The sequence below is a fragment of the Falco biarmicus genome, chromosome 3 (genome assembly GCF_023638135.1).
Source record: "Falco biarmicus isolate bFalBia1 chromosome 3, bFalBia1.pri, whole genome shotgun sequence".
NCBI lineage: Eukaryota > Metazoa > Chordata > Aves > Falconiformes > Falconidae > Falco > Falco biarmicus.
In genome coordinates, this window is record NC_079290.1 from 89,369,433 (window position 1) to 89,513,611 (window position 144,179).

The 144,179-nt window shown below is 39.5% G+C and overlaps 2 protein-coding genes across 5 annotated transcripts; one reads left to right on the top strand and one right to left on the bottom strand.

Annotated features, from left to right (window-relative positions):
- Window positions 1-6,826: 6,826 nt before the first annotated feature.
- DROSHA (drosha ribonuclease III) lies at window positions 6,827-81,840 on the bottom strand. 2 transcript variants are annotated; one of them, XM_056331675.1, is made up of 32 exons: window positions 81,786-81,840; window positions 78,369-79,226; window positions 74,481-74,573; window positions 73,261-73,492; window positions 72,263-72,404; window positions 69,279-69,433; window positions 66,185-66,265; window positions 64,491-64,577; window positions 64,298-64,384; window positions 61,207-61,278; window positions 59,505-59,586; window positions 58,170-58,244; window positions 54,137-54,306; window positions 49,539-49,663; window positions 44,342-44,441; window positions 41,277-41,384; window positions 35,931-36,038; window positions 33,367-33,505; window positions 32,651-32,711; window positions 30,663-30,722; window positions 28,693-28,792; window positions 25,909-26,011; window positions 23,374-23,444; window positions 22,257-22,301; window positions 19,173-19,330; window positions 18,241-18,346; window positions 14,494-14,635; window positions 13,447-13,529; window positions 13,230-13,333; window positions 11,053-11,145; window positions 10,201-10,247; window positions 6,827-7,264 (listed from the first exon to the last, which is right to left on the bottom strand). In XM_056331675.1, the coding sequence occupies exons 2-32, from the start codon at window positions 79,217-79,219 to the stop codon at window positions 7,134-7,136; spliced, it is 4,011 nt and encodes a 1,336-aa protein (XP_056187650.1). In that variant the 5' UTR covers window positions 79,220-79,226; window positions 81,786-81,840; the 3' UTR covers window positions 6,827-7,133. The 2 variants fall into 2 exon arrangements, with proteins under 2 accessions (XP_056187650.1, XP_056187651.1); XM_056331676.1 differs by lacking the exon at window positions 81,786-81,840 and having other exon boundaries at window positions 74,481-74,631; window positions 78,369-79,141.
- Window positions 81,841-81,901: 61 nt separating this feature from the next.
- On the top strand, window positions 81,902-99,292 carry C3H5orf22 (chromosome 3 C5orf22 homolog). Of its 3 annotated transcripts, none has more exons than XM_056332560.1 (9): window positions 81,902-82,072; window positions 84,587-84,732; window positions 85,898-86,047; window positions 89,668-90,130; window positions 92,180-92,242; window positions 94,448-94,569; window positions 95,469-95,535; window positions 96,145-96,284; window positions 98,007-99,292. In XM_056332560.1, the coding sequence occupies exons 1-9, from the start codon at window positions 81,968-81,970 to the stop codon at window positions 98,137-98,139; spliced, it is 1,389 nt and encodes a 462-aa protein (XP_056188535.1). In that variant the 5' UTR covers window positions 81,902-81,967; the 3' UTR covers window positions 98,140-99,292. The 3 variants fall into 3 exon arrangements, with proteins under 3 accessions (XP_056188535.1, XP_056188536.1, XP_056188537.1); XM_056332561.1 differs by lacking the exon at window positions 81,902-82,072 and adding an exon at window positions 82,214-82,365; XM_056332562.1 differs by lacking the exon at window positions 81,902-82,072 and adding an exon at window positions 82,950-83,066.
- Window positions 99,293-144,179: the final 44,887 nt, after the last annotated feature.

Genomic DNA, 144,179 nt, shown 5'->3' on the forward strand with positions numbered 1-144,179 from the left:
TGTCTTTCCATCTCAACCAACCTGCTTCTCAGCAGTCAATGTTGACACAGGTCTTTTTCTAGTGGTTTCAGTAACACTTCTGCCTTTTCTTACTTCTCTCCCCTTACCATTTAGAAGCTGCCAGCTGAAACACATGCCAATCCAATTGCACAAATTCACAACATAAACAGCAAAAAGTACATCACTACATGCCTAAAGACTTCACAATCTCTCTTAAAATGTCCAACAGAATCCCCCCAAAATTGAACTGAAAAGATTTGATATTTTATTTGCATGGCTGCGCAGTAAGGCTTTCGTTATTGCTGTTGGCACTTGATTTCTGATACAAATGCAGAGTTATGACTTGCAAGGGCAAAGAGTTCAAGGTCATTTATTTTCTTTTTTCACAGTGGGCAAGGAATTAATTCCGTATCTTACTGACCAGAAGTAAAGATCAGGGAACTTTGAAATAGGAGACAGTAGCGCTACAGACCACATCACAAACTAAAGAAACAATGAAACATTATAAAATGAGGAAAGCATTGAAAGCAATGGGGGCAAAAGGCATCAGAAGTCTTGAAAACCAGTTGCTGGGTAAAGCCATTGAGTACTCTGGAAGTTTTGAGGGCTTACAAGGTTGGCAGTGTCCCACCAGTTTTGGATGTCTGGCTAAGCCCCGATTCAAAAAACAGCAAGCAATAACACATAGATTGCTTCTGATTGTTAGTGTACAGACACCTACTGAGACAGGATATTGGTTGTAAAATCTGACACATTCTGACAGGTGGAAAACGTATTTTAAATATTTTGCTTGGTTTTTTTGGAAGAAGGAAGAAGACAACAGTATTGAGTGACAGGAATTTTAAATATCAAAGATTAAACCAGGATTTTTTCTTATTTTTTCCTTTGGATGGCATTTGTTTTTTCTTAATGACGACAAAGCTGAAAGATTTTGTGTGTATTTGACAATGTTTCTCATCACAAGAACAGAAGGTAAGAGCAGCAATTTTGGATTACTTGTCCAATGAGGTAATTTTAAATTGTCTAAGATAAAGATTATTAATTTTTTCTTTTTCTAAATATAAAACTAAATTCATAATTGGGTATTGAATAACATCAGCATTTTAAAGTGTTGCTGGATTGGGAGATGGCTGCTTTTTGTTTGCCAGTTCAAGTGTCCCTCTGGAAACAGAGCTGCAATATTTGAATTGTAATTCTAGTTGGCAGCAGAAACTGGTCACCATGTCAGAACTGTTCTGACACAGTAAATGGCTGAAGTAATGACAGGAGAAAATCTTCAGGGTAGTAAATTTTTTTTTTTATTTATTTTAGACATGTTGGCTCAGCTTGCATCAGTGGGGTCCCATGAGTTCCCATGACCACCATCCCCATCTTTAAATAAAGTAAAAAGCTACCTCCAGTGACAAACACTCACCCATCACTGCTGCATCACTTCTGGACTGCCAAGGTATGAGCTGCTTCTGCCACCAGTAAAAGTTCACAATTTGTCAGCTCGAGTCTGTCCTTTGCTGATGGATTACTTTTGAAATGTCTGCTGTAAGTGGATGGTTTTATTTATTTACTTACTTTTTCTAAAAAGGCATATAAGCAACACACTGTTTGGGCTCTGGTTTCTCATAGCAGAGCCTCCAATTTTAGTGATCATCTCAATCATCGTTTTCCAAGACTACGCAGGAAAAAGGGATGAGGGTGACAGTGCCCAGTCTGCATGGCCAAGTTCTCCTTTTCTGCCTCAAAGACACTCTCAGGCACAGGTAGAGAAATGTAGTAGGCTTTCAAAGAAAAGATACTTAATCCACAGACTAAGGCATCCACTGGATGAGGATCGTTGCCCTAACACAGACCTCCTGAGGCCTGGACCCAAGTGACAATTTCATCCTTGTTTTCATCGCTCAGCAATAGAAGAAATAGTCCCTTATTTCCTCCACACAGGTGCTGTGAAGAGCAACAGAATCACGCTTGAGGCATTCAGGTATGACTGTTAAGTCACAGGTATACCGTTTAGACCCTTACACATGACAGATTTGGGAATCCTTTTGAGGAATGAAGTGAGGATTTAGATAAAGAGAACTTTACCTAGTTAGTGAGGTTTTTGGTGAAATTTGGTGCTCCCTTTGTTACCTGTAGCAAACAGGGGAAGAAAAGGGCCTCCAAGGTAAACATGCTCCCTGATGGACGGGGAAATCTGAGTGGCTGGAGCATGTAGCCTATTTCATCTTAGGACCCCAGAAAGAATCTGTGAAATTTGATGGTACCTAAAAAAACAGGCATGGAAACAAAAAATCCAGGACAGCTGGAGAAAAGTCACTTTGTCTTTGAGCAGTCCTTATCTCCTGTGTTCTTAAAAAAGTCAAAAGACATTTCCTTTAATTTCTCTTCACAGACTCAGCCCGCCTGTTCTGGCCAGTGCACGCAGCTCAGCTGAGGGGGCAGCCCCTGACTGCACTGCTGTTGTGACTCCCTGGCAGATCTTCCAGGATGCTGATGCCACCCAATGCCCTCCAGTCAGCAATGATGCCTTCCCTCTGCTCATGACCTTCCAGGTCAAAAATGCACCTACAAGCAGAAAGCACAGACACAAGAGCCTAGGATGGTTTTCTTGTCTGCAGGCTTTGGACCGTTGCTCTTGCTGAGCAATTCACTGCAACAGCCATGAGGTAGTCTACCATGAAGAGAAAAAAATGAGGAAAACAAAATGAGACCAGTGCAAAGCCACTGGCCCTTCTACAGACAGAGAATGGCTTTAGAATGGGAATCCAAAGAAATGAGATGTGATGGATGGTCTTGCCTAACATTTCATCGCTAGGTAGTCTTAGTATGTCCATGAACATGAACAATTTGCTAAGAAACACACGATCTGTAACTCAAGCTGGGAACACAAACCACATCAGAATATGAGGGGAAAAAAAGTCATTAAATGCTTTAAAAAGGCCATTCTCACCAAAATAAAAACTGCCACCCTGCCTATAATTTGAAGTGACCAGCACACCTCCAGATTTGCAATCCACTTTAATGAGCATCTTCATACAAATTGTCTTCAAAATACAAGGGGTTAACCTAATTTTCAGCAGTAGATGGTCTAATGAGCAACTCTGCAATAAGAATAAATGCTACTGAGGTGTGTCCATTAAAGATCCGATTCCCTGTTCTGCCTACCATATCGTTATGGCATTATTATTATTTTTTTTTGTTAGTCTAATAAGTAAATGTAAGTTCATTATCCAGCCACTGGTTTATTTTGCAGCTGCTTTGCAGGTTATTCACTACATTTGCTTAACTATGAATGGAAGTACAGAGAGCAGAACCCAGAATGCCTGTCCTCTGGCAGCATGGTGTACTGGCCAAGAATAATTACCAGCACCCAATGATGAGACATGTCATATTTCATTTCTGAGCCTATTCACACGAAGATGCCAGTCATTCCAAGCGCTAAACATTTAGGCCTGCAGGCAACAGAAGACAGTAGAGCACCCTTCAACTGCAAGTTTTCACTACACTTGAAGAAACAAAACAGGAACCACTTTCTGGTTATTACTCCCCATTTAGGCAAAACTATTTCAAATGCTCAATGAAAAACATATAACCCAGGGTGGGGTGGGAAGGGGGAGAAGCAGGGTGGGATGTATGGGTCACAGAAATCTCTACTGCAATACCATCCCAATCAAAGACAATGTACAATGGTACGATGTACACAATCAACTCTTTAAGCTCTTCTACCAAACAGAAACTTTTTACAAATGAACCACTTCATTTAAATATGCAGCCTGTATAATCAGACTCTTTGAAGTAGGGAGACAGATGATCAGGATTTGCCTTTTGATCTTTCCAAATTGTTTTACCAAGTAACAACTATGCCTGAAGTCTTTTCTGGAAAACTTTATTAGTGACAATGTTTACAACACTCTTAGAGGCCAAGGTTCTCTTAGTATCACTGTTAAAGAATCTTCCAGAAACTGAATATTACAAAGCACGCTTAGGCTCTGGAAATAATGATGATGAATGTTATGCAAGTCCAATTCAAATTCCTAATCACATGAGCTACAATTTTATTCAATGCTCTGTACATATGCACATTAAAAATAAAAAAAGATGTGCTTTCACGGGATCTGATGGATCCACATAGATCTGTCTTGCTCTTTGTTCATCTTCTTGTACCCAAATCAAGTCAACAGATCTTGCATGAGAACTAGATCACGACAGATCAGGCTCTGAGGCAATCAAAAAACAGGACTTTATCAATAAGGCAGAGACACCTTCACATTTCCAAAAAAGCAGCCAAAGTTGCCTAGTTATAAATTACAGCTGTTCCACTGATTAGCATAATCGCAGTAATAATTTTTCTGAAATTTAAGGCAACTTAAACAACTTTCTGTTCTTAGTGTATGTTACAAAGCACTACGCTCACATTACACATTCCATGCATCTCCTTAAATTATCAGAAACATCCACAGCCACTGTTTTTAGACACCGCATGTGCAAATACACTGTGGTTTTGATATAGACAAAGGAAATGTGAATTTCTTTACCTTCTGTTTTCTGCCCTCAAGAAAAGGAAAATAAAATTTCTTCAATCTTCCTAGCCCATGCTTAACCAGTAAAAAAAGGGAACATAGCCCACTCATAAAAAAATGGTCATTGTCCTCATTTATTGAGGAAGACCTAAAAATCATTAATTGTAATGCAATGCAGAAATTGTTTTAGAAGTTTGTTTTCAAGCAATTTCTGGGTCAAAAAACCAGTTCTGGGTTCCTCCTCCCCCAGACAGCATATCTGATAAATTCAAGACATTTTTATGCAAATGTTGATGAATAAGCTCACAGTCTTCTTATAGCTGAGAAGTGAAATGATGCACAGGAAGAAAGAAAATGTTAAAGTATGAGTTAACAATTCTGCTGGGGTAGTCTGCTGATATCAGATAGGAAGAGAGAAATTTGCAAAGCCACCATACACCTGAAAATGAAGTCACTACGTGTTCTACTTGTTAAACACATGAATCTGGTCACAGTTAAGAGGGAAAGATAAAATAATGGTGTACACAATTACGCTTAACCCTTTACCAATGCACCATTTCCTCTTACTGCTAGAAGCAGATGGGCAATTGTACAAAGGAATTTGAAACACAAAAGACTTGAGGGCAGTTGTTGCTTAGTTTTCAAGACTACTGCTGTTCAGAGGCGTTTCAGCTTTTATTTTACAGACTGAAGCTATGAGTTAGAATCACTTCTCAGAAGTCAAAGAACAGCAGCATCTAGCATAGAGCAGTTACTTGCCTTTATCTTGTTGTTTTTATCCCCTCCTTTATGTTTTAACGGTTTATTACCACTCTCTAAATTACAGAATGCTTGGCTTTTTTCCTTTGTTTTCTCTCATCCTCTGAAATGGATTTAAAGCATCAATCTATTAAGATAAGGCAATCACAGAAGCTGTAACAAGTGAGGTAGTGCTGTGGGGTCAAGTTTTAAAAAAAACCCCACATTTAAGAACATCTCATTGCATGCGTACAAAAATGTGCTTATGAAAATACACATACTGATTAGTTCAGAAGTGAAGCTCTGGAAGACATTTTGGGTAGTCTGAACTTTTAAGCTACACTTGTGTCTACTTCGGCACCTGCAATAATGTACTTTCATGGATGTCCAATCCCACGCCTACAGAAAGGCGCTTCAGACAACCGCTGAATTTGTTGTTCAGTGTAGCGTGGCTATCAGGCAAACGTTTTTCAGGAGTCTGTATCAATTCTCTGGGCCAGACTCATGCATCCATGATCACAAAGTTGCCTGGTACCTTATTACATACATCTGCATTACTTACATCAGAAAAGATGCATAAATGACTCGCCAAAAACGATCTGGAGCAGGAAGAAAATATGCAGTTAGGGAAAATAAGAGCTTTATCTGTTCCACTTATCAGAAAAGAAAGACAGAGAAATGACTATGCAATACGACTAAGGGACTGTTTTCAACTCTGAACTCAGCATAATGAAAATGAATGGCTTGAAGCACGCAAATTAGAAGTACAAACAATGCACCAACATCTACAACGAAGCTGGTAATCAGTGGGAAATACCACCACCAAACACAGTGGATGTTCCACTTCTAGTACCATTCAGAGCTTTTATAGAAGAAACATGTCTAATACAAACCACTGACACCAAAAATCAAGGAAACTGTGTGACTTAAACCTGTATGCCACCTTCAATCTACACTTGGAGACAAATTCTGCCCTCCTTTGGATACAGTTTCCAATAAACCTACCTGGAACAGCACCTGCATGGAGTTTCTAATCACCATTTGATGATTATGGTCACACTGGTACCTTCTGGACAAAGAAATTCATTAAAGTAGACACCAGCTTGATAAAGCAGGAAGTTGAGAATGAAACTGGACTTGTAAATGTAAACTCAGTACATACTCTACTAAAAAAGTTGTCATTCTCTTGATTCATAATTACCTTTTTTTTCTTTTTCTTAAGAGTTTTATAATACTGATTTAAAGATAAAACCCACCAACCTTCCACACTCCAACCTGTGCCACACTCCAAATGTGGAATCCACTGTTTAAAACAAAACTGAGTATCTCCTTTGCTTAAATTACTGTACCAGTTTTGGTAAAAGGACCTGAAGTTTATGGCTGTGGTTTAGCAGAGTCCAGGAGTACATTTAGCTGCAAAACTTAAGTTACGTACATCATGCTTAAGTGCTCTGCAGAATTAGTTTCTTGTAATACTTTCCTCCTCCACAGCAGAGTTCATGCAATAACTTTGCTGGTTATTGACAAAACAGCATTTGGACATAAGAGACAATTCTTAAACAGCTTTTCCTCCTACAGGCTTTTGAAATTAGTACTTTATTACTTCATACAAGACAGTAAAAATAATAAAAATAATCTGACAACTTTTCATAAAAATTAAAAGGATTTTAAAACAAATCTTATTAAAAAGCCAAAACAAATTTTGCACTTAAAATGAAACTAAAGAAATACTATATATACACACAATTTTTTAATTATAGGTTCTCTATTTGATATCAACAGGCACTCTTCATTCATCATCTGCAAGAAACTAGGTTAGGTCTCCACAGGCCACAGTCAGAGTTATTAAGTAAGTAAATATGCCACTGCTCCTGTGCCCCCCTTTTATTTTCTTGCTTCTTCAGTCTCATCTGGCTCTCTCTCTTGATGCTCTCTTTCCCACCTCATTTCTTTCAACTCTTGTCTGTACTTCCGTTCAATGAACCGTTTCTGATGGGCCATCTGGGGAAAGTTATCTGACACGAGGAGAAATATTTTACATTAATAAACAAACCGGTAACACAGAAAGCCTCCGTTCTTGTTTTTTTGTTTTCTTTTCTTCTTTTAAACTTTGATGAGATTAGCGGTAGGGGGAATATTGTTATTACCATTTTTACTAATTTATTTCTAATAATCCATAGTAAACCAGGGCTGTGTGTCATAAGAGTTTGGTTTCTTTATGATTTCCACATCTGTTTCCCCTGCTACAAAGTAGTGCCAAATCTAATATACTCACAAAAATAAAATATAAAATCCTGGTATAGCATCATGGCTAGGTATTACCTGGATTTTACATTCTGTTCCCTTAGCAACAGGTGGTCGATATTGAAAAACAAATGCGAGACTACTGTCAATGCTGTCAGGGGTTTTTGTCTTGTTCTCACTCCAACAAGTATGAGCCACTGGTTCCAAGCACTGTACAGACATTTCCATTATTATTTTTAGACCACACAGAAGCCACTACCTGCCCCACATTATGGCAGGGTTCCTAATGGGAAAGTAATAGTTTAGCAAAATGGAACGCAGTAAAATCTGTTCCGAAAAAGTTAATACTTGGCTATGTACCAGAATACAGCCTTAGCATAGACTAAGAGCATGGATGAGCGAAGGGTAAAACAGACTAGACGAGGCTCAGGTGATGGAGAAATAGCTAGGGAGATGGATGCTTCTGGTTTCAGACATTTGTCCGTTGGCTGATACACATGTACCCGAGTTAGAACTCAGGCTGTAAAACCAGCTTATATAACTGATCAGCACTGCTCTCAATTCAGCACACAGCTGACAGAATGTGATGTTTTCTGTACGACCAAGGTGCTGACATTCATCTGTGTGTCTGTGCTGCACAGACCTGCGCTCTCCAGCTGGTCAGGAAATGAAGAGGTGGTAGAATACGTGGTAGCCTGCAGTTGGCAGTAAATCCTGCTGGGATCACGCTGAGCTCTGGGATCAGCACAGCACACACCTATCTGTGTCTGAGATGAACACAAAAGGTTACTACACTGACCTTTAAAGCCATAAAGAAATTGGGGAGGTGTCTTGGCAAAGGACTGCTCTCTCTAGCTGGCTACCAAGACAGAATTCAGCTGAGGCTCCTCAGGAAGGAGGTCCCTAGGTACCAAGCGTTTTCCTCCTCTTTCTGGATCTCAGGCAGCACAGATTCATTCAGCCAGAGAACACGGTGCAGAAGCTACATAATCCACAGCAGTTTGTGGTAGAGTAGAATGACTTCCTACTGCTTTGTTTTATCGGCCGGTGAAATTTTTTGCCTTTTATTATATACTGCAGGAATAAAAGGTTTATTCTTCAGTTATTTACAACTTGGGCATAGGAGGGTATATTTATTTAAACCAGAAAGCAATCTAAACAAAAGAAAATTGTTTTTAAATTGCTGCTGTTTTAAAAAACACTGGTGCTTTGTTTAATGGGGTTCTGGGACACTTTGTTGCTCATGTGCACCGTAAAATGAAAATCACATTTTCAGCCCCGTGCCTGTAACGTGATTCTTTAAGAACTCTGAAGAACTCAGCCTGGTAGCAACCTGTTTGTTTGTAATTCATTTAAGATTTTGAGAAGGAAATTTATGTAATAAACTCATCATGGCTATCATATATATAAGCAGGTACATTACTTCTACTTCAAGTTAATTACTTATGCATTAAAAAAACCACCACCACCAAAAACTGTCCTCCACAAATATATAATAGAGCAGGTGCCCATAGAGGCTGCTGAGTCTCCATCCCTAAATATGACCAAAACTCAAGTGGGAAGGCACTGAGAAACATGACCTAACTTGAAATTTGGCTCTGTTTTGAGGGGTGGTTGGAGTAGAGACCTCAGAGGTCTATGGTATTCAAACAAATAAGTACGTCAGAAAAGATCTGTGAAGTAGCCGACAGGAGATGAAGCTCACAGCTCTCTGAGCAGCGACATTGTCACAAGAAAAAATACTCAAAAAACCACCCGAGTAACATTTTGCAGATATTCAGTGGAGAAGGGAAGTTACATTTTCCTACCTGTCAAATTTATTGGTGGTGAGAAGTACATGCCTAGCAGCTGTATATAAAAAAAATTCTGAGTTACAGAGTCTTCTGAAAATTTTAAGCCCTGGGATTTCCAGATGCAGAGATAACAGATTAAAAACCTTTGGCATCTGAGGAACTGCATGTCTTTGCTTTGAATCAAATGCAAAAAATGTACCTCCCCACATTCTTCTGAACTGAGAGCTACCACTGCACAAAATGCTTGTAATCTATTTGCTTTCAGTATGTCCACAGCTGGCACTTTAACTCAACTGACCAAAGGTATTTCGTACAAGAGATCTGTATACACTCATTCCTTTCATATCTGAGACTCCATTGCAATGAAGGACTGCTCCCTTGCTGACTACCCTGTGCATAATTTGGAGAGTGCATACACAGATCACTGGATCCCCAGCTGATATAAGCCATTCTTAACAGATAAATATTGACTTATATTGACTTACATCTGCCTATTAGGTTTTAACCTAGTCTACTGTACAATCTGAGATCAAATTTTATTTTCTAAATTGGCAAATGGGAAGTAGTTTTCCTCCTCTCCTAAATTAGAGGATGAGACAACCATAAAGTCAGAGACTAAGCAGTGTTACCCCACTGCATATTTAAGCGTGGAAAATCCCAATGAGACTTCACTGCACAGGTTTCCCTCTAAGTTGCAAACTCTGCAGCTCACCAGCTCCCTTTAAAAAATACCTGTTGGTTTCATATTAATTTCACCTGTGACAAAATTGTTTTGAAAGTACTAAAAGGAAAACCTGCTGTGTAGAAGCAGCATTTACCATACATGTTCAAATGTCATCCCCCACAAAACCTGCACCTCACCTCACTAAAGACCAAGGTTGCAAACTGTAAATTTTGTTACCCAAATATCTTACATTTTTCAAGTGCATCCATTGCAGCTCCCATTTCTGCTTGCTGAATACTGTGAAAGCCAAACAAAAACATGTTACACGAGATCTAAGTTTCACAGAAACTAAATTTTCTTACAAAGCGGTTCACTAGCTACTCTTTGTAATAAAACTCTTTGGATAACCAGTAGCTAGTAATTCCCAGAGCGTCTATCTGCCTTTCCACAAATATGTGAGCAATAGCACTACAGCTCCAGTAGCACATTTTTAAACTTTGATCAATAACACTAACAGAATATTCCAGTCCATTCTTCACTGAAGCATTTCCTTTTACTTGAGAGAAAAAAAAAAGGAACAAAATCACAGAGGTGTGAATGCTATGGAACCAACAATCTTTTTATAACCTTGACCAGATTTGGTAGCAGAAAATAAGATAAAGTCTTTGGGGTTCATGGTTGAAGACTTTGCAACTTTAGAAACCATTCTAAAATGCCCAGAAGTAATAACATCAGAAAAAAACACCCCCGAGAGCCTTGCACACTTAACTTGCTAGCTTAAGCTGGCCAGTAATCCAGTAGCAAAGCCAAACATAAGTCGTCATGTCCTTGAAGCTGTTCTGCAGTTTCTAATCTGAGAGCCACAAATTGGTTACCACGGCTAGCCACCTTGTAGCAAGTTCACCACAAAAGCTTAAGACCCAAAACTATACAGATGTTGAACCCTTCAGGTATTCCTGAGGCAGAAACTTGGAATAGCTTGAAGAAGCCTCAATAGCTTTCCTTTTCTAAGGCCAACCACAGGCATTTCTGTCTCCATGGCTAGTCACTTTGTACTGCCATATCCAAGCTTTAACACCATGCGATTAATTTTTCACTATACCTTGGGCCTTTACCACATCCTATTCTTTCCCCTTTGAAGTAAACAGCTACTGTGTATGTCCTGGCATGAGACGGTCCCACTGTCTGCAAAGTCCTGAAAAAAGAAAGACGTGACTTATTCAAGCAGGAAGTATTAAAAAACAGAATTTTGCAGCACATAAATCACCGAGCTTTCAGTCTGGTCAACCCATACAGTGGAATTAGTGCAAAGCGCAGGACAAGGGTTGAAAGAAGCCTATATAAATCACATTAACTCAGAGGTTACCAGTATGGTACACAATAAAAAGTGGAAATTTATATAAAATGCACCTTGTTTATATTGGTTATATTTATTCATCCAAGTTCACTCAGGACCACCACATGAAAATTTACACTTTAACCTATACGCAAAAATGCAAAATATAACACAAACTGCTTAAACACTGTGAAAACACTTGCAATAAAGTCATATAAATTGTGCATAGCTATGCAGTTGCAAATGATCACACCAATATGACTAACGTGTGCACTGAAATTTTAGTCCCTGAGAGCTGTGCAGTTAGCAAGGTTTTAAAAGGACTTTATACTGGACATGGTAGCTCTCTACATACTGAATCATCACAGTACAGAGAAATCTGCCATCAGCTTTGAGAAGTTACAGTTTGTCACAAAACAAACTTTTCATTTGAACTAAAGTCTAGGATATGCATCAGCAACCATCTAAAAAGGAAAAAAGATAATTCCCTAGACGTGCAACAAATTCCTTCTTCCACTGTTTCTTCCTGTTGTCCCAAATCTCTCCCCACTGTCAGCTCAAGTTCTGTCCACTACCTGGGCTTTTTCAAAGGAGCATCAATTTCACATCAATTTTTAAAGTACCTAACTACAGTATTCTGTCTCTATGTGCTATGACAAGAGCAAATAAAACCCGCCCCAAATTTAAATGCAATAGTACTGACTGCAGTGAAACAGATAACCCCAAGAAAAGGAATTTAACAAGACAACAGGAAGATAACAGCATATTACTAGCTCTAAGCTGTACTATAAAAATCAATTTATCATCACAGCAAACCAAAACAAACGTTTGGTACTTGATACTCAGTGGGTTTTACAAGAATTGGGAATTATTGTTTTTATTGTATTCATCTCCCTCACTCAAGACAAAGCTGTGAGCCCTCATTGCAGAGACACTGAGGACTCAGATTTGCAGAGCATCAGTTGCAATGTTAAAGTGGTATTTCTGAAGCGCACTGTTTGTCACTATAACTGAACTGCTACATTTCACTGAAAACTTTATTTCAGTAAATGTGACAAATGCACTTAGACTTTCATTCTTCATACCTTTTTGATATAATAATCCCAACAACACAATCCTTGAACTTTCACAGCCTTTATCTCATCTTTTGGGGGCTAACATTGCACCCTTTCCTACATTAATTGAATGGATATGGTGCAATATACAATCTTAAGTTTTTTACTGTCTCTTTGAAGAGCTAGCTATCTCTTTGAAATAGCTATCATGCTATTTTACAACTAAAAGAGAGAAGGGAGAGATCCATCCCATCCAGCTTCAGGTATCTAACTGAGGTGTACAAGTCAAGAGGTTCATTGCCCTCAGCTTCTCTATCACTAAACAGGACGACATATGTGGGCTGAACTGTGCCAAGAAAATGTCCAAAAGTTGTGCTGCCCTTCAGTGCCTGACTTTGTGGATTAGAAACAAAGCCTATAATCAGGATGTGTAACACAAGGCATTTATTATGTTTGCATAATAACATAAAGCGTAGAGAAACTTCATACTATTACTGAAAATAGAATGGAGATATCTTGACTTCATACCAAAACAGCCATTGTTCCCTTTATTTAATTTGAAATACTGCCATTCCTTACATTAGAAGAAGAACAAATAAAAAATTATGCCAATGAAATGCTCCACTTGAATATAAAAAATGGTATTTTTCCCTTGCAACTGTACAAGGTAAAATGTTTACTAATTCTTCCTTATAATGGCTTAGAACACCTAAAGCTGGGAAAACATTGGTTCAGCATTTTCCATATTCAGACAAAGAGAGACTGAAGGGCTTGGATAACTACAATAAAACCAGACCACGGGAAAAACATAGGGTGCCTGATCGCATCTTTCTCCATATACAAGAAAGACTGACAATTAGCTTGTATCCATAAGACGTCAGTTCTTACTTGTAAAGAGGAATATCTGGCTCTTTTCCTTCTGTCCGGAGAGTCAGGCAGCACTGCTGAAGCTGGGATTTAGGATCATTCCAATCTTGATTTAAAATAAACTCCTGTAAGAAGTTCACAAAGATGCTTTTATGACTGAGAGATTGTGCTACAAGTCCCAGATGCAGAAATGTGTTAAAACACAGTGGCAGGAAAGTAGGAATCTGACTGATCTTACCTTTAGCCGTGGAAAAAAGCATACATTCATGAAAGTGTGAACATACTCCAAATCTTTGTCAATGTACAGGGCAGCAATAAAGGCTGGGGGAAAAAAAAAAATTGTCACTCATCCAAGAAGAACGTCAATGGTGTGCACTTTTAGAAGCAAGTATCTCTGAGTACTCTAAAGCCGTATTCAATTATGTTTCACAGCAGTGATGTGATGATGGTATTATTATCCTGCATACACAGGGAAAAATAAAGTTGACCAAGAGATTAAGTGACTTACTCAAATCCACTCTGTCATTTGAAGAGCTAGAAAAAACACTCAGCTCCTAATCTCATATTTTAACCAGGAGACCATGGATACTTAAAAATACATCAGCACTGGGTACCATAAAAATTTTTAGATATAAATCACTCCTATTTGTGTTCTATTTCCATTTGTTTAGAGGATCTGTCAAAAGCCAAGGGGTCTGAATAGCTCAAAAAATCTATCAAAATACAAAAGATTAACTTTTTTTGCAGAATATTTATCACTGTTTCCACTTTTTTTGGAAAGAAGGTAGCACAAACTTAGATAAATGGACTAAAATGGATTTAATTTTTATATAGGTTACCCTTTTGTGGAATGACCATTTTGAGACCTCCTAAAATGCAGTCAAATGAACCAGAGAAGTATTTATTTGCTGAGGGAACTACTTTATCTTCCAACAGTGACGAGAACATATTAATGAAACATGGAAACTGCTGTTAAATAGCTCAACTTAGATCACAAGCTTTAACTTCCTAGACATGCTTTTTACCTGGTCATCATGATCCCTCAATTTCTAAGCCTATAACTTTGTATATCTGCAATTATGCCTCCTTCTTGCTTTCATACAGACTTCAAAAATCTAGCCTAGTGTTCAAAAATCTGGTTTTCAGAGGTATAGTCAAATTATTATGAAAACCTGAACATACATTTTTAATAGTGATTTGGGGGATTTTTAATGGCTTTCTTCAACAAGCCCCAAGGAAAAAGAAGTTGCATAAGTACTAAGCTATTATAACCAAATTAACTCACATTCCAAGAGATCAGCCAAAGTCTTAGTTCGAAGAGCCACAGGTCTTTTTGTCTTGTCATTAGTGATGGCGAATTCTTGCATACCCAACTCTTCTGCCACCTTGGCCTGTGTCCTGTTGTTCACCAAAGAACTTCTCAACAGCTGCAACAGAATAAAGTTCCACTCAATGGTAACAATTAGCAATACCAAAACATGAAAGGTACAGAGAGTTGGCGAGAAGCTGTTACTCTTATCCTTGTAGCCTCTTACTTCTTGGTTTATTGTGTTTCAGCACACCTCAAATGTGTGTTACATAAACACACATTCATTCTTTCTACTGCTGGTTTTTCCTTCTGGAAAATAAATTTTATTTATTCTATGGACACATCACTTGCCCAGATATATCTTGTATTTAAAATGCTTGTTTCTGAGCTTCTTTGCAATCACATACCACCTCTTCACCAGTCCTGTACTTCTTCAGCTAATCTGCATTTTTCTAGTTTGCAATACACAGTTATATACATTTTTGCACTACAATGTATAAACACACAATATTCTGGAGTGTATAGAGCAGTCTCCAGTGTCCACCAAATCAGAAATAAATAGGCAGTAATTAAAACAAATGCACATTAAAGCAAGACAGTCTAGTGTTTCAGAACAAGCAGATGAAGAAGCCACTCCATTCCCTTGGTCAGAAAAGAAAACGCATAGCTGGACAGCCTGTATGTACTGTTTGCTTTACTGAGGATAGTATAGCCGAGCCAATGCACCCCTGACAAAGACCTGGCTCTAACATTTTCAGTGTTTGACAACGTCCAGCACCCCTGGCCCTCCAACAGAGTTACCTGAAATACTTAAACCTGGCTCAAGGCAGACTGCATAAATAAACAGACCTCTGCCAAAGGTACAATATAGGTTAAAGGAATATTTTGGAATTTTAGAGTTTCATACAATTTTCTGATTCCCTGCTTAAGGTGCGCTTTTTTCCTTTGAATGAAACAGCATTAATTTAAGGACAGTATAGAAGCCAGGAGTGCGAGGGGAAGAATGTCTCTGTTTTCCACTGTTTAAGTGTAATCTACAGTTGAGAAGCTGCATATACATTTTTTTTCCCTTTGTCTTCCATATCACATTTGCTCAGCTTATTAGATCCAAGTTATATGCTACCTGGCTACAGAATGTCAGCTGAGCTTATGAAAATCAAGATTTATTTGCTGTGCTTGATACTTCATCTCTGACAACAGATAAATAAAGAACAGTATGCTCATTTGTTTGGCAATGATGTATGAAGTAGATACTCACAACTTCATAAACTAGGCAGACTGCAGATAGGATTACCTGTCTCCCTAACCTCTGCTTAAACTCATCTTCTACTTGTTCCTTTCCAAAATTCTTCCATTTTATGTCCTTAAGATAAATCAACAGTACTTTCCCCAACAAAATCCTAAGTAGGATATGCAACCTACGAGACAGAAGTGCAGTATCACATGACAAAAATCTGTTTCTTGTAACAGGAGAAGGATCTCTTGCTGTGTTTGAGGAGTGGTTTTTTTTATGGGACCCATAATCATGATTAGTAGTGCATAAACCAAAGAGCAACATACATGTACACTACACAGTGAATTAGAGATGGAAAAAAAAAACCCAAACCCAAACAGTTATCCTTCTAACACTGTGGTTATTAACTTGCTCTGTATTAGGATTCACCTTCTCTACAAGTGGAATCTAGCAAGACATGGTACCTGTGGCTTCCCAGCAACTTTCTTTAGAACTAGTTTCCACTCCAGCAACACACAGCCTGCATCACTGCAGATGCTGTAATGTGTGACAGGTGCTCAACTAGAGTTTAACTCTAATTACAAAGCATTTTTTTTTTATTCTTCTAATCTTCATGTAGCATGCTACTACCCACAGCTGTAATGTAAGCCAGCACTGGAGAAGCTGCATCTTCCAACATCCAACAAAATGTCCTCCTCTTTTTTGGCACATCACTTGGACATCTCAAGACAGGTAGAAAAGAGTATGTTCTCCTTTCTTTTTCTTAAATATAGTTAATTTACAAATATCTCTCCACAAGTAAACACTAGACACTGGGAAGCCACTGCCAGTCAAGTAAAATCTTCCCATCTTTAACAAAAATTCTCCTTAACACCACAGAAATCATTCAGCTGATGTTCCATTATTACTTTGAATGTTAACTATGTTCCCAGATGACAGGAGAAACAGCTCAGTGTTTGCTGTTTCTCTTTGGATCCCACATCATCACACTCCTTTCTCACAAGTCTCATTTTGTCTAAGACTATTTTCATTTTCACTGCATGCACACCCCCGGAGCTGAAATTTCATTCTAGGCATTGCCTGCTTCTCCGTATCTTTATGTGTTTTCAGCATCCATTCCACTCTAACGTTGTACTTTCCCCTACAAACTTGGATTGTGCAACTTGTTCTACTTACTAACTCACTAATAATTAAGCAACACTGAGACATTCTGATCATTGTTTTGAGTGTTTACACCCATTAAGAGCAACACTTCATGTCTTTCCTGCTAAACAGTTCTTGAAAGATTTACCTTACTACTACAAGACCACTGATGCCTACATTCTTGAAAGTCACCCACAAAGCAAAAAAAAACCCAGCCACCAGTCTTGGATTTCTGCCTTATATTTTTGTTTCTCTGAAGAATTAGTTTGGCAAGATGCTTCCCCTTTTAACTTTCACTTCCAAAGTTTAGGCTTTATCTACTCTGTCTCTTGAACAGTGCAGAACAATCCATGCAAACGTAAATGAAACTTAGGAAATGGTGAAGAAAAATTAAAACTGCTTTTAGTCCGAGAATGTCTTGTAAACAAAAGCTTTAGCTTCTTGTCTTGTAAACAGCTTTAGCCCAAAAGACTCAAAAAGTGCATTCTTGAAAACACATTGCCTGCTAGACTTAGCAATGCCATCCCTTTATTGATTTGAGGAAGTTACTCCAAGTAGCTAAGAAACTTACTGTGCTATTTCCTAATTTTAACTAGAAGATTTGATTAATATTCTTAATACATTTATCGCTTTTTATTCCAGTCAAGACTTGAAAACTAACAAAAATTTAGTAAGCCTAAGAAAACTTCTTCCTCACAAACAAAGCCACAGCTGTCTAGCTGCAGTACTAAATGAATCAATCAGGAAAAACCCTACATACCCTACCACCCTATGTTTAAAGTACTGTAAATTGCAGAAAGTTCCCCAAACTGGGATGTTCAGAGTAAGGGAGGCTGAAAGGCTAAGGTAATCAACAACAGATGACTACAACAGTAGTAAAATTAAATTCAAAAGCTACTACAGGAGCTCCAGATTGAAGACAACGGGAAAACCAAAGTAAAACAGACTGTAAAAACTTCATCAGGAAACATAACCCTACCTGGCCACAGGTTGAAGACACTAGAAGTCGTGAATAAAAAACATCATGTGATGTGCCTATTTAAAGAAATGGTTTAAGACACCCATCTTTAATCAAGAACTAGTCTTATCTCCCAATTTCATCACTGACATCCTTAAAATTATTGATCCATTTCACAGAACAAAAATTATTGCACTGGGCTCATAAATCACCATTTCCTATTCATTGCAGTGCTCATGACTTAAAATTAACAAAGCCTCATTAAGAGCAGTGGTTGCTGAGGCTTCTTTTATTAATCAAATCCAGAATAATTCACTAGCTGGTCCTATAATTTCAGTCTCCACCCCACTCTTGCTTTTCCAGAGATCATGATTGATGGCAGTCTCACCGTTAAGTGCCCTTCATGATGATCAGGGAAATGTATGAATAAATACTCTGTGGCTACCAACTGCATTATGGAGTCACCCAGGAATTCCATCCTCTGGTTGTGGCCTCTGAAAAGGAAGACATCAATGCAGCAAAATCAATAAGCACTCAGGGAGGAAAAAACAAAACCAGCATGCACACACAAATTAAAATGAAGAGCAACCTCAAAGTGAGCCTTGCTCATTTCCAAACGCATTTAAGACAATTTTCCAGTGTTAACCAGATGAGATGAAAACACAGTTCATTACTGTTTCAGGGAGAAAGCAAATCAGAGTAGCTACGTATAAACACCAATATTAGATCACAGATCTGGGACTAACTGAAGGAGCAGAGCAGTTAACAAAGCTTGTAATGAGATAAGGTCTCTACCTGCAATTTCTTATAAGAAAGTGAAGTAACGAATGCAATGACTTCAATAGAGAAAAAGGTCTGTCCATTCACAAGAAATAAGAGAATCAGGGTCTAAACTCATGTGAGATCCTGGACCAGGCAACGAGTGGTAATGGCTCTACTGTTTGCTTTAAAACAGGGCCTGGCAGCTCTACACACCACAGAACACAAGGGCTGCACTTGGACCAAAGAGCACGATTTTACTTGTTTCCGCTGCCCATATGTACCTCCAAGTATGTTTTGCTACTGTCTCAGAAGTGATGTACAAATATCAGCGATGTAGGAAGCTCAGAAGAAACACCAGCATCGTGCTCTAATGCCTACAGTCTTTCCCACAGTATCCACTACTGACTACTGACAGAGATGGGACACTGAGCCACACAGGCTTGCAAATGTAGCTGCTCTATTCTCTTCTGGAGAACAGATACAGCATCTAGAGTTTGTTTTCAAATACAGCAATCTGTGATACTAACATAAGGATGAGGACTCTTGCTGTGTACTCACAGAGTCAGATGGTTAAAGCCCACTGTCCTCAGAGTGAACGCGCGTGCTAGAAGCCGAACATGAGTAAAGATGACTCCAATAGCCTCCTCAAACTCTGTAAGCTTTTGAAGAACTGGAGAGGTCTCAATGAGTTGCCTGTCAGTATTGGACTCCTGCAGCTGTAAATACAATTCAGTGCAAATAATGACAAACTGACGCCGTTTCAGAACATTTGAGAGAAAAGCAAGCCTTCTGTTAAACAAGGGCAAAGAATACAGTGAACAAGTTGTTCTGTGGGCAGCTGAACTGAGAAAACAGTTTCCTCTGGCTTTTTGTCTCAGATAATTACCACTCAAAGATGCGAGCTCTGATGTATGCTTTTTTAACAGCTGAGGCATTTATAACACATTACTTGTCTCTACATGTGGATAGCATGGGCTACTTATTTGCACAAAACATGTACAATTTTATGTGTCTGAATTTTCTAGTATTATCATATTGTCTTCAACTGAAAAACAGATTAAAAATCACTAGAATAGGGCTGGCAGACTGACAGCACATCAAGATGAGACAAAACACAAATTATTTCTCCCATTTTCCTTCACTATCAAAAATCAAGAATAAATACTTAGCATATGAAATTCGAAAGGGCACAATAACACAAGAAAATTAAAATTATCAGTTTGGGTCAGTATCTTTTCCTATCAGTTTCTTATCTGATGTCTTCGATGCGGTGACACTGTTAAATGGCTTTCTGGAGCTGGGAAATGGCTTAAGCATTTCCTCCAGCCACTCTGGGCATCTCTTTTGTACAGAAAGCTATAAGAGGAAGAATCATCCAGATGAGGATGCCTAAAGGAAAAGTAAGAATAGCAACAGATTTTCAAAATGGTATTAAGATCTCTTCTGGTTTGTTCCTTATCCCTCTTCTGTTAATTATTTACATTCAATTTGCCCCACGCTTGGATGATAACAGTCAGTTTGCAGGTGGAGCTGAGAGTGCTTTTTGCTTCTTCATGCACCATCCTTTATATTTACCTACACAACATTTCACCTGCTTTTTTATTCCACAGTTAGTCACTCTTGCATTCTCGCAATCAGACTGCAATTCTTCAGCATGCTGTTATCCCTGCTACCCTGAATAATTTGGTATTGTCAACAAACTGCCACCTCACTGCTCATCCCCTTCTCTAAGCTGTCGATGCGAACAGCCTGTACTTCAGCAAAGATCCCTAGGGAAATCTGCCACTGATCTCCATCCCTTGTGAGATGTGGTCATTTCACTCCTGCTCTCCATTTCTTATGTTTCAGCCGTTCCTTTAAATCTTGTAAGGACTGACAGTATTCACTGGGGTTGCTTTTTTTTTTTTAAAAAAAAACACATTTTTAAAAGCCTTTTAGAGTGCTTTTCCAACATCCTCTTAGAAAACCCAGCAGACAGTATCATCTGCATCATCACATGCTTTTTTGTCTCCTCTGAAATCACCTATTCATTTGTGAGGCAGGACTTGTCTTTGCATGTTGACTCTTTAGAAAAAGAGACCACACATACCCAGGTGACCACTAATTAATTTTTTAATCACTATTTTTACTGACTTGACTATTGCCAAATAACAGGTTACAGGTTCCCAGTTCTCTGTATCTTACCCAGACCTTTTGCTGTTTGTTTGTTTGTTTTTTTTAATTGGTATCTCATTTGTCATATTGTTACAGCGGCTTTAAAATTTTTTTAAATACTATTTTTCAGGCTAGCTGCGCCCAAAGGCCAACCTAAGCAGCCTGTGTTTCCCCTACTGGCAAGCAGAGAGCCAGGCTGGTTTCTGGGACATGGAAGAAAATAAATTTTCATCATACAAGTTAAGGTAGTAGCAAAAAATTATAAGCTGCATACACTATCTCCAGTCTCTAAGCGGAGTCCCAGTCTTCTTTGTGAAAGCACAGATAAAAATGTTAAAATAAAGTAAGAGAAAAGAAAGAAATCCAGAGTAAAAAGAATTTTCTTGGGACCTTGTGCTACCATGCAGGACAGCTGTTGCTGAATCTCAAAAGTTCACTTTCCCATTAAGATTCTTTTCTATTTACATTCACAGAGTTAGTCATAAAAACACTTCATGTGCACTGATTTGTTGCTGAAAATTTTGTGTATGTACCCATTGCGAAATCCCCACAAATATACGAGACGTTTCAGATGGAGGACTCAACGTGACCTTCTGCTGGAAGGGTGCACTCATAAAAAGTTTCAAAGGAGTCAAACCGACCGCACGAAACATCAGGGATTTGGTTGGTCAAAAGACACCTCTCAGATGTTCGTATGACCCTCAAAACCTTACTGACTGACTGGATGACAATGTGAATACAGCCATTCTTGCAGCACCACGGCATGCTTGGAACATGCTACCATGTTTGCTGTGATGGCAAGAAGCTACAGTGACCATGACTTGCTCTAGGTCTCCTCCAGATTTCAGTCAGGGAACAATGCTGGGAAATCATTCTCCCAACTTTCAGCCTTGTAAACTAACAGCTTGGGAACTTGTATCCTTCAATACATGGAGGATAAATTAACCTTCAGACACCTTCATAATTTTGGTGTTTACTTGGTATAAAAAGGTACTGGAATCACTGAAACAACCACAGTATCATTGCGTGTGTCCACACGCACACAAAACGACAAAAAAATCAGAATCACACTCATTCCACTCAACTAACGTGCCCTCCTAACTACTAAGGTTTCAGTCTTAATTTCAGGTTAACAAAATATGTACGTAGATTGGTTCTGCACCCTTTTTCCCTCAACTTCAAGAAGATGAACATGAAGCTACCAAAATGTTACCTCTCACTAGATTTAACATATAAGCACAATTATATATCAAACATGAGCTAAGGAAAGGTGAATGACTAATTCTCAGACAGGCAGAGACTCGTTATTTATTAAAAAAAAAACCACAAACAACAAACAAACCCAAAACCAAACACAAAGGCAAATATATAGCCTCCTTTGGCTACTTTTTTGCACAATTTCTGAGATGTCATTACAATGGAAACCTATGGAAATGCATCCCTGAAAATAAGAGCTATGAAATTTATTACAGAAAGAGATACACTTACTTGGAGTGGGTGTAGTGGATAATTAAGCCATACATCCCGCAGGTCCTGCAAATATTGAGAGATGCCTTTAATGCTCAAGGGAGTCATTTAACAAATTCCACAGTACTAAATAAAATGTCATTACTTGAAATACTGAACTATTTCAGATGCTGACTCTGCTTATTGCAAATTCAATAGTGCTGGCAAACTAATTTTTAAAATCATGTATTTGCTGTTCAAACTGCCTGTAGTTCTCCCAATTAGCTTGTCTCAAAGAGGTGGAAAAATCCTCAAACCAAATAAAAAGTGGTTAAAGGAAGGAAAAGATTTGTTTGAGCCTCAGGACTAACTTTATTTGCAAGTACTTCTCAGTAGCAAGTTTGACTTCACCAAAGGCAAGGACTAAAAAAACAGAAAAAAAACCCCAACCACGTTTTCTTCTATTTCATATTGGCTTCTTTCACTACAGGCACCGAGCAGCAAATAAACAGAGTTACAATAGGCTTCAGAATATTTCTAATAAGCTTTATAATTTCGCAAAGTCAGAGATTTTCAAGAAAGAAAACACAGTATAATTCATCCCCTCACCACAGCCACTTGTATTGTCCCAGAAGTACGTACTTGTTACTTTCCTTAGCCACTCTATGGGATAAATTCCAGCTAACAGTGATCTAAGATACAGCATGGAAGAATGGATCAGGCTTTATTTATGCAATTGGGTAAACACTGGATGAAATCCCTGTATTTTATTTGAAGATATGTTTTAAAACTTTTAGGGGTGGGACAATTTAACTGATGAAACAAGAACAGTCACTCTACATGTGCATCATTTCCCCAAAAGCGTGCCGCCTGGATCCACAGCACCCATCTCTGTTATTAAAATAGCACTCTGAATGGAAGTCTGCAGGTTTCCCATGCCACCCGCCGCTCCCTGCCTAAGCCAGCCAACCAACAGCACACCTGAGGAAACACCTGAGGAGCCTGCTGTCCTAAAAACACTGCTACGTTCAGTTTCCAGGAACCACATACAACAGGCGTACTCCTATTCATTTGTGACTCTCAGCTAAAACAATGGACAAGAGAGAATGTCTTCAGTTATTTTGAAAATGGAAATCAAATCATACAAATATATAAATACCTTGTCATTGAAGAGTAAACGTCCAAACAATTGTTTTGCTTCTTCTAGGCTCCCCTCTAGATAAACAGCTCCTGCATGAGGGGACCAACATGTCAAAGGTCAATAATGCATTAATACTTGGAAAATTACTAAGCACAGGAAAGTCAAAGATCTCCGCCTTCTTCATTTCCAATAAAATTATTTTTTAAAAGCATGCTTTCTGTAGTACTACCTAATCTCTTGAGAAATTTAAAGCATGTTAAACACCAACATAAATCAATGGTCATAAAATGCACAGAAAAACCTGACATGGTTAAATCAGTGATAAAAAATGATACCGTCAAAGAGCAAAGTTTACACAAATTAGGTTAGAAGCAATCTATTTCTAAAATTTCTAAAAGCAGTTTCCAGTAATCAGCTAACTGTACCACATACGTAGATAGTGCAAGCCATGAAATACATTTCAATAGCTAGTGAATAACTTTCATTTATTCTGTACTTTCAACAACATTACATTCTGCATATAAATGATGTGTCAGGACTATTCCAAAACTCGTCTTCCCAATATCCCAATAATACACTATCTGAACTGGTAAGTGCACCTCTGCATCTCTCAGTTTCTGAAGATTATGGTACTTTTTAACTGCATGTACAGCCCTCGCTAGTCTTCCATTAGCCCCTTTAGTAACAAGCTCTGCAAAACTTGTCAAAGTTGTTACATTTTGCATGCTATATTTTTTGAGTGTACCATAAACACTCTGTATCTGTGCAGGCACTTTATAAATGTAGTATCAACATTTTTTCCTTTGAAACTCTTTACAGGTAGACTTCTGAAAACCTCAAACTAGTTCTTGTAAGCACATCTGTAGAAAAGCAAAGGGAATACACAGCTACATGAGGAAGACAAAGAAAGGGAGTCGATTTTCCCACATACAGGAAGAATGAAGAACTTGGTTTGCTTTGCTGTGTCTTTCCCCCTCACGTTTTCCTTTTAATTCCTCATTAGGTCAACCACTTTCTCTGGACTCTTTGGAGAACAGTTTGGGGGATGATAAGACCATGATGCCAGAGGCACACAGGTCCTTGGCAGCCTACATATACTTCTGGCTATTATTTTTATCACAGGGAAGTACCACCAGACTTTTACAAAGGTTCTCAAGTAGGAGCTCCAGACCCCACATATACTTTTATAGTCCCTTAACTAGCTCCCAGATTTTAGCTATGGCCCTGGCAAAATCTTATTACTCAATTAACTTTGTGAACAACTTTGTATTGGAGGTTAAACAGCAAGCCGCTCTCTTAGCAAATCTCAATGCTTGCCAAATAGTCCTCAACATTACATCCTAGACAAGCTGAAATATATGAACAAAGCCACAAATACCTATCTGGTGTTCCTTTGCTGTTTGTTTTTTATTTTTAAATTAAAGATCCAAGTACTCATGGAAAGCAAAATAGTTAAAAAGAAAACACTTATTTCTTGGTAAGATGAAATGCAATTTGGTCCAAGGCAGAACGCATAGAACTATTAACATCTAAGCCAACTATGATCTGTTTTTCAAAACAGACAAAATGCCTCAGGAGCCTGTGCAGCATGTAAAGACCTGGATCGGGGCTAAACCATCCCCACAGCTAGTATCACGTACAGTATGTTTAGATGAATATGAAACCAAATCAGTGAGATTTATCTTGCTTTGTGTATTCAAACAAGTGATGTATTATAAAAACATGCTGTTTAAAATACAGCTTGTGTGGATGTAACAGATCGGATTTCTTCCTTACTGCTTACTTATCTGGTAAATGTGGCCAGGCAGCCTTGATTTCTTCTCCAGCATAAATTTACCAGCTAGCACAGCCAGTCACTACTCAGCATCTTAGTGCCCAACAGTAAGTTTGACACAACTCCCCTTCATCCTCAGCTAAAGGGTTTTGGTAGCTTTATTATACCAGCCATGGCATATTGCCATGATTTTTATTTGTAAGGAAAAGACAAACACTTATTTGTCAAATTTCGTTTTAATTCATAGGAGAAGTTTAGCAGGGCACAGAAGAAGTAGACCGCTGTCTGGGCTGGGAGTGCCGGGTGCATTCAGACAGCAAGCTCCAGAGTTTAAAATGCAGGGCTGAAGTGTGAATCTATAATTTGCAGGTCTGTGCAAGTACTATTGGAAGCAGTGAACCTGCACTTTTCCTGCCAGACCATGGTGACTGAACTGCTCCCGTCGGGTGACTGCAGGCGGCAGGCCATGGTGGCACATGAGAGATGGTGTTCTGCGGTGATGGACAGAAGTGCCACGCCACAACGGCATGAAATGGGTGTGCCTTCAGTGCGTGGCAGGCAGAATATGGAAGATGAGATTTTTCATTCTAATACGCATCTTGCTATACATGTGGCATATATGCAGCAGATGGGAAGAGATAAGGAAAATTTAAACTTTACTATTGGCTACCTTTACTAACACTACTCAAACCAGAACCACGTCTCCTCCATCACAGTCAACATAGCATAAAGACATATTAAAACATAACTGTCTGCATACAGAAATACTCATGCTTTACCTATTAGGGCTTCAAAGCAGTTGGCCATGGCATGGCGGAGATCCGATTCTCTGCAAAGGTCTGGACCATGAGCGTAAAGCATAAATCGATCTAGTTCTAGCTTCTGCAGAATATACGGAAAGAGTCAAAACTATGGTTTTAGAAGTACAAGAGTACAAGTTCTAGTCACTAGAATTTAGAATTCAATTACACTATTTTTATACATCAGCTGTGTTTGGGAGAACTTTAAAGCCTTTCTTCATAGTTTCAGTTCAGACATAGGCCAAAATTAGAGGACTTCATATATGTTTATCAAAGGCACGTAACTAGAGTGGGATAGCATGGGAAAGCTAGGAATTATGAAACCAAATTGTCAAGGGAAGCCACATCAAAACATGTTACTAGTGAGACTTAGGGATGTGTTCAAGAGGAGGGCTGAAGGTGCGACAGAAAAATAGCCTGATACCGGCTGGATGGTACAACATGCTGTTTCTTGCTGGTAGTTTGCCCTCATGTGATTTGCCTTCAGAAATGCTAAAGGGACATTCAAAGGGAGGGGAGTTAACACCGAGGAAAAAGATTTTGCCTACAAGAAGATAAAGTAGAACAGTGAGGAACAAGAACTCTGGTAGACACAATCCACTGAACATCTGGCTTTTCCTCTAGGAATGTCAACAGGTGGCAGCAACAAAAGCCTCTGGGCACTGCAAGCAGAAGAGCGATATTTTAATCCGCAGTGCCACCTAGCCTTCGCTTTCCTTTCAAATGTGCACCATTGACATTCATCTGTTGTTTAAACTACAGTTCTGCTTGCCAGCCAGAAACTCAGGTAGCAAGTCAGATATATAACATAATTTTGCTATACAAATGCAGGCAAGAACTAGGTTCTCTTTACATATTCATCTTTTTGACACAAAACTGTTATTGAGATTTTTAAAGAGGAGGTTTGTGCATCTTGAAAAGTTTGTATTAGAATAGGTTCTTCCTAACTGGGTGTAAGTTTCCACTGACTAATTTCTCATTAACTTTCTACTTTATCCTCCTGGTGTATATGTAAGAAGTAAAAGTAGAGATGAAGTGGTTTGAGGTTCATGGTATAGACACATTCCAACTGGAAAAACAAAGTCTTCCATTTTCAGTGAATGAGAGCCTGTTCACTGCTCCAGAACACAGGGAATAACCACTTTCAATGTTCCATTGTGCTTTACAAAGTGCAGGGAGCACTCACTCAAGCCAACATAAAAGTGGAACATTAGTTGTTTAATAATGAATTTAATCTTCTTACAGATTATTGTCATTTGTTCAAGTTAACAGGTGTTGGGGTGTCTCACTGACCTCCAACGGCTTATCACCATTTTGGGGGCTGGCATTCAGCTTTTTTTTTCCAACTGTTTCACTTCTCATTTTTTGACCACAACACATTCCAGATTATTTTTAAAATTTCTGCTACAAGGCCCCTTAGAAGCTACATAAATTTATAGTTTGATCTTCAATTAAAATAGCATTCCACATGCACAAGAGAAGTTGAGGAGCTGAGAATATTAAGTAAACTGAATGCAACATGACACTGCAGGGGATAATTAAAGGGGATGAAACCATGAACATCATATAAGATATAGTAGAGGAAAAAAGTGTAAGTTGGGAAATCAGGAATGTACATATTTCTAATATTTACAGTTGTATCTAATACAAATAAATACAATTTAAAAAATGTTGAAATAAATTTTTTTAAAGATTGTCCATGTACAATGATAAGGGCTGTGAACTGACTTTAAGAATATATGAGCTTTTCTGATGCTGTTTTTAAAATAGTAACATCAATTCATGCTTATCTAAATCATTAAAGAAAGCTTTGGACAAAAATGATTTGTGTTCACTCCCTGCCCTATGCCTCTCCTGGTAGCTGGGAAAAAGATGGCATGTTAGAAATCACGCAGGTTTTGCCAAAATCTCAGAACTGGATACACTTATTTAAATTACTGCATGAACACAAACAGAGAAGATTAAAAGAACACTTGAAAACTATCAGCAGTACACAGTGGACATGTGTGCATGCATGCGTGGGTGCACAGCTTAATACATTACATCAGTAAGTATCAGACTTTTTAAAAAAACACTCTAACAAAATTAAGTATGAATAACAGAGTAACAAATTACCTATGGAGACTTAATCAACTTTCTATATCATATTCCCACCCTCCAGTGTCATGTAGAAATGTAAAAAGTTCTTCATTCACATAATTAAACAAAATAAGATTCAGAGGCATCTCAGTTTTCCCCAGGAGATAACACAACTTTTTACCAAAAGCCTTTCTAACATATTTCTCTTTCACAGTACATATTGAATCTGAAAATGACTGTGTAGCTTAGGGAACAGACAAAATGATTTTTTCCCCACTTCCTCTACCACGTGCTGCCATGTTCTCCCTACATATTCTATCAGGAAGTCCTTTTATAAACCACCAGTTTGTTTCTCTCTCTTCACTGAATTTCTACTATCAGCTTCATTACTTGTGCAATTTGAAGGTAAATACAGGCACACCTTCAACAGAAGCATCCTGAAAACTTATCCTTCTGCTTGCAAAAACTACTCCTTCTGAAAACATGCTTTGGGGAAAACACTATGTCCTACTTAATCTTTAAAATCTACTTTCAAACTGAAAAGAGTTCCTGTATCTTAAATCTTGTATACAAAACATTATAAAGACACTGATGTTCAAAGCAGGCAGATCCCTCAAGAAGCAATCCATGCACAAAGACTATCCTACCTATGGGTGTCAAATACAGAGATGTGTAAAACTGTACCTTAGCCAACATGGCAAGGTGTTGGTTCTGTACTATGGCAGTGCGGTACGTAGCTAATCCTCCTTCCTCCAGAGTGGGAAACAAGTAGTACAAGTGGACACTGGCAAAACAAAAATCAAATCAGAATCTGTCAGCATATGGTTAAAGACGAACCATGTGTGCCCTCCAGGGAGCCATGCCCTTCCTTCAGCTAGGACCTGAAGGTCTTCATCCCTTGCCAAGGTGGCAACTCAGCTTGAAGTAAGGTAAAGAAAGAAACATTAAAACAATGCTCAATAATATTTGACTGGGTAGCACTAGCAGCAGAGGAGGAAGAGTGCTCTTTCTCTACCGGGCAGCACATGATCTCTAAATCCCTGCAATGACATGCAGTTCCCTCTTCTGAAGGTTTGTGTCTATCAGCAGCAGGGGGTTCAGCAAGGTTGACACCTAGAGGATGCTGAGAAATAAAGCACAAGAGAACTCTCAGCCCTGAGAAACTCCATGCTACAGGTACTCAGTGCTTTAAGGTGGTACTACCGATTCAGGCCAGACCACTGCTCAGAATACTTGTTTTACAAGTTTCTTACAGGACTTTAACAGATGCTAATGGAGCCGAAGAACGAACTCAACAATCTGTATTTATCAAATGTGTGAAGTCATTAATACCACAGAAAAAAAAAATGTGTAAAAATCACAGGCTTTCAACTGCCTTTAATTATATATGTCATCAGTCAAGTAAGATGCTTCGCAAAACAGAAACAAAAAAAAAAAGTAAATTCAGTGATCCAACCAACATGAGTAACAGATAAATGTTCTTCATATTTGACTATCTAACCCACATCGGAAAAAAGTTAATACAGTACAGAGAGGACTTTCAACATCCCACAAGTACGCCAGTGGATGGCACTAATTATTAAAATATTTTAACCCAGCACACAGGAAGGAAAGTGCAGATGGATGCAATATTACTTAAGGAAAAAAAAACCTGCTATAAAACTTAGAGGCAATCTAATCAAGCACCACAATTCACAAAAGCAGAGACCTGAAGTCGAGTCAGAAAAAATCCTTCAGACTTAAATAGGTGCTAACATGCTCTATTGAACAGAAATGTAGCTCAGTTTTTTTCTGAATTCAGACAAAAGTTAGCTCCGAAAGTCAACTGAAGGTTGATGAACAATGACAATGAAAAATGCAAGACATTTTAATCAGCAAGTCTTCCATCTTATTAGACTGTACGTTTGTATGACAGAAAAGGCCATGGGTTTTAAGGGCAGTGGAGACCTCTATATAGACTAACAGCTTTTAATGCCGAGTAGCTAATGCTAGTAGAGGCCAGCAGAGAATGGAGATAGAAGGGCAGTTCTGTAATTCATACAATGAACTTGCCTACAGAGAAGCTTTACAGTAAACACTACTCCCCTTTTCAAAACAGCAGAACAAAGCAGCTGAAAATGGATTCTAGTCTTTATTTTGTGCAAAATGCCTGCCTCTAGTACTCAGGTAAGAAAAACCAATGGAGGTAAAACATCTGTGCTCAGCTCTTTATTTACATACAGACATTATGGAAGCTACATCCCTAATAACTGGAAATATACAAACTGCAGCACATTCAATATTACTAATAAATGCCTTTCACTTGCAGCTAGAGAAAAAGAACACATGGAAACAAAATGGCATGCTAAGAAAAATATCTTTCCTTTAAAAAATGGGTACAAAGATCAAATTGTCAGTAGCTGAATAGTCTCTAATCCCAATCAATTTAAAATTGCACTCCATGAAACAGAAACTCTAGCTTTTCATTTTGTAATCTTTCTTGTTGTACATCAGCACTGAAGGAATTTTCAATGGAGCTCTGTACACGTGTAGCTCTAAATATTAGGCCGGACTGCAAACACACAGTCATAAAGCAGACACTGCAACGTTTAGTAAGCCCAACAGTACGACAATAACATACAAAGGTGAGGGCAGCTGAAGAATTCCTCATTTACCTCGTTAAGAACTCCACCACAGCATCTCCCAGAAATTCTAAACGCTCGTTGTGGTTAATCCTGAAAAAGGCATTTTATGATTTATCATCAACTAAGTAACACATGCTGGTTATTTACACAATACAATTGAAATAGAACAAATCAGAGTTGACTGCTGATCAGCCATGACAGACATTCTTGCAGCCTCCCCTACCCTCTCTGGGTTACAAACCTTTCCAAAATAGAATAACAATTACATGAATCTTGAAACTCAGGACTTTGAAATTTTCATACGTTCCATTCTGAGCTATTGTCAGAGCTTAACAAATAGAGAAAGGAGACACAGCACTGCTGACTGGCACTGAGGTCAGGTTTCTTTGTCCATCAGAGGGCACCAGGCGATTGAAAAAAACCAGCCTGTCTTCAGTCTTGTGCATGCAACCAGGGAAGTGTACATCATTAACATCAACACCTGCAGGGTATGATAACTGCAACAGATTCATTGGTATGGCAGAGCTACAAGGGAGTAAAGTCCTTCCATTTTTCACAGCAGCATTAAATGCCCTGTTTTCTGTAACTTCCTTTGAGCTCAAAAGAAAAAACGGCTGTACAAGAAGATGTATTCAAAGATGCCATTAAGCTAGCAGAATCTTCTGTTTCCTGTGTTTTCCATCTCTTCTATCACTGCTCCTAATTTTCCTTTGTTTTGCATAAAGTTTTGTTTCCTTCAAGCTCTTTGCCTGCTTATATAACACAGGACTAACAGGACACAGCAACTGAAAAAAAATGACAGTTTGTCTTCGAATATGTACAAATTTCTGCTCTACACATCAAAGCACGTAAGTAGCACCGTTTTGCCTTCCAATATGATTGTAACAGAATCAAGGCCATTGCCACAGGATTTTCTTTTTTTATTTAACCCAAAAGATCCTTCTCAAGTGTTTGACAGCTTTTACCGTCATCTGCACTCCCCCAACAATCATATAGTTAGTCTAGTTTCTGAAATAGCAGGCCTTTGTTATGGGCTGAAAGAATTCAAGTACCTCTGCTGCGTGCAAAACAAAGCATGAGCAACACTACGATTCCTCTGTGTAGCAACATAGCAGAAAACACAGCTCTCAGAAGTGAACTTTATATTTGTGTTATTTTGTGAGAATTAATGCAATTTAGCCTTATTTCACATTATCTTAAGAGAGCTTAAATAAGCTTGTGGCTCACTCTTGAAGAAAAGGGCACGATCTAGCTGGAACAGCATTTGAGGAAGGCTGCAACAATAACTTACTCAGAATTCAGCTTCTCCCATTCCCGAGCTTCCTCCAAAATGATGACTCTTAAAAGGCCCAGTAACACTAGTTAACTAAAATACATACACTCTGCCCTCTAGAAAATGCATTTAGGAGATTCCACGTGCAACTGTTTCTTGCATTAGCCCTATGAGATTTGTTTATTCTCTTTGGCTAAATATGGTGCCTGTGGCTATAAAATGCATCTTAAACATTATTTATGTGCACAGAATTCTTAGCGGTCACTTAAGGATTATTACATTACAACATTAATGTTTTTTGCATATGTCTACATTGGACCAGTAAATCAGCAAAGCCCACGTAAAGTATCACAGTCAAGTTAACAAGCTGTCATGCCAGGAAGGTACTACTGTGAGGAAACATGATGGAGAATCCAATTTATAGCAAAGACAACAACAAATCTTATTTTTTATTTTGCAGAAAGTAAGAATTTAACTTTTTAGTCCTCCTCATTTCAAGGATAAACAAAATTATAGAATTATCTGTTAAAACCTTCCTCAGGAGTTTTCTGCAGGCATGACCAAACATTTACTATGTCACTGCTAATTGAGGCTCAGCACATCTTCATAATATAAAAGTCAATTTAAAATTACTTTTCATTTCAATTATTTGCCAAAGCTGTTGCTGACAGTAAAGTGGGCTGTTTCCATTAAACATCTCCTTCTGCCAACATCTTCCCTACTTGCAAATAATAACTTTGATTACCTGGAAGGAGCTGGATCATCCTGTCCCAAACGGGACATAATATTTATCAGCGTGTTTATCCCTAGAAATATAAACAACACACTATGAAACAAACCATCACTAATTCAGTTTGAATAGGCTTAGAAAATAATTACCAAAAATGTTACTTTGTAATTACTGTAGACAACTTCATCCTGTTATTCAGAGGGTTTACTTACAAGTATAAACCTTACACATGCTCTCAGCCTAACTGCAGTCCTGTTACAGTACTATTGTACAGATAAAAATACCACCTTTGTGTGAAAAAGACATTCAAAATAATACACAAACAATAAACAACTTACTTCATTACAGCTGAGTATACTTTTAAGGGGTAAGGAATATTCTGCAGCAGACAAACCACATATTTTCATATTAATAAGACGTTTTTACAAAATACCCTCCAGTTTGCTCACCATGCTCAGCAGCAATTTAAGAAAACAATACTTGCCAAAAATCAAAGAAAATGCATCCTCCCATTTATTACCCTTGGCTTTTCTCAGCTCTTTACTTGTTGATTAATTTGCAATATCCAGTCTTTTAGAAACATCTCACTGATGTCTCTGGATAATCACAGAAATCCTTCACTGAAGGGATCTCTCAGAAGAGCAACGGCCAACAAAATAATAATGGACAAAAGGTTTGCTTACTGATTAAGTGTGACATAAGAGAAAAATGGTAGTGGTGTAACAGCATACCTTTTTTTCTCATGTGCATATGGTGAACTTTTCTATCTCCATACTTTGGTTGTCGGATCCCACAGTTGGATAAGGAATTTCTAGCATGATCCGGATTCATTCCGAAGTTCAAGTGATGGCTTGGATGAGTCATGGCAAGCTATAATGTAGCACACACAGGGGAAAAAAAGTCTTAGATGCATTTTTGCAAATAAAAGAAAAAAATATATCTTGGACTGAAAGCTAATAATTATTTTTTAGTTTGAAGAAAGGCTACAAAGTGATGTCGTCAATCAATCCAGCAATTTAAATGTAGGATGTACTATTTCAGATGTCAGAAAGCAATATTTATACCCAATCATTGGTTTAACTAATTAACTTTCAATATTTTTTTTTAAATGAAAAATTAGTTTAGAAATGAAAAAGCATGAACTGCCAACTTGCCTTAAGAGTTTTGCTTACCAGCTTTGCTGACCTGATTTCAATACATTTGCTTATTTAAACATATATTCACTCTAACATTGCAGCGTAAATATTCGTATTAAAAATATGAACAACCAAAAGAGCTTCTCAACCATTCATATATTTTAATTAGTTTATTTAAATATCTATAAAACTTTCCTACTTCAAAAAAAACCTCAAAAAGCAACAAACAAGTGTATTATCTCTGCCATCGTTATTCATATAAGAGCTCCTTCTCTCCTGACTACACAGGGCCACTCTTCAAGTGGAAGTGAAGAGCAATGGCAAGATTGTTTTTTTGTTTGTTTTACCTTTGTACCATCTAGCATTATCAAAAGCTTACTCTGCTGCTGACACCAACACTACAAAAATGGCATAGTACATAGAACTACAGCTAGCTCTTATGACTCCATCCTGGAAATTCTTGCATTTTTTTTCTTTACTCATACACACCTAAAAATATTATATATGTATAAACATACGTGTACACACACCTTGTACATAAAACAAGATATACACTGGCAAATTCAAGCTGCAGAAAGTTACTTCTGAAAACCTGTAGGACTAGTTCTGCAGCTGTGAGCAAAGGACATTCCAGTAGTTCATTCAAACACTGTCTGTGGCTTTCCAAACATAAGACTTAGAGCAACTTATTTTCATTATTTTTGAGAGTAAAATTATATTTCATCAATAAGAACATTCTCCAAGTCCTTTTCAATTCCTCGCTAATATTAGTAACTTTGTCATAATTGCAAATTCCCAACTTCTGTTCCATCTGCACTGGATGACAAATTACAACTTCCCTGAATAATTAAATTAGCTTAGTCTTTCTTGCCCAGTCTGTACTTTAAAAAGAATACCTCATGATGAAACAGGTAAAAACCATTGCAACATTATACATCTAATATCGCCTATATTTAAGTAGGTGACTCGTGCCATATAAATTTTTAAAAAGCTCTTTCTCTTCTAGAACAAGTCTGTAAGCTTTAAATACATTTGCATAGGGATCAAGCATTTAAAAAGCCCATTTGTTATAACTAAACATTATTTTGAGTAATGCTGACATACTTGATTTTATGCTTTCTCCCCTTTTCCACTGCAATTTGCTTTTTGGTTGGTGTATTTGGTCTCAATATTTTGAAGATTTCCACCACTGCATTATTGTCTTTCATATTAAAACCAAGGCAGCCTGCAAACAACCAAATCCTACAAGGTGCTCAATGTTTATAACTTCCAGTGGGACATGCCCTGGAAACCAACTTGTAGAAAACAGAAAAGTCAAGAGAAAAATATTTCTCCATAAGCCTCCGCTTAAAGTAGTTTGGGAGTCCATTCTCCACACACACACACAGAAACTGCATGTTTGAACTCAAAAAAATTCACCTTTCTCAGCCCCAGTGGGTGGAGAAATAACACTTATTTCAAGGGGTAATTCTGAATAGAAGTCTCCATTTCCCTTCAGTAACTTCAGAAAAAACTTAAGGAGAAAGGGGCCACCATGCAGAGTCAGCCTTTGGAACCCATCAGTTCCAAATATGCACTTACATAAATGACTGGTTATGCAACATAGATGCATTTAAAACAAGAAATTGCCCTCTCCAGATCCTGCCCTTTTTGTATGTGCAAAAATTTCATCATGTACTTGTAGAAATCAAGAGCTAAACAGAAGTTTGCAAATTCCTTTTCACTAGCTATAAATGCAAAAAACAAAGGCAATGCTTAAGTTATTTTATTCTTTTTTGGAACAACAGACTATAAAAGGAAGAAGCAAGGTGTGTACATTCGTCTGCAGAATAACATCATATTCTTCACATGAAAATAATGAATAATGTACCTGGTATTCTTTTCAGTAAGCATATTTTTGTCTTTCTACAGGTTAGAAGCAAATCCAGACCTACCACTGGAGCAAAGGTAGGTATATGCCTACATGCACAATAAATGTCTCTAGAAGTCTCTTGGGATAACTGAAATTTTTGTAAGACCTGCAGTGCAAGTGATCAAGTACATCCAAGCTGTGGCAACGCAGTGCATTTCTCAAGTTTGTACAACTGGCAGTATTATGGATAAAGTCAGTAACGTTAGGAAGACAAACCAGCCAGTAGTTTATTTTTTTCTTATCTTACCTGTAGTAAGCATCTATCTCGAAAAGTGTAGCCTATCAATTTGTCCAAATGCATCAGGCACTGATGGTAGCGGACATGGTGGGTGAGGACAGGAAGCATCATCGCATGCTGAAAACCAACAGCAACATGGAAAAGCATTTAACTTCAGTGTGCAGAGTTCTCAGCTGACTAAGCTATAAATACAAACATTTCCCATTTGTCACAACACTGAGTTTTACTGTTTTGGTTTAAATGAGGAACAACAACAACAACAAGATAATCATAGTTTCTCAACTTTTATCATCAGAGCACTTAATTAAATCCGATTTGTCCACCTGCGTAACCACCGTCAGGACACAGCCCCACACAGACTAAATAAATAAATAAATAAACCCAGTATTCTAGTTAAGTATTCTGAATGAGGTAAAAAATGTCTGTCTCCAGTAACACCAAATTTCAGTAACCTGGGACTGAATATGATGCTATATGTTTGTATATTCTCATTTAACACCCTGCAGCCTTAAGTTAGTACCAAAGATGAAGAAAGACCATTTCCCTCTGCCTCATAACATTAGGGAAGAAACACTTCATACCACTTCAACCAGCTTTCACCCAACAACAGCAGCTACTTCATTTTCGAGCACAGTTATTAGTACCTTGCTTCATTTCCTTCCAAGGAAAATTAAGGGCCTTTTGAAATGCTGTAGCCTGGCATTTCCTTGCTTAATATGCTAAAAAATATCAGAAAGGTTGTTTTGATTATCTAGGAAACCGATACTGTTTTTCTGTTGGGGAAAATGTCGATAAAAAATTTCAATAAAACTATGTTGCACCAATGAAAATCTTCCTGTTTTAGTGTTTTACAGCAGGAATTCTACACTAATACGGGCTTTGGATGGATATGGGTTGAAATAAGCAAATAGTACAGTTTATTAGTACAGTGGTACAGCAAGTACATCAACATCTAAAATCTTGCATAAGTGTGAAAAGTAAGTGCTACAGGAGAACTGTCATTATTGCATGTAATCATTTTTATAACACTGATCTCAAACGTCAGTTCTTCTAATCATTCCTATTAGTGACATGGCATGAATATATTCAAAAGAATGACATGTTTTTAACAGAATCAAAATGTGAGGGCTATCACTATTAATTTCAGGAAGGGGAAGGTGCATAATTACAGAATATGAGCGTACAGTGTAGAGGGATACAAGAAAGTCAAGCATATAAAGCAGATTATGTATAATTCACAGAATAAACGATGTTATGGATTTCTGCATGTCTGTTAAAGAAAGAACAGCAAAAAACACAAACCGGTGAAAGTTACAAGACTGAAAAGTTAAACAGAAAGTATTGCCATTGGTTATTCTTAAGTAAAAGACTGAAATTTTTGAGAACTGAACACACAGATGGAAGGTTGTCCTGCTTTCAGCTAGGATAGAGTTAATTTTCTTCTTAGTAGCTGGTGCAGTGCTGTGTTTTGGCTCTGATGTGAGAACAATGTTGATAGCACACTCATGGTTTTAGTTGTTGCTGGGTGATGTTCACACTAAGTCAAGGACTTTCCAGCTTCTCAGGCCCTGCCAGCGAGAGGGCTGGAGTGGCACGGGAAACTGGGAGGGGACACAGCCAGGACATCTAGCCAAACTAGCCCAGTGGATATTCCATACCATAGAACATCATGCTGGTAAATAAACTGAGGGGGTTGGCCAGGGCCTGGGAATCATTGCCCAGGGACTGGCTGGGCATCGGTCAGCAGGTGGTGAGCAGTTGTGCATCACTTATTTTCTTTCCTCCTTTACCTTTGGATTTCTTCCTTTCCCCCCACCCTTTTTCATTGTACCTGTTATTATTATTATTATTGCGTTTTTTTTAATTTTTCTTTCAACTATTAAATTGTTCTTATCTCAACCCTAGAGTTTACATTCCTTTCCGATTCTCTAAGCAGCTGCATGGTACTTAATTACTAGCCAAGATTAAACCACAAAGGTAATCACAGAGTCATAGAATTGTTTTGGTTGTAAAAGATCTTTAAGATCATCAAGTCCAACCGTTAACTCAGCACTGCCAAGTCCATCACTAAACCATGTCCTTAAGCACCATGTCTACACATCTTTTAAATACCTCCAAGGAAGGTGACTCCACCACTTCCCTGGGCAGCCTGTTCCAGTGCTTGACAATTCTTTCAGTGAATAAACTTTTCCTAATATCCAGTCTAAAAATCCCCTGGCACAGCTTGAGGCCATTTTCTTGTCTTATCGCTTGCTATCTGGGAGAAGAGACCAACAAACACCTTGCTACAACCTCCGTTCAGGTAGTTGTAACCAGTGATAAGGTCCCCCCGAGCCTCCTTTTCTCCACGCTTAACTGCAGTTCCTTCAGCTGCTCCTCAGAGGACTTGTGGACCCTTCTCTAGACACACTCCAGCACCTTAAAGTCTTCTAGTGCGGGTCCCAAAACTGAGCACAGGATTCCAGGTGCAGCCTCACCAGTGCTGAGTACAGGGGGTCGAACACTGCCCTGATCCTGCTGGCCGTGCTATTTCTGACCAGGACGCTACTGGCCTTTTTGGCCATCTGGGCACACTGCCTGCTCACAGGACAGGCTGTCGACCAACAGCCAGTCCTCTTCCACCGGATGGGAGTAATTAGTTAAGAGCAAGACAAAGATGCCTGGATCACTGAATGGCAGAAAAATGCAAAACTACACCAAGCAAAATGATTAAGTGAAATTTTATTTTGTTACCATGTCACTCTATTTAGAGTTTCCTTAAGGTAATTTACAAATTTTCCAGGGGAACATCCCTCTTACCTCCATTAAACTGTACAGGTGTGCTTCCTATACCTTCCTTCATAGAAGGAATTATTTTTAAAAACAACCAAACAAAACCCCCCCCAAAACAACCCCAGATCTGTTTCATAGGACAACTCTGCTTTCCTGCCTGCATGTTCCAGTGCCTTAGGCATAAAGAGTCCCTGAAGCAAGGTTTAATATCCTTTATAGCAATACATGTGGCCCTAAGTTTGAAGACTGAAATATAAAGTTTTAGATTATTATCAGCTGTGGTGCAGTGAATGAAGAATTGACATCTCCCTGGGAGCACGCAGGTCTTTAATTTGAGTCTTGCAGTTATATTGACAAAGTGCTGCTTTCATGGCACTAAGTACTTGATTGATTCAATTAATGTGCATCATGTTGGATTATAGCTATTTGATGCTTCTGATGTTTTATGTATTTATCTCTTTACGAGAAAATAAAATATGCTTGAAAAATTGTATTAGGCTAAAGAACAGCTAATGATTAAAAAAAAGTGTCCTGAAACCATATGGCCACAGGAGTTTTCACAACCTTGAAACTTGCATCTGGTTACAAACAAGTAAACCCTTTTCTTTGTTTAAATATATATGATTTTAACAATGCTGCATGTTCTTTTTCCTGCTGCAGCTGGCATGGCAAGGCAGGGACTCCCTCAGGTGCCCACAGCTACTGCCACCATCCCCCAGGCTAGCAGCCTGTTCCTCACCTGAAGCTGCAAAGATGAACCAAGTGAGCTGAAGTATTTTGAAATGTGTAATTTCTCTCCTTACCCTGAACACTTAACACTGCTGTTGAGGGCAGACCAACAACAATACAGGCAACGAAGAAGGGGGTTGTGTGGGGGTACCTTCTCAGCATGGCCTCATCCCGCCAGACTGCATAGTAAGTGCTGTCCAGCTCTGTGGGCAAGCAGTGCACTTCAACTACTGGGTAACTTCAAGTAAGCCTGGCACAACACAGCCATTTGACATTTCTGGAACACTTCACTCACCCTTTTACCTCCTGCTCCAAGTGGTTCATTTGCGAGACTGCACAGACCAGCGTCATTACTGCTACGTGGAACTTAGAACAACTCTAAGCTATCCGAGTGACTTAAAAGAGATTCAAACTTTTAAACTGTAACACTTTTAAAAGCATTAATTTTAAATCACTGCACTTTAGCTCTGCCCACAGAGTAGACTGATGTGTGTTTGGTTTTAGTCTTCTTTAATCTGGGAAAACGATGTAGCTACAGCAGTAATCTTAAATTTTACAAACATACAGTTTGCCTACTCTTGGACTCTCAAAGAAATCAAATCAAAGGACCTTCATACAAGAACTGGCTGACTTGCATGTTATGGCTGCAGCTGGGCACAAAACCATGAAATAACTTTACTTTCATCATTCTTTGGTGTTTTGCTGTCCTTCAACAACGAAATTAAACAGCAATATCCAAGAAGACATTAAGGGATGAATCACAGCAGATATTACGAGTAACACAGAACTGTTTCAAAGCTCCTAAATTAGAAATTTACACTCTTTACTTAACCTGTAAAAAGAGATACAGTTCACAACAAAAAATTAGAAAAGGGCTGTAATTTTTCTTGGCTTGAGAGAAGACACTGTTCCACTGTTCTCTTTCTTTTACTTCAGAAACAATAGTGGAACGACAATAAATGTTTCAGACAGATGAAAAGCAATTTTAGTTATTAGCATTTCCTCTCCTGTTAGAATTTCCCCTTTGGCCTTACCAGATTTCTAAAGTAACAATGGGATTTCTACCTATAACTTTGCCTAGCAACCCTCAAAGTCTATATTTCATACTGTTAATTTTAAGCATTTAATGCTTAAATAACATCTCCAAAACAACAGTTAAAAAAAACGATGCAAATATACCTCCAGTATATTTATTTGGCTGTTATAACTACTTGAATTTTACTAATACGTTATTATATAAAAATTGCACTTATTTTTATCATATCACAAATCTGGTGGCTGTCAACTGCTCCAGGACAGATCTGGCAGAGATCTGTACCTTGGGGGTGTCAGGCACATAAAACAGAGTATCTGAAAGACATCTCCCTACTGATGGTCACCTGTTTTAATCCCGAAGTTTGGTGTGGGTTTTTGTTTCTTTCTTTCTTTCTTTATTCCAGGTTAAAAGATACTTCTTCATGCTTCACTGTAAAATTTGGGTTTTGACAAAATATCTAAATAGAAAAATGTATTAAAATAAGAACATCTAAAGCCAACTCAATTGATGGATGAAGAAGTCGTTGGAATTCCATGCTAGACTCAACATTTGGGTAACCTCCAGCCTCAAGCTGGCCATTCCTAACCCCTCTCCTTGTGCTAATCAACCCAGTGGCAAGAAAACTAAAATTCTGAGATAACTTTTTCTGTGTGTGGAGGGGGGACAAGACACTAGAATAGTTCTCTAAATCAACAGATCTTATTGAGGTATTCACTTCACTTTGGTTCTTCAGCCTAGAATCACAACAAACCCTCGTACGAGGTAACTGGCAACTATCAAGAAAGAAAATATGTCAGTCATTTTTTCAGTTTAGTCACCTGGCAGACATCAGAGCGTATCCCTGTCTTCCAGAATCCCTGGCTACTCAACTCAACAGTCACTTCACGTCTCATCGTGTTCTTCTGACGAATTTTCTGCAGCGCTTCCTAAACAGGGAGAGAATGGAAGTCCTGTGAAGAATTTCTACGACAAAGCACTACCAATGCACACATGCGTGTGTTCACAATACCCTTTAAGGTTTGCTTTTGGTGAGCAGTTTCTAAGACAATCCAAGTCTTATAACTGCTAGCCATAGACTGGCAGATGTGCTGAAGTACAGTGTAGATAGAGGGTTTTGGTAAACCAAGAAGAGAACACAGGTGAACACATTTTTTATTGAAAATGACAGAACAAACCAGTCTGACTCATACATCCAAGATGATACATAAGCAAGTTAAGATCCTTAGAATGAAAGCACCTTCTTTACCCCTCTGTGCAAAACAACCTCTTCATTCTAGGCTGTCACCACGAGTACTCCTGGTTTGAAGCATTCAGTAGGAGTAAAACAAACTAAGTAAAAGAAAGGCTTTGTTTTGTGATCTCAGCTACTTCATAATAGCTCCTGTTCAACATTGTCAGTGCTCCCAGTCTGGGTAAAGGGTAAGCATTCACTAGTCTTGGAGCCTATTATGACGAAATCTGCTGATATTTTTTCAATTAAAGATTAAAAAAATAAAACCTGTTTTGCCTTGACCACTGGCTGTTTAGTGTCGTGTAAACAGTTTATTTGCCTCTAGAAACTATGGAAGGGACAGATTCATTAAAAGCAAGTATTTTTCTGTAAAAATGGAATGAAAGAAAACCAGCTAAAATAAATCATTCCTGGATCAGGATCTCCTGGTTCAAATACTACAAAGCCCCCAGGGTATGCAATCTCCCCACATGGCATGTGCTACTGGTAAAGATTCCCTCAACACTCTTCCTTCTTCAAAACACAAAACTTTTCAAAGCTGCAACCCATCCTCCCTCTCCTCTTTTTCACTACAGGGCACTTGCTCAAAGCTGTCTCTTCCCTGCTGCCAGTCTAAAGCCTGTAAGCATCTCTGGGCAGGACTGAGCTCTGTCTTCTGTTCTGCAGAGACTCAGAGTGGTTCCAAGAGGCACATCTATCCAGACACAGATTCATCAAACCTCAGACATCTCAATACTGAGGTGTCTAAGGTAGGAGGCTAGTTAGCCCTGGCGCCTTTTATATTCAATGAAGGGGGATAAATGGCTTCCAAAAATGTATTTTATTTCTCTCTCCACTGACTTCAAAGTGAGTCTTCAGGTCCCAATTTATGCACCTGCTGCAAATGCTCAAAGCTAGGTTAGAGGAACCTTGTCACAAATAACAACATCATACAATCTCATAGTAGTGAATGACTGATGGCAAAGGGAACAGAGATGCTTGCAGCATTGCACCCCTTATGCATTGCCCAAAATTTGCATTTTGAGGCTGTGTCATTGGGCATTTTCTGAGACAGCTGCTACAGTGTTTGCTAGATTTAACTGTACTTTTAGGCTAACTGGCTCAGGAGCACTCCACTGTTACTCATAATACATGACTGATAATCTTTAAAAGCCCATGTACCAGTCAGGTGCAGCCCTGCTGTTCCTTCTAAGTTACTATCACTTCCACTGGCAAAATGCATAGGTTATCCTCACATAAAGCTTCTGCTTCAGCCCCATACGCGCCTCTGATGGCAAACTACTTGTGATAAACCCATTATCCTAGATAATATGGTCTAGCAACAAAAATCAGCACACCACACATTAAGTGATAAATAAACAAGGAGCATTTTATCTTTTGAAGCAAAACGTAATCACCCACCTGCATCCAATCCACTACAATTTTACAAATAAGTCATCCATTAGCCCTTAATGAAAAGATGCCCATAAAACAATAGTTGTCCCTTCTACTTGCTCAGAGTGTAGAAAGCTGTAGCAAACAAAATTATCTCCTATAGGGACAAAATATTTTTTTCTGTTAAGTCACAACATTGTTGTTTTTTCCCATTTACAAGTAAGCAAGCTAAGGGCTTATTTAACATCAGCGTAAATAAAACATTAACTAAGACTCTTGCTCCTGCAACAGCATACTATGCTTTGCAGTAATAATAAAAATCAGATGCAATGTCAAATGTATCAAACATTTACTGCAACCAAAGCTACACAATTAGCAAACTGGGGAAGACTCAGGAACTGGATGCAGTGATCCTCATGGGTTCTTTCCAGCTGAGGTTATTCTATGACTCTATGAAACATCAGTTTTTCTAATCAATAAATAAAAATACAACACCACTTAATTAAATTCCATCCGGTACAAAAGATGTTAATTTCTCCTCTAGGTATTCTTTACATCAGCTGTCCAATTAAGAGTGCCTGGTAGACATGCACCAGACAAGTTCAAAGCTTTAGTCCAATATCTTAAAAAATAGATACCTGAGAGCAGGCTGCTTTAGACTATATTTAGGTGACTTTAGTTTTCTGATTTTAATTCCCAGTTGGCTGAGCATCTGCACTTAGGAAATGCTTATAGCTCATCACTTCAGGGGAAAAAAAAAAGTGAGAAAAGACAAAAATTCAACAAATACCTCATTTATCATTGCAGATTACTGAAAATAACAACAACCAGATGACTTCAGCTCAAAGATCTTAAAGAACATCACTAAGACTGCCTAAAAATTACAATTTAAAATCATGCACAAGTGTGGCAGTTTTCATCTTAGAAGAGAAATGTTTAAAATTATGAGCCAGTTAAAAGTGCACTCTGAAATAAAAAATCCTTCTCTATGCTAATTCTTGAAATCATTAATGGCAATGGCTATAAAAAAGTTATGGTTCTATAACAATCATTTCTAGACTTGGGTAAAAAAACTTGCAGTAGTTTGACAGCTGAAAAAAAGAAAAACGCATCCATTCACTAACAAGCAAAGATAAAAATAAAATCAGTGTTAACAGCCTGAAATGAAAATCTGTTGTAAAGGATTTCTATTGTTTCCATAAACAGGGTGGTCATACGGCTTTATTTCATCCTGAATTAACCATGCTTATTTATCTGTTATAGGACAGCCCAGCATACCTCTCTTTGTGATAATTTCTGTTTATCAGCCTGTTTGACTTTGGGACTATTAGCCAACAGGTGACGCAGCTTCACATAACTCTTCCACAGCTTTTGGTACCTGAAGGACAAAATCAGAAAACAAACATTTTGGTCAATAGAACAGAAGTCTCACTGTTTCTCCTTATGAATGCACCAGCTGCTAATAATGTACCCATATACACACAGATTGTCTACAAGCATCTTCTTGCTGCAGAAAAAATCTCAGAGCATCTTCCAAGAGAGTCAACAGTGTCTCTGCAGTCGTTCCAGCTGGGTGGACATAGCAGCAGACAGGAGGCATTAGTGTGCACTGAGGTGAACAGAAAAGCTCAGAGTAGAATCCAGGACTCCCAAATACCCACCCATCCTCTCCAAAGGGCCACCTCTGCAGGCTGAGAAGACTTGCCCACAGCAATGACAACTCAATTCAGGCAAGTGAGAACTCCCTCTTCTCCACAGGGTTTACTTATCACTAACTGAAAAGCAGTTGTAACTTTTCCCAAGAAGTGTCTGTTCTTACACTGGCCGAAACATTTTAGTGAAGCACCCGAGAAAGAGCATAAGTCATGTGCAACACAAAGTCATTCTGTGAACAGTGGAATAAAGCGTCATTCCCTACGGGTTTGTGATGAATGGAAACAGCAAGTCAAGTTTTCTCTATGGTTACCATACACTTAAGGTTTCTGGTTCTCTCCAACTGTCAAGCCCTTTCCTATTCTGGGGCTGTTGAATTACACATGAACCTCAATAACAGAACTTTTTCTTCAGTGGGAGTCCCTCTGCAGCCTAGCACAGATTTTCACAAAACCTGTGAAGAACTTAATCCATTTGCAGACAACATCCCACCATTCCGTTCAGCTGCAATTCACCAATGGGTTCAAAAGTTACTATGGCAGGACAGCAACCAACAGAATCGTGACACAGACCTTGTGTCCTTAGGAAATGATACTATCTTCAAAATAGTATCACCTCTGTAGAGATTTTTCAAGAAAACCCATAAACCCAGGCTTTTTAATAGGAAACAAGGAATTAGAGGACTGTGGGAGGAAGTTTACCCAAGTGGTTTATTTTCTTCTATATATTTACATTATAAAAGAAGATCCTCTTCAGCACCAGCTTAGAACAGTGGTTTTAGTAGGAAGCTACCACATTAGTAGCAAAGCTGTAAACAAAGCAGCAGCTCTTTTACTATTTCATAATCGTCCCAGCATCCTGGGTTCACAGGCACACATTTTTTTATTGGCATTTTCTCCATAGCTATTGCTCTGCAGCATTCTTAAATATATACTCTGTCTCTAGAGATGCTGGTATCTTTTGAGTCTATAAACACATCTGAAAGGGTCAATCCATAGATTTTTTTATGCTCTGTTCTCCGCATTTCTGCAGTCTGCAGAATAGCACATCTATTTCTGACAAATCCCCATCCAAAGAAGAAAAACAAGTTAATGAACAAATCAACCAACCAGAAAACAAACAAATGGCACAAGGAGGTTTCAACCCAAAAAGAACCACCTGAAACTATGATCTACAATGTATGTTTTACTACTAGTATTAATATGGGTAGAACAAGCTCTGTTACTGCGTTTAAGTTTGAAAATTATTAAACAAATTACAATAACAAAAATTCTGTATTAGAACACCATAAAGAAAAGACACATCTTTTCTGGGCATTGCTTATCTCACACATACCAGAGTTAAGCCAGAGTTAAGGCACAACAGAGGTCTTCCACACAAACTGCTTTGTTACTTTGATAAAAAGAACCACCCCTAAATTCTGGAAGCATCTCTGGAAAAACAAATAAACAAAAAACCCCAACAACAACAACATGAAAATTTTAGAGTTAAAATCAAAAAAAAAATGTGAGAAGAATATGTTTTGTATCTTTATACTGGTTTTGATACCCGGTACTAGAACTTTACAAACATTAAGAAATTCAGCATCAAAATAAAGGTAGTTCTTAAATATTCTTTCTATGGATGAGAAAACTAGAAGATTCACATGGCACCAAGGCCCACCAGCAACAGATGGGAATGACCTGTCTTAGAGGGGGAAAAGGACACTAGGTCTGGAGTTAGCAGGGCTCACAGAGAGCTTTAAACTAGATTTGAAGGGTGAAGGGAATAAAACCAGGCTTGTTAGAGGCTGGGGGCAGCACACGAGTGTTGGATGTGAGATCAATAGCACAGCTGACGTGCACCTATGCCAATACCCAAAGCATGGGCAACAAACAGGAGCAGCTGGAAGCCATCATGCAGCAGAAAGACAATGACATAGTCACTGTCACAGAAACATGGTAAGATAACTCGCATGACTGGAGTGCTGCAATGGACGGCTATAAACTCTTCAGAAGGGATAGGCAAGGAAGGAGAGGCGATGGCATAGCTCTGTGTGTCAGGGAGTGTTTTGACTGCCTAGAGCTGAATGATGGTGACAGTAGGGTTGAGTGTTTATGGCTAAGAGATGGTGACAGTAGGGTTGAGTGTTTATGGCTAAGAGATGGTAACAGTAGGGTTGAGTGTTTATGGCTAAGACTATTTATGGGAGGGTCAACAAGGCAGATATTCTGGTGGGAGTCTGTTATAGACTACCCAACTGGGATGATGAGACAGATGAAATATTTTACAAGCAGCTGGGAAAAGTCTCAAGATTGCTAGCCCTTGTTCTCATGGGGGAATTCAACTTACTGGAGGGCCACTGAAAATATAACACAGCAGAGAGGAAACAGCCTAGAAGGTTCCTTGAGTGTGTGTAAGATATCTTCCTGACACAGCTGGTAAGTGAGCCAACCAGTGGAGGTGCCCCACTGGACCTGCTGTTTACAAGCAAAGAAGGACTGGTGGGTGATGCAGTCTGAGGACATCTTGGGCATAGCAATCATAAGATAAGAGTTTTTTGATTCTCAGAGAAGTAAGGAGGTGGGTCAGCAGAACTGCTATCTTGGAGTTCTGGAGGCCTAACTTTGGCCTGTTTAAGAGCCTGGTTGACAGAGTCCCTTGGGAGACAGTCCTGAAGGGCCAAGGAGCCCAGGAAGGTTGCACACTCCAAGGAGGAAGTCTTAAAGGAGCAGGAGCATGAGCAGGTCATCCCCATGTGCTTAAGACAAGCCGACAGGGGAGAAGACCAGCCTGGCTGAACAGAGTGCTTTGGCTGGAACTCAGGCAGAAAACGTGAGTTCACCACCTTTGGAAGAAGGGGCAGACAATCCTGGAGAACTATAAAGATGTCACAAGGTTATGCAAAGCAAAGATTAAAGAGGCGAAAGCCCAACTAGAACTCAAGCTGGCCACTACCATAAAAGATAACAACAAATGTTTTTACAAATACATTAGAAACACAAGAAGGGCCAAAGATAATCTGCAACCTTTATTGGATGCAGCAGGTAACACTGCAACAAAGGATGAGGAAAAGGCTGAGGTACTTAATGCTTTCTTTACTTCAGCTTTCAATAGCAAGACCAGCTCCTCTCTGGGTACTCAGCCCCCCGAGCTGGAAGACAGGGATGAGGAAGAGCAGAATGAAGTCCCCACAGTCCAGGAGGAAACTGTTAGTGACCTAGTGCTCCACTTAGACATGCACAAGTCTATGGGGCTGGACTGGATCCACTCACAGGTACTGAGGGAGCTGGTGGAGGAGCTCACCAAGCCACTCTCCATCATTTTTCAACAGTCCTGGCAAACTGGAGAGGTCTCCGAAACTGGAGGTTAGCCAATGTAACGACCATCTTCAAGGGGCAGGAAGGAGAATATGGGAAACTACAGGCTTGTCAGCCTGACCTCGGTGCCATGGAAGGTTATGGAGCAGATCACCCTGGAGGTATTTAAAAAATATGCATAGATACAGTGCTTAGTGACATGGTTTAGTGATGGACTTGGCAGTCCTGGGTTAACGGATGGACCTGATGATCTCAAAGGTCTTTTCCAACCCAAATGATTCTATGATTCTATGAAGATGAGAAGGATTAAAAGTCATGCTCAAAGCCAGAAGAAAATATGTTATTAATTGGATAAGCATGGACTCTTCCCTCTTCCCACCATACGACATTCAAAATTCTCAGCACCTAGTTCTAGAAGAATATGTTCTAGAAGAATATGAGTGTTTGGGCCTCAAAACTGCAGGTGAAATTCAATGTCCTTAAAAGACACTGGAGGAAAATGCATGAGGAAAAAGACAATGTTAACTAGATATGCACAAGAGATGAGCTCTATACTGTCTGGCATCATTCAGAAAACAGATCTCCAACTCACTGGAAGAGTTCCCTGGAATTGTGAGAAATGAAAAATTGTGAACAAAATCCAGCAATCATTATTATGCTACTACACCAGTCCACAGTGAAACAGTATTTCTTGTTCTGCCTGAAGTTCTGATTTCCTCTCCACTCCTTCACTACATTCCTCCCAATACCTATAATGATATAAAAGGTACAGAGAAAATCAGCTTGGACACTGCTGTGTAGACTTGATCCTTCAAGGCATAGAAAGGGACAACTAAGTAGGATATGGCAGAGTGCAAGAAAGTAAATGTCACGAAGAAAGCAAGCAGAAAATGGCTATATTCTTCATCATTAGATGTAAGACCTGAAAAGCATTTAATTAAACGATCAAGCAGCAGCTCTGAAGCAAAAGTCAGTCCTTTTTCATATGATGCACAACAGTACTGTCAGTAGTTTTATGCTACAACTACGGTCAGTAGCATAAAAAGATTCAAACAGTGATTTGAGAAATTTAGAGAAGGAAAGTCCATTCAGGGCTGTTAAAACAAAATGATCTACACACATCCTATAGCTCAGAAGTCCATATGCTACAGACCTTTGGAAGCATGGATAAGTATTTCTTCCCCTCTGCCTTCCTGTTAGGCTATTCTCTCTCCAAAAACCCCGCAACTGACCTCTCAGAGAAATAACACTGAGCTTGAGGAACCTTTGGTCTGACCTAGAAGAGCTGTTCTCAGGTTGAGGAATTTCATGCTGCACATGCACGTTTACTTCAGCAGATCCTGAATTATGCCAGAGAAAAGAAGTTATACCTTATATTCTCTGATTTACAAGAGCTTGTGTCCATTGTCATAAGCACTAAGCTTCCTAGCAGACTCAATTAAGCACATGAACAAGCCCTATTTAAGCCACAAATTACAACAGTAATGAGATTCTGAATGAAAGATGGAATGAAAGTATCTTACTGAGGATCTCCAGCATAACTGAGTTGAGCAGGTCGTATCCCAAAGTGGACAATAATGGGGAAAGTAATTACATCAGGATTGAACTGTTCCCGGTCCAGTTGATCAATACGAACTGAGCTGGGTTTCTAGGAGAAAAAACAAAATACACCTAATTGATAACAGCTCCATGAAAAATTTATTGCCTCTAGCTCATACTGTCCAGGAACTACGAAGCAGCTCTATTTCAAGCTCATACTGTCCAGGAACTACGAAGCAGCTCTATTCCAAGCTTATTAAAATACACATAAAACTAAACACTAATATGATAAAAAAAAATATTTGAAGTGACTGAAACAAAGTTAATTGACTTAGCTCTTAGTGAAAAAGGGAAATATTTTTATTTTCATTTTACAAGTCGGGAAATTTAGTTTGATTATTTTCATGAAAAGTGGCTTTCTTTGGTTGAACATCACACTGGAAATAAAATCAGGATTAGCATTCTGGCATCCAAGCTCCCACACACCCGAGTAGTTTGCTAGGATCAGGTAACCTCTCTAATTTTAGCTCTGCTTCTGATTTCCCAAAGCAAGTGAAGCCATTATTATATCCATTCAATCACACCAACCAAACAGCATTAAAAAAATCTGTCATGCTACTCTTGCAAAAGGCTCCTAGGCTGATGTGTACAATGAGGAATACAGTCTCATATAATGAGGAAATTTCTGTCTTTTTTACACTTCAAAACAGAAGTTCTTTTTCCAGTTAAAAAGGACAGCACAGAAGGAGGCAACTTTTGCTTCACTCTAAAAACACTGAAAATGAGTAATTCCACATCACTGCAGAATACATGCTGCTTACAGAGCTCTCGATCACTTATCTAACATATTTAAAGACTCAGCTGAAGATGCACAGTTTGTCTTCAAGTAAACACTTTCTCCATTACCTGGCAAGCTGCTTTGTAATGTGCCTGCTTACTCCCTGCTTTGCAATCAGCTGGATGAAGCCAATATTTTGTTTGTCTAAGGTTTCAGAAATAGGGAATTACTTCTAGTTACCTGCATCTCAGAACTTCTAATTTAGCATTGTGAATTTCTCAAAGATGAGTTTCATAGACAGAGAAACAGCTTCCACCATTCTCTTCACAAAACAATAAAAACTGTGTCAAGAACAAAGCTTTCAGCCTTCAAATCACCTTGGTAGAACTGCTCACAAGAATCATTTTCTGCATGGATAAGCAAAGCCCATTCTATAAATCAAGGTAAGCCTCACCAGGTGGTCACATTTCCAATCTATTCTAGAAAAAACAAAAATTTACTTAAAACTTTGACATTCAGATAGAGAAACATTTTCCAAGGGAAAAATGCTCATCAGTTTCCCTTTGAACATGATGACTGAACATAAAGTTACATCTCCCCAGCCAAAAAAACCAAAGAAAAATGAAAAAATTAAAAGTTAGTTAGGTCATGCTTCTAGGCTTTAAAAAAAAAAAAAAAAAAAGGAAGAGAAAAACACTCACCCACAGCACTTCCAACAAAAAGGGATTAGGACGACAAAAACTAATGAAAAAATGGGGAGGGATTTGTAGCAGGCAGAATGATGCTCCCAAATTTCAGGACTTTAAGCTCTGGTTTAAAGTTTATCTGGTTTTGTGAGGTTTGCACAAAGCCAAGTCGAAAAGCTTTTATTTTCACAGTTTTTCATTGGTTCTCCCCTTCCATAACATTAAAAATTAGGAACTTCTCCCGTCCCCACTCCCCTCAAAAAAGCAGCCTTGCTATGCAACAAGTCCTCTGAAAACCAAGGTGGCAAAATGTGATAACAGAATATGAAACAATAATTATACTCAATACGCCAATTATAATCAATATATATTTAAAAATTACAGATAATATTTTCTTATTAAAATGTTCCATACTTTAGACACTGAAATGGAAGAAATCTGATCCTTACAAGTGCGAAAGGGAGAAAAGCTTTCAACACACCTATAGCGGGGCCTGTGTAAAATGCGTGGCCTCAGGATCACTCAAAATCAGACTCTTCCTCTTTATTTACATGACACTGCCTTTGAGTTTTGTCACTGTTACACAGACGTTCACAGATGTCTGAAAACAACCAGGACAAAAGAACTCCTTCTTTAAGACTCAGTCACCATTGTTCCTTCACTGACAGTTATGAGAGGGGTGTAGCTAGGCCATGCTTTTTTCCTTCAGCACAGTGAACAATAGCTTCCCCTCTGGTGCCGCTTCTGAAGGTTAAATGAACAAACAGCACCATACAGAAACGTACAGTACAAACTGCACACCAGCAGACAGGACACAATCAAATTAGATGTTATTCTTCCAGATTTTTATCCCTGTATTCTTCTAAAAGTGCTGTGAGTGACCATGTAATAATCACAATCTCGCTTTTAAAAATCTCATCAACACTAAAGAAATTCTAACAGAACAGAGGCCCATTATCTTTGTTTTCTACTCCAAAACCCATCAATCAAGGCTTTGCTGATATTAGAAGACATGATGACACTGTTTGCAGATGTAGTGCAAAAATATGTTAAAATACATATATATTTAAGTGGGATTTATACGCCTATCAAAGTTTTTTCCCTTCTCCAGCAAGCATATATACACCTAACTTAAAATTAAAATACATATAAAAAACCTAGATCTGCTCACAAAAGGAATTATTTCTGAAGGGATGTTGTGTAGGAAAGCAGCAAAATAAAATTTAGTGGTTTTACTTTGTAGTGTCAAGTGGATAAAATTGAAGAACTGTCATTTTCTAAAACAGTTTCACATTGTAACAGAACTGTTTTATCTCCTAATGTTACAAAATGCACAGAAAAATACTTTCATACTGGTTTTCACTTACTTTCATACTCAATAGAATATGCTGCAATGAACAGAAAAAATCCTCAAACTAAGAAGAAAGTCATTGCAATCTTGAGAGAAAAAACATGTTCTAGTTATGGCATTATAACATGACATTTCAAAGTGTTGCAGATTTCTTTTATGCTTACATATTTTGATGTCCACATGCATCTCTAAAAACGTTGTCTTGTAGCATGCAAAGCTTGTCTAGTAAAAATCACACAAAACCTCAAAATTAACACTACCACTCACAAAATGCACCCCCTTGTGCATACATTTACAGTTTAGTGACACAAGGAAGGAGCATATATGCGTTTGTTCATGCTAATCAAAAAATCAAGTTTTCAGCTAGCTGAAATCAGCTTATCTTCAGCGACGCCACTGAAGTTACCTCAACGTATACCATTCAGATGCTGAAGACTGTTGCACTAGCATGTACCTTGTATCACAGAAACCACAGGTGACAAAGTTACACAGTTAAGGCTGTCTAACGATTTCTATTATGAGATTCTGGTTTAGCACTGTTTTAACTGTCTCAGTTTTTCATAGTGAGAGTTCATGTGTATTCTGTATTTCAGGTTCCCAAAGATGATCTTATTTTCCTTTTGGTTTAGAAAGTTTTAGCCAGAACTAAAACACTTAGAATGAAATCAAGGGAAAAATAAATTACCCTGTCCAAGTTATGATTAGCTTATAATGCAGTTTACTAAATTTAATGCTGTCATACTTAAAAGTATGAACTTGAAAAATATATTTAGGAAGTCATCCTAGCTGCAGTTTGGTAACAAGTTTTTTAGTTAGCAAACAATCTCCCCTTAGGCATGATACCTAGGCACATTTTTTCTGCAGAAGCTGAGAAGTTGAGCTATAAGTAAAGGAGGAAAAGCAAAGAAGGAAAATGAAGTCAGAGATAGAGAGGTATTACAACTGAGAAAGCTGCATGGCAGTCTAAAATATTAAGTCCAAAACATTCCTATACTACTGAGATACCACCATGCAATATTGACCAAACCATGCAAGCAGAACTCTGCAGCTTTTAGTGGACATTTACTTGTATGACCCACATTTTGTAAGTGCAAAAGTTAAAAAAAGAAGTGGGCTAAAATCACATAAATACTGGAGTTGAAAGGAGCTGTGTTCAGAGAACATATGCCTTAAAATACTAATTGTTCCAAAATAATAAGGCCATAGGGGTTTCAAGCACACCACTGAAAATTAATGGATGCATTCATTAACATACACAAGATTCCTCAGTGTGAGTGAGAGCAACAGAGAAACAGTGTGGGAAAACCCCACAGAGGCAGAAAACACCTTTTCCGTATTCAGGGCAGAATCTGCATGGAAGACACTAAGTAGAGCTAGGGGGTAAAAAGAGGAAGATGAAAGAAAATAACAAATAGTTACTAATTCTCTGGTTCTGTGTCAGGGAAAAGAGAATGAGATCACACAACACAAAGACTGCCTAAGAAAATAAGCAAGCAGAGGAGCAAACTATGGTTTCACATACATAAAATATAGCCATTCCTTTTACACACACATTGAAACAGTGCTCATCTGGAAACATGCCCTCCAGTAGAGCGGCGGAGGGTGTAGTTCTTCCCAGGGTTGGAAGAAGTCAATGAACTGTTCCTATGGCAATCTGCAACTGTTAGTGGTCATCTGTTCCCTTTCCAATTCAGCCTGGAGCAAACTCCCTGAAGCAAGACATATTTGTGTCATTGGGTTGTTGATAATCAGAATTATTTGCTCTACCATGCCAGGGCTGGTAACGATCATCCCTTTGCATTCTTCTGCGTATTTCTGCCATTCCAGCTCTTCCCACTGAAGCATGTTGGCAATCTCCTCTTCAGGCACCAGGGCTTTATTGCATCGTAACAAGTAGAGAAGAATCTGATGCATTGAGAGTACTTCTTTTCCTCCATCTTAAAAGAATAAATAAATAAAATGCATTTCAGATATTCACTCCTAAAGCATGAGCAAGACAGAAAATATGCAGAACACATAAAATATATGGATAAGCAAAATAAAATGCAAAATGCTTAAGCGACTTGACAAATATGAAGGCAAATATTTTATTGATGAATACTGCACTTGCATAAACACTTTGCTAAACTGGAAGCAATAACAGTTATGGTAGCAAGTGTAACAGTTTCATCATACTGTAAAGTTGAAGTTTCTAACTTGCCTGAAAAAACTTTAAAATGAGTAGGCAGAACAATCAGTTACACTGTCCAGTTATATCTTCCTTTTCACACTTCTATAATTCTTTTTTACAACAGTAGTTAAAAAGCCTTTAGGCATTCTCACAGCTTTTTTTTTTTTAAAGAGCACTCAAAATTTTATGGGATACTTCTGGATGAATGTAGCAAGTTATCCTTGCATTTCAAACTCATCTGCATGCTTACATGCTGTACCTGCAGACTAAAGAGTCTCATGCTGTTTTCTATCACTAAAATCAAGGACACGTGAAAACAGCTAAATACTTCAAAGACCCCAGGAAACATGCATAGCAAAGGCTGCTTGTAACAAAGGAAGGCAGTATAATAAATATCTGACTGGCTTCAGGTAGCCAGTTACAGGTGTGAAGACACAAACAGGAAATATGAGTGACAGTCCTGACAGACCACCACTCACAGACACTGACTATTCAAACTAAGTACGTCCATTTATACAAGTAAAAAGATAAGACAGATTACTATAGTGCTTTAATTTTGAAACACATCTCTCTGACTCCTTCCAACAAAAGGGTATTAATCTGTAGGTATAGAGGCATCCAAGTTTCATCCCTACAGAGCAAAAGTGTTGATTTCCCTTCCCCAGGGAGCAGGGCCAAACTGGTCCTGCTCCCGAGTACGTTCTCTCTCATTACACATACAATAAAAAGGAATGGAATAAAAAAACCAGAAGTAAAGCCTTAGAGCAGCATGGGGGATGATGCCACACCACAAGAAATGTGATCCCAGGCACACAGGAATAGCCTCACAGAACTGCTCTGTTAACAGTAGTGCCGCCTAAGATGATGCTGTCTACAAAACACACGAGGGAACAAGCACCTCTCTTACTTCAGCTGCGATTACAGCTTTATGGTACAGAAAAAATGAAAGGGAATGACATAACTTGGCCTCTTAGAACAATTAACCTCATTCAAACTCCAAGAGGGAATCTTAAATAGGGAAAATACACCCTAAACCTCACTGGAAACGGAAATTACTTCTAAATAGCTACAGGGGCAGATTTTTAAAAGTGAAAAGTTTTCCTTCAAATTAAAGGGTTTAATTTGAAGTTTACAAAACTTGTGTCTTTGTCAACACCCAGATTATGCTGTTACGGAAGAGGTAGCCCATGTCCAACGATCACTAAAAGAAATACCACAGTGCAGCCATACTGTCATGGTTTAACCCCAGCCGGCAACTAAGTACCATGCAGCCCCGCACTCACTCCTCCCCTGGGTGGGATGGGGAGAGGAATTAGAAACAAGTAAAACTTACAGGTTGAGATAAAAACAATTTAACAATTGAAATAAAGTAAAAGATAATTATAATAATAACAACAACAACTGTAATGAAAAGGGGGGGAAGAGAAAGGACTAAAGCCCAAGACAAGTTATGCACAATACAACTGCTCATCACCAGTTGACTGATGACGCCCAGTTTATGTACTGACCATGACATTCTATGGTATGGAATATCCCTTTGGCCAGTTTGGATGAGCTGTCCTGGCTGTGCTCCCTCCCAGCTTCTTGTGCATCTCCTCACTAGCAGAACATGGGTAACTTGAGAAGTCCTTGACTTCAGGCAAGCATTACTTAGCAACAACTAAAACATTAGTGTGTTATCAAGTTACTCTTATCCTAAAACAAAAACACAGCACTCTACCAGCTACTAGGAAGAAAATTAACTCTATCCTAGCTGAAACTTACTGAAGACCATGTGCAGGAAGGGTACAGCTTGCTAAAAATAGCATTTTTTTTCCTGACCTTTCCTGGGTCAGAACAGGCAATACTTGGGACCTCATATATTGGGGGTTTTTTTGTAGTCTTTTACTTTCTTGCATTTATAATCACAAAAATCCTTGACAATGAATACAATACAGCAACTACTCCACATGCTATGCATCTCTGGCACTCAGTAAACCCAGTATAATTAGCTCAAAGCTCAGAGCTACACCAAGGCCTGTCCCCAAGTAATCCTGACATCCCAACCCCCACATTTTTAGACCATGTTAGAAAAATAAGAAAGAAAAATAGAGGGGATGGAAAAATCAGTAATTCATTTATATCTTTAAAGAGACAGCTGATGGATGTGTGGAGATCTGTTGCACCAATATGTCTTCTTTGATTAGACATATAGAAACACTGTTCTGCAAACATACCTGAAGGAAATAGATTCCTACTCTCTGGAAATTAAATATCTCCAAGGATATCTCAAAAAAATAATCAATACAAAATGTAAACTTGATTAAAAAAAGTATCTGTCAAAGACATTAAAAGGCAACTATATATCCAGAAATATCAGGAAAAAGACATTTTTTATAAAGAGTTAGAAGGCTGGGGACCTTAAAGAGGAAGCACACAGGAATACAGAGACTTATCTCTCCCTATCAGTAAACAAGCCAACAGTACAGAAACGACTGACTTCTAAAACAAAATAAAACAAAACAGAACATAAAACCCCCGAACTAACAGAAAAACAGCCTCAAGCTACAAAAACCAAGCAGGTCAAACTTGTTCTCATTTTGTGCTGAGGTCAAGTTAATCAGCCACATGTGGCTTGATGGCTTATTTTGTAAATTGCTTCTGTAAAACCAAATCAATGTTTGCTAGCAAGCCTCAGAGCTCTGCTTCTGATTGAACAGTGTTGTGTATCCAGGAAGGAACAAAAATTACAAATATAGTCATCTAGCCATCAGTACTCTCCACAGTAGTGAGCCAAACCTCATTTAGCTACAGCTGTAATTAATATCCCAACTAAGTTTCAAAGCCCAGAGCACAGTGTACCTCCAGGCCACAGCCCTCTTGATGAAGATTGTTCCATGTCTCATCTGTAACCTCAATACAGCAGCTGAAATGGATCCTTCTGTCCACACAACCCTTCTGGAACAATCACTGGCAGGATCTCAGCAGGAGACGTTTTCAACAGAGCCATGACATTTTTATCAACTGAAAGTCTGTCCTAGTATCTTAGGATGTGTTAAATGCCTACGTAAGCTGTTCATTCAAAATGAGTGTAATGTTTCACACTGAAGCTCGTCCTTGGCTAGCAGGCTAGGGTTGAATTGCATTGGAATGGTGCTTTTTGACTTTCACTGTTTGCTGCAAGGTCTAAGCTTGCATTAAGATAAAGAAAAACAATCAGAACAACATGTGCTCAGGGGTGCCAATCATGCTGACCCTCAAAACTGTACATCAAGAATTTTAATATAATGACACAGTATCCTGAAGAGCAGAGGGGACAGGAAGTTCAGTTTCACGTGTGAGGTTAGGTAATAACACTCTTCAAATGCTACAGCTCCATCACAGGGCAGGACAAGGATGACCCAGCACTGCCTGAAGTCACCACGAAAGATACAAAAGCTGGACATGAGACTTGGCCTGCCCATCTGAATCCCGGTGCTGAGTAAACCATCCACACTGCCAGCAAGCACCAAAGACTTCAGGTGGAAGCACCAGATCTCTACGCTGACTGAACTACTTGACTTGCGGTAAGTTTTCGGGGGGTGGGCATTTTTTGGGGGGTTGGGGTTTTTCAAATGTTATTTCCATAAAGCTACACAATACAAACATTACCTGGAAGAAATCTCACAAATCGTGGCATAAAGTGAAATCTGGGGCAGCAAATAGAATCATTTTCAATCGAAGGACCTTAAATATGAACAAAAAAAAAAAAGGGAGTAAATTTATGAACAGCAACATATTGGCAAAAGAAGAAAAAAGGTAACCCTGCTGCAGAGAAAATCAATATACAGTGATTACATTTGATAGGGCCTAAATTTCAATCAGAAAAGTAACAAAACGCACAGCAGAGAGGAACAGAATAACCTTCTAGTGAAAGCTTCATGGACAATTTTAAAGCAAGCTACAATAACTTAAAAAGAATCTAACAAAGACACAGCAGTTGTATTTAGAACATTGATACAAAAAAATTGGGTTTATATAATTAATTTAAGTCTTAAGATACAAGTACTAATTGATTGGTCCCTCCCAATTAGTGGGGTGTTTTTTGATTACAATAACAAAGACAACAAGGAAATTTCCATTATACTATCTTGTGGCATTTTTGTTTCCTATTCCATCATACATAGCTTTGCATGAAAATCAAAGCAAAACCAGTAAGTACCTGGTGTTAAAAAAAGAACAATCAGAACCAATGATATGAAAAACAACAATACTAGAATACATTTATTATCAAACCAAAGAGGGCTACACAAAAATGTATGAAACCTGTATGCTCCTCTGCTTAACTGCAATAAGTAGAGTGCATCTCCATAGAGAAAGTCAAGACACCAAGAGACACCTACAGATTCTGAAATAATATTCCTTTTATGTTCTCGGTCTTCTTTTAGACCAAGGGAAGGATCATCCCCAAAATTATCCTCTGTCACAGTCTTCACAGAAATATATATTTTCATCTTGTCAAGTCAAAACCATTCATCTATAATGACATGTTACCCCTCTATGGCTGTCTGTATGACAGTACTTTGGTAAGTTGACTGTAGAGAAATCCTGTATGAGTGACTTGTTTGTTAGCTTGTAAAAATAACAACAGTAGTTTACCCGACACCTTGGCTTTCAAAATACCTCGCACCAAATACTGTGCAATATTTACTGTTCGATTAAAAAGAATAGATTTGAATTAAGGAGAAAATTTACAAATTTAGTGCCAAGTTTGTGCATTTTAATTGCTACAGCCCACACTAATGAACTCTAATATATTTCATCTTCCTGAAAAACAAAGTGGAAGTTTATCCCTGCCATGTAAAACAGCATTTGACTTTGTTCTTTTGAGGCCCTCTCCGTTATATTTTTAAACCAAAGAACATAATAGAACAGAATCCTACTTACAAAAGCTGAAATTCATTTGGTTTTGTGTATGGGGTTTTTCCCCCCCTAAATAAAAATTACCTTTAAGATTCCAGTCATAGAGCTCCAAAATATCTTTAAATAGATATGAAGAGAACAGCTCAAGACCTCTCACACAAAAATTCTAGGGGAAGAAAAAAAAAAGGCAGAATTATAATGATGTAATAATTATTATGATAATTTATATATATGTTATGAATAATACTGTAATACAAATAATGCCACTTATTTGTAGTTGAATAAAACAATAAAAAAACCCAGTGTCTTCATATTTGCCAACTGCTAGACACTGGGCTTTGGAAACAGTATTGATATATCTGTAATCATCTACTGTAACATAGCACAGTGGTCTCTTCAGAAAGCATTGTAATGAAGACTCCTTATTCAATGTCCAAATCAACACTATAGGCAAAAATCATGAATCTGCGATAAACTGCCATGCACTATAACCCTCTCGCCTGAGTAAGCTAAGCAGATGACATATTTCTGAGAAGGATCCCTTCTGTAATTCACTTTTTCCTACATGCTGATATTGAAAGTTTATATATCACCATCTGTGGTATCATTATCACTTCCACAGCAACATATCAGCACAACACAAATTGAGGATTATGACCTCAAGAGCCAACAGGACAGGAAAGAAAAAAACCCAACAACCAAAAACACAACAGAAAAAAAAGAAAAAAAAAGAATGAGATTCTTCTCATCAAGTGGGGAAGCAGCTCCTCCAAAGCAAAGAGCTCTCATTCAGAAATAAAAGAACATAAAAAGCTTTCCTGAACAAAATCGGGCCAGGCCAGGCTGATGTAAATTGTATGTGTATCATACCGGCCATAAATTCCAAACCCAACACCACAATCTCTTTCACAAGAAAGCATTAGTAAAGATGGCCTGCAAATTAAACTGTAGCCATTTGACCAGGAGTCCAAAATACGGCCAATTCCCTCTTTTGCTTGGTGGCCATTTATTGTTTTAGAACAAGATCTGGAGACAACACAGCAGATTCAGTAACAAGAAATAAATTCCTTTGATCATATTTATCTTGCTGAGGAATTTCAGGGCTCTTGCATATATTTAGATACTGTTGAGCAAAAAAGAGATAACTAGAAAGAAAATGTAAATATATGTGACTACATTAAACACTGATCCTATCTTCGTAGTTAATATGCAGGGGTGTTTCTGTACCTACACATGCTGTTCCACTGCAGCAATTTACTTCACAAACTGACTTCACCAGGGATTAATTTGTAATAAAAAAATAAAACAGATTATGGACTGAATGTTCTTTCTTTGTATCCACAGGAAATTTGTTTTGGCAACAGCTTATATTAAGTACTGATAAGCAATCTTCAGAGCTTCAAACTTATGATTAAGTTTCAGCTCTGCCATCACTTATGTGGTCCTGGCAAACAAATATCTACATATGCCTTATTTTTGTTATCCGTGAAGGACGGATCTAACTCAGCTTACAGATAAGAGTACCTGACATTATATAATATATAACTTAAAATGAAAAGAAGCTATGGATATAAGCATTTCCTACTATTTGATTTTAATATACGATAGCCCAGGTAGATGGATTTATGCTAGTACCTGTGGGTGAAAGTTCCTTTTCAGCCATTCATTCAGAACACAGCCGGTCTCTTACGAGACTTCACAAGATGGGATTCTGAAGAGTTTAATCCATTAAGCATATCAACAATTCATAACCCACTCTGACTTTTTGACTAATTATCCTTCTTACCTCAGGCATCATCTCCTCAATGAAATGAATTGTATAGTCTATGTTAAATCTGATTACTTTACATAGAGGAATCTGGAAGGAAAATAGAAATTCAGCATGAAAAACTATACAGCAGCAAATGTATAGTTAACACAATTTTGTAAGCTAAGGTATTACTGTCCACTGAAAAGGGTACTTCTAAAACAGCTGTTCTGGGGGATCATGCAAAGACAGAAACACAAGCATGTGCAAGAGAAGTAACAGTTCTAACCTCCACCTCCGTAATAACACGGAGCTGACAGAAGGGATGGTGAAAGATTAAATAATGCCATCTACTGGAGATGAAATGTTGTTTAGAAGAAAAAGCAAAGGTCAGTAAACTCCCATCTTCTCTCACTTGTATATTTGGAAGTGAATTTATTACTGGTGATGCAACATGTCAGATTGAAACAGTGACCTGAAGGCAAGGTGTTTGTAGCACACTGCCAATTCCGCTAGTTATACTGTCTTAAAATATAGCTTTAAGTCATAGCAACACAACATAAGAACTTCAGGATAAATTTATAGGTTTATACCCACTTCATCCAATAAATATTCTCAGTTCACTCAACTAGTTAATAAGAAAAACATCTAATTCCTTTTTTCCACCTTTGAGAAAAGATTCTTTTGTTTGCAAAGTCCATAGACTGCTGAAGGTGTGCATTTGTATTTCTAAATGGGATTTTTTTAAAGCAAAAAAGCTGCATTTCTAAAAGACTACAGGAATGCCAAATCCTGCCCTACATATGTACAGCTCTTAGCAAATTTTACTGGCCTTCCAAGCATAAAAGAATCTTAGAACAATTCAATGGCCTGTGAAAGTGAGGTAATGCAAAGTTATTTTGCACTGATAAGCACACAAATATCTGAAAGGTGCTGGGGTTGCACTGAAATCAATGGACTTGGAGGTGCAATATTCTGCTTACATGGTCTTGCAGCCCACTGTCAAACATCTTACTATTCTGCCTACAAAAATCTGCTGATATCTGCATGATAAACAAAGGAATTACACCAAACAAACAAGAAGTTGCATTGCCTACAATTTGGCACTATTAAATGTAAATACAAAAATAAAAAGCCTTGGAAATCAAATGTCCCATTTAGAACCTGCAGAGATGACAACCTGTCACACTGAAATCGGTAGGACTTTTATAAAAATAAAAAATAAAAAAATATAGAGAGTGTTTTCTTATTGTCTAAACTGCAAGTTCAACAAGGAGAAGATATTCTGATTCAGAAAATCAATAGTCTGGGATATTTTTCTTTGTATTGAACAGAAAATTAATGCTTTACCGAAGTGACCATGACCAAAATCTCCATGAATTTGAGTTTCACAAACACAAGTAAATACATTGCAAAGAACACGTAGTTAGTACTGTAAAATTGTTTTGGTTGTTATATAAAAAAAAATTATAATTCCTCTTATGACTGTACTAACCATTTTCCCTAATATCTGACCTGCTCAACTATTACTGAGTAATAGTAATCACAGCAGTAAGACTTCTAAAGTGTGCAAAGCTAAAACTTCAAATTACAGAAATCTGGTTCGAAGACTGTTTTCAGATCTCTATTTTTGCCACCCTTTGACACCTTCCTTTTATCAAATATACTCCAAAGTGTCTCTCAAACAGCAGCTTTTATGCTGCCAAAACCCATCTCAAGACAGCAAGAGACTTCTGCCAAAGGGCTTTATATCTATTATAACATGAACTGACAATACAGCGTTTTGTATTCAACTCTGAAAAAAGCAATCATTTGCTGCTGATCACTTCCCCTATTTGGAATGAGAAAAAACACATATGCACTTTACAGTAAGAGTAAGCTCAATGTCTTCACTAGCTACTCATGGCAGACAAGAATTTTCCTTCTTCTATATTAAAAATTTCCGTAAATCTGCTTTCCTGTCATACAACAGACACAAAAATTGTAAAGGTAAGGTGGTCTCTTAATCCTTTTAATGGCAATGAAACAAAACTGTCCCTTTTTGCTCATTTGCAAAGTAAAAATGTAAAGCCCTGGGACAAATCTGCTTTGAATCCCAAGGCTGAGTTAATGCTCCTGGGCACAAGTGCTTCACACTGCCACGCCACAGGCTGAACTCCACTCTCTCACTGACTTATTGTCAGCAAGAGTCCCTTTCTCCTGCTCACTTGAAGTGTTGTGATATACACATAATGTAAACGAACTGTCAAGGAAAAAAGTATTTTCTTCTCAGTGCCTCTCCGTTCCAGTATTCTTGCATCTCAGTCCTGTACTGATAACCATTCTTATACTGGGTTTTGGCATTGGTGTTTTAGCTAGTAATAGGTATAAACCCAAGGAAACAAATACTACAGCATTTGAAAAAATAATTATTGAAACATCAAGATAAAAAAAATCTTCAAGAGTACAGAAATTAAGTATTTGCATATTTTTTATTCAGATATGGCTAAATCAGCTTACATTGGAAAACCAGGACAGTCAGGTACCAATCATGTCCTTTTCTTGTTACATTTGCTTTCAAAACATAAAATTAATTGCCTTTAAATACCTACAACTTTTAATAAAATTCATAGCTTGTCTAGCTCCTGAAGAAGCTAAAGAGATGTTAGAAAGTAGTGGGTATGTCTAGAAGAGTATGTCTAGGTAGGTTTTTACAGGACAGAAACCCCTTTAGAGCAGATGTCTGAAAAAAGTTCATTTGTCACTTAAAGTGAAAACCTTGTTTTGTTGTTGGTGCTGGTTATTTTTTTTTATTATTTTTAACTTAATAAAGCTCCTCACCCCACTTACATCCAATTAACAGCTTTAACAACTTATTCCATGGTTTATTTCACTTTCAAACTGTGAAACATGTAAAAACATCACACTGATACACATCACAGTCTCAGTCGCATTTTGAAGACAATGCTCATCACAATTAGTCAAGACAAAACCTGAGACTCATTAGCACAAAAAGTCTTTCCCCTGTCACCAATGGTGGCAAGATGTTTGTAACATACAAGTATCACTGTTTTATGGGAAGTTCTACTTCAGAGCAAAAACATCTTAACTTCCAAATAAATCCGATGTATATAGTAACGAACATACTTACATTTGTTAGTGGGGCATGTGCAAACATTGAGAACCCTTCAAAGATATATTCATGGTCATCATATTCAATCACAGTAGGTCTGTCTGTCTTAAAAAAGGAAAAAACACCACCAAGTAGTAAGCAAGAAGCAGTACTACTTCCATCAATGAAAACAAAATTAGAGTCCTAGTTAGAATTATTTATAAATACTTACTAAGAAGTTTGTGGGAGGTGACACAGTAATTCGATAGTGGTATAGTCTTCCAGCATTGTTGGTCATGGGGCGACATGGTTTAATGGGCTTAAAGAAAGAGATAAACAGAATTCTGTGTAAAGTCAAGGCAAATTTAGATTAAAAGAGAGAATAAAGCATTTCTAATAGCCATGAAATATGTACTAGGAAAAATTAAATAAAAGCAGGTAGTCATAATTAAGCATTCTGGGAAGAGGGAAAGTGCAGCCTTATCTACATTTTCACTTTCAGAAATACTTTTAAAGCTATTCAAAAGGAAAAAAGGTGAAAAAAAATTCCTGTAGTTTTTTTTTCATTTGATTCTCCATTTTTCTTACACACAGCAGTTAGTTGTTCACGTACAAGACTAATTTTCTCTTTCATATAAATTTTTTTCAGGAAACTGATTTTAAAAGCTTACTAAAAGAAACCTGTACCTCACGTGAGAAGGTCTCAAAGTATGTTATCAAGATAGACAGGTATCAGTTCATCTGCTTGGAGCAGATCTGGGGCCTGAAAAGAAAGCATTAGTCTATCACCACAGAGGCAGCTCTGGTGACCCTGTTCTGTCTGCCAAGTTGCCACGTGTGTAGGTGAGGTCCAAAGGCAGCCAGGCCTCCATGCACTCGGATGGACCACCAAACACCTGGGACTCGTGTATTTTCTTCCTTCTTGTTCTGAAGCAGTCCAGTTTAAAGACCTAAAAATCCCCAGTCAGATAAAACCTGTTTCTCATATGCCCTACATCCAATTTGCTGCAGTTCAGAGGCTGCCACCAGCCTTTTTGGAACACACATGTCTGCATGGGGTGGGGTGCGGGGTGGTGAAATCACTGCAGCAAGTGGGCTACTGCTCTAAACAGTGTTAGAAAAGTTGGCCTGATTGCGATGACAAGATAGCTACACCACTACATAGCTCTGTGCACTTTGCAAAACCCATCCTGTAAGCAGGGACATTACTCTGGCTGTTCTGCCCCAAATTAAGCTTCTCACTGCTGCGATGAGCCAGTTACAAACCAATTAGTTTAAAGCTACACAGTTTTGTCTACAGGACCAGTAAAAACTAGTGTATCCTAGGAGATGCTCTGAAACCTCAGATTCCCAGCTGGCCTTGCTCCAGGGAACAGATGCCTTTGTGCAGCAAGTTTTATGTATTAGTTTTCTCCTCCTAAATTTTCTCCCTCCTTCTCTGAAAGATTAACACTAGGGACGATGTGGGGCAGAACTGATCCTGAACTGGAGCCATTTATAGTAAGCTTCAGACCAAAGCCATTTTTCTGAACTGGAGTAATTAACAGAAATATTCGTAAATCCTTAACTACAGAGAAATAAAATATTTTTTCAGTAAATATATGTAAAAAGGCATATTAAAAAAATTCAAGAAAAATTACAAAGGTAAATTGTAAAACCTACATATTAATATTCTCCAATTCTTTTTACAAGAACAAAGCCTTTTTAGAATAAAAAAGTTTGAGGTCATCCAAGCACTGTGTTTATTTCCAGAAACAATACTGATCACAAAGCATGCTCTGTACATGTACAACTAAGTTATTTAAAGTCGCACAGGAGTTGTTACTCAGCCTGTAAATTATGTGAAAAAAACTCAAATCAACGCCAAAAAAAAAGTAATGAGTTTACAGCAGCAAGTCTGTATTCATAATTCTTAGAATTACTTACCTCTTCACCAGGATAAATGCCATGTCTTATTCCTGTTCGTCGGGCTTTAGCACTGCACTTGCACAAAGGTCCATCATTCATCTGTCAAAAACAAAATAGGATTCTGTTTTTACTGAAAAATGGTTTTGGAAAAGTATGTTGGTTTTAAGGCCTGGAGTGCTGATGCTTCTAAAAGCCTGTCATGCTTAGATTAAGTGGATGTTCTTAAGCCAACAAAACTGAAAACAGTAAAGACCAATGCAAGAAAACTGCACAATAGCATTAGAACCTCATCACTGTTTCAGAAGCACAAGATGCAGAAACACTTCCAGCAGAATTCTACCACTCTACGATGACATATGTCTTTTCCATTTCTTATACATACAAACAGCACACTGTCTGCCCAAAATGAAATTCAGGCTCCTAACACACACATGCAAATATTGACGTGCCAAAATCTCCATGTTTAATCAGTTCCACTAAGTTCACCAACTGAAATCCTGTCCCTGACTAACCCCTCTGTCACATGGCAAGGCTATAACCTGAAGTATGCAAAGCAGACCATTTAAAGGTTTTACTTGGCACTTTAAAGAACCAGTGGGAACACTTCAAATCCATCCTGTGAAAATATCAGTAAGAAAAGAGGAAAGGAGAAAAAACATCCACTTCAGTGGATATTGTGTATGGGTGCATCAAGCAGCTACACCAAAAAGAGACAGTGCATCTGGTATAAAGCTAGTCTTTTCATTTTTATGACCAAGTTCAATGCAGACTATCAATTACTGCAATACCCTAAAGCTTTCTGATCTTAACATCATGCCCATTGCAGAAATCTAACCAAAAACTACTCAGAGTCAAACCAGAGACACAAATTAGGTTCCCAACCCCAGGCTTTAATGGAGCTTTTCAAAGTTTGAATCTAAGAACTGAAACATTTTTTTAAGACTTAAAAATCCCAACCACCTTGTAATACAATACAAAAACCAACAAAACTTTCCATGCTATTATAAGCAGCCTAAACATGTAAACAGCAGCCGTGATAGGACTAAATAGCACCATCACACAAAATATATAATGTGAAGATACCTCAGGAAGAGCCACCAAACTGCTGTTAATGTAGTCTTTAGCTGGGAGAGGGACCCAATTTTTTTTTGTTCTGATGTCAATTCTCTGAGTATTCATCTCAGTTTAATTTCTTCAGACTGGCACAATGCATATGTGCAAATGAACCTAAGTAGGGGACTTCCCCTTTTGGAAATTAGCCGTGCAATCTTCAACAGAATGACAAGACAGCTTTTTCCCCACACATTTTTGTTCCACACTCCGAGACCCTTGTGGAAAGTACAGGCTCAATGAAACTGAATCATGCTTACAGGTAAAAGCACAGTTCCTTGCCAGCTTATACAGCCACAAAACAGAACAGAGCTTAAAAATGCATCAATACAAATTACCCATCTGTCCTCCCAAAATAAAGGCCTACTAAGGCTATTAAAATAATAATCACTTATTTTTTAAAATCTCATCGTTCATTCTTAGAACTGTTCAGCACTAACACTGCCTCTGTTACATTAAATGCACAGATCGAAACTGAGAGAGATGTGAAGTACCTGTAAAGCCCAGGACTTGAGAAACAAGTCAGACAGATATGTATCTTTTCCCTAATGACACCACTCATGGAAAAAAATGCAGAAGAGCAGTCAAAATGATGCTGAAAGATCACAATTTTACACAGGCAATGCCTTTAACTTTCTCTGACTGACAGGCAACACAAGCGGATAACACCTGTAAAGAGAAGGCCTCTGTGGTGGCATCAGGTTTTATTCTCTGGCAACTGCCAGCACTGCTGGAGATTATCCAAAGAAAGAAACACACTGCGCAGATTCAAAGGTTGGGAAGATCCATCCTAAAAATCTAGTTCCATGTCAGACAATGTACATGTACATACCAGTGTGCACAGCAATCATTCCTGTTTTATGTAGTGATAGAATGCATTTTGGCATACCAGATAAATACCTTGGGAAACTTGACATGTTTTCAAATTAAAATCTACTCAACACTGACAAGCTCACCACGATCTGATTTCAGCCCCTTGAAGAAAGACAAAGAGTCAGACTCAAGAAAGCCTTTTGGGAAAGGAAGTTTTTCAGGAGGAAACTCATAAGCCACACATTCCTGAATCTATTCATCCTACAGTTACTTACTTCTTTTTATTTAGCTAATATGCTGGCCTAGAACATTACTTTGAAGTGTGCCCAAGAGCGACACAATTTTTTCCGTTAAATATCTAAACAGCTTGCTAATTTTGTTTTCCATACAAATAAAAGCAGCTGGCTATGCTCAGTCAAATTATTTTATTCTTTTTTAAACTAGAAGCATAAATATGAGTTTGTAGTAGAATATTCAACAGACCTTTGAATTACCACAGTGGCAGTAAGCTTTGCAGTATCTCTTCACATTATGATTTGTTGCATGCTGAACTCATGTATCACACAGTCCCAGAAAAATAAATTTACTGAGGTGCCATTTGATAATGAGTTAGACTAGACTGTAAAACATTTAAGTAAGAAAATGAAGATGGCAAATTTGCAAACAAAAACTAGTCTTCTGTGCAATGTATACATTCAAAACAACACTTCACGAGCTTAGCAATTATGTTTAATGGGAACTATAATCTCCATGCAATTACAAAAGAACCATTAGACAAGAAATTAGGAGCATTAACTGCATATTTAAAAATTATTTATCATTATGAGCTGAGACCATTTAGGTGAAAAATTTGTAAAGGAGGTAAACATGTTACCTTTCCTCCATCCCAGAATTGATCTGTGTACCTTTATCTCAGGGCTAAGACGACAGCATTAGTACACTGTCAGCAAATCAGGTTTTATTAATGCTGTCAGACAAAATTCCAGCTGAATAATCCCCAGGGTTCACGAGCTGGAACCACACTCTTGAAATCAAAAGTTAAGAAGAGAAAGGAAAGGGAAAGGTGGGTAAAAAAAATCCACATTGAAATAGATGTCACTCGGCGTGTTTGACAACAATGCAGAATTTTTGGTCTACCGGGGAGAGTGACTTTCAGACACCCAGTATTTTTTCCTCTCACCGTACCTACCTGTCCTGGATCATTGTACCAGAGTTCTTCATGGAGACGATCAGGGTGTGCTTTTTTACGCTTGATTTCTGCAATGACGTCAAAAACATCTGAATCTGAACTGCTAGAGCAGCTGCTGTCATCTTCAGAGTCACAGTCTGAGTCACTGGAGCTCTCTGATTCACAAAGGAAAAATAAATTCAGCTGAAAAACACTTCCATACACTCTCTTCTCCAATAGCAATCCATTCTCTAACATGACATAGTTAACTGTGGCATACTGAAAGTTACTGAAGTTGTGCATGACATTCACAATAACAAAAAGAGGGACAGAAACTGTATTTTTAATTAAAAATGACAGGAAATGCTATGGATATTAAATGCCTATAACAGCTGCATCCGTTAGCATGCAAGAGAGATTGCTGTTTGGCTGTCCAGGAGCACTGCTAATCAGTTGTAGAACAATTTGAGTTATCTGGCATCAAAGATTTCCTGTCTGCAGCAGGGCATTGTTTATTTAAGAGTTTTGAAGCAGCACATATCTGTAAAATTATAGAACATGTACTGTTTGACTCATTTTTAAAAATCAATTTCTAATAAATACATTAGCACATATTAGAAACCACAGACAAGAAGAAAACCAGGCACTACTAGCTGAATTCATCCAGTCCTATGTTTTTTAGAAGACTTGTTCTTTGAGTTTTACTCCTTACTTTTTTTTAAAAAATCAGTTTTCTTTGTATTACATGAAACAGTTTTTCTGATATGTCAGAGGGGAGAGCAATGCTAAAGGAAAAAAAAGAACTGAACATGGTCTTAGACTTATTAAAATGTCTCCTTTGTGGTGTTGTCAAAGAAATGTTAGTAAGTGTCTGGACTTCATTAAAAAAAACAAACAACCCAAACACACACAAAAACCACAGGGCCTAATCTCACATATCTCTAACCTCCTGTGGTACTTTACAAGGGACTCCCTATCTTATGCATGTAATATCATTCATTTTCACTGACCCCCTCAGCTACAATTTAAATAAATGTCTTCATAGCCAAAACATACACCACGATGCAAGTAAGGTTTATTGCTCTTGGAAGGGCAGATGTAACATTTCTTCCATTTCTAAATTTTTACTTAAGAGAAAACATATTACTACACTGCCAGTGCTTTGAACCTGTGAAACTATGGTTTAAAATATGTGGTTTTATTGGTGATTCTCCTTAGTTAAAAGAGAAGGAGAGATAAAATGAGTATTACTAGCAAAACTTCTCCTTTATTTTTTTGATGAAGATGTATTTTTATACAGTCCATAACTCAGCATTAGGTACTACTAAAATACATCTTGGGACATAAGGTTTACACAGGTCATATATGTCCAGCTGAAGTAAAGTTTTGTCTAGATGTGCATATACATATTCCTACAAATATTCAAACACCCAAGTTTTAAAAGTTCTAATAAACTTTAACCAATTGCGTAAGTCTAATTGCAGGTGCAAAATGTCTGGGACCTGTGAAAATAAGCTGGAGTTCCAAAAGTTCTGCGATGACTTTTCAGACTTCATGTATTCAAACCAACCTTTCATGATCTAGAAGTGCTCTTGGAATGCATTGCTATCTCACTACAATACACGATTACTGCTAACACAAGGCAGAACAGAGACAGCATTAACTTAAGTACAAAATAAGACAAACTATTAAGACACTACATGAGCACGGCTGTAGGAGAAGCTGGCACATGCACCGTATCAGCCCAGGGGACTGATGCAGACACAGAGCCTTCAGGTCCTCCAGAACAAGCAACAAAAGAAACAAAGAGAAGTTGCTCTAGGCCCTATCATATTTTAGCCTGGAGCAGCAAAAGAACTCTTTCTGCAGAGATCTGAGGAAGTAAAGCTTTACACAGGTATGTTGAATGTAGTTTTGTCCTTGCTTCACCCACATGAAAAAATACCTCCTGAAAAACCCTACAGTTGACTTCGCTAGTGATTCTTGAGTGAATTTAAATATGTGCAAATCTGCTGTTCAAAAACCATGAAGTGTTTCCTTTACAAAAGTGAATTCACATTTTATTTAATCTGTTTGTTTTTTCTTTCATCTTTATTGTATCTTGTTATACTACCAGCATGTAGCTGATATGTCATCATATACCTGTATTTCAACTTCAGAATTTTTGATAGATGATTTTTAAAAAGCTACTAAGCTCAGACATGAGTCTGAAGCAGTTCAACAGGCAAACATGAAATGCCAGTTAAAAAGCAAGCCCAATAGGGTATCTAAATTAATGTGATATGCCTAAGAATTTCAAGAACTAATGCAGCTGACTGAAAAACATACTCTGAAACACTGAAATGCTTGAGTATGAAATGAATGCTAAAAATTCTCACAACGCAAAATAAAGTCAGTGAAAGGAATGTTTCTTAAGTAGACAAACTGCTATCAAAAAGTATGCCGTTAATTCAACCAGTATTTCCCCAATAACCGATACAGCTAGCAGACTTCCTTCACTGCAAGAAGATACATGTATGGTGCATGACAATGCAGATAAACTATGTTTTGAAAACTGATGCTTCTGCATAAGATCATAGTAAGCAGAGTCACACAGCCGAAATACAGTCCAGAAGAAAGATGAACTCTGTGCCATAAAAAGCCATGTGAGTTTATCACTACTACTCTTGCTTCGTTTTTAGAAATATAGGCCAAGGAGCTCCTCAAAGCCTACTGTGTGCCATGCTTTGGCCATCTGATCACGCCTAGGGTGTTTTCAAGCCATGGAAAAGACTTTAGCATAAGGCAGTGCTGGATACTCTCCATTTTCCCTTAGACATTCTGAGTAAAGAATCTAGCTCTACTTCAGTCAAAAGCAACAGCTGAACTCCCATGGATATGCAACACAAAGGAAGGATGTAAAAAACACAGATTAACCTACCAACATTATTAAATACACACAGCTGCCAAAACCAGGTTAATTACAGATTATTCCAATTCAGAGCTTTGTCATCATTTCTGCCTACCTAAATCTTCATCCAGCTTGGTCTTTGGTGGCTCCCACGGTGGCCTGGCTGCTTTGGCCTTTGCCTGTCGCTTTCCTAACTCCTCGTCAAACTTTTCATATAGATCTCGGAGCTTGCTTGTTCCTACCACAGTAGAGTCCCCCTGTTAATTAAAAAACAGAACAACAGAAGACAGTGTTGAAATAGGACATGAACGCAACATGTACCAGTGTTTCACAATGAAAAGCAAGAGGAAGGAAAAACAGATCTGTATAGCATGGAAATACTTGTTAAGGCTTTGGGATACCATTACATTGCTCCACCAGGTGCACCAGCAGAGAAATTACTTCATTTGCTGGTGCGCTATCCTCAAACCTTTAGCCTAATGAAGCAGAACTATGGCTAAGCATTGATTTTTAACAGGTTTAGATGAAAAAGGAAACCTGTGAAAGTATTTTGCAATTAAAAAGAATTTTATCACATGCAAACACATAACCCAGCTCATTCTGTCATTCTCCAAAAAAATCCCACAACTAACCACGACCACAAAACCCCCACAAAAACAGCCAGAAACCTTCCAGGTCTTCTATCACTACTCCACCAGCAAGCGCTATTGTCAAGCACAAAGAAACCTGACATCCTGCTTCTGTACAAAATTTCTCCAAGGTTGTGGGAACGTATGGTGCTTGAGGCATCTTTGCTTTAATAGAGCTATAATGGAAGAAAACCCACCCTTCCCTCCTGGAGACAAAAAAAAAAAAAAAAAAAAAAAGTACCCCTCTTCCATGCACCACTAATCTGAATGCAAAGAGTCAGAATAAACTGGTGAAAATAACAGAATACCACCAACAAATAATGCACTTAAGAGTGAAAAGACGGAGTGTTGGGAGAAGGATTAAATGACACAGAACATGATCCTGCTGAAGAGTTCACATTAATCAAGTAATCAAATAAAGGACAGTGTACAGCGATTTAGTAATGCAACAGTACAGTAACACAGAGTTCTCTCACAAACATACCACTTGATCCATAGGGTCATTTGAATAATAGCTTTCAGAATGGGTACAGCGAACCCAGACTGGCTTAAGTAATTCCTCATCTTCCTCTTCATTTTTTTCAGATGCATTCTCCTCTGATTCTTTGTCTTTGATAACAGTATAATTTTTCTCTTTGCTGGAGCCCTGGTTCTCAGACCACCTTTCTCTGTCCTCCTCCCATCGAGGTCTCTTTCTCTCCCTGCTTGGAGACCGGCTTAGAGGGAGAAAGCAAACAAAAGCAATTCTCTATTATTTTAACAATGGCAGTTTTATAATGAAAAACAAATAGTTTTCTTCAGATCAGGACATCATTCTACTATACATTACAGCAAAAATCAATTGCCTCTTCCTGCTTTTAACTTGCACCATAAAGAGTAAGTGCATGCATCACTGTGTAAGTGTGACCTACTAGAAAAAACTACTTAAGATTGAAAGTGCGTTTTTATTTTAAACTTTATTCAAGAATAAAAAAATACATGCTATTTTAGGATAAAATTCCTGCTTGTATTCTAGGTGATTTTAGTTTTAGATGTGCCAAAGTTGGAAACATCACTAAAACCTAAAAGTCATGTCACTCACAACTACAAGTTACAATATGAAGAAGTTTTAATACATAGATAATAAAAACTATTTGCATGAGAAAATAATTAGGGGTTCATTAAAAGGATTATACAGAAGCCAAACTGCTTGTGTTGCTCTAACTCTGGCACACCTTTGAACACCACAACCTGTGATATTCCCTATGTATTTCAAGAGCAATGCCTTCAAAAGCTTAATGCAGGAAAACTACTTTTTCTTTTTTTTTTTTTTATCTCATCTGCCTACAAAGCCAATAATGTTGCGTTGATTTCAACTATCCAAGATTCAGAAGGAAAGGGGCATCAATATAAAAAAGCCTCCTAAAAGATGACCTAAACATAGAATGACTTTAAATAATCTTGGCACTTTACAGACTGGAAGCAGATGTAGGAGGAAGTCTTTAGAACACAACAGTGAAGCCCTCTCTCCAGAGATTAATCCTATGTCTAACTCTACAAGGTCTTGAGATAGCTGATGTTTGCATGTATAAACAGATTGTTATAAATTTAAGACACATTTTCTCTGTGTTTCAAACCAGGCATATATGCAGATCTCCGTACATAAAACTCGCGTGGATGCACAGAGCCTCAAACACACAAGAGGCTGAAGGTGACTTTCCTTACCTTCCTGCTCTCTTGTAATCTTTTTTGTAGGATCTGTCGGGTGATGGTGATCTTCTGCTGTCACGGTGCCTATGCCTCTCCCTCTCCCGCTCCCTTGGAGAGTTCAAAAGATAAGTTAAATGAGAAATCTGGCATTTCATATGTTCCACACCTGAAAGGAGCACAGAAGCAAGCTAAAATCATGTTATGCAAAACAACATACATGTGCTGACTGCTAAGAACCCTGATATTCTCAACGCAGACCTTCAAGAAATTTGTAAGAGGGAGTTCACCTATCTCCTCCACCTTTGTCATATCAATCTCAATATAATGGTTAATTCATACCATACAGAGGTAACTTCTATAAACTCACCACAGGACTTGTTACCATTCTTCCTCTTCTCCTGTTACAAATGGCAAAGGGTAATATTACCGTATCTTTAACCACTCATAATGCCTCAAGGATAGGAAAGAAAACCTACTGCACGCACAATAGCTTTGTAAGCACAGCAGTCATTCAAGTATTTCAGGCAATCCCTCTCTTCCTGACAGCCACTTCAAGCATGCACAAAAAACCGACAGACACAGAAAACCTGCATCATGCTGAAACTATGAATCTCATCTACAATACTCAACTTGCATACATACATAAAGAACTTGACCAGCCAAACATATTTCTGGGGCAAAATAACTTTAAATTAACTGAAGGCTTAGAGAAGAGTGGCTGGAAAGCTGCCCAGCAGAGGACCTAGTAGTGGTGGTTGACATCCAGCTGAACATGAGCCAACAGCGTACCCAGGTGGCCAAAAAGGCCAACAGCATCCTGGCTTGTATCAGAAACAGCCTGGCCAGCAGGACCATGGAAGTGACCATCCCTACATACACAGCTGCATGGTTTAACAGCCAGCAACTAAGCACCACGCAGCCACTTGCTAACTCCCTCTCAGTAGGACAGGCGAGAGAATCAGTAGAGTAGAAGTAAGAAAATCCACGAATTGAGATAAAAACAATTTAATCAGAAAAGGATGAAAATAATAATGATTATACAAATAATGCTGATAATCATAACAGAATTAAAATCTACAAAACAAGTGACGCACAATGCAACTTTCCACTGCTTGCCGACCGATGCCCAGCCAGTTCCTAAGCTGCAGCCCCCAACCAGTTTATATACAGAGCGTGATGTCCTATGGCATGGAATACCCCTTTGGCCAGTTTGGGTCAGCTGCCTTGGCTGCGTCCTCCCAACTTCTTATGCCCCTTCAGCCTTCTCACTAGTAGGGCCTAAGAAACTGAAAAGTCCTTGACTTGGTATAAACGCTACTTAACACACTGATGTTTTTATTCATTGCTATCAAAGTTATTCCCATACTAAATCCAAAATACAGCACTGTACCAGTCGCTAGGCAGAAAGTTAACTCTATCCCTGCTAAAACCAGGACATCGACACTGGTGAAGTTGCACCTCAAATACTGTGTTCAGTTTTGGGTCCCTCACTATACAAAAGACACTAAGCTGCTGGAGGGCATCCAAAGAACAAAGCCGGTGAAGGGTGTAGAGACCAAGTCTTAGGAGGAATGGCTGAGGGAACTGGGGCTGTTTGATCTGGAGAAAAGGAGGCTCAGGGGACACCTTATTGCTCTCTACAACTACCTGAAAGGAGGTTGTAGCAAAGTGGGTGTTGGTCTGTTCTCCCAAGTAACAAGTGACAGGACAAGAGAAACAGCCTCAAGTTGTGCCAGGCAATGTTTAGATCGGACATTAGGAAAAGTTTATTCACTGAAACATTATCGAGCACTGGAATCAGCTGCCCAGGGAAGTGATTAAGGCACCATCCCTGAAGGTACTTAAAAGACATGTAGATGTGGTGCTTAGGGATGCGGTTTAATGGTGGAGTTGGTAGTGCTAGGTTAACAGTGGGACTCAATCTTAAGGGTCTTTTCCAATCTAAATGATTCTCTGAAATTACTGTATACATGAGGCAGCAAAGATCACACAGGCAGCTTTCATATTCTGCTAACAGGTGACCACACATTAGTCCACATATCATTTGTGTATCTGTCAAGTCTCCTAGTAAATGAGTCTGCTAGTACACAGGGAATTATAAATACATGCCTCAGGTGGTTTGGTGGGCTAAAAGAATGAATAAAGATTATTTATGAACATATATAGGTATATTTCCACGTGCATAACTATAAACAGAATGCAAATTTACAAAGCATAGAATTCATATAAATTATCTATTGTTCTTCCCCATACCTGTTCGTCTTTCTCTGTGCCTTGCTCAAGCACGGATTTCTGTCTTTGGAGAGAACATATTCTACACCATCTGATCTGCTTGAGATGGATGCTGTGCAAAAAACACACTAAGGCCAGCAAACAGTTCTCTTTAAAATAAGCAGCTACACTGTCAAGTAGACCTGGAAGCTGTCGGACTCAGACAGTAATGCACAAATGTTTGAGAAAGAAGCTGCTTAAAATATACATTTTGAAAACTTGAAACTGAACTTCAAAATATAAAGAATAAATTATTAAATTATGTGGCAACTATTTGAGTCACCTACAAAGGGCAGAAAATTCCACAAGCGCTCATCATACAGAAAAGGCCAGTGTATTAATGCCAGCTGCATTCAGTTTTAGCAAAATTCTTCTATGGAAATCAAAGTAAACTGACTGAATGTGAGGTCTGGGTTGTTGTGGTGTTTTTCTTTTTTTAAATACAGCTGCCTGACATTCTGCAATTAAATCTCTGCATATCTAAATCAAAGTGGCTTCATTTCCACAGGCACTACATGTAAATTCATGTCCCACACATGACATGAGAAAGCTCAGAGCTTCTAAAATTAAGAGCACATGATCCAGGCACCCTGATAAATCCTTAAGTATTTAACTTTCCAGTATCTCTTTGAATATTGACCTAGGCATAAAAAAAGCCACCAAGAAAGCAAAACTAAGACATCTGAAAGATTTAACTGATGATGGTTTGCTCTAGAACACCATGTAGCAAATCGCATCAGGTCAGCTCGTAACTTGCAAACTGTTTGTGCCTATGAAGCAGACGGACAGAAACTTCACGATGCACCCAAAAATAAGCAGTCCACGCTCATCCATCTGAATTATGTCAACACAGCCTACAACTTGCCTATTTCTTTTAACTGGTGTATGCTAATTTTCACCTCAGTCCTCTTGACATTACAGGCTGGCTTGCCAAGGTTTTCATCCTGGAGAGGATCACACAGGCAGTTCTAAGCACCCACTGGGAGGTCTCTCAAAGCCTGCACATCTGCACTGGTCTCCCATGAGGATGGAAACACAGCAGTACAAAGAACTAGTGAAAAGCACATTGCAGAGTGAACACCTCACTGCGGCTATTAGATATATGCACCTATAAAAGTATAAGCCCTGCCCCCCCCCCCCCCAAGTGCTGGTTCTCTACAGAATACAAAGGTTACTCAAAGTAAGACTGAATTCAAGTAACGCCTAGAACCCTAATTCTGGTAACTAAATCTTGAAATTTGAAGTGTTGGGACTTAACTGTTTGCAAGGCTCAACTCTGAGCAGTCCTTTGCACAAAGTTGTGCCAACTCTACTTTCATGCCACATGTGCCTAAGTTTTACAGTAAACACCCATGACAGTAGAGCACTACTCAGCAATCCACTGTTTTTAAAGAGCTTCTTTGCTTCTGGCTATGTCCATGGACAAGGGCAAAAAGTCTGACAGCTCACAAAGGTGAGACAAAAGCAGTGTACCTGAAAGATGTCAAAACAGTAGCTCTTTCCACACCTCAGTATTAGCTACCTCCCAGGCTAGAGGGGAAAAAAACAAGGATGAGGAAAGAACATTGATGCAAATACTATGGGATAATGATGACAGCTTTCCCTCTGCAGGCAGAAAAAACCTCAAGTTACCTGTTACGCTCATAACTTCTGTGGTGAGGCGATATCCTTCCTCTGTCATAATCTGTCCGGTGCCGACTGCTTTCCTGCCTCCTCCTATCTGGGCTCCGGCCTCGATCCCGACGATCCCCATGGTTAGTGGACCGATGCCTGTCACTGTGGATGTGACTGTGTTCACGATGTCGGTGCTCGTCATAGTGCTTGCTCCTGTCCGGAGATCGTCGGTCACTTTGCGACTTCTCTCCCTGGTACTGACTGGTGTGGCGAAAATGGCTGCTGCCACCACTGCTGTTGGTAGCGCTGCTCTGAAAGGAGCCAGAGTTGTGCTGATAGCTATTGAAGTTAGGCGGTGGGAACGACTGCTGGGAATACCCTGCGGAGTACACAGGCTGGTAGTTGACTTGCTGTGGTATGACTGGTGGTGGGGGAGGATGTGGTACTGTGGGAGGAGGCATCATGTAAGGAAAGGTGCTTTGTCCAGCAGGAGCTCCTGGCACAGGAGTGTTGCTAGGATTTGGTACTGGTGGAGGAGCGGGAGGGAAGCATGGAGGCACTGGGAAGCTCTGCCTCATCTGGTGGTTTGGAAATGGTGGCCTCATGGGACACTGGCTGATGGGATTTTGCGTGGAAGGGGGCACTGGAGGAGGATAGGGCACAAAGTCTGGCCTGGGAGGCATGTAGCCAGTGGCTGGAGGATTTGAATATGTTGTTGGAGGGGCAGTTTGCTGGTCATACTGGTATTGTACAGAGGGCTGTTGTGGGTGAAGCTGCCGTAGGTTCTGAGGGCGGTAAGCCTGTGTTGAAGTTCTTGCTCCTGGTCCTCCCTGACCACGGGGACATCCTCGCCCAGAATGGAAAGACATGGCTCACCTTTAATGAGGAAAATAAAAGTCCATTGTAGGATGTCCAAAATGCATTTGCAGGTACTCCCAAAGCTCCGAAAGTACAGTTTCTGCAGAAAGGGTAAAGGATGTCCACTGACTTTCACTGGGAGCTTTGTGCTCCTCGGGCCCTAGAACCCAAACTAGACCATGCTCTCTGACTTAGGGCAATGTTAATTTCAACAACTAGCCAACGACAACTAGCCAAGGATATAAGCACCTCTACCTGTACTCACCAGACACTTTGATACAGAGCTTTCACATACCCCACACCAAAGAAACCACTCACTTTAACAACTGCAGTTGTCATCCAAAGTCCCACAATGAGGAGTCCTTTCTAGAAGATTATTCTAAACATCAAGTTACCTGGTCCAACAACTTATGTAAGTTTCAAATTATATAGTAGCCATTTACACTCACAACTGAGACCTCAATTTAGCGAAGGACTGAATTCACCAGACACTAATCTAACTTAAAATACTTTGAAGTATATTTTTGTGGAATTAGTCTTACAGGTCACAGAAAAAAAATATTATGTAGACTGTGCTGTTACTCCAATTTCATTGAAATAAATGGTCGTTGCTGTGTTCTGTCCCCCCCAAAAAAAATATCCCTCTGCTGCCTGCTTGGCCCTGTTACCTTTCCAGCAATTGCCACTGCCTCAAGCAGGCTTACACCTCGCTCAAAACTATTCACATATTTAATGTATTACATTAATCTTTATAAATGAAAAACACTATGTTTCATTAAAGTTAATTCTTTAATTACAATGTTAAGTTTCAAAAACCAGAAGAAAGGAAGAAACCATTTAAAATAAAATAAAAAAAATAATTTTGATGTCTTGGCTGGAATGGATGGAGAGAAAAAAGTAAATATTTAAGCAGTCAAAGTAGTAAAATACATAGTTTTCCATAAGGGGGAGGGAGAAAGACACACACATAATTGGAAAGATCACCAGATAAAGAAAACAAAGCCCCTCATTTACTGAGGCTTTGCTGATGCTGAAGTGCACACACAGAATATTCTCCCAGCTGCAACCAACACAACATGGCCAGCCTAGACTGCTCAGAGCACTACTTTCAGCTGCATTCTGGTGCCAGCGCTGCAAAAGACATAGCTTGCCAAGAGATAGTTGACAACTTCTGGTGAATGAGAGGGAGAAAGGAAAAGACATGAAGAGGGAAAGGACTGACATCAAGGAGGAGGAACCAAGGGGACCCCAAAGTCTCTACTTATGCACTCAAGGCTTAGTGGAAGCCACAGGAATCTGTGACAGTGGCATTCATTCCCTCTCCAAAACAACCAACAGACCAAGTGAGAATCCCGCATTTTTAGGAGATCTACTTGTTCCTTCCTGTCAGCCTGTGCCTGCTCATTACCCTCCAACCTCGTAAAAGCCCTCAAAAAGAAAAGGATCTGGGGGGGGCGGGAGACGACGGACAGAATGGGACAACACGGCCCCATTATTTTGGCTAGCAATAGTGCAACATTTTGTCATTATAATTCTAATCCACTGGATGGATTTCAGCTTAATCAATTCTGCTTTGGTTCTCCAGTCATGATCATACACAGCTCAGGCTTGTAACAGAAATCTGTTCTATACTGTGCTGTGCTGACATTTACATACGCATTTTATTTAAACTGGCTGCGCTAAACTCTTATTAGCTTAAATTAAAAGTACAGGCCACTGTACCAGGGTGCCTTGCCTTAAAGCACTTTTCCTTTTAACTTGTCACAGCATTCAAACAAAAGGTTTTGTTTATCAGCTCTCTCAAACAGAATCCCAAGACTTCCCCAACGACAGAGCACTGCTCTGGTTCTACCCCCTCAACTTCACTGCTTCCGAATACACAGAATCACAGCTGAAAAAAATACCAAAAGAAATACATGAAGTTATTTTGTACACCCAAATTATTTGAAAGCCCCCTCTTCTGCAAAGTTTGGTCCGATTAAATTTTCATTTAAATTTAAGTTCAAAAACACTGGAAAGGGCAAACTTTTCCCGTCACCCAGAAGACACCCAGAATTTATCGCGCTGACGGAAGCTGTGGCACGCAGAAGTACCAGAGGCTCCTTGGAAAACCACCGAGGAAACTTCTCTCCCTGCAGACACACAGCCGAGAGCAAGGGGGCACCGAGGCCCGGCCTCCTCCCACCGCCCCCCAGCGCTCCGTGCCGCCTCCCGCGGCCGCCGAGGGGCCGGCAGAGAACACAGCGAGGACAAACCCGGCCATGAGCGGCCCCCGCCGCACGGCCCCTCTCCCCACCCGCAGGGTCTCCCCAGCCGCAGCCCGGCGGCCGCGGGAGGAGCTGCCGGCAGGGGCCGCCTGGGCCCCGCCACCCCCCAGCACCGCGGAGCTCGTCAGCACCGGCGCCGCCGCGCCCTCCCCCCCCAACACACCCCCTCCCCGTGGACCTGCCCCGCCACCCGCCCTGGCCACAAGCCCCCCGCAGAGAGCCGCGGCACCGCGGGCGGGGCGGAGCGGCCCAAGCGGAGCCCCCGCCCGCTCCGCGCCCCCCAGCAGGCAGCCGGGCACGCCGAGCCCACCTGGCGCCCCGCCGCCGCGGTTAGCCCGGCCCGCAGCGCGCCGGCTCCGGAAGAGGAAAGCGGTGGGAGGGCGCGCGGCCGGAAGCGCCGCCCGCCGGGAGGGAGGGGCGGGGGCGGGGAGGCCGGGCCGGGCCGCGCTGCCCTGCTGGGCCTCGCCGCGCCGGGCCCGGAGCCGCCACGGCATGAACGGCGGGGGCCCGGTGGCGGGCAGCGGGGAGCGGCCCCGCCGGGGCTGCCTGCGGGCCTACCCCGCGCTGCCTGTGTGGGTGGTGGAGGACCACCAGGACGTGAGTGTCGGCGCTGGGCGGTGGGGCCGCGCCGCGCGGTGGAACGGGGGGTCCCTCGGGGGCTGCACGGGGAGTAGCTTCGTGGTGCGGGGCTCAGGCCGGTAGGGGGGAGCGGAGGGAGGTGCCCGGTGGGTCGCCGGCGGCCCCGCAGGAGGCAGCGCCCGCCCGCCCCGTAGCCGGGTTCTCCCCCCTCCGGGCGCTCGCTGGGAGCAGCCCTTGTCCCCGCAGCCATGCCCGGACCTTAAACCGCCTCGTCTGGCACTGCTGGAACTTAAATGAAAGCCACTGCCCAGGTGACCTGGATTTCCTTCCCGATTCACTGATTGATTAATGCCATGATCGGATTTTGGCATCTGTTCAAGAAATCATTGCTGACTCTGTTGGTTTGGTTTGGTTTGGTTTTGGCTTCTTTGGGTCGTGATGCTGTAGTAGTTAAAAGGAAGTAACACCTACGCACCTACATTACACTGGTTTTGGAATTAGCTGGGCATTGCTGCAGGACTTGGGAACTCAACCCCACACGGTGTGTGACATGTCGACAGTAAATTTGTAAATGTAAACACATCCTAACAAGCAGATTGACTGTCACTTGATGGAATGTGTTAAATTTGGAACTTGCATTTTTACTTACGTAATTGGAAAAGGGAGCGAGGCAGGAATTGCTTTCGAACTGCTATTTCTGGTTTCTCATGTGGTTTGTTTATAGTAGCATAAGCTGAGGCCTTAGTGCCAAGTAAGCAGATTCTTTACTTACAGATTCTTTGCAAACAGAACATTTTAGTGTAATAAAGTTTATTAAAGAAAATAATGCTCAGGATTTTTAAATTACTAGTTTAATGCAGATCGTTTTTTCTTAGATTCACTGAAATACATGATGCTGTGGTAGCTGGCATTTCATGGTAACCAAGGACTTCGAGTGCCTATGTGCCAGGAATACTGAGATAACGACTTCTGATGATTCCTCTTTGTTTTACTCCCTATATTTCTGTTTTCGGTTAGCTTGAAGTCTATTCATATTAAGTGTACACACTGTGTTTTCAGCATATGTGTGTATATGCATTGGTCTATCTTGCGTAAAGCTTCAATGGCTTTTCATCCCAAAGTGTAAGGACTTCACAGAAACTTTATATAGTTCTTTGCTGACACTGGTGTTCCTCTGGGGCAAGTTGTCACTAGATATGTCATGCATTGATTAATAGTAACAGCTGGTATAAAGGAAATCTTGTTCTTAATCCAAAACGGGAGAACTTGCAAAGGTAGAGATCTTAGTCTTTTGTGTTTTCTCCCATCCTCTCCTAGTCTCACAATTTGTAGTAACATTTACCTGAGATGAAACTGTAATTTTAATTGCAAAGGCTGTAGGTTTTTCAGGCAGGCCAGATACTTCCTTTTCCAAAGAAGTAGAAGTCATGGATCAAGGAACCCTCATTATTTTTAATCTTGTTTTATCTAGTGTTTAAGTAGTATAACATATTACTGCATATGTAGCTGGTAAGCTGAGCAGTGTATTCCTAGGCAGATGGAATACAGTCCAAATTTCAGCTGTCAGACATATTTTATGGTTATGCCCATGCAATATGCAGGATTTGTCATTCTTAATCAGTTTTATGCCAAAAAAGTAGCTCAGTTTCTGTTGTATTGTAGAGATGACATGTAATTTTTCTTGCCCAGTCTTTAAATTCCTCGTATAATAGGGCTAGTATAATTCACGATCCTTGTTGGATTTGTTCTGTCAGCTAAGGCAGTTACTGTCCCATAACTGTGAGAGACTTGCAGGTACTGCAGTTCAGTGTAAAAGGTATGAATCAGCCATCAATTTTCTCATTTTAGTACCCTATGTTACTGCATTTTGGGAGTTTGCTACGTGAAAAATTGATGAGTTGCCTTATCTCCTGTTTTGCTCACGTTTGAGTAAAGACCTTCGGTGGGGGATAAGGTTGGAGAGCTGAGAAAGGTAGTCTACTGCAGCCACTAAGTCCTGTAGAGATTAGGAATTAAGCCCTTTTTTCAAGGGGGATAGGTTTAAAGATCAGCTAAAGTTTAAATCATGGTGGCGTGTCAATTTTCACTTTGTATCATTTAACTTACAAAGCACAATTAATGAAATGTTTTTATCTCCATGCATCGTGAGGAAGCTTTGTAGCATGGAAAAGGCAATGCAGGGACAATGTTCTGCAGAAGAGGAAAGGCATTTCTGGGGTTCAGTTGTAAATTAAAAAATAAGGATTGAGTTGAATGGTTAGTGAGAAGAGCTACTGCAAACAAAACTGCCTATAAAGAAAGAAGGGAGCAAAGCTGTGATTCTTCAGCAGCTCCTTGGGTGGAACACTTGGACTCAAATGATTACGGTACAGTCTTGCCACAAGTTGTTTCTCCTCTCTTGTTTTCTGTCTTGTCCTCTCAAACCCAAATTCTAAAGGAATAGGAGTGGGACTAGTGTTTTTGGCTGTTAAAGCCATTGCATTTTTCAGCCCACTGGTTATAATCAAAATGTTTCTATTCATGTTGGTTTAGGTGCTGCCTTTCATCTATCGTGCCATTGGTTCAAAGCACCTTCCTGCCAGTAATATCAGCTTTGTTCATCTTGATTCCCACCCAGACCTTCTTATTCCTGTGAATATGCCTGCAGACACCGTATTTGACAAAGAGGCTCTTTTCAGGTAAGTCCTGGGTACTGCATCAGAATACTTTCACGTCCACTTCTTGTTGCCTGTGATTTACAGTGAGTATTGGTATGACTGCACAGGCAGCGTGAACAAAAGTGTCAGGTTCAAGTTGTATCTTGAAGTGAAAACAATTTTGATGAAAACTTTATTTTTTTGAATGGAAAAAGTTATGTGTGTGTTTTATGTGGCATAAACATTTGTCCATTCATATTAAGCAATTTAAGATCTATGAGTTTCCTTTAGTTGTTCAGTAGTATATAATGGTATTAGCCCAAGTAGTTTCTCAGGGTAACAGGAGAGCACTCTGAGTGTATGCTTTGTCTGAAGAGTTGTAGTTTTGAAACAGCCTTTCTCTCCTCACACTGCAAAATTGACTTTGAAATTGAAATAACATGTCCTGTGCTGACATGGTAAATATGTGAAGTTGAACAAGATTTTCTTATTAAGATCATTAAGACCAGTATTTTCCCCCAACTACTTTGGTAACCAGCCACAACGTGATCTTTGCTATTGTTTTGCTCTTCCTGTTTTAAAATAAATATTGATTGCTTCAGTATTATGGTGATTTACAGCAGTGACAAGCTGATGCAATTGTTTTGTAAGTACTTGAGTCGTCATACCCATAGTCAATATTTTGTTCTCTTTGTTGGGTGAATAAGAAGTTTTGTGGGCTATATTGTACACCTACAAAAAATAGCGTGTTGAAAGATGCTAGTCAGCAGATGCTGATTGACTCAGTTTAATTACTGAGATTCTATTTAAAATCTGCTTAGAACAGTTTACAGTAAAATACCCTCATGTGGTCAGTCTGAAGTGATTTAGAGTAGTGTTCATGCTCCTTGCATTTTCCTTTGATGTATCAAGAGAAAAAGGACAACAAATCCATGGAGTTTGTAATCAAAGTGCTGTGCTAAGACTCTATAATCTTAACTTTTAAAAATCTACTGTAAACATATTTGATCTCTCTTATGAATAAAGATCTCCCTCTTTTTCTTTCTTTGATGGTGTGACCCTTACACAGAGTATAATTTCAGATGATTTGTGTGGGAGCTTTCAAGATATCAAAGATATTTGTGGTGTTCTTGACCATGTTTTTCTTACGGAGAAAGTAACAGTGTTATCTCCTGCGTTATCTCCTGCCATTCTCCATTCGTTACAGTGAATTAAGTATTGAGAACTGGATTATGCCTGCTGTTTATGCTGGTCATATTTCTCAAGTAGTATGGCTTCACCCACCCTGGGCTCAACAGATCTCGGAAGGAAAACATAATTTTTTAATTGGGAAAGACATGTCAACAACTACAATCAGGTAAATTGTCTGATCTCTAATACTAGTAATATAAAAGCTATCTCTGTAGCTTTTCATAGTCCTTTTTTTGTATTCTTGGATAAGATGAAAATTTAATTTGTATTTGTGATTTCCTTAGGACCTAATGTGGCTATTTGTATGAATGGGCACAGTGGAAACTGTGCCTTTTTTTTTTTTTTTTTTTCCCAGACAATTCTAGCTATTCACATTTCACTTCAATTACCCAGGTTTTAAACTAGTTCTCCTCATTAAAGTAAAAAAAAAAATATCTCAGAAAGCAGTCTTTTTAACAGAGGATTTGGGTAACGGAGGGCAGCAATTAGATCCTCCTCAGCCTTCCCTTACCGGGACGGAACAAGCCAAGTTACCTCAGCTTCCCCTTGTTCATCATGTGCTCCAGCCCTCTAATCACCTTAGTGGCCCTCTGTTAGATCTTCAGTTTATTGACATCTGTCTTGTACTGGGGGCCCAGGCCTGGGCAAATTATTTCAAATGTGACCTCACTGGTGCTGAATAAGAGAAGAAATCTTTCCTTGACATTTTGGCTATGCTTTTGCTAACACAGTGACATTTTTTGATTAGTCTTCATCACTGCAGGGGTGCACTGCTCAGCTGCTTTCTGCTGGAACTACCAGTTCCTGCTCTACAGGTCCTTGCTTGTCTGGGCTAACCCTGTACCGCTGCATGGGGTTAGTCTGTCCCAAGTGCAGGACCTTGTATTCATCTTAATTTAACTTAACGATTCCTGTAGGCTGTTCCTCTAGTCTGCCTGGGTCATTCATGAGGCCAACCCTGCCTTCTAGTATATCAGCAACTCCCCTAGCTTCAGTGCTGCCTGTAAACTTTATAAGAGTGCATTGCTGAAGGTATTAACGAAGATGTCAAAACAGTAAGAGTCCCTGAGGAATGCTGCCTATAACTGGCTGTCAGTGAGACTTCAAACTATTGATCGCCACCACGGTACTGTTGGTCCAGCCAGTTTTTCACCCACCTTGTGCTGCACCCAGTGAGTACATATCAAAGATTATATACATATGATCATATGATAATAGATAGTAGATATTTTTAACGTCAGGGAAGCCTAATTTTTCAACTTTATCAGTAGTGCATCCATTATTTTCTCTACCAGTTAAAATGGAATTATTGATGGAATATCCTTCTTGCTTTACCATTCGATTGTAGAATGCCAAATTCTAACCTAACTCATAGTACAGTCTAAAAAATATATATAATTAAGTAAATGAGGTAACTTTGATAAAACTGGCCTGAAATAAAAGGAGATACTATTTAGCAAATGTTACAAAATTCATAATTACTTTTTGAAGAATTCTATTTTGTAGTAACATACTTCAGAAAACTATGTGTTTTAAGGCAGATATTTTTTACTGTTCCCTGTTGAAAGAGAGAGAGGAGTCATGTTTGGGCTACGTGGCAAAAAATCACTTGTTCTGCTTTGATTCTGTACTCATATTCAGCTATTTTCAGCTAGTTCCTTTGATAAGTTTCCCTTCAGGGTGAGCTTACATGGTTAAATGCAGTATGACTGACTGACCCATGAAGTTCAGAGGCTGCGTGTTCAGTAGAGTTAAAACAAAACTGGACAGAAAGAGATGGGCAGCTTTTATTTTATTTTCTAAATGGTACCTAGGCGTACAAATCAGGACAAAGTTTGTCACTTTTACTGTGAGTAAACTGGGCATTTAATGCACATAAAGCTTTGCCTTTTTTGTTGGTTTATTTGTTTTTCTTAAACTGTGGATGGGAGAAAGCAGTTCAACTTCTATCTGTTTAGTCTTTGGTCTTGCTAGTAAAATTTTTGTTTGGTAGCAGCCATGATTCAGTTTTTCTGGTATGGGGGTTTTTTGTTTGTTTTGCGGGGGTGGTGGTGGTGGTGTTGAAGTTAATCTACTAGTTAAGCACTGAAACAGCTGCACAGGCAGGTGGTGAATTCTCCATCCTTTGATAAAAGTCAAAACTCCATTGGACAAGGCCCTGGGCAGTCTCATCAAGCTTTGAAGTTAGTTCTGTTTCAATCAGATGATTGACTAGAGACTTCCAGATGTCTCTTCCGATCTGAATCGTTCTGCAATTCAGGTTCTGATTAGACCCTTCCTCATCATGCAGTCCATGACAGTTTTGCTTTCACCATGTTCACTGCATTGTGACTTCTTACAGCTAGAATAGACACTTAAAAATCATGTCTCTTGCCAGCATGTCAGAATAAATCTTTTGAAGCAAGTTTAACAGAAGACAGCAGAGAACTTTATTTTACTCGATTAAATAAAACACTGAAGCTGTACAATTCTGAATCTGAAGCCTGAAGTAAACCTAAATAGTAAGACAAAACCAGTGCTTTCAGTTACATTTCACCGTGAGAACTGGCACACATACAGAAATACTTCATGATGACTGAATAGCTCCCCCACAGATCCTCTGGTCACCTTAGCATCCTTGAAAACAGCGTTTTGGGCTACTTTTTGAAGACAGTCGGGTACCTTTTTTTCAGGTTGTAGGCTTACAAAAATCATGAGGGAAGAAAGAGTCCTCAGAAATACAAACTTCCTAAAAGTTTTATTGACAACAGGTGGCTGGATAGGTAATGAATACCCTAGCTGGTGTCCCACTAAGGGAAAGGCTGTAGCATAAGCTCCTGTTGAACCCTGGAGAATTTCTGAGAAGAGGCCTTGTGAATGCCCTGTCAAATGAAGTTGAGATCCAGGCTGTCATCTTAGCAAGCTCAGGATAATCCAGCCACAAGTCACTGAGGAGCTAAGCTTCAGATTTCTGCTGCTTATGAAATTATTTGTCTTTGTGGTTGGTTGATGGTGATACCCTGTAATCAGATGAGGCCTTAACAGAAGTGAGCAGAAGTTCACATTTCTTAAACTTTTTTTTTTTTTAATCTGAATTTATGATGCTTAAGGCTTAATGTACTGAAATATGACTTTAAAATTATTTTCTTTGAATTTCTACTGTAAGTGGAGTTTTTAGCGTTAATGCTTTTGTTTCTTTGGGATTTTTTAATTAAGTGGATTGCATTGGTATGTAAGTGTTCATCCTTGAGTTACTAGTTCTCCCCCACTTAGAATAGGAAATCTATAACAGTGGTTAAAAAAAGTTAAATGCTACCTATTAATTCAGAATATTTTGCTTTTATTAAATCAATATCCATGGGTTTCAGGGCACTTCTGAAACACAACTACCAGAATTTTCCATAAAAGTTAAGCAATCCAAGAAAAAATACCCATAGCTTTGCAGTCTTATATGCCGTAATATTGACTAAATCTTGTTAAATTCTGGATGTTGTCTTTAAAATGCAAATCAATAGCAAATTAATCTTAGGAGCACATAATATGCTTTTCTTATCTATTAAAACTTTGTAGGCCTATCATAAAAAATAGAGAGTGAATATTAATATATTTGTTTGGCCATAAAGAATTTGAAAAAACTTCAATGTAAAAACCTGCAGATTAAAATAAATAATTTTGTGTATACAGTTTTATTGTTTTTGTTACCCATCAAACATCTATTCATTCTTCTTAGGATCCTTAAAGTGTACATGCTCTTTCCTAAGCTCTTTGCAAAGATGTATATTAACTGTGAGTTATTGTCAATTGCAGGGTTACAGGTACAGACCATTACTTTTTAAGTGATGGTCTGTATGTCCCTGCTGATCAGCTAGAAAACCAGAAGCCTTTAAATTTACACGTCATTCTCATCAATCCTACTGAAGCATCAAACAGCCAGGAAGAAAATGGCGAAGTAGTATCTGCTAAGAGACTGAAGCTAAATACAGATGACCCAGCAAGCACTGCTTCTGCCTCTTCGTCAGTGGCTCCTGGTGACCTTGATCACAGCACCCCAAGTGTGGAGAAAAAGGAAATACAAAATACAAGTGCCCTGAACAGGACAGAAACCTTGTCAGAGTGCTCAGCGGCAAGCTCTCTCAGAAACAGTGAATGCCCGATAAGGGCAGTTGCTAAAGATGTCTGCCAAGTACTGCAGAAAGGGGATACATATGTTTTAGACATTGACTTAGATTTTTTTTCAGTTAAAAATCCATTCAAAGAAATGTATACACAGGTAAGCATAACAATGGAGAGGCCTGTTACCATTCACAGAAGGTATCACTCCTAGCATTTATGTCTATGGAGAAACTAAATTAGCAGAGAAGCTGATTGTGATTAATCATTCATGGTAAGATTTGAAGGAGAGACCTTCTAAAGGAGTGTACGCTCCAAAGAATTACAACAGCGTAATAGGGGGTAGATACTTAGATTTGAAATCAGTATTGAGCGCACATTCAAGCTGAGAGGTATATGGCTCACTTCTGCTTATTGCTTGGGACAGAAAAGTTATGCTTGGATTTCCAACGGTAACGTTCCAGATACCCACAGAAAGGTTCCTCAGGGAGCGATGAGGGATTGTATCCTTTTTTACCCGCTGTAACATACTGTTGGAAAGCCACAGTGGTATCGGGAGACCCTGCCTTTCAAAAGGTATGGTGGCGTTGTTTATTCAGAGTGGTAACTTGCCCTGATGAGAGGCTCAGGCTCATTTCCTTTGTCTGGAGCGCTGAGTACAAGAGTGAGCAAGCAGCTGTTGTCTCTGATGCCATGGGTTTGAGCTTAAGACTCAGTGTTCCATTTATAATTTGGTGCACAGAAAAGGTACCTCACCTGTACAGAGTCATAAATATGTAGATCCTCAAAAGTGCAAAGCATTTAGCAGCTTTTCTTGATGTGAACAGGATTTTTAGGAACTAATCTGCCCTGAAAATTGGGTGTGGCATTTAGGTTTACAAATTCTTCTGCAATACCCTGGCTGCTTTTAGCATTCAAATCTCTCTTTTTAACACTGTTTTAACTTCAGCCTGCGGTGGTGAACGTCTGACATCTTTGACTTACAGCTAGACTACTGGTTCCTGTTAACTGTAAGGAAGTGAATATAGTGTCCCTGACCTCTCTTAGCTTCTGACATGTAGTATTGATGATCATATCTTCAGACAATGTGCAATGCCAGTTGTTCTGAATCACAAAGCAAAGTATACAGCAAAGGGAAAGCACTGTGGGGGTCTTGCCATATAAGAATAAAATTCAGTACCCCCCTTAACACTTGAAATGTTCTGAATAAAATAATGGAGGAGGGTTTGGGGCAGGGGGGGCATTGGTCAGCTGGTGGGGGTTTTTTTGGAAGGGGGAGGATTGGTTTTTTTCTTACGTTTTTTTGTTTGTTTTGTGCTATGATAGGTTCTCAGTTCTAGGAACCATTTTTGGAAGTGGGCTTGCACAGAGCACCTGGTGTACCTTTTTTTATACAGTGATTTCATTTTCAATTAATATTCTTAACTACATTCCCTTTATTGTAAACTATGATAATTCCATCAAAAAATGTTTCCCAATTAACATTTGAAATGTAAGAATCCAAAGAAAAGGTAAAAAAAAAAAGTTCACTAATCCAGAAGAGTATTGTCTTCCCACCAAAGAAGTCAAAAGGCCAAAACATTGCCCCAAAAATGCTCTGTATTTCTGTAAAAATTGAATAATCTACCCTACCGTTCTCCCTCTGCTCTGAAAAATGCATAAGTGTTCACCTTTTTAGTCCTGTTAAGTAAAAAATTAGATCTGTTTATCCTTGATTAATTAAACCTGAATATTATCAAGGAGTAGGGCCGACAAGCCCCTGTAATAGTTTATTTGTGAACTTGTTGGCCAGCCACCGTGAAGCCTTTACTTGTCCTATTTTCTTTTACAATCATACTCTCCTGTTGGTTTTGTCTGCCTAAATCTGCCATCTCAGTTTTACACAGCATCTCATTGGGACCTTAGTTCAGTAACATGCATGTTTAATTGCAGAGAATCTTAACAGGCTGTAAATAGTTAGCTTTTTAAGCTGTATTCTTGAAGTCAGCTTTAGAATTAAGCAATTGCAAAAAGTTTGGCTGAGGCCATGAAGTATTGCTTTCTCATGCCTTACAGCCTCTTCCTCACCTGCATTTGTAGAGAGTTGTCTCAATACTAGAGCATAGGAATGGTCATGGTGGTCAGATTCTTCTTTTGAAGAAGGAAGGCTTTAAAGATTTTGTTTCTCATTTGAAGAGTCTTAATTTTTTGTCTCTTTTCTTTTTCAAAGACAGAATATGAACTTCTGCAAGAGTTGTACAGTTTCAAGAAGCCTCATAGAAATGCAACAGAGGTATGATGTGTCCTTGTGGGCTGTATGAAGGAATGATTCTTTTGATTTACCCAATAAAAATGAGTTATGACAAGGAAGCAACCTATGAAAGGTGCTTAATGAAGTGGGTTCCAATTAAGCTGTGCAGCATGCTGAATGCTAATCAGCAGTGTCTTAGGAATTCTTTCCTATTAAATGTTTTGGCTAAACATGTGAATTGCATAAATATTTAACATGAGTGTGAAAATTAATTTCTGTAAACAAGTGGTAATTGACAAGGAAGAAATGAAAACAGTAAGTAATCTGCAATCTTGTTCTTTTTATGGCTCAACAGGGCTTTGGTTTGGGTTGGGGTTTTTTGTTTTGTTCTTTTTTTTTTTTTTGGTGGTTTGTACTTTTTTTTTTTTTTTCTTTCCCCTCCAGGCTCTCCCCTTCCTTACCATAATTGCTGTTCTTGATAGAGCTGTGCTGAATGCCTAACTGGTATTTTACCTATTTATTTAAATGTGGAAAGGACGTATTATACCACTGTGATGTACTTTTCATTTTATGCATTGTGCGCTTCTGAATCATGGAAATAGAAGCCTGCTGTAGCTGCCAAAATAGTCATTCAGCCCTGAGCTGAAACCATGGAGACAGCCATACTAGTGGTCATTACACCAAGTAATTTCTAAACAAGATCTTGTCTATGCTTTTGTAATCTCATCTGAACACTATTACAAAGAGGTTTGACACATGCAATTATCACAGATTAATGATACCTATTTAGTATGTGTGTATAAAGAAATACAGTTATGGGGAAGATTGTCAAATCAATTTTTGTATTTCTTAGTCAACCAGCAATAAAAACAGGTACCTGTGTAAAAGGGGTAAATACTTGTGATTTAAGTGCCCAGTATGATTTCAGGACATAAGTTATTTATATAAGCCAACAAATTCATAGGGGGCAAATGAAATGGTTAGCTGACACTGAGTAACAGATAGTTATAGAAATGAATAAGGCAAGATAAGATCCGTGAATGGTTTTATAGTGAGACAGTCAATTTGAAGGGTTTGAAGGCAGAAAGCTGGTGAACTTAGCGTTTTTTTGAAGTTCCAGGAAATAGCCTGTAAGTCTAGTTTCTTAAAATCTATTTTCCTAGTTCTAGATATGCAGAAATGTACAATTAGATGTACATTTCTATCATACTGCAAACTATTAGTGTGGTGTTGTCTGGGATTTTTTTGGTTAGTTGGTTTTGTTTTTCACGTAGTATGGAGGGGGATCAGATGTGTCTTTAAGGTTAGTTGCTGGTGCTGCCTAGAAAAGTATCTTATGCATACCCCAGGATAAGATCATAAAGCTGTACTTCATGAATGACTGATAACCCTCAGCTTCTCTTAAAAATTATCCCAAAGTTGACGTCACTGACTAAAAGAAGCATTATCTGTTACATGATACAGCCAGCAGAATGCTAAGAGGGAATTGTTACGTTCTTAATTGTTACCCATCTATTCCAATATGCTTTTTAATAATTTTCCTTTGTACACTGTTGCATTTTTAGTACCAAATATGCCAAGATTACTTTTCATTTCATATGTTATGTAGGATGTCTTTCTGCAAATATTTGCATGTACAACTGTATTCATCATGTAGCCTTACTCCAAGAAATCTGCCTCTTTATGTGTTCTGAACTTTTTAAGAAAGGGCATAAACCTTTGCAGGATCAGAGCAATAATGGACATTTTACATTATTTCTGTGTTTTTTTCAGGCAGACAGAGTTGAAACAGCCTCAAAAAGCATCAAGTAGCCCATTTTGTTTTCTTTTTCTGAAAATGCGTTTGATTTGATAATATTTTTTTAACCTAAAAAATTGAATTATCCTTTCATTATAAAAATGTAAAGCTTGTACTCATCTGAACATTTCAGTGATATAGAAACAAATCCAAGAATTAGTCATATACAGTTACTTAGCACTTCCTAGTATATTCTGCCAAAATGTGGATCTGGATTGGTTTTATTTGTTGGGGAGAAGACAAAGCAGAGAAGTGATTTATTCTGAAGGTGTAACAGCTTCTGCAGGCATTCATTCTGATCCTTTTGAAAAGATGTTCTGTAATAAGGAATCAGTTGTTTCTGATTCCCTACTTCCAGTAGATCAGTTATTTCAGAATTTAAATCATAGTTAGGCATTACATTCTTACCTCTTTTTTTCCTAATTACTTTTATATGTGCTTATTTAAAGGAGGGCTTGCTGGATTGTGTTGAGAACCGTGTTCATCAGCTGGAAGATCTGGAAGCAGCATTTGCAGATTTGTGTGACGATGATGATGAAGAGACCCTGCAGAAGTGGGCTTCATATCCTGGGTAGGAGATTTCTAAATGCTTGAAATGCAAACAGTAGTTTGGGAACTGATTAGCTCAGCACTTTGCTAACAGCAAAGGGGAGAGGCAAATTAGGATCTATGCAAGGCTACTATTTTTTCTGTAGTTCTAGAGGAGAAAGAGTCAGTTGAAACAAAGGAAAGACAGTCTGCTGTCCTCAGTGCCGTGGTAGGCCTTTCAAGGTGAGCCCTGTACAGCTTCATGCGAATTCTGTTGTCTGGAGGGACGCATATTTGATGACTAAAAATTTAAGTGATCTGTGTGAAGTAGAGCTCTCGAAAAAGCAACAAACTATGGAGGATATGGAGAAGAAATTCTTTGATGCTCCTGAAGGTTCTGCTTTGTGTGGAAAAATGTTAAGTGAATGAAAGGCTGTACCTAAGCAACAGCCTCCACAAAACATCTCAGCAGCATCTGCTGTGCTTTTAAACTAAATGTGTTCAGCTGAAAAACAGCAGTCCAAGCTTCACATTGATGGGAGTATCACTCATTTTCCCCATCAAATCAGCAGTTACTGTCAAACCTGTGTAACACTGACCACAAGCATTTCCTATAGAGTTCATATGACTTTGAGCTACAACTACGTCTCTCCAGGCCTGCCCTAAAAGAAGTGCCAAGAGGTCTTGCCAGAGGCAGGTGTGAATATAGGGGCTTTCTAAGAACGAACTGGTGAGACAGTACAATAATACTGACAATTTCCATTTTTCTTGGGTGCAAGATTACACAGAGGTGTAAGTTTCATTTTCAAATCCTAGGCCATGATGACTTCTACTTTCTTCTTTTATTTCTCTCTTTTTTTTTTTTTTTTTTTTTTAACAACTTAATTAAAGACGTGTTTCCAGCTGTTCATGTAACAAATCTTGGTTTTGGTTTAACTCCAGAATGAAGCCACTTGTTCAACTAGTTCACAGTTTGAAAACCAGGATGGAAAGCCCAGACTACGAAATGGTAGGTGGCTACGTAAAAGAGCAGAAAGTAGGCAGATTTCAAAAGCACAGCCTCAACAGGAAGGCAAAAGATCATGATTCATTTCAGACTTGCTTCTTGATACAGTGCTTTGAGATTTTGGTAGGTTTTCTTGCTTTTTTTTGAACGACTTGATTACTTAGGCCAGCTTTTCTTTTTAGAGCTTCTAAAATTCTACTCTGCTAGTCTATATTTAGGCAACATTAATGTGATCTTTCAGGACTATGACATCTCAGGCTGCTTCCTGTGAAGGGAGGTTTCATTTCACCAGGGTCTGTTGATAGACTTTATAGAACTTAAGGTACCTATTTGTAAAAGATCAAACCTATGTCTTCAAGGGCTGCAGCATACTTTTGAGTTCATAGAGGTACAGTGTACTGGAGATAATGAAGCAATCCATAAAACCTCTGGAATATTATTCTTTTTGTTTAAAGAACAAGTTGGGGGGCAGGGGGAACAACAACTCTTGCTGCCTGGAGAGGTGTAAGTTACCTACTGGGCTAGGTATGGTATCTTAGAAACTTTTTACACAGATAAGCTATATCAGTAATTCATCAATACAAATTAAATCTTTGTTTAATTTACATGTAGGTCCATCAGGCTGGTCTGACCTGTGATTATGTGGAGCTTCCCCACCATGTTAGCACTGAAGAGGAGATCGAAGGCCTCATACAATCCATTAAAATTCTACTAAAAGATATGCCTAAGCCCACACTTGTGACAGTTGCTCGGTAAGACACCAGATACTTTTATTTTAAAAGTTCTCAGACTGTGCTTACAAAGCTAAATTACTCTTATCAATATAGCACTGGTCAGCACATCTTAAATTCTGTCCTAAAGTGGAAGCCTTGATTGCAGTGAAAATCGACATTTGAAAATGTTGGTCATAAAGCAGTGTCAGTATCTGCACGGATGAGGGAAGGTTCTGCGCTGATGGCCAGTTTTACCAGGCGTTAGAGTAGATAGCACAGATCTCAAAAGAAGTGAAAGCATAGAATCATTGAATTGTTTAGGTTGGAAAAGACCTTTAAGATCATGAAGTCCAACCATTAACCCAGCACTGCCAAGTCCACCACTAAACCATATCCCTAAGCACCACATGACACATCTTTTAAATACCTCCAGGGGTGGTGACTCCACCACTTCCCTGGGCAGCCTGTTCCAATGCTTGACAACCCTTTTGGAGAAGAAACTTTTCCTAATATCCCATCTAAACCTCCCCTGGCGCAACTTCAGGCCGTTTCCTCTTGTCCTATTGCTTGTTACTTGGGAGAAGAGACTAACATCCACCTTGCTACAGCCTCCTTTCAGGTAGTTATAGAGAGCATGATGATTTTATCAGCTTCAGCACAGGCTATATAAAGCCTGTGGTAAGGCTTTGTGTGTGTTGTGATTGATAGCCGTCTCTGGGGTTCATACTGCACTACTTTTATTGCTTGAGCTAGTTAGAGCAAAGCTAGGTTGGATAAGCCTGCATGGGCTCAAATTGCACATTCCTTACTCTCTTGCTCCAGGGTTTACTGTACTACAGATAGGTTTTATGTTTTCACTGAAACTTCTGATGGAAGTGGTTTTCATGTAATAGGCTGAAAGGGATTTATATTCTAGAAAGCTCTTGCAAAGCTTTGTATGGGGTAAAAGCTATGCTTCCAGGACTGTAAGGGAGAACAGGATGGAGTTTGACGCCAGAGACCTGGGAGAACTAGGGATCTGTCCTGGAAAAACTCAATTTTAAGACCACAGTGTATCTGTTGAGAAATTGTTGTAATTTAATCACTTGAAAAATACTAAGTGTGCCCTTAAAGGGCAGACAAAAATAGGAGAAGCTGACAGGAAATTGGTTTTGTCCACAAGAAATAATATGGCTAATACCTACAATAAAAGGAAACTGTCTTTCCTGGGCCAACTGCAGGGTTATTATCTGTTGCTGAGAAAACAGAATCATTTATGTAGATCTTGACAGATAGAAAATCCAAGAAGTGTCAGCTCTGCTTTTTCACTAGTATCTGTTTGCAGTTCATTAATAGATACTGTTAATAATATCCTGTCCCAGGTGTTGTGAAGATTTGTTTTTCAAGTTTTCCTACCTATTTTACTAGTAGCATTTGAATTTTTCAATCTTAACTTTCTACCAGTGCTTTAATTAGATCATGTGCTTGAACTTTGCCTGCCAACATGTGCTGTGTCAGAGTCAGGAAGAGAGTAGTATTGGAAGGATGGATAGGTTACATTCCTGATCAGCTGAGACTTTCTATTCAACTTCAGGCAAACTGTTACCATTGAGATAAGTGAGGGGAAACACAGCACTACACTTTAAAGGGATGGCGGGAGGCAGATCTCACTACAGTTTGAAAGTAGCTTCAGCCTAGACACAGAGCGTGACAAGAATACAAAACGTGGTCATGGTGGTGATATCTTTACTCTCTCATGCTTTTTTCAACTCCTCGTTACAGATCAAGTTTAGATGACTACTGCCCTTCAGAGCAGGTTGACATCATTCAAGAGAAGGTTCTCAGTTTACTAGGTTTGGTGTATGGCACTCTGGATGTGCACTTGAATTACTCAAGCACCTCATCTTCTTTGTGACCTTTATGTATTGCCCTGTAATGTACTGAATTAATTAAAATTGCGTATTAGCTATGGTTGCATGGGGAAAAATACTGTTATTTCAGCAGGTGGCACTAGAACCCAAGCTGACCCAAAGCTAGTTTTGAGTTGCATTGCTTTCTCCAAGTCAGCTGCATCTGAACTGTTACCTGTTTGGCTTTGTTCAGATTAGTTTTGTGATTATTGTTTTTACTGTCTTGTTTCTTCAAATTGGTGCAAGAGAAACTATTTCTCGACCATAGAATGTATTTTTTCACCTTATTTCTATAAGTGTCTGTAAAAAGATAAATAATATATATAACTTCTTGAAATAAATGGATTTCTTTTATGTAATTAAACTTTTTTTGATAGAGTTTTGTGAGTAATAGACATGTCCCTGAATTGCGTTATACTATTTACAAAATTATCTCAAAAATGCCATTGAGACATGAGGTTTACATAGTGATGTTTCTTAACTGCTGTACTGAGATGACCAGGCACCCCCCTCTCTTTTCTTCAGAGCAGCTTATGGCTTCTGCCCCATCCACAGAATATCATTTGTATTTATACTCTCTTGCATTAGTACTCTCCTATTTTGCCTTAGTGTATTTCATTGGTGACTCAGATAATATCCCTAATGTATGGACATTGTCTTGGTATTTTCATTTTTACATATTTTTGAGGATAAAAAGTACGCATGCATGTGCATGCTTTTATCTGTTGAATCCTGTAAGGAGTGGAATTGTTGTTTTCTTCGGAAACAAAGATTTAACTTCACTGAACTCAGCAGCAAAACCTTCTGTACCAGGTTTTTGCTCACTTCAGTATTGCTGTTTCAAAAATAACAGGTTTAGAACCGTTTAATTTAGACAGCAATCTAGTTCTAGCAAAAACCGCCACTTCCAGAGGGAAAAATCCCCACAGGCTTTATTTGGGAATGAAACTGAAATGGGAAACAGGAAATAGCACCTAGAATATTGTTTTTTATTGTGAATAAATTTTGCTTGTAATTTTTTCTGAAATTGTTTGTTAACATCAGTATTTGCTCTCCAGAGACTTTGTACACTTTTACAGTACTACTGCTGTTGATATGACTTATGTTACAGATTGTAAATATGTAATTATTCTAAAATACTTCTTCCATCAGAATCTATTCCGTGACCGCAGACCCATTTTCTTCGTGTTTATGTATTTTGTCACAAAGATGTGGCTTGCCTTGGATCTGAGATCCTTAATCCTTCATGAAGAGCCATGCATTGCATACAGAAACTGAGTGGAATCCAATCATGTACTGCTCGTGTCATGTTTGGATTTTTTAAAGTAAGAGATGCTCTTTGCAGGACTTTGAATAAGGTAGAAAAAAAAAACAAAACAAAAAAAAAACAACAACCAAAACCGTTGTATCAAAGGTGGTGCTGGGGCTGCCTGGTGCCAGGCACAGCCGGCTCCACTGGCCCCAGCGCAGGGCACAGCTGAGCCCCGCAGCCACGGGCGGGCGCCTCGGGGAAAGCCGGGCTGAGAAAGGGCAAAACGGTGCCCGGCAGCCAGGGCTGAGGGGTCCTCTAGCATGGACTGAGCTCAGCAGTGCCTGCGTCCCTGCTTGGGTGTATCTGCCTGGTTGCTGCTTCAGGGATCCCCCGGCTGGTGAGGTAATGAAAGTAAATGTACTGTTTGCATTTCATCTGTGGTTTTGTGGTTGTTCTGCACCCTGCCAGTGCTGACTCACACACATTCGTTATGGTTCTGCAGAATGAAAGTAACATCATGAATTGTCTCAGTGTTAGCCAAGTTATTCAAGAAATCTTCCTTTCAGGCATAGCTTTTGTTCATGAGTGTCAAATTAGTATCATATTAAGTCTATGAGTAACACTGTGCAATACATTCCAGAAAATATCAGTCTTGCATAATTACAAAGCCATTAATTTCTGCATTAAAAAGACATGCAAGGTTGTTTTCTACTTTGGCAAAAATAATCAAAGCCAGAAGCGGGTGTCTGTTTCTCGCATCTGCTGGATATGGCTTATTTATTGACCACATGTACAAATCTCCCAATACCTGTGTCTGCCTCAATTTCCTCTCCACTTATTTTAATATCTATTACGCAGAGCAAGGCAATTAAATTGTAACGCATAACACCTCTAATCAGTGCTGTAAAGATGGGGCATGAAGGTCCATTAGAAATAAACTCACTCGGGGATATCGGCATAGCGGTGCCACGTCAGACAGCAGCTCCACATTGTCTCTTGTGGAGGCAGTGCCCCTGCCCGCCCTGCTGCTCCCTTTGGCACCACTGAGGGGTGAGGATGCCCGCTTTGCAGTGCACTTACAGAGACTCCTCAGCTGCAGAGGTATGCAGAGGTAGCTCTATCTTAATTGTGGCTCCAGCTTCCAGGATGGACGGACCATCCACCGTTTGGGTACAAACAATCACGCATCTGTGTGCAATACAACATAGGGTACTAAAACCAGATACACTTGAGCGGCAACTGTCTTCCCTGTGCATCAGCAGGACTCCACCCCAGCTGCACTGCGGTTGCTCAGCTTGTCACTTGGAACAAAATGAGATTTTTCAGGAAGAATGGACAGGAGGTGAGTCAGATGGCCGAGGTTGCCATGCCTTGTTAACATTTCTTCCCTTCATTGCAGGGTTTGTGTCTATGGGAGCTCTGGTCTATGCCTTCCCCTGATGACTGCCGATGTCCCTAGTCACAGTCAGAGCTGGACTGGGGGGGTCAAAGAGTCGCTGCATAAACATGTTATGCTGCTGCTGCTGTTGAGGAAGAAATCACTCTCCAGCAACATCAGTCTTGGGGGAAGAGACCCATTTCTAGGAGACCCAGGGTAACGGTCCTGTCTTGTGCCTCCAGTGGGCAGCACCTGGAAGGGCCTTTCTACCTTCAGCTTTCAGTCTCTCTTGCACGTGGACCCCCTCTGTCCCTGCAGCAAAGGTGAGCTCCCACACCCCAGTGCAGATGGGAAGGCAGGTACACCGCCAACCCAGGCCCACCTGCTTTGGCACAGACCTCCCTCACCCCCATCAGCTTCAGCTGCAGAGCCATCTCTGGAGAGGCGGCCTGCCTAGGTCCACAGTGACCACAGGGGAGTACTTTGACACCTCAGAAGCGGCAGGTTAATTCCTTGCCTTTCTCTCAGTCTGTGGGCCCCTGGATGCCCCACTTCTCTGTCAGAAGAACAGCTCGCAAAGGTGCTGCATCCTTTTGCTGGCACTTACCTCCCTGCAACCTTACAGAACTCCCACCTCCCTCCTCTCTCGGATAAGGGAACTCTTCTCCAAGGAAAAGCTGCTGCTCACCATATCCCCAAACATTCAAGAAATGGATCTGGTCTGAATTTTTGTCTGGTCCTGTTTTGTGGTTGGTTTTCTTCACAGTTTACTTACAGTTCACTTTGGACATACGTCATTTCAAATAGGGATATTTAGCGTTCTCCAAAAAGGAGCCACCTCACTGGAGATAGAAATCATTCCAGCCCTCTTTGTCTACAAGCTAGTTATGTATTTCCAGCAGTTTCTGTAAATGTCCTAATGGTTTTGCACATCTACCCAGGGGACTGAATTGTCTGCTAGGGAGCTTTCTTATGGGATTGCTTACCTTTAGCGGAATCATTGGTGTATAAATTTACTGAAGGCCCTTGGCAAAACAAAAATAGTATTACATTTGTGTTTGTCTTTCACTGCGTTACAGAATGAGGTCCGTTATGTGCAAACTTAGGGCTAAACCTCCTAAAGTAGGTCTAACACATGCCTGTCCCTCACCTGCCCTAAGTGATACTAAATCTTAGATTCAGTGTAGTGTCAGTCAAGAAACATCTCGCAGCAGTGTTATTAATATAAAGCTAAGATAATCTGCTGAATCTCACTGTACTATGTTCTGTTTTAATGGTTATGTCCTTTGTATGTCTTCCAGCCATTCTTGTCACTGCCATAAATGTTTTAGAAAACACAAACTTAGTAAGTATGAAAGCCTTCTGGAAAGCTCTGCCCCACACAAGGTGGTCCCTCCCTGGCACTTCATTTCGCTTAGCTCTGAACGCCAATGTCCATGCCAAGGCAAAGCCTGCCTTGAGGCTTTCTTCTCTTTACTTCAGCTTTATTAATTTTTTTTATTTAAAGGTAGTACAGGTCACCAGCTACCCAATTTCCATTAACATTGAATTTCTGCTGTCATCTGTGTAATACCACTTACCTGAACTGGAACACCCCTTTGTTTCAGGTAACCTACTGCTTCCCCAAGTCCCTCCCTACCTTGGCTCTAGGCTGGTCATTAAACTGGGAGGTGGCTGGTTCTCATCCGTCAGCACACAGGGTTAATACCTCTCAACAAGCAACTGTGACGTGATAAATCTCAGTCCTTCCTCACACCTTGAACACTGAAAAACAACTCTCTCTCGCTTTTAGTGTGGCATTTTGTAAATTCCTGTAACTAAAACCAGATCTGGGATTCTGCTATGGATTGTGTTTCCATACCTTTAAGTGCTTTAATTTTATTTCAAGTAAATATGGAACTGCTCCCAGATAAATCACATCTCACTTGCCAAGGAGTGCAAAACCAAAACCTGATGCATTAGCGGTTTTCATTTCCCAGATAGTCCAAAACTTTAAATGCAGGCAACAATATCATGTCAGACAGAAATACTTCATTAATAGGGTTTTTTGTTTTCTTGTTTCTAAATTGCAAGAATAGAAATATGTTTATAAAACATAAAAGATATGATTCACTACAATTTTCATAGGGTCCTTGAAGCAAAAAAAGAAAATTGCTCAGTCCTTCAGTCTTTAGGAAAAAAGATACTGTTCTTAGAGGTCTGACAGAATAAATTTGTGGATCGGAGTACCTGCCTTTGGTGAGGTTGTGAATGCTGCTCCTTCTTTTCTGACAAGTCACTTCATGTATTATTAGATAGTACAGAAGAATGGAAGTAGTTCCTTTTTTTTTTTCCTTTGTTTCTCAGATTTCAAGGAGGCAAGCAATCCCAGAAACAAAACCTCTGCTTCTTCCCCTCCCACATGCTCATCCTTTTGGATTTTTGATCCTTCCTCTTGGTCCTCTTCTTTTTGCTTCTAAGCCTTTAATTCAGTTAATATTTTCTGACTTTAAACTACAGTCTTTCATGCCTCATACACTCTGAAAAACACAATTCTTATTAATTTGCCTTTGTATTAATTACACAGCATCTTTCATTCAATTCAGGCAAGAGGAAAACAGAAAGTTGCTCTTACTGCCTTGGGCTTTCAGGCTCTTTCTTTTGCCCTTGCTGATCCTGGGTTCTGTTACAGCAGGTAATGCAGGTGTGCTGCCGCTGTGAGCCATGTCCAACATTCAGCCTTCAAAACACATAAGGCAGAAGACACCTCTAGAGCCAGAATGCTGTAGTATTAAATATCCTACTTTGTCACAACCCTGTGCACAATGCAGAGTAAGTGACACTAAAATCATCAAAATAGACCTCTTATTAAAGAGAGGGTAGCTAGTTACACAGTGGTGCTGCTTAAGCCCTTTGCCAAAACACCCTCATAATTAGGTCCAACAGCTGAAAAGGTTAGTGAACAAAATGCCTAGCACTGGACCCCTGGAGGAGAAACACCTTTAAAGCACTTAATGCTGTTGGGGATGACTTCCCACTAATGTGTTTATTTTTGGTGCTGCTTGTGATTCTTCAGGTTTCTGAGGAAACCCTAGTAAATACCTGACACAGGTCAATAACCTTTTAAAAAGTGGCTGGAGACAGAAGAGAAGCTGCTCCCTTAAAGGTATTTCAGGAGAAATTTCTGAATATAAATGTGCTGTATTATCCCTGTGGGAAAATCTCCTTGAGGGGGGGAATTAGAGAAAATTGAGACCTAATAGAAGCATAGTATTACAGAAAGCTTTTTTAGGGTAAAATACACCTATTGCCTTCAGGATGGTTGGCATGCATGGAATCTACATCACCACAGTTCCTTAAGCAACACATCCTGCCAGCTGAGCACCTGCTGATAGGAGTGACAGAGGATGGAGCAGAGTGGAGACACCATGGCCAGGCTTTTGTGCTCCCTGCAGGAGTGGGAACTTGCTGGCACCACACAGCTGGTAAACTGCATAGCAGTTGTCACATGAAGAATCTGTGAGATGTCCATGGCTGAGCCAACCATTGTGGCAAAATTACTTTCCTCAGGTGAAATAATCTCATTGTAATACTAACACATACCTCCTTCTCAGTTACCTGCCTCCAGGGTACTACTACAACTCACTGGGCACACGATACTGGTCAGTAACAACAATATGTATGACTAGAGTCACTCAAGCTCCACCTAAATGTGATGGAAATGGACTACTCCTGGACTGAAATAAGTCCAGACAGGGGTGGGATTGTTGTCTAAACTCCCAGATTACCCAACTCTCATTCAGTGTTCACAAAGCTAGGTCAATCTGACTCGCTCTAAAGTTGTTATGAATGGACTTCTAATCAAGGCAGTCAGCCTTGGAGAGCATGAGAACACAGTGAAAAGAACATCATTATCTAAGTTACACAGAAAGAAGCTTTCAAGTGAGGAAAGTTCTGGCTATCAGAGAAACAGGGTCATAAGGTGCTGCAGTCCACTGACATCAACAGAAAATTGCCTGAAAATAAGGCAGAGATAATTGTGGTAGTGGGAGATAATGATGTCCAGCGCAAATAGCCCCCCCTAAAGAGGGCAAAGCCCTGCTTGAGGAGCATGCGTAGTTAGCAGAGAACTTCAGTAGTGCTATCTGAGGATGGGTACTAATTTGCATTAGAAGCGAGAAACTTGTAACCAATCCTGTGTCTGATGAATGAATATGCAATGTACTATGAAGTGTAAAAAGTGAACAGATGGAGAAGAGAGGGGAAGATTCCATTGTAATTTCTGGGATCAGTCAACGGGCTGAACGTGTCTTCTCCCCCCATAGGGATGCTTATTGGTTAAGAACTTTGACTTATGCATGATAAATAACAAATTAATTCTAGCTGTCATTAGTAATTAAGGTTTTGGTTGTATATAGTTTGGTAGTGTATCATTTCAAGCTTGTTTTTGCAGACAGTCCCTATCACCAGCAACCACGAATCTTAACTTGCCATGATTTTGTAATAAAGAGCGTTATTCTGCAAACTGTTAGTGTGAGTCCTCTGTGGGCACTAACAGTTGCTGACAGCGGGTAACACAGTCACACAAAGTGGGAAGACCCGCCAAGGGGTCTCCTTGATGCTGTTGACACGTTTCCCTGAACAAGGCAGTTGAATTGCCATCTGATCCAGTGGGATTGTTCGGTGAAGGGTCCCTGTAACAGGACACTGACAGACTGGTTGGGCACGAGGGTCTCAGTGGCTTTCCTGAGGCTCTAATAGATGGATCAAACACCTGGGGTTGAGAGGATTCCCTCCCCACCACCCCGCTTTTCGCTTGACAGACCCCCAGGCGTTTTTTTTCAGTTTTCACCAACTCAGTGTAACTAGTTATAGCTCTTTTTATAGATTTTTACACTTCATCAAAGTGCTTATATTTCAATTTGAATATTCTTCAGATAAAAATGAGATAGAAAGAATGTTAAGAATGGTGACAGACCTTTAAAAGGAGATGCCACAAGCTGTACTTCTATTGGGAAAGTCATAAAATTGAAGCACCAGGGAGTTCAGAGGGCAATCAGTAGCTGCAGTGAGGCAGAAGTGGTGTTCAGTGGATGTAGCAGATTGGTAAAGACAGTGTGTAACATCATGAGAATGTAAAAGTAGAGGAGGGTGAAGAAGCTGTGGGGTGGGTCTGAAGAGCTGCTTGAAAGTCAGACACTGTTGGAAAGTGCTCTGTGATGTGTGTATATATAACAAATAATGGTGTATAACAAGTGGGAATAAACAACTGGATTTATTCTCATTGATCAAAAAGTGAGTGGGAGAAGGCTGTTGAAACTAGAGAGAGTAACTGGAGCATGGGTTTAGGGAGCATGTCTGGGGTTGTGTGCACATGGTGAACCGTGCTTCCTGGAAACTTGGATCATTCAAAACACTAGTGTTGTTGAGTGAGATATGGAGTTAGCTCTCTGCTTATGAAAGAAAACTATTCTATCGATTATATTATCTGCCCCGGTCCCACCTCTTTGCTGGATTATATAGGTGAAACTAGGAAGGGCTGCCAAAATAACCTGGAGCAGTGCATACCATTTAGTCTCAGTACCCTTAGGTAAAGACCATTGGTTCACCAAATGCATTTAGGCTGATACCTTATTTCTTGGAGTGCCCCCATAATGAAAAAGTCACCCAGGGATTTCTCTTATTGCTGAGGATGGGAACTGTGTAATATTGTAATGTATGTAGCCAGGGGCTATATGCATTATAGCCTTTTTTTTTTTTTTTCCTCAGAATGAGAAAGCATGAAATAAAATGGCAGGAATTATGACTTTTCTAAAAACATGTTGGATTTGTAAGATAGTGGAATACTAGAGATGAAGGAGAAATAACTAGAAAAATGGGGAAACTAATTGTTATTGAAGAATATCACATAATGTGGTGGTCAACTGAAGTAAGGGGCGAGGCTGGGGGATGAAGTGATCAAGAGCAGCCCCATGGAGAAGGACTTGGGGGTACTGGTGGAGGAGAAGCTTGGCATGAGCCAGCAATGTGTGCTTGCAGCCCAGAAAGCCAATCATACCTTGGCTTGCATAAAAAGAAGTGTGGCCAGCAGAGCAAGGGAGGTGATTCTGCCCCTCTACTCTGCTTTGGTAAAACCCCACCTGGAGTACTGCATCCACCTCTGGAGTCCTCAGTAGAGGAAAGACACAGATCTGATGGAGCGGGTCCAGAGGAGGGCCACAAAAACAATCAGAGGAACGGAACACCTCTCCTGTGAGTAAACACTGAGAGAGTTGGGGTTGTTCTGGAGCCTGGAGAAGAGAAGGCTCCAGGAGACCTTATTGCATACTTTCAATACTTAAAGGGGGCTTATAAGAAAGACGGGGACAGACTTTTTAGTAGGGCCTGTTGGGACAGGACAAGGGGTAATGGTTTTAAATTAAAAGAGGGTAGATTTTGACTAGATGTAAGGAAGACATTCTTTACAATGAGGGTGGTGAAACACTAGAACAAGTTGCCGGGACAGGTGGTTGTCATGGTTTAGCCCCAGCCAGCAATTGTTAAAAGCGTTTTTGTGCATTGACCTCAGAGGATCCTCTGGGTCCCTTCAGTCCTGCTGCTCTTCCAATATCACGCAATGACTAAAAGAACATCTAGAATTTGTTTTGGCTCTTGTAAGAGAATACTTCTTGCAGAAAGCAAGCAAATCTGATTTTGTTTCCTTCCATATTAAAGTGGGAAAGTAAGCTGTCCCTGCCTTTCTCCACCCCCCAGCACAACTGCTGCAACAGTGTAATGTTTTCATCTTGTATCTTTACTTGATCACTTCAAAGTGGTGTCCTACAACAACAAAAAACACAGCTTGCATCCTCATCAATCCTATGCTTGGAAGTACTTTAGGGTTTGGAAAGTTTCAGCATTAACAAACCTCAGGTCTCTCTTGTATGAAGCCCAAGAAAGTACTGTCCTGTTAGCAGTCATCCTTGATCTGTGAGCTCCTGACTGATGGTATTCCCTTTCTTAGGGGATGTACTCAGTTATTGAGAAAGGGGTGCAGTGAATGAGATATACTAAGTAATGTTCATGAACTGGATTTCATAATAAATACAAATAAAGTTTTAATTACAATAAAATTGGCTTCACATTGATCTATTATGCATATTTTGTGTAATAAGGATGCCTATTGAAAAGATGTCAGTATAAGTTAAAATAACGTCTTATTCTGATGCTTCTACGTAAGTGCCCATAAGAGGAGGCATAAATATGGTGAATTTTTTCACAGTTACTGAATAATGTTTCATCCTTATTTTGTACTTGGAATAATTGTTTCTCTGACTAAACATCATTTCTCGCAGACTAACCTATAAGTATTTACCAGAAATGTGCTGAGCTGTTGTAACCTAAACACATTCACTTCTATGAAGGTAGGCCTGTCTATGTGTGTACTGTCAAGTGGAAGTATATGCTGCTGATGCTACTTTTTTTTTTTTTAGGATGCATCCTCCTCCCTCCACCTGAGCTATTGAGAAAGTTGGTCTTCAGCTGAAGAAACCTCTTCCTTCAGGCTACTTGTCTCTGTAGTTGTGCTGCCTTCTCTTGCACCTCAGCCTTGACAGAGGACCCCAGCTAGATATGGAGATTAATGTTTCCTTGCATCTGATGCATAAGGTCCTGAGCTTTTCTTAGAATAAGCAAGTACTGATGCTGCCTTAAACATCTTGATCCATGCTTTATATTGGCTGACCATGGAAATGGGTCTTAGTCACTTTTCTGTCTCATGTTTTACAGCCAAAAGTGCCTTACTGGGAGAAGTACTTCAGCCTTCACATGAGTAATTTTTCTGGTTTCAGCTGGGATAGAGTTAATTTTCTTCCTAGTAGCTGGTACAGTGCTGTGGTTTGGATTTAGTATGAGAATAATGCTGATAGCACACTGATGTTTTAGTTGTTGCTAAGTAGTGCTTGCCTGAAGTCAGAATTAAGCGTCCCATGCTCTGCCAGCGAGCACGTTCACAAGAAGCTGGGAGGGAGCAGAGCCAGGACAGCTGACCCAAACTAGCTAAAAGGATATTCCATACCACAGAATGTCATGGTCAGTACATAAACTGGGGGAAATTGGCAAGAGAGGGACGATTGCTGCTTGGGGACTGGCTGGGCATCGGTCAGCAGGTGGTGAGCAATTGTATTGTGCATCACTTGTTTCTCTTGGGTTTTAGTCCTCTCTCTCTCTCTGTAACCTCCCTTTTCATTGCTACTACTACTACTACTACGTAGTATTTTTACTTTATTTCCATTATTAAACTGTTCTTATCTCAGCCCAAAGGTTTTACCTTGTTTCCCGATTCTCTTTCCCATCCCACTGGGGGAGGCAGGGGACTGAGCAAGCAGCTACATGGTACTTACTTGCCAGCTGGGATTAAACCGTACCAGTAATAAAAAGGCTCAGGGAAGTATATTTTCAAGATGCCACAGGTATTACATGAAAGTAGTGACAGCAAAATTGCTGAAAGAGTTGGTGATGTTTTATTCTAATGAAGCTGCTTACCTGGGATCTTTACTCCTTTTGAACAGTGAGACTCAAAGGAGAGTCAGAGGGCCTGACTGCTTGAATATTCAGCCTGTGCACTTCACAAACCTGAAAGCACTCAAGTCCTATGCCTTGTGAAGTGTTGACTGATTCAGGCTTCTACAGGAAGACATTAGCAAACCATCATTATAAAAGTTCAGACCTAGGAAATTGTGACCTTGCAGAAGAATAGCTCAACAGAAGTTATTTGCTCCAGCCAGATCCTTTGGAAATGAATGGTGCATTAAAATTCCTCTTGCTACCTACAAAGCCTTTAGGATTTGAGCCAGACTTTTACATGAAAATGAGTATTTATTCTTCTGTGCCCTGAACCCTGGGGTTTGGAAGTGCTCAGCCTGAAAAATTATAGGCTCCATAAAGGCTTACATCTTCTGCATAAAATTTAAGGATCTGGCGGTGCAAGACAGTTTCTCTCCAGGTACATTCCTGGCACAGGACCTTCCCCAAAAATCGTAAAAACAGAAATACAGAATGGCTGAGGTTGGAAGGGACCTCTGAAGGTCACCTGGTCTGACACCCTTCCTGAAGCAGGGCCAACTACAGCCAGTTGACCAGGACCACGTCTATATGGCTTTTGAATATCTCCGAGTATGGAGACTCTACCACCCTGCTGGGCAGCCTGTGCAGTGCTTGGTCACTCTCACAGTCAAAAAGTGTTTCCTGATGTTTAGAGAGAATCTCCTGTGTTTCAATTTGCACCCATTGTAGCTTGTCCTGTCAAAAACACCTCTCTGGGGACTTGGAAGAAGTGCACGTAGACTGATAACACTGTGTAAAACAACCTGGTCTTTTTCCTTAGCAGGGCCTAAGCTTTCTCTGGGGCTTTTGCTAATATTAGCCTTTAACAGACTGTGCAATGCTCTGTTAAGGGAACATCCCAAGTAAATCCTGTGTCTTACTTCCCTCTGCTGACAGCTGTCCAGGAGGTGCTCCTAAGCTGTGGATGGAAATGCCAGTTAAGTGGTGGTGGTGGAGTTAAGAATACATATTTCAAAGGAGACATCTCTACAGATTTTCAAAGATATGTTATATTGCTCTGGTAAGTCTTCACTTACTAGGTCTTATATTCTAGCTTTTTAACTGGAATTTCCTGAAATTCTTGAACATTAAGACTCTTTCCTTGCAACAATATAAATTCCTTCTAATTTCTCACGTTGCTCAAGTTTCCCTTTGGATGTCAACAGCAATGTAATGCATTCAAGGGAGATTATTGTGAGCGAAACTTCAAGATGTTCTTAGAAAGCATTTTCTCTGATAATGTAGACCAGAGATCTTTATGAGAACCCAGGAGATGCTTAATTGTCTTAATGAAATTTTATCTTGTATTAATCCATCCTGGTCCACCTTGTATAAAACGATGAAAGTTTGAGAGCTTCAAACCCACCAAAGCAGACAAGGAAGCTCACTAGGAAAGATGTTAGCATTCTTATTTTTCTAAGTACATGTAAGTACTGTTCAGACTTTGTTCAGCTGGAATAGGTCAAGAATTTGGAAGGAACTGTCATGATATAAAAACTCTTTGCTAGGAAACATTTTGCTAGGAAATATTTCTTATGGTACCTATTTATTGAGGCAGTTGTCTCCTCAGAGGGTAATGGCTTTAGATATAATTTTAACATTCCAGGTTAAACAGCTCTTGTTATCTTTATTCACTGCTCAAGAGGTTGAGATTTCAGTTCTTAAGACAATTGAATTATGCTAGAATAATAGTAGCAAATTGCATTCAGATAGGAATGCAAGGAGTGTAGTAGCTTGAGATTGCACATAGGAGCTGAATTGCTCTTTAAGATTCATTTCATTTTCACTGTTGTTTTGAAATCCATCTGTACTGAATCTCTCCTGTGGAGACAGGTTGAATGAAACTGATATTTCTCAGTACTACAGTTATTACACCATCTTATTCACTTCTCTGAGATAAATCATTCTTCAGGATGAAGATGCAGTGGCCTTTAATACTCACTGATTCTTATTCAGTTTCAAGAAAAGGGAATTTAAAACTATCTTTACATTCTGATTTTCTGAAATAGAAAAGTTATGAAAGTGCCAGTGTAATCTATAAACTTTACAGAGTAGGATTAGACTTTCACAAGAGAAACAGAAATGCAGGCCAGTATTACTTTCTTGAAGGGACACAGGATCCAGCAAAAGGCTATAGGCATTAAATATTTGAATAAAAAAAGAGTTTTTTTCAGAAAGAGATACAGAAGGGAATGACATTTTGACAATTTGCTCTTACTCTGTAGAAGTAGAGAGGAGTGTACTGCAGAGAAAAATAAAATATGGGATATTGCCTTTCCCTCCCCTTTCTTTCTTTTCATAAAAGTTAGTGGTGTAAGTAAATTGTCAAGCTCTTGGCGTTAGATTCAATGGTGGACATTGATTTCTCCAAGGCACAGATTAGCATGGCTGTAGTCCTGGACAAAATATCTTCATGGATTCTGTTCTCTCTGTATTTGGTTGTGCACGCTGTCTCAAAATGTGATATGCTTTCTTGAGGTGTGGGGCAGGACAGTGAGTAGGAGCAACGTTGCTTAAATCAGAATTCACTACCATGTGGCTAGAAGTTGACTGTACGCATAATGTAACTAGCTTTATAGGAAAAGCCTTCAAACATACTGGAGCTGGAAGGTATTTCTCAGGCTAGATCAGGGGTCCTCAAACTATGGCCCACTGGCCGGATACGGCCCCCCAGGATCCTCAGTCTGGCCCCCAGTATTTACAGACACACACACACCCCCTTCCACCCCCCAGGGGTTGGGGGGGAAACCAAACAGCTGCAGATGGCTGCCTGCCACTTCATCCGCGCTGGACCCCTGTTTAAACAGTTTGAGGACCCCTGGGCTAGATGCAGCTCCTAAGCATCATGCTTTTAAATCCTCAGGGTGGTCCTGATCTGGATCCTTGCACCTCAAGTACGGTTGGGGATTTCTGTTCTGGGGCTTCTTGTTTCATGACACTGTAATTCTTGAGAATTCAGTTACACACAAGTCAAACTTCTCTAAGAACAGAAAAAATTAAACTAAGGAGGGTGAAAAGATCTTTTGAAGTTGGTTCATTCTGCTTGTGCCTGAGGAAAGCTGTTCAACAGAATCTCTGTTCAGGCTCAGATCTGCCAGGCTCCCACCTCTCAGGAGGGTTACAATAACTAACTGCAGTTATCTTTGATGAACAGGGTTTTCTTCATTACTTTCTGCTTAAGAAGTTTTTCTCCAAAATATATCTGTCTCCTGCTGCATATCTGTGGAACACCTGTGATAAACATTATCTTGCTCCCAGCAATAAGCGGTAGCTCTTGCTCTTGAAGATAACATGGTGTATATATCTGGAATCTGAACATTTCTGTGTAAACCTTTCCTTAATGCAAATATCTTCCTCCCTCAAATCTATGGAGTTTCTCTCTTCAGTATGTCTTGTTAATTAACATTAATATTCCTTCTTTTATAATTAAGGAGTTATAATGGAATGCAGAAAACTCTCTGTCTCCAGACAACCTCTGAGCTTGGTTTTTTAGGTCTTTAGTATAGGGTTAGATACAGTGTCACATCAATTAATCTAATTTTATCCCATGTCATCAAGGAGCTACTCCCTGCTTTGTAGTGGTTTACCTAAGCTGAAACTCCACCCATGGTACCTTTCTGTTTAAAAGCTTCTTTGCAAATGGTCATCTCCCTACTCCAGCTTCTGGGAATTTATTTATTATTTTTTCTGCATAATTTCTAGAAAATTTTTCTTCCATCTGTAATGCTACTCCTTACAATGAAGCACAGGGTTCAGCAGAGTAAAAAACATTCTGTACTTCCAGCTGCAGCTCAATCTGCAGTTCTTTTCCCCGAGTGCATTTTTTTAATATATGGACACTGTGCATGGGAAGATGTCCTTAAGAACATCAAAAATCAAGACAAACAGACATGTACAACCACATACAAAGAGCCACCAGCTGCGATATGCATGACTGAAAGCAGTAAGCAATGTATAAAAGTGGTGAAATGGTAAAATTGCTTATATGAAAGTGAAGGGAAATGTAGCCTCAGCTGTCTGTAACCATTCTCTCACTATTGCAACATAATCATTGTTTTGGTTACTGCACAGAACTTAAATCTCAAAGCCAGCAATGCAGACAGTACATGTGCTGAACTTAGAAATGCAATACATGTGGCATTAAAGGTGGCCTATAATTGGGCTCATTTAAGCAATTACTAGATATGAAATGGATTCTTTGTTCTCTCTTGGGTATAATGTTCAATTAACAGACTTCTATTAACATTCAGGTTGGAGAACAAGACCGGACTCAAAAGTTAATTGAGTTTAGTAGCCTGTTGCATTTGAAGATCTGAAATCAACCTTCCTTCACACTTAATGAGCTAGAGCTTTTTAATTTGGAAAAATATTTGTTATAGTGCTCTAGCTGTTATCATTATAAATGCCTAGGGACTTCTCTAGTTTAATTTGTTGTGCTTTCATTTGAAGTTCACTACAGTACAATTTAAATGGTAGAATGTGAACCAGAGGGAAAAATTGATCACCTCTTACAGAACATTCTTCGAAGACTGAATAAAACCATGCTGCAAGCCCTGACAAAGCTATAAAACAGACATTAAGAGCAGATGATTGTTTATGGTGGGTGACAGGATTCATGTCAGAGTCAAACAGCACAGTTTGGAAAAGGTTATTTATGCCCTACACAATCCATCTGGAGAGGGTTCTTCTTACAACAGAAAACATAGCTTTGGGATGCTGTGGTTTTTATTAGATTAGAAGGGCTAGACGAAAAAGAAGTCAATGTATTTCAGTTATAATTCTAAAAATTTGTCCTTGTTTCTGTTGTTACTGTAAAGTAAAAATATCTGCAAGGTTTCTTTTTGCATTATCTTAACTTAGCAGATTTTCAGTCTGGGTTTAAACCTGAGGATAGCTAAAATATATGTGAAACAATGCTGGGAGCAATTGATTGTTGCCACTTAACTTCCAGTTCTTTCCATGCATCAGGAAATTAGGTATAAGCATACCTCAAAAGTTCTCTTGCCTAGGACAGGTGCCTATGATTGAAAGTTGCTTCACATCTTTGTCTCTGTGTAAAAAGTAGTGGTATAACTAGAGAAATTATCAAAGTTGTCAAAACTTTGTTCATCTCAATTTACAAATAGTGTATTAGAATTCTGCTTCATAACTAGAAATGACAAAGCAGAATTTCTTAATATCATCAGGGATTTATTTGATCACAAAGAACATAAAAAATGCATGGTGTTATCTAAATATTAATGTTATACTTAAACTTGCATGCTTACAGCAGTTGAGAAAACATCTAAATCTTTAAGATTGTTTGTCTTGTTTTATGTCTACATGTGCTTTTAAGGGAAAGAAAAGTATTAGTCATGATGTACATAGAGGAGTGACAGTGTTAGTCTCTTGAGCAGAACTCCCAAGCCATGTAATTCCAGGATTGCTATAGGAGTGTTGATCCTATAACTGTGGTCTTCTGGAGGTTGGGCTAGCCCATTATCTTCATAAAGCAGCTTCCAGAGAAAAGGCTGTGGACTGCAGTTCTGCTACGGCAACACCACCTCCTCCAGAGAAAGTCATAGGAAAATATTGACTAAAAGGCTAATCCATGTATTTGCTTTTTCTGTCAACAACACAGTAACATTGTGTATACATCCATGGGTCTGATAACATTATAAACTTTCTAACAAAGTTGGTATGTGCAGTGAAGAGACTGCATAACCCCTTTCCTTTGACTGCATTAATCTGCCCTAACATGGAGCTGTCTGAACAGCAAACGTGGATGTGATCTTGGTGGGCTGGGGTATGGGCTACTCAGCACACATTTAAATGCAGAAGATCAGATACCTAATTTCATTTAACAAGACTCTTAAGTTACAAAGCATCTCTTACAAGATATGCATTCCCTTTAAAATGGCTTTTAATTACCTTTTAAATCCCTACGTAATGCTTTGCTTTAAGTGGTGCAGTTGTGGATGCAGCATTATTAGTTGCTTTGGAAGGACTAGGACTCCTGCCTCCCAAGTCTGCCTGAGGCTGATTTAATTAAGTGACATTTCAAACCTCCAGGCAGAAGAAATGACTCCATTTTGTAGTCAGTGTGTTCCCTTGAAATGTACATGTCATCCTCCATTTGTCAGGCAGTACTGTCACTTGATTTATAGAAGGAAAACCGCGTATACCCATCATAAACAAAATTAGCAATAATCCTCCTCAAAGGTAGCTGAGTACCAGCTTGTCCTTTTTTTTTTTTTTTTTTTTTTTTTTTCCAAGAGGGTGGTAGCATAGGTTCAAGAGCTTGATTTTAGAAAATAATACATTGGTTGAGCTACTCACACATAATAGAACATAATTTTTTACCCATTGTCCTTGACAGGAAGAGTTTTGTTGCCTTTACTGGGTCAGATGTCACAAGCCTAAAGCAAGAGATTCTCATCTACATCAGTACAATTGATTCATTCAGAAGTAAGACTCTATGTTATAGTACTTCAGTGTGAAGAGACTGAGACAGGTCATGTCATGGATTTTTTTTTTTTAAATGGAGAAGTAATAACTGTGGGTCAGTATATTTGGGCAACAGATGAGCTGACTTCTTACTGAAAGAAACTACTTAGGAATAAAAACCTTAGGCTTACTAGGTTGATGAATCTGCAACCTGTTTATTATTTCTGTGGGAAAATATGGGCTCCCAGCAGCTGCATTAAATGTTCTGCTGTAGGGTGATTTGTCAGTGCTGTGACAATTGCTTAACTGTTTAGGGATCATCAGATGCAATATATGTTTCATCATTGTACACAATCTACACCTGAAAAGAAATTGTGTTATTACAATGCATCGAGCATGTCCAATTTCAGACAAAGCAAATTATTCTGAACATACTTCCTTCCACTTCTAATGTATTTTTACAACTACCTCTGGGTATATTCTGGAACATGTCATTAAGAGAAAAGGGAAAAAACTGTTCAGTTCTAACCAAACTCTCACATTTCAAATTGTCTGTTCCAAGAACAGAGGGATGGGTTGTAATACATTGTTGAACTGAAAAAATATTCATCTTGCCAAGAATCCTTAAATAAATGATAAAGTGTAAATATATTCAGACATATACTGCTTGGCATAAACCCAAAGAAAACTGCAGCACAGAATACATATAAGCCAAAACTATGAACAGATGCAAAACAGCAGAAATCAAAGCTGATATCTAAAATACAGATTACCAGAGATAATATTTAGGTATGTTAGGGTTTCTTTTTTTCAATGTCATGTGGTACTTGGAGTGGACAGTATCCCTCACTGGTCTTCGGAAATCTGAAATATTAATGAAAACAGGCATGCTGCAGGTCCTGTGGCAGTAGTGTAAATTCTGCAAATCCCATGGCATGTTAACAGCAAGAAATTATTATAATTGTCAAAGAGTCGTAATGGAGTTTAAAATTCATTGCCTGTAATTGGGGGTACATCAGGCTTGAAAAGGTAAGGTTTGTTTGGGCTGAGAGCTTAACAGCTCAGTTACATATTTTAAATGTTACAAGATTGTTACAACTTTTTCTAAATGTATTCACATGGCAGACTCTGGTAAGCAAGGAACAAAAGCACACCCCAAAAGTTCCTGAAGTACCTCAAATTTTCTGAGGCAAGGGATCTTAACTGTTGTTCCTAACTTCCTGCTTGAACTCCCGAGCTATGTGCCACTCTGTCAAATGACTGAACAAATGCTACGGTTTGGCTCATGTTGTCACCGTAACATCCAAAAGCACTTGGAATTTTTAGAGCCTCGTGGAATGGAAAAATCCTGTGTTGATACCTCCTTGTTAAACACTTCCATCTAGTGATCCTTCTCCCTGAGCTGAAACTCCCCTCCAAAGCTGGTGAACAAGAGTATGACTGAAAATTCACCCTATCAGGTCAGTCATCCTGTCCTTTGTATTCACCAGTTTCTGAGCAGAAGTGATAGAAATGAAGCCAGACCTTCATTTCTTCTGTCTTACCAACAGCTTCAAAGCAAAGCCTTTAAGAGCAAATATTGACATTTCAAACATAAGTCTTACTGTTACCATCTTTGGTGACTAGGCCTTCTCTTACATTGTAGCTGTCTATACCATACTTCTAAAGGTTCAACGTTGAAACCTGATTGCAGTGGGGTTTTGCAGTGAGGGAGGAGGTTATGTCTCTGCACTTCAAGGGCTAACCTCTGAGGGGCTGAAAGGAGAAGACAGCTGCTTCTCATACATCCAGACAACTCTTCACAAGTAGTGTCCAGTCTGCTTTTCTGTAGGGTTGTGAAAGAAGGACACGTACCTTCCACCACTAGAAGAGAGTAGTGCTGCTCTTCATGGTTTTGCACTTTTGAAAAGACTGGGATTTTTCCACTATGAGAAAGAATCACAAACTTCTGATAAATCAAGGCTAAATAGGGGCATAAGAGCCTAGTGACTAGACTTCTCTCAAACTGATATCTGAAGAAAAGCATCACAATATGATTAAACTATCTGAGGCATGAATTGCTGTAAAAGGCAGCCTTTGGCAAGTCATCAAATCTGTTCCTCTGCTTTCTTTGCATGCCTAAGGTTGTAGCTGTAATGATGAGGAATGGACATTCTGAAGGCTTGCTTTCCCTCTGCATATTCCCCTTGCAGCTCTGAAAGCTGACAGTAAAATACTCTCTGTTAACATCTCACTCTTCATCAGTTCCACTAATGAACAGACTGTCTACTTCGCAAATAATGGCCACTTAAGAATCAATTGATTATGCTTCATAGTGAAGCGTTGTGCTACTGCAAATTCTACCAGCCAGGAGACTTTTGGCAGCTCTAGTCTGCAAATCTAGGTATCTTTGCAGATCTTTCTTGACAGTTCAGAGCACCTTAGTGAAAGGTATCAAGCTCTTAAGTAATGTTTAAATGTCACACCTCTGTACAGGAAAATAGAAGCCCAATGAACCTGAATGTAGATCTGTCAGTTTACCACAAGAAATAGCTTCTGTTAAGATTTATGTTCATTGTTAAGACGTTGTTAAGGCTATAAACTACAATATTTCTTAACCAAAATTAACAAAATAGGTTCAAATTCAGATTAATCTGTGTGCTGATACATTTAAATACATCTTCTATACAGCTGTAAGAATCTATTTTCCTGTTTTTAGTATAAATAAAATCAGGTTATCATGTTTCAATTTTGTGTACAGATTTGCCTTTATATGTATATGATAGGTAGATTTTAAAAAGCTTTTCTAAAATGACTTCACTGACAAAAGATGAATGCATAATGATCCTATCAAACCAGTAAATGCTACACAGTTAATGTTCTGTAATTGTGAGCCCCCGTGTCTTCAGTTCAAAAAGAGTATGTATTAACACATGAAGCTAACCCATACTGAGAAGACAATGCAAAGACGGATAGATTAGTGACCTAGCATATCTAACATCAATTAAAGGAACTGTTACTGTTAATTTTAATGAAAACACATTTTTGAGTGCTGAAGGATATGGTAACAAGGAAAGTCATGGACCTTCTAGTTTAATATTAAATACCACTTTAGTTAAATGCTCAAGTGATAGCAATAATGCAGAAGATAACAGTTGACAAAAGAAGATGAGCAATGGCATATAGCACAAACTACATTAAACTATATTAGAAGATTTATGACTTCCGTTAAATATTATTTCTCAAGGATAGAGGTATTCAGTCACAGGGTAACAGAGGAACCAATGACTTTCAGGAATCTGATACAAGCTGTGCATGTGTCAACACTGTCATGGTTTTAAACTAAAAGGGCTAGTGGTTTCAAACTAAAAGAGGGTAGATTTTGACTAGATATAAGGAAAAAAATTCTTTATGATGAGATTTGTGAAACACTGGAACAGGCTGCTCGGACAGGTGGTTGTCATGGTTTAACCCCAGCCAGCAACTAAGCACCACATAGACGCTTGCTCCCCCCTGCAGTGGGACTGGGGAGAGAACTGGAAGAATAAAAGTGAGAAAACACAAAGGTTAAGATTAAGACAGTTTAATAAGTAAAGCAAAAGCCATCATGCAAGCAAAGCATAACAAGGAATTCATTCACCGCTTCCATCAGCAGGCAAGTGTTCAGCCATCTCCAGGAAAGCAGGGCTCCAACACATGTAATGGTTGTGTGGGAAGTCAAATGCTGTCACTCCAGATGTCCCCATCTTCTTCTTCCCCCAGCTTTATATGCCGAGCATGACATCTTATGGTATAGAATATCCCTTTGGTCAGCTGGGGTCAGCTGTCCTCTGTGTTCCCTCCTGATTTCTTGTGCACCCCCAGCCTACTCACCTACTCACTGGTGGGGTGGGGTGAGAAGCAGAAAAGGCTTTCACTCTGTGTAAGCCCTGCTCAGCAGTAGCTAAAACATCCTTGTACTATCAACACTGTTTCCAGACCAAACCTAGAACATAACCCCATACTAGTTACTATGTAGAAAATTAACTTCCCAGCAAAAAACAGTACAAACACACTGGTTAAATGGTTTCTCTAAGTTCTTCCACTGGATGTACATCTCTCAGATTAATTCAGGTAATCTGTATCATAAACCCATGTCCTGGTTTCAGCTGGGATAGAGTTAATAAATTTTAACAGATACTAACAGAAAGTTATGATGTTCCTTGTCACTCAGCTTCTAGCTCTCTGCCTGCTCAGGCTCCAAAGGCACAGACATATGGATCAAAAAAATATTCTGTAGGAAACCTCATTGTGTGATAGCTGAAGCTAAAATCACTTAAAGTCTTTAAATCATAATCCTTCGGCACTCTGAATCACAGTCATAGCCAACAGGTGTAATATTTGGGCTACTTTATAACTTCAATGATCTGTAAATTTACTCTGGCTTGCTTGTATGTCCATGCCCCACGTAGACCTCAGCATTTGACAATGTCTGTCAACTGTTGATCCAAATGTTTAATCTCAGCCTATTACCTCTTTTTGTTTTTTTAAAGCTAAAGCTTAAGAACATGTAATTAAATGTAGCTTATAAATGTCAGACACAGCTAGGAATGCCAGGTAGTCAGTTTTTGTTTTTGTTTTTGTTTTTGTTTTTTCCATTTTAAAAGACCTTGCATTGTTCAGGGAAAGCTCTGTATCGGATCTTCCAGAAACAGAATTTTCATTATTATTCTTTCCTGTATGTTCTTACTTGTGGAGCTTGATGACAGGTAGCACAAGACAGAGGAAAATACTTCCCAATCAAACTTCAAACACTACTCTGAACACTAAATAATGAGCATTTTCTTCAAATGTCTACAAAATTTGGGCTAGCCACTTATCTAATAGTTTCAAAAGAATTGCCTAGCTATGGCTTATACTTCTAAGCTAAGACACCAAGCATCCTGTCCCTCTCAGAATGGATAAGGAATATATTTGGGAATTTTTCAAGCAGATTTTGTCATATCAGACAAACACAAAACTTCTCTCACAATGGATAAAGATTAAACTGGATAGTCACAGAGTAGTTCTGGAAATGCAGCTGTTGTGAGGGAAGGAAATGATGTGCAGTGAGATGGATAAAACTGTAAAATCTGGGTGATCAAAGGTAAAAATGGTATTGGTTCTCCAAGTTAGTGCTACATGTTTACCTCATACAGATGTTCTAGGAGAACCTCAGTAAATTCAGGTTAGGGATTAGTCTAAATAGAGAACTGCAGACCCAGCCTGTAGTTCACCTTTCAGTCTCTGCAAAGGTATGTTATATCTTGGGTGCATTGTAATGACCTGTTAGTAACCATGATGCTCTAGGAGCAAAAGCTGCCTTTACTAACCATGGATGTTGTCATCAGCTGTGTTACTGTACATCCTCATTGCACTGCAACATGGGTGATTCCAAGCACTTCTTTTCTCTCTGGCAGTCACAATTAACGTGGCTGCTGTTTAAAAACTGTGGTGATGGTTGTGAATTCTCAGAGACCAACATTTGCCGGAGTTTAGCTCTACTAGCTAAATCCTCTTGCCTGCATTATGGTTTGAATCTGTGTACCTGTTGACATGGCTGCATAGGTCAGTTCAAAAAAGCTAATTATTTCAGGTTCAGTAGCTGCAAGGTGTCAATTGTCATTCAGAGCTACAGATGATTTAGTCCTTATCACATAGGTCACCAAAGCAGGTGTGGAGAGTAAAATGAATCCATTAGCAACTGAATTGATATGTTCTTCTGAAGTGGCACCCAGAAGCTACAATTAAATTTATGAAATTTTAATCTTACTGTGAGACTCCTATCCTTTGTATGTTCTTACTGCACCAAAGGCATCACTGCAGTTGCAACAGCCTTCACACAAGCTTCTGAGGCTCAGCGCAGGCTGCCCAAACTGATGGACTTTGTGTCAACAAGCTGGTCAACAAAGCTGGCAGCTCAAGTGCCCACATTTCCTAAACCAGCTATATTAAAATCATCTCAGCAAACAGAAATAGAGGCTTCTCTTAAAAAAGCGGGGGTGATCTTGTATATATTTATTTTGGTTTTGGGGGGAAGGGGTTGGAGGGTTTGTTGGGTGTTTTTTTTGGCAACAGCTTAAATTAACAGGCCTTATTTTGAAAGGGATACAAGCTCTGTGTTCTATGTTCCCAGGGATCACAGTTGCACTGCTGGCCACAGCCGTAACTGTGAAATGCAAGGCCATAGCTGCAGCATACTGGTGTTTTACTTCCTGACTGCCACTCCAGCCTGTGATTCAGACCCACAGCACATCCCAGGGGATGGCAGAGCACCCACAGCCAGGCAGGGCCCACTTCTCTCCACCTGGCGTTGTTCTGGATTTGCCAGCCTCGCCTTGCACCTGTTACAGGCTGGCAAATACAGGTCTAGCTAACACGCCACAAACTGCAATGCTTGAAGACACCTGCTAAACAGCTTTTTCAAGCCTGTTTTCTTTAGGTTCTCAGTTAAATCTGAAATGTTTCCTTCTTTATCTCAGTCCCTCAGAGCAGTTGTTTAATGTTCTAGCTCTAAGCAGACATAAGGCACGGAGTTATACATTGCACACTCTTGTCACTCTCTTTTCCCTAGCCGAGCTACACACCAGGAACTCCCAAGGCACCCATCCAGTAGGGACCAGCGGCAGCACGGAGGTGACCATGCCGCTGGCTGGACTTCCCGAGGCTGGGAAGGGCCCTGCAGGCAGCCGTGGGCTCTGCCTCCCGCTGGTGGGACCCGGGCTGCGGCCGCTGGGCAGGAGCCAGGGGACGAACAGCTGGGAAGGGCCTCACTGGGGCCTCACCTCATGCTTGGGAGCTGCTCTGGGGCCTCAGCCCTGTCCCGGCCATCGCCCCCCCTGACCGCCCAGCCTGCCCTGGCACCCAGGCACTGCCAGCCCACGGCCCCCTGGCCCCCTCATACAGCAAAGGCCAATGTGGGAGAGGTGTGAGAAGATGTGCTGAATGGCATCCAGCTGGGGAGGATTTTAAGGAGAAAGAAGCTCCCCTTCTGCCCAGTGCCTGTCACTCTCAGCAGTTGGAAGCCTGGTGGATCTTTCCAGGCAAGCCCGCTGTCCTAGCTCGCCGTCCTTCGTATTCTGCCTGGGCAGCACTCAGAAGGCCCACGACACGCAGCTCGTTCCACTGGCAAACACTTACACTCGGGCGGCAGCGGTCAGCTGCTTGGTTTCCCCACTTTCTCAGAGTATTTTCACCTTATGTATCAGAGAGAAACCAGCCAGAATCAGGGGGGAAATGCCATCCCAACTTCTTTCCATGCCCACTTGGAGAGGTAGTGGGGACTCGCCTCCAGCATGTCTGGGCTGCTGATCTGACTTCCCATGCGGGAAGCACAGGAGTTACTTGCTCTGGCAGACGTGTCTGACACACGAATTTGTGGCTGCAATTTTAAAATAAGGATGGGAGAACTGGTTCTTGTTGTGTTTACTTATCAATGATTTCAGTGAGTGACCATTGTCTGTACATGTGAGTTACCTTTTCAAATTATATTTGATAACTTTAAATAATTAAAATATTTTAAATAATTTTTAAGGCCTTATTTTTCAATTATTTCTGAACAATCAGAAGTAGACAACTGGAAAAAAAAAATTTTTTTCCATGGCTGGCCACTGGAGTATGGAAATACAGTGGCTGATGCATGCTGACACAAGCTGAAAAAACAGACTGTTTCCCTGCGGTGGAGGAAAAAGGCCAGTAATTGAACTTCCTAAATGAAGTGCTGTCAGCCCAAATTACAACTTTGCAGCTCTTCCTAAAGTTCCAGACTCAAATTTCCAGATACGATTGCCCCTTTTGACACTATGAGCCTGCACTTCAGAACACCCAAACCACTGGAAATAATTGTTCTGCTTTTGAACTGTACCACCTCTGAACTGGCTGTGAACAAAAGTACTGTATTTGCTGCTAGTATTTGATATCATCAGGTAGCTCAAATGAGTAAACAACTAGAGGATGGTTATTAAACAGCTACTACTTTGCTGGGCAATATTAAGAAATACTCTGAGATTAGATTCTATCTGTTTTATGTTCCACTATGAAAATAAGATGCCTGATTGACTAACTTTTGTCTTGCTTACCTCCTGGAAAGTTTCAGGATCTCTTAAAAGACTGATTTTTCAAGCCCAGTGATCAGAAAGCTGAAGTGATCAGCAAGCTGAAGTGATCAGCATCATTTCCCATAGCAAATAAATAGAAAACTGATGGATCATGTCTCTGATGTTCCAGTAAGTATTCTTGAGAAAACCTTGTGGGTTTTTTCCCCCAAGTGTCCTAAAAACATGTTAGGAGCCACTTGAAGAGACAGATCTGTTGGAGTTGTTCCTTAAAGCGGTATTGCACATTGAAAGTTGACTTTATAAATAGCATTATGAATACTTGTAACACTTCAGTCTGGCTGTACAAAATGAACCTCTGCAAAGTGTTTACAAGTGTGCATGAATGTTATTTTTGTCATTTATAGAATCATAGAATGGTTTTGTTGACATGTTCCTTTTGCTTTCAAAACTGTAGACATAATTATGACCATTGCACCACCACAATGACATTGTCTATGCGACAATTATAGAACTTTCAACTCCTATTACTGATAAGACTACAGGCTTCTGCTATGACACTTTGCTGGTCAGATCTGCATTAAATTGCATGCTTCTCTTCTTATTGCATCCACTTTTGCTTATTACACCAAATGGTTCCAGAAACTACGATATCTTCTCTTGGGCCTGAAATGTATTTTGGAGTACGGCTGCTGCTGAAAAAGGCTGAGAAGAAGGAAAGAAGGAAGCAAAAGGGGAGAAAATGAATTTTTTTTTTTTTTTTTCCTTACAGGAATTCATGACTTCATAGGATTATATTGCTTTCCTTTATTAAGCACTTTTACACAGCTGACACAGATTTAACTACAGTAAATGGATATATCCTTTTTTTTTTACATAAACATACAATTTTAAGTGACCAAATAAATGGAGAGGCAGGGAGAAGGCTTAATCAAAGCTGTAAAAATGTTAAAAAGTGTGTGTGTAATGCATTTTTGTTCATTTTTAGGTAGTTATTCTTTGATAAGGTTATTGTAATCCCAAATTGCACTGGAAAATTCAATTACTTCTACTTAAGAACATGAAAATCCATTAGTAGTGTAATGTACCAAGAGCCTAAAAAATTGCTTTTCTGCTTAGCTATTAAATATGGTTGAAATGAATTACCTTTGTAATCATAATGCTCAATCTCAGATTGTCCAAGAAGGCAATATATACTAAACTTAAGTGAGGGGATGGGAGGAGACTGATTCTTTAAATAAATGGACTTCAACTTTTACTAGTGGTTTGTATGGCTATACGTAGAAAAACTGTTGATTGTACAACCCCTGTTAACATCATATAGTTACTACTACTACCATGTGTAATGTGTTGTTATTCTACAGCCTTTTTTTTTTTATGATGCTGGAATATGAAAAGCTAAAGAAAGATCACTTGTGGATAAAAACACAGGTCCCATTTACTGAAACTTTGGGAAAAGAATGTCCCATCTCCTTCATTACCATCTTTACTGGATTGCATATAACAGAACTTCTAAAGGTACAGATGCTTCTGTCAACCAACCTGGAGTCTTTCATAATCTTCTTCCCTCATTTTCTGTCCTTTTTCAGTTACATTTTGAAAAGAAAGGAATAAGCTACCATATCAATTTACAAGGGTTGTAAATACCTGTTTCTAACAGTTTTAAGCTGAAGCTAGCTCAGGAAAACCTTTATATACTCCTATATGCTAGGTCAGGAATAAAATACTATTTTTTATGTAATCCTTTTACCATCTAAAGTTAAACTGACCCTGCATGGTACTACAAGTCTTACATTTCAGTCTGATTTGTTTCATTACTTTCACTCATGAAAATGTGTCTTTAATAAATGTCTGTATCATACTGAAGGCTATCCCATCAATTTACACTGTTTACAAAGCATCTTCAATAGCAAATGTAATGGTGAGGGATAACTGCAGGCTGAATATATCAACATTTTACTACGAAGTCTCTCTAAGGTCTCTACAATTCTGCTTTCCATGTCATGGGAACAGAGCACAGTCCCTTTAAGCATTTGCAGAGAACTAAGGGCATGAACAGCAGCATGAATGGCAATAACTTAATTTACAACTGATTCCAGCCACTGCCAATGGGAAGCTGGGCATGATAAAGTATTAGCAATTTTCATCTGTTGGTATACTCAGTGTTTCATTCAGAGTCTCTATTTGGGGAGGGGAAAAGGGATGGAAATTTTCTAGCTTTTGCTCATTTGGCTTGCTACACATGCAACTGTCTGATTCACACTCAGATTGCCTGCAAACAGAAGTGGTCATTTAAGTGTATGTCTCATCTGTTTGCAAATGTGACCCTTAGCTATGACTTCACTTGCAGGTTAATGCCACAGTGATGTAATGGAAAACATTCATGCAGCCCAAAGCTGAGCTTTTCAGCCTAAGACAAAATAGAAAACGTTCATGTTTGGAAGGTTGTGTTTGCAACCAGAACAGACGAGCAGGTTTCTCTTTCCTACTTACATATTAAAAAGTGATAATATTTATAGAACATAAGGCATTTATAAGAATAGCAGAAAAAAATTGTCCAGTCAAATTCAGTTCATCCTTACTTATAGTTTTTAAATCAAACTGGTCGTATCCTACTTTCAGCAGGACCACAGGCTCATTGTGCACTTGTTTGGAATATGAAAAAGGGAGTTGCAGTGAAAAAAATCTCTCAGTTGCAGTTCCTATCTGATGCTTATCTTGGAATCCATCTACAGTAGGGCAAGAAGGAAGAAACTTTCTTGTTTAAAAAGGCTGCTAAATGCCCCTCTGGAGATTCTCATTCTATAGCAGAGTTCCTATAACATGCTGGGAAATTTCCTTAAGAATAAGATTTTCATGAATATTCACTAACAGCATGTTCCTTATATTATACATGATTAAACTTATCTAACTAAATTAATGTTAACCTGAGATTCTCCAGAATTAGGAAACTTGAACAAACCAAAATCACATTTTACATTGTTCATACTATATGAACCTTATGAGTATAGTTCCTTAACTGGGAAGTGGTTGCAATAGATCATAGACTCCACCTACAAGGTCTGTCAAATAAAGAAAATGTGCAAATAGTCTAACAAATCAGATTTTTCACTCATAGTTATAAAACACCTCCACTGTTTTTAGTAACTATTATTCCATCCAGTTATTTCTGGATGACCTGCATCAAGACTGATGGATGTTGAAGGAGAGACCTCACAGAATATTCTGTTTTCAGTGGTAAAATCATTACCACAGCTATTTGACAAAGAACTTGTGGGTGTCCTCCCAGCAAAAAGGAATGACCCTGATATGAGCAACAAGATGTTAGTTGAAATTTTCTATAAATACTGATATCAGAACATGCTTTAAAATCTGATTGTGCACAGCATTGAGGATACCAAGAGTTTATTTTTCCAAGGTACTATCCACCTAGTATAACTTCTCCCCTGGAATATTTATTAAATTTCTGTGGTGCATTAGCTATAAAGTATGTTTTTTTGTAATTTCCCTTAGAGTATTTATCTTTTCTATATTAATTAGAAATCTGTATTTATCTTAATACTAGTCTCTTTTGTACAGAAGTCTTTTTAAAAATACTACTTGAAACCGAGGATAATTGGGAATAGATCAGAAAGTAAAAATAACAAAAAGACTGCCAAATATTATTTCTGTCATGTGCTACTAGGATCTCAACTAAGATTTTGTGCAGAACATTAGCAACTGGAAAGCTAAATTTCCGAGATTAACTTTACCATTGCAGTAGCTGTGTGTATGTTACCATGGAAGCATACTTGAGAGGGAAAACTCAGCTGCAGGGAGGGAATTAATTTTCTCAATAGAGCAGGAAATAACTTTTACAATGCTAACTTCCTTCTTACATAAAACTCTTTGCAGGACTGTAAATCCAGACCAATAACCATTTCATGATTAGACCCAGTAGAAGAATAAAGTGCTAATAATCTACGAGCTGTCTATAGAATTGAGTTGATTCTATAAAATGGATCCCAGGCAAAGGCTCACATTTAGGCCAAATAGGAATAATCACTCTAGCAGAAAAGTGTGATACCTAGTCACACAGAAAAAACAACACGAAATGTCAATATAATTAGCCAAGTATTCAGGGTGGGTGTGGGTGGAAAACATATGTATGAAAGTGGAGGAAAAGGTGGGTTTGTCATTTGATTCTGTCTCTTCATGATTTCAGTAGGCTTTGATTTTGGAAGCCTACAATACAGTAGTGTATTACCATTCTGGGGACCTAATCGTTGACTTAAACTAAATTTAAGCTGAAAATGACTGGAGTGTTATATGGCTACACGTACAGAAGTACACTTGGCATATTTTCTTCAAAACCACAGTAAGAGTTAGGCTTTTAGGGGCTTTAAAATAACTTTACTGCCAGTCTAAGGGAACTTTGAAAATGGTTAGGACACTCTTAAAATACTACTCTGCAAAAATGTTGCTGAAAAAGGCAGTTTTGATTGGTGCTGGTGTATCACATTTCTCTTGTCATTTAGAAGATTTATTCATATTTGCTTATCTTTGGAAGGTGTTGACTATCTCTCCTTCAGTACTGCTATTACTAGCTGGTAGACCGGACCACTGCTAATCTCTCAGTGTATAATCCATTCTTGTAGCACTTAGTCGTGGGGCTTGGAAATGACCCTTACTTATTGCAAACAATTTACTCTTTTACAGTATTCTCCAATACAGCCCTGTTGTTAGCAGGGTGCAAAGGCAGTCTGTTTGTGATTTACTATATGTATTAACCTAAAGAACGTGTTGAACATGTTTTAATTCTATCTACTCTTTAAGTGTTGATCTAGCTTCTTGTATTCTCCTCCTTTGTCTTCAGCTTCTGACTGGTGTCTAAATTCCCTATGGCATCAGTGAGATGAAGGTTAAGACTGCATGTCAGGGATGAAAGCCAACTAAAAGCTGAAAAAAATATGGTGAAGGATTGAAGTGTAATACTTTATTTACATCAAATAATCCAGATTATATGTTGTATCAGCCTATGCTAATGGAGACAGAGCTACATTCCCCAGTAAATCCAGCCACATGCAGTTTTTATTTTGTCTATAACTTAAACTACAATGAGTTTGCTTCCCTGATCCAAAAACAAAACAGAGCATAAATCACTACAAAGAAGTATTTAAATAGCCTAATATGGTCATCAAGAGGAACTGATCTTGGCAGCCTGTTGACAAAGACAAACAAATCACAGGACAAAAAAGAATTGTAACAAGGAATTTAAAAAACCCCAAAAAACAACCAAAACATAGCTGACAAAGTGTTGAGCTGTTTGGTAACTTCGTGAATATTTTTTTACCTCAGTTCCCTCTCTTCTGTTTCATTCCATTGACTGAATCTATCACTAAAGCTGAGTTGGGGGTCCTTGTGGTTCCCAGCATTATCTGCTCACTAGGAATTGAAAATTAACTTTCTAGCTGACTGATGGCTGAGGCTGGCATAGCTTAATGAAATCACAGGTCACCAACAGATGTATTGGAGGCCATCTAGAGCAACCTCCTACTCAAAGCCAGGACTACAGCTGACTCTGGGTCAGCTGTGGCTATGTCTAGCCAGGTGTTCAAAACCTTCAACAACAGAGATGCAACAGCGTCTCTGTACAACCTATTCTTGTGCTGTGCTGCTTTTATTAGTGAAAAAGTTTTTCCAGATATGGAAACTCTGAAGGAATAATTTGTGACTGCTGCTTCCTCTTCCTCCTTCCTGGCACTACGAGGAGGTGCTTGGCCCCATAATCTTGGTACTGCTCTTTAACTAGCTGTACATGCCCCTTAGTCTGCTCTCAGTAAATGTAATGAGTCCAACTCCCTCCACCTGTCCCTATAGTGTACCTGCTGGTAGAGGAATTACAGAGGAATGAAGGCAGGTTAATTAACATTGATAATATACAGCTGTGGGCTGGCTTCAGGTGCGGTGAGTTGGCTGACATGGATAATGTGCAGCTGTGGCTTATTCTTGCTAAGTAGTTAAATAGCCAAGGGGTATGGAAGAGGAAAACCAGGTGAAGAGAGACCTGGAAGAAGCAGAGGGAGGAGAGAGCCTGCCCTGGATGTAGGGGAGACAAGCAGAGGCCCCAGGAGAAGCAGGGGGCCCTGATGAGGAGCCTGGAAAAGGAAAAATCTGGATGCAGCAGAGGCAAGAAGCAGGGTGGACTGGCCTGAAGAGGATGAAGAAACAGCATGGACAGCAGATGGGCTGTTGAATCCTTGTGGGGGATTGGTGGCTGTGCCAGAGCAAGGCATGGGAACTACTTTATTGAAGTTAGCGTGGTGTGGGGTGGTAAAAGCCTTGTTGCAGCTGGCTAGTTTGGATAGTGCTGTGTGTGATACATGCTCACAGCCTCTATCTATCACAGTTGTTCTCTGCAGGACCTTTTCCTGTTTCACAACAGCCTTTTCCAACTGGGAGGTGCAGGACTGGACAGTATCCCAGGGCAGACTTACCAGTGCTGAGCAGAGCAGGGATAAGAGCTTCCTAAACTAAATTACCTGAGTCTGCTGGTCATCTTTCTCATAATGCAGCCCAATGTCTGGTTTGCCTAATTTGCAATGAGAGCTTTATTTAATAAATAGTTTATTCGATAAATTCAGAAGAAATTGGGTATGGATAACAAGAAAAGAACTCTAAGCAGCTGAGTGAACAATAACCAGGGTTTCAGTCTGGGGACAAGAGGTGGGTTTGGCAGGAGTTTCAGCTAGATGGAGGAAGACTGGCAACTGTGGTCAGAAGGTGACAGGGAAGGTATGAAACAAGAGGAATTCCCTAAGATAGGTGCTCCTTCAGTCAAAGTTTGCACAAGGCTGCTATTTAACTTCAAAGACCTGTTCATATCATGAAAGTGCAAACAACAGAAACTAGATTAGCCAAAGCATTCTTACATTTGACAAGTCAGTACAGGACGTTCAGGATTTTTTTACCTGAAGACAAATCACTGGAATAAATGCCTTTAATATTACTCTGTTCTCTGAGGCCACCAGCTGCATACACTGGTTTTACGTAGGTCTCCATTTTGATGTGTTCTGGTTCTGCATTCTCCTGTGAAATGTTTTTGGAAATGTAGTGAAATCAAATTGTAATCGGATAGTGTAAATCTGTAGGAAGAGCAGTGTGTGAACAGCAGACAGCTAAGGTCCTGGTGTAGGATTGTGTGATGTCATAGTTGTGGTCCTGGTGACGTCTCCGCCTGTCATTTGTTGTACCAGGAAGTTTTGACATTTGTGATGAAACATTTAAGATGTAAAATCACATATCTGAATGAGAAATCTCCGGGGTTTTGGTGGTTTGTGTTTGTTTGGTTTTTTTTTTTTAGTTAGTATTGAGAGATTTGGTTCTCACTGGCAGTGACAGATGAGAAATGACAGAGGAAACTCTGTTTCTTGCAAGCTGAAGACTTGGAAGTTTTCAGGAAGGAAGAGTGAGGCATAACGTGTTGGTTTATATGTGTTGGGGGTTGACCCTGGCTGGATGCCATGTGCCCACCAGGGTGCATATGCCACCAAAGCATAGGGGTGCTCTGTCACTCCCCTTCTCATCTGGACAGGGGAGTGAAAATATAACAAAGGCTCATGGCCTGAGGCAAGGACAGGGAGATCACGCAACAATTGCCATCATGGGCAGAAGAGACTCAACTGAGGGAAATTAATTTATTACCAATTAAATCAGAGTAGGAAATAAAAAGTAAATCTTAAAACACTTTCCCCCCACCCCTCCCTTCTTCACAGGCTTAACTTCACTCCTGATTTTCACTACCTCATTCTCCTCCAGCAGTGCAGGGGGACAGAGAATGAGGGTTGTGGTCAGTTCATCACGTTGTCTCTGCTGCTTCTTCCTCCTCGGGAGGAGGCTCCTCACACTTTTCCCCTGCTCCAGCGTGGGGTTCCCTCCTAATGGCAGACAGTCCTCCAAAAACTTCTCTAACATGAGTCCTTCCCATAGGCCACAGTTCTTCACAAACTGTTCCAGTATGGGTCTCCCATGGTGTGACAAGCCCTGCCAGTAAACCTGCTTTGATGTGGGTTCCCATCTCCATGGGTCACAGATCCTGCCAGGAGCCTGCCCCAGTCTGGACTACTCTGTCTTTCTCTGGGATCCACAAGTCCTGCCAGCAAACCTGCTCCTGTGCAGGCTTCCCACAGGTTCACAGCCTCCCTCAGGCATCCACCTGCTCCAGTTGGATATCTGCTCCACTGTGGACCTACATGGGCTGCAAAAGGACAACCTGCCTCCTCATGGTCTTCACCACAGGCTGCAGGGCAATCTCTGCTCCAGCACCTGGAGCATCTCCTGCTTCCTTCTGCACTGACCTGGGTGTCTGCAGAGCTGTTTCTCTCACATGTTCTCACTCAACTCTCCAGCTGCAGTAGCCCTTGACACCATGAGTAGCCTGGTCCCACTGAGTGCTGGGACCAGTGAGGGAGTTGCTAACAAAGTGTTCATTTTTGCTTTGCTGATGTTATTGTAGTAGTCTCTTCACCCACCTGAATCTTCCTGAACATTAATCAGGTGCTTCTGCTTGATAAACCAGTGTGTTGAGCTGTTTGAGCTGGGTGTACAGAGCATGATTAATCTCAATTCCCATCTACCCAATGGCTGCAGCTAATAGTGACTGTGGCACTGAGCTTATGAATTCATGGTTACAAAATGTGACCCAAATAGCTAGATTTTTCTTCCAAGTCTCATCCTTTGGAGTTAAAGAGTTATCCTATACTGACAACATCTGGAGTCACTCTGGTAGAGATACTTTTATTTTACTTCCTCTTATTGAGATATTTTTTTCTTTTGGTACTGACTGAATCTTCTCATCATAGCCAAGGCCTCTGTATGCAACATGCCATCCAAATAAACAAGAAACAGTTGAAAATTCATGTATAGAGACTAAGGCAAGATAACAAATAAACACTCTGAAAAAGGTTACTCTGGAGAAATAAGACAATAGTAGAGATAATCCCCACTTGCATATGGAAGGGCCATTGCTTCCAAGCAGAAAAATGAGGAAGGATTCGAGTAAGGCCTGTAAGGTGGGACTGGAGGCTTAGAGAGGTCATGCTCCTCCATGGAGCCAGTGCAGAGAACCAAGAGACAGAAGATTGAAAATGAAGCAAATTTGGTGACAACAACATTCTTGCTGGAAAGAAGACTGGATGATTTTTAATCTTTTTCTGTCCAGCAAGACTATATAGTATTGTATCCACTTAAGGTAGCCTGCTTCTTTGGGCTGTTATATGAAGTATAACAGAGTATTTATCTGAGCCAGATCTTATGAAGCTCAATAGCTCCTTTTCAATAGAAGAACATAGAAGTGGATACTAATGTATTGTTGCTGAAAATGAAGCAAAAGCAAGAATAAAGTTGGATATATATAACAGGCATAGCAAGTGGGTTTCATCTAAATGGCACAGACTGTAGGTATGTTGTAATGAGTTGTAATTCAGCAGCTTTCTGCCAGTGAAACAGCACTCAGTCCTTTACAGTCTCATATTCTCCTCTTTACCAGAGAGTAAGATGGATGGTAGTGTTCCAGGACAGGATCTCATCTGTACTTTCGCAAGGATTATGTTCTGGGTGCAGAGGCATGGAAATACATGTCTGAGCATTGCTGACAAACTACACACCGTATCTAATACTGTAAATGTTGTATAAAGTCCAAATTGATTTTGGTTCTTCCAGTTTTCAGGAGTTTGTGCTAACTCAATTAATTTGAAAGGGAAACTCCTTTTTGCCTCGATACAGCTTGCTGAGGGATAAGGGTTGGGAAAAGAGGGAAAGCCTATTAAAAATCATTAAAATGAATGGTCTTGATGAGGGACATATTGTTTCTGTGAGTTGATGTGAATTCACTGTGTGGGCAGAAGCCTGCAATAAAGCAGGTTCTTAAATAAGAGAACAATAAAATTGTTCTTAAATGGGAGATCAGGAGTCTGCCTAGTGGAACAGGCAATCAGCAAAAGTCAGCTATTAATCTTTGAAACTTCTTATTTGGAGAACAATCTTCCATATGTGAAAATGCTCCTCTGCATACCCTGTCAAGGTAGAAGTTAAACCCTTCACTCCTCCCTGTTACAGGGAACACCGTAAGTTTCTCACCTTGCTTAAGTGAGAGCTCAATCGGGGGTGAGAATTTACCAGGCAGGAGCAGAGTTGGGCAAAAGTAATCCATTCTGTAATGGATCCTGCTGCACAGCAGTCCTCTTGCCCCCTGCTTACTTATCAGAGTGCTCTAACAAGGAAAATATATGTCTCTCTACAGCTGGATCTGCTTGGGAAGGAAGGTCAGGTTAGCTCAAGACCTGGGATTTGATCCCAGTCAGTTCTCGTTGCAGCTTTTCCAGCAGTAAAAGCTGCTTGCTCTGCTGCCTGCCCGCAGCCCTTCCCGATGCTCTGTTGCGGTGTGCCTGTGCCCTGCCTTTGCATTCCTGACCCCGACTTTGTCTTGCCCGCTCAGTTTCCTGGCCTGCCTCGAGAACTCTCATGGCTGCAGCTTTGCCTGTGGATTGCTGGACTGTGGCCAGCCCTGGGGCTCAGCTGCGGTACCAACCCTGCTTAAGCTTGGCTTACTGGGGTGTCGGGGGGCTGCACCTCGTGGGAGAGGAGAGAGGAGGGTACAGCCCTGCTGGCTTGTGGGCACCCGCTGCCCCACCTGGCCTGTGCCCCGTGGGAGGCACTGACTCCTGACACCTACCTGCTAGCAGTTGTTTGCACGAGCCTGTCCTAACCCATCTAAGCAAAAGCGTTGGTTCAAATGGGAGGTCTCTGGTGATTCCGTTCTTCCTGACTGGGCTAGTTTAGGGGAGGAATGATCTCAGCTTGTGGGGGAAGAGCAATGGTGCCTCTGGTGAGGAAACTGGTGAGCGGCTGGTGGCACCCTAGAGTCAAAGCTGTCTTCACTGGCACATCCGTTTCAAGAAGAGGATGTATCTACACCCTTACCCCCAAACTGGCAGAAAGTGTCTTCTCAGCTGCAGGCTAACCCAGAGAACCCAAAGGCAGCCGGATGGGGGTGTTTCCCAGGTACCAAAGTCCTTGCAAGCCTGTAAAGAGCTACCCCACTGGAAGCTGCTTGATGGTCTCAAGATTTAGTCCCAGGCATACAGGTCATAGTACAAATCCTGGGTGTTTCTCTGCATCTTTCCTGAGCACCCCTGTCTGGATATTATTTTTACTGTGTCTAAGATACCAACTAGAATACACAGGTCATAAAATGCAGCTGTGGCCAGTTCCTTTTAAAATCACAGGCACTAATACCTTTGTTAAGTTTAACACAGACATTAAAGCATCAGGTCATGGGGCTGAAATTTGCCTGTATCTCAGGGATAAATTTCCATTCCTGACACTCCAAAAACGTGATATGCAAAGAGTGGGTAACTGTGGCCTTTTGTATTACTTATCTTTGAGTATTAACTTTTTTGCTGCCACTTTACTACACCAAATAACACTTGTTCTTCCGTCTTGCAGATCTGAAACTGGGCTGTGTTTCCCAGTATTGTGAAAAAGTTTCAGAGGCTTTCAAACAGAGTAGACAGAATGCTTATTCTTACTGATGGAAACAAGATATGAAGTATGAGAACTGGGTCTATATCCCCAAAGGAGTGTGAGTGAAGTAACCCTCTCTGCAAATATCCTGCAGCAGAGTTTGTGATCTATCATTTAACTGTGAGCAGCAAAAATAACTATTTTCATTTAAGCTCCTCACAATAGAGAAGTAACAGTGCTCCAGTGTATATTCTGAAAGAAACATGCCGAGGAATTTTATTTTTTCAAGGGTGAGACTCAGGTTCTAGTTTATTTTTAATATCTGATCAAAATAGCCTCCTCTCACTTTATTCCATTTTACTTTCTCTCAAATAATTTGCATTGTTTCTTTTTCTGCCACTGACTTTCCAGCCAAGTTTCACAATAAAATTCAAGCCAGAACAAAATATTTCCCTAGATAAGTAGTAGGAATTGAAAACAAGTCTGCTTTGTCACACCAGTATTGCACTCTGTTATAGGTGCAACTACTATGTTTAGCTATTCTTCAGTAACATAAGAAGTCTAAAGGGAGTAAAGTAATTTCCATTACTAATCATTTTCAGCTGTCTGCAGAACTGCATGCCGTTTTGCAGCTGTCCCATCCACTAACACATCAGCTATCAACAGAGCTACTTCAGTGGAGATAAAACATAACGAAACTATACTGAACAGAAGACAGTCAGGTTTGTGGAAACTCTGTGCATACACAGTTGGAAGTTTCTGCATTATTAACTCCTCCTGCCTTTCATTCTTTGAACTACAATTTTTGTAACTAAAGTACAAACAAATGATCTTTTATTGACATTCATCATGGGCTGTTTTCAGCTGCTGTATACAAAGGAACACTATAACAAACATACTAGCCGCCTTTAGCTTTTTCTAAGGTGTCCTTACCTCTTCAAGTAGTAAACAAGGTTATTTTCTTTACAGTCCAGTGGATGAGATATTGCTTTGTGATGGCTGGCCGATGTACAAGGGGATAAACAACAGAACAGAGTTTCCTTCAGCTCATTGGTGTAAATGTGGAGTGCATTGCTATAGCAACAACCCAAAATGAAGCATTCAGTAGTTCCTCCCACTGGCATCTCTTAAATTACTTGGTGTTTCAGAGGGGATAGAGATCAATTTGGTTGTTCTTGTTCAGCAGCAGGCTCAAAATAATTTGCCCCTCTGATATGATTCACATGGGTTTGGGCATGTTAGCGCTACCAGACTTCAAACTCAGACACCTGCAAAAGCAATTGAGAGCCCTGTGATTCTGCTGAGCCACCACCTAATCCCAGAGAAACCTAAGGTCTGATAAAGCCTGTATTTTGTAAATGTTTAAATAGATGAAGATTTACAGCCCTGCAGAGAAGGATGTAGCTTCCCCATTGGCACGGCCCAGGGTGGTGGAGGAGCTCTGGGTCACAGGAGTTTTTTATGCAACAGCATTGATGCAAATCCACTTTTTCCTCTTGCCTAGCACAGCAGCCCCTCCTGCTATTGACTATGCCCCAGATGCCTTTATGCAGAAGCACTGTGCTGTGGCAAATTGACCACTGCTCCCTAGGGAGCTCATCTGCCTGGCTCACTGGAAAAAATAAACGTTTAACGTGGTTTGACTGTAGTCCTGAACACAAGTTTCTTGGTCTAGCATACTCCCTGTATGATGTTTGGAGATCTCCATCAAAATGAGAAGTAATTGGAAAACACAAGTGTCTGCTGATTAACAAATCACATCTATTTCCTCACCTCTACTTAAAATACCCATCAGCACCTAATGTGGAAAGGGGGAGGTCAGAATTTTTAATGAAGAAATAAGACCTCTCCAGCTCAGAATTAATGTTAAAAGTCACTACTTCTGATTGACTTGTGTCATACCTCTGCTCTTGTATCAGGCACTCAGATGCTAGGCTTTTGAACAAATCTTGACTTTGCAGATGCCTTTGCTAGCTGAAGATGTTATCCTCTTTCATCATCCGTGATTTCAAGGTGAAATCTCAATCAACAGAGGTAATAGCTAGACCAGAAATTTTGTGTTTCCATTGTTATTAAAGAAAAGATTTTTTTTTTTAAATTCCATGCAAAAGCTTTTTTTTAACAGCACCTGATTAATTGGGTTCAAACCTGGACACCAGGTTTTGAAAGAAATATATTCTTCCAGTTTTACTTTAGTGTGGAAGCACTGACTCCACAAGCATGATAGCAGCAGGAAAGCAGAAATCCATGTTTGACTAAGCCTTGGAGAGTAGCAGACTGTTAAGCACAAGACTGCTAAGAGTTAAATGAAACTGTTGCAGACATATGTAGTGTCTGCAGTTGATTTGTAAGGACTCAGTGGCAGCAGGAGCAAGGTTTTCAATTTCTAACTATGAGGCTTCGTACTTCAGGGGACACCAGGGCCAGACTGTATTTCTTGTTCTGTTAGTTGCCTAATGTTTAGATCAAATGAGGTACACGTTAGATCTGAGCTTTCTGCACTTTCTCTTGCACTCCCTCTGAAATAATAGCAGTTCTTGTACTGGCAGAGCCATTGGTGCTTTAACCTGTGTCAGAATTCTTCCACCAGTGGAGAGATAAGAAATGTTATCAGCATGTTCAATGATGCTGTGGTAACAGGGTTGCAGCAGAGCAGCTAAAAGAAGGGACCAGAAAGTGCTTCATCTGGTTTTTGTTTTTTGTTTGTTTTGGATGGGGTGTTTTGTTTGGGGTTTTTCTGGTTGGGTTTTTTGTGGTTTTTTTGTTTTTTGTTTTTTTTTTAAATGGGAAAAATAAGTGGTTTATTTGAGCAGTTCAAAATGTATAAACCATACCATTTCTGGAGTAAAACTGAATGAAGGGGCATCATCTTGATGGGGCAGTTGATGAAGTACCCTTCATACTTACTTTGCAACTCAGTTATTAGGATGTTTCCTACTGCATCCAGTAAAAGCCTCAGTCTCTAAATCCTGGTGTCACTTGCCTACGCTCATCACCTGTTAAAATGCATGAGGAAAGTTAGATGCTTCTGGAAAATCTGAGTAGCAAATCCAATAACCTTTATTGTATGATAAAATATTCCCAAATAAGCCTGTTAAATGTATCTATGTAAACAAAGGTGAAACAGATTTTCAGAAAACTGTTCTCTATGCAGAACGCTCTTCCCCTCTTTCACACAATAAATATTCTAGAATTATATTCTTTCCCATTTATCAGCATCTTCTCCAGATATAGGCTATGTTTAATAACAGATGCTTTTTCCCCTCTACAGAAGCTCCAGTTAACGTCAGTTTAAAGCAGAAATGGAAACACTTCTTTAGGATTAATTGTATTTGTATGAATTTAATTGCTTGCTCAGATTTTAATCCATGGTAGAAGCAATACTGAAATGCACACGTAGGCCCAACAGCTCAGCTTCGGGAATGATTGACTGATAAGGGCACATTTGCTACTTTCTCTGATATCCTTGACTCACGTTATTCACTTAGCATTTATGTAACTCCTCCTTGCTCCACTGGAACACTGGTTTCATTCTAGATTCAGAAGAACTATCGTGACACCCTGGTTGAGGAGAAAAAAGCTGCAGTTCAGTTTTCTATTTGTTTCAATATATCTCTATAGCATAAATGCTATAACCTTTTCTCTTACCCTAGGCAATCGCCTTGTGTAGGGAGGGGGAAGGAATCATGTTTTCACTTGACAATTTCCATAGAGTAAGTTTTATTAAGTTATCACATACTTCAAGATAATACATATGTTGTCCATGTGACTGCTTTATCTGCAGTAAGGTGTGAGGAAAAACACTTTATATGCTGTTGTTTGTATAGAGAACTTCTCTTGTGTTTGTAAGGGTTTTAGAACCAGGACACACTGATTTTCAGCAGTGTAACTGTAGTATGTAGGTATTTTCAAGCTAGCTCTAATCTTGCTAACATGAGTTAACAGCAAGTCTTTCAGTAGCTGCTACACAAATCCACCAGCAACCCTGTCAACAAGCCTTGCTGATTGGCTTGTGTAGAACTCAATACCTCTATGGTTTATGTGCTGCATAAAGTAACCACCCAAACCTGCTGGTGGAGATGTCTATTTTGCTCTCAACAGCACCTTTAAATTGAGGTGAAGATACACTCTGGGTAGAGGTGGGCACAGAGTGTGCAACAAGGTGCCCTGGTATATCCACCAGAGGTTGTGGGTTTTTTTCCTAATAGCTTGAATTCCAGTTTCACTTATTGTTTTACAGCTTTTGCAGGTTCATGACTGGTGAAAGAGTCTCAGTGGATTACAGAAGATCAGAAGAAACAGTATGTCCTAACTTCACTGTGTATTCAGACTACAGTTACCCAGTTGAATCACTGTCACACTCATTTCTTTTGAGAGCGACAAATTTCATTTCAGATTTTTTTTTCTTAAAGACTAATGTGGATGCATAAATTAGAAATTGGTCTAACAGTGTTGGTTCACTTCTGAGACTGACTACCAGAGCTACAAAAATCACAAATTTATAAGCCTACTGATAGCTTTTTTGTATCTTTGCTGTGAATCTACATCTAATATTGGTCATCTTCTTGTTTCCACAGGGTGGTTTTGCATTGCAACGACTGTTGCTTCCTCTTGTCTGCCAGGCATTTTCTCTCCATGACACTCTTTCTCAATGAAAACAAAGTGTTTTTTCAAAGTGAGCAAGCATTATAGGAAAGACTCTTACTGAGTACTTTCTTTTCATTTTGAAAATATCTTTTATGTAAAGCAACTAAAGTCTTGATACATCCTGTCTGAATTGACAGTGTTTGTCACAAACAGTAAAACTCTTGTCTGTGCTCTTGTATCATGTCTTCACTACTGCAACACCATCTGCTTTAGTGTCAAAAATAAAAAGCCTTAAAAAAAATAGTCTTCATGAATACCTAACTGTAACACTTTTGCAAAGATATTTTCCCAGACACTTACTCAGCACATTTCAAGATGTCTGAAAATGCTTCTTCAGAAGAATAGTCTATTTCACTTTGAACTTCCATCTGACTGTACCTACTTGAGTTCTAATGTAATAGTTGAAGGTTCTTATGGGTACTGAAAAGCTTTCCAAGTTGCCTACTTCTCTTCATCTTTTGCTGTTGTAGGAGAGTCCTAGCATAGAGAAAGGGTGCAAAAGAAGAGGTTTTTTGACATCAGCAAATTCATTATCCCCAGAACAACAGGCTAAGAGTATTGTTATTCAATGTACTTTTTGAGACTACCTTTCTGTTTTGGGGAAACGTTGGTTTGGTACAATCCCTTATTGGTATCTCTTTCCATTCCATCTGCAACGTTTTTGCAGACATTTATAATAACCTTTAGTCAGTCAGGATCCGACTAAGTTTTTAGCTGCGAGAAGTTGCTGTGGGCCAAACCAGCACTGGAAATAAAGAGGAGACCTTGGAAGATGTGTTGAAGAACTCCTGAATGTTCTCCATTCATATGGGTCAGCATCATTCTCCTAAGCAGCCACCTATCTGACAGAAAGGGCATCATGTTCCTCTCCCATAGTTAGGAAAGTTAAAGCCCTTAGTGGGTTACATGCAAATATACCAATGTGCCATAATCATCACTCTCCACACACCTTTAGAGGGTTAGCCATGACCTGCCCTCATGTTTCACCTCTGGTCTCATAAACTGCTTTTACCAGCTTTTGATGTTCTTTCCATATTTGTTCTAGTCTGCAAGTAACTCCCTGAGTACAAGCAGCCAAGAATGAAACCTACAAGAAGATGCCTACTCAGTCTTGGAAGAGCCGTCTAGAAAGACACCTGCTCATTTTAAGGGCACTAGGCTTTATTTTTATATGTCTTGGTCTATTACATTTTTAATGTGGTGCAGTGATGTAAGTCTGATTATTTTTTAACTTTGCTTTTATTGCCTGGCTTGACCTACAAATACGCTTTCCAGGAATACAGTTAATTGGCACTAATGCTTTAAACCATTTTGTAAGTTCTTCTAGCTATCCTGATTTATGCCTGCTAGCATTTTGGCTATCACATGTTGAAGCACAGCTTCTCCAAGCTTAGAAAAGTTCTATTTCTCTAGCATCTCATTAATTAGCTCTGCAGGTCATTAATAAAAATGTCAAGGAAAGCTATCATGGCAGACTACTCCTGCACTTCACACTATTTATATGAGCTGCCCTCAGTTTCTTAGTCTTTTAGCTACATTTCTATCCATGTATAGCATTTTTTGCTACAGCAAAACAATATTTTTGTCCAAACTCATTTGAATTCTCTTTCAACCTACTTTTTTAAACCTAAGTGTTTCAATTTTTGAGATGTTTGATATTGCCTTTGTTTTTCCTTTAACTTACTAATTTAAATATCAGGGAGCCAGTGGATTGTTTTGTGCTTTCCTTAAAATGAAAGTGTTCTATCAAATTCCATCTCAGCATATTTTACTCATCCACAGAGGTTCAAAGACTGGAGTTTGACTGTAAAATAACTTTTCTTTGTACATATTCTACCCACTTTTAGTAGCATCTTCCTCAGCATACCATGAAAATACACTCTTCAATGAAGGGACCTAGAACTGTATGAGGAAATGAAAGACTTATGCAGAAGAGATATAGAATACTGAAACTACATAGGTGCTTTACCAATATTAACAAAAGATTATGATTGATTTAGCAGCAGAAGAAAAAGGTAATATTTCACAGAGACTGAAGGACAGGGTTTTAGTTAAAAGGGAAAACTTATTTATTGGTCTAGGGTAACACTCTCATGGGGAAATCAAGTCTCCCAAACAGGGGGTGATCATTTACTATCCAATACTGATGAGAAATCCCCTAGCAAGGGACTTTGTAGCATCTTTCTCAACTAGATCAGAAGGGACTCCCTGAAGTACTATTCTGCTCAATTTTGATAATCCAGCTGGCAGCAGCCCCACACAACCAACCCAGCATATGTATAATTCATCACTGTTTCTGTATCTTAACTACTAAATGCAAAACATCTTAAATATCATACCTATTTACAAAACTGTCCTATGTGATCATTTCTGCAGGAACAGTTTCCATTGACTGTTTTCAAATGTCTTATCTATGTATAATTTGATTAACATTTCAACAGAAACCATGTAGGGGAATCTTTGGGACATTCTACCTGGGTGGTTAATCAACACATTTAAACATGCAAACCAGACTAGGTGCAGCAGGAGCTGCTAGGGAAGCTCCTACTACTATCTGAAATTTCCAGCTGGGAGCTCCTGCAACAGCTGGTCAAATACTTGATGGTGAAGGTTCGGTCTATGACCCAGTTTGGAGTCTGTCCATTGCCTCAAGACAGCCCAGTATTCCATCAATGCAGAGAAGTGGTTGGGGAGTCACTGAATGACCCAGGGAATTAAAAGCTGAAGTATACTGGGTCTGCATACTGCCACAACTGTGATACTCAGCTACATTGCAAGTATTAACTAAGGAAAAAGCCTGATTGTCATACTTACTGCACACTTAAGTTAAGCTCCATAGTTCTTTACACAACATTTTAAACTGAAGCACAAAGGGTGCATCTACTCTGCAATCACAAAAATATAATCAAAACACACTTGAGCTAGCTGAAACACTAGTAAATGTTGTGCACCTGGTGGAGCTAATTACACAGCTACTACCCTGCTGCTTGAAGAAGTTTTGCAACCACTTCTAAGCTATATGCTGTGATAGCAAAACTGCTGCTGGAGGAGATAGTTGTTGCAATAAGAGTCTAGTGACCATGATAACAATTACACTAATTATTTCACAGGTTAATGATAGACTCAAATACCAAACTTTTCCAGAGATACCAGTCAATAGTACAGCCATGGACAGGCCCAGAAGGCCTCCAACTCGTTGCACAGCGCCAATGATTGAGGGGCGTGTGTGTGTGTTGTCTTCTGTGTCTCAGAGATGTAATGTCATTATTTAACATTTTGAAATACAGGTTTTATGCTCAGAGCATCTTTTAAGTCATTTATTCAGAGAAAAATGCTGAAGAGAGGGAAAGGCATAAAATTTTACTGTGTATTTGAACTTTGGAGACAAGTAGTATTGTTAGCAGACAGATTCATTACTCTGGAAATTAAGAAAATATTAGTGGAGAAAGAGAACTAAACAACAAAATGGCAGCAAAAGAAGGAATTAAAGAAGTTCTAAATTAGTTACGAGGCCTTTTGACTTCAGGTTAGTGACTGTGATCCAGGCTAGCTCTGTATTGATAAGAAAGTAATTACCCTTTGACACATCTGAGGGGTCTGGGGTGATACAAATTAAAGATCTGGGCCAAAACTTAATGAAAAACTCTACATGTTACAAAAAACAAATACAATCAATTTTTTTAAAAAAGCTGAGAATACCTATTAAAATGTGCAAAATTGATTTTATGTAGAGAAAATAACAGATTTGGTACATGTTCTGGTCCTGTCAGGAACCCAGGTGTTTCTGTCACTGTCTGCTATAATGAATTCTGTAGATCAAATATTTTATCCCCTCCCCCTCACACCTTAACTCTTGTGACACAAACTCCTACTCAGAAGGACTTGGTTCAAAACCTCCAAAAAGGCAACAGGATGAGAAACAACTTAATAATCACCGATTTCATTGAGTGTAGTTATTTGACTGTAGAACTGCCCATTTGACTTAGCGCTTTTAATCACTAAGGTACTAATGGAGAGCCACGGAAGCATGACTGCCAAATATGCCCTTTGTATGTCCCACTCCTTTTTGGTTTCTTCCCCTTAGTCTTTATGGATTGTCTTCCAACAGAGGCTCTCCCACAAGCCTCTGATTAATAGCACAGAGCCTGAAGCACTATCCTTTGTGTTTTGCTTAAAGATGACTATTTCCGCTCATACTTTAATAGAAAGATTGAGAAAACATCCGAT

Coding starts and splice junctions, on each gene's coding strand:
- DROSHA (XM_056331675.1), bottom strand. CDS start 79,219: ATGTCTTTCCATTCTGGGCGAGGATGTCCCCGTGGTCAGGGAGGACCA. Junction 19,331..22,256: donor ATCCACTACACCCACTCCAA/GTAAGTGTATCT, acceptor TTGTATTTACAG/CTGCAGGAGTCCAATACTGA. Junction 11,146..13,229: donor CCAGATATTCCTCTTTACAA/GTAAGAACTGAC, acceptor TTCTTTTTTCAG/GACTTTGCAGACAGTGGGAC.
- C3H5orf22 (XM_056332560.1), top strand. CDS start 81,968: ATGAACGGCGGGGGCCCGGTGGCGGGCAGCGGGGAGCGGCCCCGCCGG. Junction 82,073..84,586: donor TGGTGGAGGACCACCAGGAC/GTGAGTGTCGGC, acceptor ATGTTGGTTTAG/GTGCTGCCTTTCATCTATCG. Junction 95,536..96,144: donor AAAGCCCAGACTACGAAATG/GTAGGTGGCTAC, acceptor ATTTACATGTAG/GTCCATCAGGCTGGTCTGAC.